The 141,175-nt window shown below is 38.6% G+C and overlaps 13 protein-coding genes across 23 annotated transcripts in view; 7 read left to right on the plus strand and 6 right to left on the minus strand.

Moving 5' to 3' along the window:
• Positions 1-12,392: 12,392 nt before the first annotated feature.
• Positions 12,393-14,683, plus strand: slc25a4 (solute carrier family 25 member 4). Its single transcript, XM_020643826.2, has 4 exons — positions 12,393-12,586; positions 13,277-13,763; positions 13,863-14,003; positions 14,137-14,683. Exons 1-4 carry the CDS (start codon positions 12,476-12,478, stop codon positions 14,292-14,294), a joined length of 897 nt encoding a protein of 298 aa, XP_020499482.1. The 5' UTR covers positions 12,393-12,475; the 3' UTR covers positions 14,295-14,683.
• A 478-nt stretch (positions 14,684-15,161) lies between these two features.
• Positions 15,162-23,465, minus strand: cfap97 (cilia and flagella associated protein 97). 3 transcript variants are annotated; one of them, XM_020643849.3, is made up of 5 exons: positions 22,073-23,465; positions 19,625-20,615; positions 18,745-19,025; positions 16,899-17,058; positions 15,162-16,101 (listed from the first exon to the last, which is right to left on the minus strand). In XM_020643849.3, the coding sequence occupies exons 2-5, from the start codon at positions 20,589-20,591 to the stop codon at positions 15,986-15,988; spliced, it is 1,524 nt and encodes a 507-aa protein (XP_020499505.1). In that variant the 5' UTR covers positions 20,592-20,615; positions 22,073-23,465; the 3' UTR covers positions 15,162-15,985. The 3 variants fall into 3 exon arrangements, with proteins under 3 accessions (XP_020499505.1, XP_020499504.1, XP_065813869.1); XM_020643848.3 differs by having other exon boundaries at positions 15,162-16,104; XM_065957797.1 differs by having other exon boundaries at positions 15,162-16,104; positions 16,864-17,058.
• A 137-nt stretch (positions 23,466-23,602) lies between these two features.
• Positions 23,603-29,287, minus strand: ufsp2 (ufm1-specific peptidase 2). 3 transcript variants are annotated; one of them, XM_065957805.1, is made up of 12 exons: positions 29,185-29,287; positions 28,881-28,953; positions 27,906-28,089; positions 27,738-27,804; positions 26,940-27,097; positions 26,619-26,811; positions 25,663-25,809; positions 25,078-25,242; positions 24,860-24,984; positions 24,699-24,775; positions 24,325-24,449; positions 23,603-24,238 (listed from the first exon to the last, which is right to left on the minus strand). In XM_065957805.1, the coding sequence occupies exons 1-12, from the start codon at positions 29,185-29,187 to the stop codon at positions 24,152-24,154; spliced, it is 1,404 nt and encodes a 467-aa protein (XP_065813877.1). In that variant the 5' UTR covers positions 29,188-29,287; the 3' UTR covers positions 23,603-24,151. The 3 variants fall into 3 exon arrangements, with proteins under 3 accessions (XP_065813877.1, XP_065813875.1, XP_020499499.2); XM_065957803.1 differs by having other exon boundaries at positions 28,881-28,956; XM_020643843.3 differs by having other exon boundaries at positions 28,881-28,971.
• Positions 29,288-33,611: 4,324 nt separating this feature from the next.
• On the plus strand, positions 33,612-45,732 carry gucy1a1 (guanylate cyclase 1 soluble subunit alpha 1). Its single transcript, XM_020643819.3, has 8 exons — positions 33,612-35,127; positions 35,367-35,434; positions 36,345-36,433; positions 36,528-37,243; positions 39,591-40,076; positions 41,829-41,972; positions 43,587-43,741; positions 44,063-45,732. Exons 1-8 carry the CDS (start codon positions 34,888-34,890, stop codon positions 44,199-44,201), a joined length of 2,037 nt encoding a protein of 678 aa, XP_020499475.1. The 5' UTR covers positions 33,612-34,887; the 3' UTR covers positions 44,202-45,732.
• An 844-nt stretch (positions 45,733-46,576) lies between these two features.
• On the plus strand, positions 46,577-61,004 carry gucy1b1 (guanylate cyclase 1 soluble subunit beta 1). Its single transcript, XM_020643821.3, has 13 exons — positions 46,577-46,704; positions 47,045-47,118; positions 49,231-49,331; positions 49,450-49,568; positions 50,609-50,806; positions 51,893-52,123; positions 52,666-52,782; positions 53,383-53,516; positions 55,174-55,371; positions 56,525-56,762; positions 57,459-57,599; positions 58,874-59,028; positions 59,278-61,004. The coding sequence occupies exons 1-13, from the start codon at positions 46,702-46,704 to the stop codon at positions 59,423-59,425; spliced, it is 1,857 nt and encodes a 618-aa protein (XP_020499477.1). The 5' UTR covers positions 46,577-46,701; the 3' UTR covers positions 59,426-61,004.
• Positions 61,005-63,615: 2,611 nt separating this feature from the next.
• On the plus strand, positions 63,616-65,525 carry fabp2 (fatty acid binding protein 2, intestinal). The gene is made up of 4 exons (XM_020643842.3): positions 63,616-63,775; positions 64,333-64,505; positions 64,878-64,985; positions 65,278-65,525. The coding sequence occupies exons 1-4, from the start codon at positions 63,709-63,711 to the stop codon at positions 65,326-65,328; spliced, it is 399 nt and encodes a 132-aa protein (XP_020499498.2). The 5' UTR covers positions 63,616-63,708; the 3' UTR covers positions 65,329-65,525.
• A 28-nt stretch (positions 65,526-65,553) lies between these two features.
• usp53b (ubiquitin specific peptidase 53b) lies at positions 65,554-88,093 on the minus strand. 2 transcript variants are annotated; one of them, XM_065957825.1, is made up of 17 exons: positions 87,638-88,093; positions 85,821-86,017; positions 84,130-84,290; positions 83,539-83,631; positions 83,243-83,377; positions 82,504-82,617; positions 82,191-82,273; positions 80,526-80,631; positions 78,995-79,141; positions 77,620-77,769; positions 77,351-77,519; positions 74,877-74,999; positions 74,007-74,697; positions 72,446-72,507; positions 70,487-70,565; positions 69,573-70,381; positions 65,554-69,098 (listed from the first exon to the last, which is right to left on the minus strand). In XM_065957825.1, the coding sequence occupies exons 2-17, from the start codon at positions 85,912-85,914 to the stop codon at positions 69,022-69,024; spliced, it is 3,093 nt and encodes a 1,030-aa protein (XP_065813897.1). In that variant the 5' UTR covers positions 85,915-86,017; positions 87,638-88,093; the 3' UTR covers positions 65,554-69,021. The 2 variants fall into 2 exon arrangements, with proteins under 2 accessions (XP_065813897.1, XP_020499497.2); XM_020643841.3 differs by having other exon boundaries at positions 74,007-74,727; positions 87,638-88,092.
• A 2,073-nt stretch (positions 88,094-90,166) lies between these two features.
• myoz2b (myozenin 2b) lies at positions 90,167-95,226 on the minus strand. Of its 2 annotated transcripts, XM_020643852.3 has the most exons (6): positions 95,068-95,226; positions 93,864-93,980; positions 92,660-92,826; positions 92,070-92,163; positions 91,245-91,401; positions 90,167-91,170 (listed from the first exon to the last, which is right to left on the minus strand). In XM_020643852.3, the coding sequence occupies exons 2-6, from the start codon at positions 93,943-93,945 to the stop codon at positions 90,945-90,947; spliced, it is 726 nt and encodes a 241-aa protein (XP_020499508.2). In that variant the 5' UTR covers positions 93,946-93,980; positions 95,068-95,226; the 3' UTR covers positions 90,167-90,944. The 2 variants fall into 2 exon arrangements, with proteins under 2 accessions (XP_020499508.2, XP_020499509.2); XM_020643853.3 differs by lacking the exon at positions 93,864-93,980 and having other exon boundaries at positions 95,068-95,222.
• A 1,386-nt stretch (positions 95,227-96,612) lies between these two features.
• Positions 96,613-104,823, minus strand: synpo2b (synaptopodin 2b). 5 transcript variants are annotated; one of them, XM_029279319.2, is made up of 4 exons: positions 104,115-104,823; positions 101,200-103,280; positions 100,664-100,716; positions 98,105-98,271 (listed from the first exon to the last, which is right to left on the minus strand). In XM_029279319.2, exons 1-4 carry the CDS (start codon positions 104,806-104,808, stop codon positions 98,247-98,249), a joined length of 2,853 nt encoding a protein of 950 aa, XP_029135152.2. In that variant the 5' UTR covers positions 104,809-104,823; the 3' UTR covers positions 98,105-98,246. The 5 variants fall into 5 exon arrangements, with proteins under 5 accessions (XP_029135153.2, XP_020499473.2, XP_029135152.2 ...); XM_029279320.2 differs by lacking the exon at positions 100,664-100,716 and having other exon boundaries at positions 96,613-98,271; positions 101,950-103,280; XM_020643817.3 differs by lacking the exon at positions 100,664-100,716 and having other exon boundaries at positions 96,613-98,271.
• Positions 104,824-111,060: 6,237 nt separating this feature from the next.
• LOC109991507 (uncharacterized) lies at positions 111,061-125,868 on the plus strand. The gene is made up of 20 exons (XM_065966172.1): positions 111,061-111,468; positions 111,704-111,807; positions 112,744-112,898; positions 113,000-113,168; positions 113,242-113,365; positions 113,483-113,592; positions 114,391-114,605; positions 114,715-114,823; positions 114,940-115,146; positions 116,875-116,933; positions 117,408-117,871; positions 117,980-118,083; positions 119,222-119,376; positions 119,470-119,638; positions 119,731-119,854; positions 120,955-121,064; positions 121,992-122,206; positions 122,399-122,507; positions 122,654-122,860; positions 122,962-125,868. Exons 1-20 carry the CDS (start codon positions 111,088-111,090, stop codon positions 123,002-123,004), a joined length of 3,333 nt encoding a protein of 1,110 aa, XP_065822244.1. The 5' UTR covers positions 111,061-111,087; the 3' UTR covers positions 123,005-125,868.
• A 219-nt stretch (positions 125,869-126,087) lies between these two features.
• LOC109991509 (solute carrier family 22 member 7) lies at positions 126,088-130,261 on the plus strand. Its single transcript, XM_020643818.3, has 9 exons — positions 126,088-126,590; positions 126,674-126,777; positions 126,871-127,025; positions 127,172-127,340; positions 128,320-128,443; positions 128,613-128,722; positions 128,850-129,064; positions 129,236-129,344; positions 129,785-130,261. Exons 1-9 carry the CDS (start codon positions 126,210-126,212, stop codon positions 129,993-129,995), a joined length of 1,578 nt encoding a protein of 525 aa, XP_020499474.2. The 5' UTR covers positions 126,088-126,209; the 3' UTR covers positions 129,996-130,261.
• A 549-nt stretch (positions 130,262-130,810) lies between these two features.
• On the minus strand, positions 130,811-138,284 carry LOC109991531 (ATP-dependent RNA helicase DHX15). The gene is made up of 14 exons (XM_020643844.3): positions 138,119-138,284; positions 136,058-136,400; positions 135,763-135,956; positions 135,483-135,642; positions 134,991-135,209; positions 134,737-134,904; positions 134,481-134,567; positions 134,224-134,373; positions 133,962-134,070; positions 133,679-133,870; positions 132,708-132,830; positions 131,687-131,877; positions 131,385-131,554; positions 130,811-131,264 (listed from the first exon to the last, which is right to left on the minus strand). Exons 1-14 carry the CDS (start codon positions 138,181-138,183, stop codon positions 131,147-131,149), a joined length of 2,289 nt encoding a protein of 762 aa, XP_020499500.2. The 5' UTR covers positions 138,184-138,284; the 3' UTR covers positions 130,811-131,146.
• A 2,160-nt stretch (positions 138,285-140,444) lies between these two features.
• LOC109991526 (extracellular superoxide dismutase [Cu-Zn]-like) overlaps positions 140,445-141,175 on the plus strand; it is a 2,867-nt gene continuing 2,136 nt past the window's right edge. Inside the window, exon 1 of the mRNA XM_020643839.3 lies at positions 140,445-140,934. Within this exon, the coding sequence (XP_020499495.2) occupies positions 140,921-140,934 (14 nt within the window). The 5' untranslated portion in view covers positions 140,445-140,920. The remainder of the gene's footprint in view (positions 140,935-141,175) is intronic.

Consider the following 141,175-nt stretch of genomic DNA (forward strand, 5'->3'; position numbering starts at 1 on the left):
TTGCAGAGATATTATGTAAGGAGAAAAATTCCATGTTGAATTGTTTTCTTTATTAATATGTTACCACAACAGCATTAGTGTCCTACCTGAGCAGACACACAAACCTCTGTCATATTGTTTTTTTTTCCATCTCCTACTAAAGTTAAATTTGCTTTAACTCGAGCCTCTTGAGGGAATTTAATTGTTTGTTTTAAGTGTTAGCAGAGCTTTACAAAGCCCATGAAGAGCTAAGACTTCTTTGTTAGTAACTAAATGTACCTGGGCTTGGTGTGTGATAAAGACTTCACATCACGGAAGAATATTTGTTTGTAAAGTAGGACTATTGTTCATCTGAAATTATATTTGCTGCAACTTTTTTTTTCTTGCTTTTGTGAAGTGAACATTTTTCCTTGTATGAATTGAAATTGTGCCAAAATTGAATCTCACTGAATGGTTCTATATTTGAATTATCCCTGAATCAAATCGTAGCCCAGGAGAATCCAATCATATCAAATGGTCTTGTAAAGGAGAGATGCACACCCCTAATTTCCTGAGTTAATAAGGGTAAGGGCCTGTTATGTTGGTTGCATGAGGGCCCCCTTTGTAAATGGAGAAGGATCAATTTGTTGATACTCATTTGAAAAATGCGGAGCACTTGTACAGTTGTACTGGGTACCAAACACAGAAAAACAACATTGTAGGGCAAAAACGCTACATGAAATAATGCAGAACAGCAATTAGAAGCTGTTCCTTCAAGAGGGTACTGCTAATTGATGCAAATTTGCAAACAACATTTAAAATGCCACTCGTTAACCATTAGGCTGGCCCTGGATCAGTACTCTTTGTAACAGCTCTGTCCTTGCTTGACTGATATGTCAAAGTTGAGGACATGGTGGAGAGAGCAGAATGAAAATACCACACAGGCGCTGACACAGGGATCAATCCGATTGGAATGATTTAGCATTTCTACGTTTTGAATAAAAATGAGTGCGCTAGACGGTGGAGCAGTTTGATTAGTGGGATCCTTAAGTCCCTCGAAGCCTTCACGGCCTTTTCTCTACTCCGTCACTGGCAGAAGAAAAGTCCTCTTTCTCTCTTTTCACAAGTCCCTTGGTACCCCGGCTTTTTCCTCACTGTTGGTATTACAAAATCCCCATTGAAAACAACCCTTGTCACCTGTCAACTAAGCCCGGCTGGTTTGCTAGGTCTTTATCCTCGGCACATACACTCACACGTACACAGAGGCTGACTCCCAGCCCCCTCCCCCATTTATGCACATATCCCCTACATTCATAGAAAATACATGGACACAGACACAACCACAAATCCCAACCGCACACACACACACGCCCACCCACTCACCCATGCTCACACACTAAAAGCACATGTCTAAGATCTGTTACTATAGCGGTTTAAAATTCATTACCCTGTTAGCTTTAACAAACGTCCACACTGGGACGGGCTGCGTTCAGGCTGCAGCACAGAGACTTCACGTGCTCCAAGATATGAGCCTGTAACATCGTGAGGTAAAACCTGCTGACACAGGAAGACAAATATATACAAACAAGAAAAGTGTATTCATGTAGAGGGACGAAAGTCAAAAGATGTAAATGAAAATGAAGTTTAAACTTGTATTAGTTAGGGAATTAACAAATGATAATATGCACACATTTAAAACTTCCTGTATTTGAGTTAAATAAAGTTTTATTGTGTGTACACTTTAGCTTGTTCACTGAATGTGACAAATGGCATGGCCATTTTTTTCCACCATTAAATTATTGTCCACATTACAATATCTGGTGTGTCTTCCATGAAGTAATACCTTGATATTGTTGTTGACAGTTAATTCATCAGATGTTAATGATCACTGATCAGCAATCAGTGAGCAATAAGGCTTTTATACCTTTGATTCCTGGTAGCTTATTTAAAGGTGTGAATATGAACATGTACACCTACCAGATTGTGGCCTTGAGCTAATTTCAATCTGTAGTCCCTTGGCAGGTTGGTGGTACACACCTATAAAAATGTACATAAATCCACAATGGCAAGCAAAAACAAACAACATAAACATCAAAACAAATCAGGATGAATGACCTTCAGAGTTAGAGTGCTCGAAGTGCTGCTACGGGAGCTAAAGTGGCAGAATACTAAAGCGCAGAACTGCTGGAGTATGATAATGTTTATTTGACTACAACTCTGAAAAACTATATTCAATGAGGATATTTGAGGCTCAGATCATTCATTGAAGGTTTAAGGTTCATTAGACAAAGAAAGTAACTGAAGGACAGTTTGCACAAACAAAATGCATTTATCAGAATGCAGAAGTTATTTTTTTTTACAAATGTCTTTTAACTTTGTACTGTTCTATGGTGATAGATGAACAGCTCATTAAAATGAAATATATCCATGTTGAAAGTGGCTTCCAGAAGTTGCAGCATATTATTTTTTCTGCCTATTTCAAACAGAATCTAACTGAAGCATGGCGTGGGAGATGTAAAGACTCTGTAGGTGCACAGAAAACATTCATGACCGGTCTTTAAACAGAAAGTGAAGGCCTTATGCTAAAAATATAACTAAAGGTCACAAAATGTCAGAAACACTGATCTGAATACACATGAATAGTTAAATAGTTAAACCCAACTGGTGGTTGGTTAACATCACATTGTTATGTTCTGTTAATTTTTAATAAAATACTTTAAAACAAGATCACAGCTATATTATGGTATCTGTCCCTATGCAAGGTATGGGCTCATTGTAAGATGATTTATAAATGCTGATTCATTAAGACACATTTTAAGTGCGTTAACCATGAATACGTTTTTCTTTGAAATACTGCTTGTCAATTAAAATAGCTAAGTTTTACAATAAAATGTAATACCTTCTTGTGCTGCTAAAACACTCATAAGTTTAGTGATTTCCAAACAAAGTTCCGATTGTTTGGGGTGATTGAATTGATGCGTATGCCACAATAACACACTGTGGCATTTGTTTTGGGAGGAGCACTATTGCATCCCAAACTTGTGCAGCAGCTGAACAAACCTGAGCTTAAGTCCTGAGTCCCTGCTATACTTAAGGAGGGGGGTTCGGGGGGGTTCGGGGGGTTCAGGGGGGTGTGGGGGGTGAAACATGGTTGTTGGGTGTTGGTGTTGGTGGAAAAGGTTGTTGAGCTGATGGCCGTAGAGAGTCAAAGCAGAGGGTGGTCATCCGGCCCGGTCACTTAGCCACGGCCCTGTATGCCCCGAGCAGCCGTCGCTCATTAACCCTCTGACAGGAGCTCCGGACACGGCGCACACAAAGGTCATGGGGTCAATCAGCCCTCTCTCCGGCCATCAAATCAAGATGGACCCACAAGCAGCGACTTATCCCCCAATCAAAGGGTCAGTGATGCATTGTCTGACACACACACTTACACACAGGCACAATGCACACGCACACACACACACACACACACACACACTGCACTGCAGTGCACACAAATCACAAAAGATTGATATATCAAAAGTGTTGAGGTCTAATCTACTCTTAAGGTTTTCAGAAAATCTTAAAACAACGAAGCTGAGACAAGTATGAATACATAATATTTCCTGTGTGACATTAAGAAAGAGTTTTACTCTGAAAGTATAAACAAACAGAAGGTGTTGATGTGAAGGATAGATAATCAAGTCAGGAAAAGAACATACTGTACATGTTTAACCAAAGCTTTCCTTCCACCTTAATTGCTGAAAAAAACAAAATAACACCACATTATTTAGTCAGGAAAGTCAAATTGTTGACATTATTGAGCCTTTTTCATGGGCTGCAACAAACAATGATTTACACTAATGCTTAGTCAACTATTTAATTCAATACTTAAATTATAAAATACCACTCATGTATTCACAGTGACGATGTTCATTTTATTACAATAATAAAAATTGGAAATGCAATTGGAATTGATATTGTAGCTGCTGTATGTAAAAGATTGAATGTCTCATTTTTATTATCATGTGGAGGCGATTAACATGAAGTTAAACATCAGTAAAACTTAGATTTCGCATCATTTAACTGTAGAACATCAGTCTACAATAAGTAAATGAGGCTTAAAAGAGTTTATTTTTTAACCTCTTTGATTTAGTCTGCTTGGTTTGCAGGTCAAGCAAAACACACACTAGAAATAAGCTAAGCAAGTAAACTTTATAAACCAAAACTTCTCTTGTTTTGTATTAAAAGGCTTCAAGTAATGTTACTAAATATAGTAACAGGTTTTCATTAATGATGTGTCAAAGATGTGTGAACTTAGGCTGTAGTAATTGTAATGTGTTTATGTTGTACCTTGTAGTATTTGTGTATTTTCAGCATCTAAGTTGGATCTGGATTCTTTACGATTAGAAATTACCATTTCTGGAGCCTTCCTGAGTACAAGTGGGTGAAGTCACCCTATTTTCTTCCTATTTGAAAGTTTTCAATGCGAGAAAATGTATAAAAGATGCCCTCTCTTCAACCTCTCCACAACATAATGTCCATGATTAAAAGCAATACATTTACATACATACCAGCACTGCTACATAATAGAGAGAGTACAGGTGAAACTCTCGACAAAGCCAGAGACAAAGTCTTCCTCATTACACACTCCAACTCCAGAAGAGATTATTTCACAGCGAAAATGACCTCGCTAATTTGGGACTCAGGGCTGTTAAGAGGGTTCAAAATCCGTTTTTAACAGCCCGGAGTTTTTGAAGAGGTTGTTGTCTTTGTGTTATTAGAAAGGCTGGATGAATGAAAGTCCACACAATTACGTAAGAGGGACCATCATTATGAGGGTGCTACTAGTATCTTTTAGCAGTGATTAGTTTGTCCCCAAGTGGAATTGTTTTGTTGTTATGTGAGACATAAGAGTGCTGCTTTTTAAAATGTCCTACACTTTAATCTGAAGAAAAACAAAGCAAAGGAAGGTAAGCGGGGCAGCAAAGAAAGGAGAAGGTTTTGTTCTGGCCTCACGTTGTCTTGCAGTGGTCATGACATGTCTGCATTAACATAAGTGCACCTGGCTTTCAAATCTATTATGGACTAAATTTATATTATTCAAAATGTGGTACTCTGCTAATCTGTTCTCAAAGTAACACAATTTTATCGTATGATGGCAGCAAATATAAATGAAAAAATTAAAGATTTAATGATAATGTAATGGCACTTTTAAAAAAATTTCCTATGTTCCAATTATTGCTATTAATACACAGGTCGGGGTGAAGTCTTACGCAGATGCAAACAACTATTTTCCAGTCGTTATTAAAGTTGAGTTGAAGGTTTTCTGAAGTTAACTGATGGCGATATGAGAACAAAAACTGACCATTTCCAGTGAAAACGTAGCCATACAATACCTGTTGTTGCTTGTCTGAGTGCTCGTCTGAAACCATGACTGCCGGCCTGGTGAGAACTGTCTGTGCTCCCCCTACCTGTGCCTTCCTCTTCCTGTCACCTATGCCACTATATATACACATACCCCTGTGCGTTCAGTATCCCCAGTGCCCCAATAATATGTCAAGGTAAATATCGAATTATATTACATGCCAACGATAAACATAACATGGCTCCTACAGATCATAAGAAAAAATCTTTTGTGGCACCAGAAACCTACTGGTTGGTGCGCGGGAGCCCCATGAACCGAGGCTGGAGTCTCTTTCCCCACTCTCTCTCTCTCTCTCTCTCTCTCTCTCTCTCTCTCTCTCCTGAATTCCGACTCTATCCACTCTCTTGTCTCTCTAATAAAGGCATAAAAAGCCCCAAAATAAACCTAAAAAATAATTCAAAAAACATAGTAAATGCGTATTATGAATTAAAACAAGAATACTTTTCAATCTATTTACTTAATTCATTAACAGCAAAGCCCAGAATCTGAAATCAAATTACACATTCACAAACTCTCTCTCCTCTTTGTTGACTAATCCTTATTACTCCCATCCTACAGCCGTCCTAAACCCTGAAAATGGACTTAAAGCAAAGTTTACTTTGTCTAATTTATCCAATTTAGGGAACTTAATCTGTGAATGGAGCTTCCTGCACTGCAGCTCCACAGTCCAAACCCCACAGCCGGCGTTTGAACAGTGTAACACTTCTGAAGTCTAAAGACTCAGAGAACCCCAGTGACAAAAGCAGAAGCAGCTAAACTTGATTTCTATGCTTTTTATTTAACATATTGTTATCATGCATTTACCTGAGGTGACCTTATAGCCTACAATATTTTTTTCCTCTGGTTTGTTTTTTTAGGGACAGATGCAGTATACATGTAGAACTGAACAACAATTTTTCAATGCACTGCACTACAGCATAAATAGCTAATGCGTATTTCCAATGCCCATCCCTGAAAAGGTCTTCAATATAAAATACATAAAATACACATATGATAAATATATATGGAGAGCATGCTCACAGAAAGAGCTAATCTATGTTACTTTGGTTGACGGTTATAAAAAGTTTCAAGGCTTGTCAGCGTGCACAATGTAATTCATGAACATTCAAAAGTGTTTAATCAGGGGCGCTGGTGGTGCACGCGCCCTTTGTGTGGAGGCTGTGGTCCTCCGGGCAGGCGGCCCGGGTTCGAGTCCCACCTGTGGCTCCTTTCCTGCATGTTGTTCCCTACTCTCTCTCTCTCCCTGATTTTCAACTCCATCCACTGTCCTATCTCTCCATTTAAGGCACAAAAAGCCCAAAAAGAAATCTTTAAAAAAGAAAGAAGTGTTTAATCAGAGAATCAAGTGTCTGAAGTTGTAATTAGATCACTCTGTTACCTCTGAGCATCACCTCGTGTCACACAGGGGCTTCACTTAACTCCAATGTAAACCCATCCTTTTTCAGTATTGGATCTCAATCCACACCATCATTTTTTTTCATCTTATTTACATCCATGTAGAGTATTTCTCACTACTCCTTGTGCATAGCTTGTTGCCTAAAAGCAAATAAACAGTTTCATGTAAAATAACAGACGGTACCTCACACACCCGGATGAAAACCGACAAAGCATCCTGATACGTGATGCCTGAAACTCTCTCTTTCATTTATTTTCTACTCCCACGACAACAGGTAAACAATAGTTCACTCACTGGTGAGCAGAAAATGACAAACAAGATGTGCCATCATTGTATACCATCACAAACAGGTCTCATGTTTTCTCATGTACATTGCCACGCAGACAGTGTGTTGTAAAAAGTGAAGGTGCACAATTTAAACAAAGGAAGTGCATGTAAGTTGTGTAAAATAACTCAAATCAAAATCCTGAGTGAAAAAAGTAAGAAAAACAAAAAAGGGTCCCATTCATTGTTAGCAGAAAGTAGTTTATGCTCCACTACTTTTTAGTCCTGTTGTGTCATTCTTAAGGTCACTGTAAATATTTTGCTCTAAAAAAAAAATTGGCCGACTGTAAATATAGTAAAATATATAGAAATTGGAGTATCAGGACATGCATTTAATTGAATTGATTGTACACTGTACTTGTCCATGTATATGACAAATAAAATGAATTGGTGCACATCATTAGTTCAACATTGTAGAAATTTAAGTTGTTTTTGTGGTTGGATAAAAATATATTTAAAGCCTTCATTCAATAAACACGAGTACATATCTGGCCATACTCTGCAACTAGAACTGTTAGTTTGGTGCCCTGAAACCATGGCACCACTGTGACCACTTTCACTGTTCAAAAATATTCTGCTGGTTCACTGGCAAAAACCTGCAAATGGTTTTAGTTTTTTTTATTCAACAGGAGACTCACATATATGTTTAGTCCAAACTGTAAATGGCCAACCCTGGACTGAAAACAAAAATTATTACAAGGTATTTCAGTCATTTCACTGAGACGTGACCGTATAGCTGTAGACGATAATCTTAAAGTTACATTTTTATTCATTTCCTTTTCTTTTTTTTTTAACTCCTCCTCTGGTCTCAAACGTCCTTATCTTCACACTCTCTTCTTTCACTCTCCATCTTTCCACCTCAGAAACTTCTCTCCCTAATGTTTTTTTCCCCTTCATTTCCCAACCCTCTTTCTCATGAACCTCTAATCTTTCAAACTCGTTCCCTCAACCTCTGTGTGTCTCACCCTCCACCCCTACTCCCGCCATGTCCATCACTTCGTCCCCCACTGACTATGTGTCTCCAGGTCTTCCTAATTGGTCATGGGGATTTCCTTCTGGTTCTCCACACAAGTGTGTATGTGTGTGTGTGCCTGTCCACCTTATCTGCTCAGCGATTGGCACTGCCCTGTCATGTAGCAATCAGAAACGTCAGCTACACGACGCTGCCCCCCTTTTCTTTTGTCACACAGACTCACACACACAAGCTTTCCCTGCATATTGCCCCCCGTCTGCTTCTTCACCGTTTATGAAAACAGGCCAAAAGCCAATGATGGCACCAAAAGGAAAAGGGGAAACACTTAAATAATCTCCAGAGTCCTGAGTCCTGGAGAGCTCTGTGTCTAGCTCAGTGTGCGGCCCAGTCTGTTGGATTTAAGAGAGGAGGGTTGTATTAACGTTGTGACTTTAAACAGGAGACTCAGAGGATCCAGCATTGTGAAGGAATAAACAGCCAACATGATCTTCTTTAAGAAGGGAACTGAGCTTTTGTTGACTCATGGCTCTTTTGTTATGCTGGATAATGCTGCTTGTAACATGGAGCATATCACACACATGGATTTGTATGCCGCACATAGGCTTGTAAATATCAAAATGTTCTCTTGATTTCTAGAAACACATATTTTATCTGTTAATAAACCAGATGCAAAGACAACACCCTGTACTGAATCAACTAACAAGTATATTTCACTCTTTGATTGAGCTCCAGTGTAGCTTCAAATAAATTCAAACTACGTCAGTGAGGCACACAGACTATTCTTTTATTTATATCAGTCCCATATTCATCATCGCTCTGACATCAATTTTTATTGTATTGATCTGCAGGGAAAATAGTCCCCATCCAATGCAAAAAATACCTGTCGGATTAATGTTTGCTGAAAACTACAAAGCACATGTGTGTTAGGAAATCATTCTGCGTATTTAAGAAGTTTATGTAAAGGTTTCTCACATGTTTAAGACATGACGGGTTTGGTAGAATCAACAGGCTTGCAGGTGAGAAAGTATTGAGAAAAACGACTCATTGTTGGTTTGGGATTTGTTGCCAATAAGAAAATAAAATAATTACCTTTAGTGTTTCAGGTACTGAAGCTAACAGATTTTCAAACCCACAAAAAAGGTTTAAAATCTCTCAATGAATATGTCCTCAGTATTCAGGTACAAAATGTTGAAAAATAATGTAAAAGTAAGAAGATTTTTTATTTAAATGTCCAACTTTTGTTGTGAAACTTTTGACAGAAAGTATGATTTTAAACTTCTAATTTTAAATTAAACACTTTAAAATGGGCTTATCTCTGTGTTTAACACTTTTATGAGCTAGAGTATAAATTAGCAGTTTACAAAATGATAGGTTTTCAATTTGATCACAAGAAATAATTTATTGAGAATAGAAACAGGTCATGACATTCTCAGTAGAAACTCAGACTGAATCACATGCTGCAGTCAGAAGCAACCAGTGGCCTCACGCTGGTGAGTTCTGACCCTAATATCTGTGGTGTTAACCCCGTCTGACATCCATAATCTCTATTATCTTTGAGTCTTGGCTGATCTAAGATTTAATGTCTGAGCAGGGGAATCAAACGATGCTCGTCACAGTTGCTTCTTAAGAGATAAAATCAGTGACTGTATTGGTGCAACGGCTCTCTGTATGGGTGTGTGCATGTTTGTGTGTGAGGCGGGGGGTCCAACTGTCTGACACCTGCAGCTCTTCATACTCAAAATGCAAATCCAAGCCCTCGCCCCCTCCACGACCCCTCCCTCCATCCAAGGTTACTGAGCAACGACTTTTGCAAATCTAGATCAGATTTAAATAACAGTACAAAAAGAGATTCAACGGCGTAAACACTGAATTTAAGCTTTTTCTTTCTTGAAATAACAGAAGTGAAAGTGTAGTAGCAGATTAAGTGAAAGTCGATATCCCCTCCCATATCACCTCCAGTAATACAAGTGGTCTCTTCACGTATTTATATAATTACTGTGAACGATATGTTTCAGTTTAACACAATAAAAACTTCTTAAAAACATGTGAAGCATGTTAGTCTTTTCTTAGTCACAAAAAACGAAATAATAACTTAATATATAAATTATTATCAACTGTGGTGAACATCCGAAGAAGATTTTCAATTTTATATAACCAAATCAAGATTTAAAGATTTTTACACATTTAAATGACTACTTTAACTGAAACAAAACAAGTAAACGTCCTGACAGCTCAGAGTGGAAATGCTTTAAAACAGAAATATGTTGGGGGTTTTTTTTGTTGTAAAACTTGCTTTACCAAACGTTGAGTAAATCTCTAAACTGGTATGCTGGAAAAAACAAAAAGCAGGTGCAAGCCCCTACGCCAGCGAGCATCTGCCTGACTGAAGTGTTAAAGTGAACAAGATGCTGAATCCCTCACCAGCTCCTCGGTTGCAGCTGAGCCTGACCTCTGACTGCGCTAGTGGGGGCTACTTACGATTTTGTCCCATGGGGGACAAGCAAAGTGTTGCATTATTTGTATTGTTGTTAGTTGGGTGTGAAGTAAATGAGTTAAAGCACCTGTTTCTCTGGGTACCACTATTGCACTCTGGGGATGTTGGTGACGCCCTCTAATGTAACCTCAGCTCTCTACTGCCCCCCACTGACTGCTTGAGAAAGTACAACATCATGGAGATGAAAGTAGAACTGTAACCACAGTTTACTCTACGATCATATCACTGTGCATCAACATCCTGTTGGTGACTGAGTCAACCATCCCAGTTACATCCAGCTTATATTATTATTAAGAGAAAAAGCTACAAAAACAAAGAAAACTTGTTTTATTAAAAAAGTTAAATGATGTCTGATACCAGACCATCACAGACCAAGCAGTCTTTACATATTTTGATTTTGTATTTTTGCAAAAGTCTACTTGTGTACTGTGATCTTGCCTAAGAATAAATAAAAAGTGTAACAGCGCCACCTAGTGGTTTTAGGTGGTAGTTACAGTCCTTGAGGGGAAGAGAGTAGGCTACTATTACGAGTAGTTACATTACATTTGACATTGTTTGAAGTTATCTTCTAAATGTGACTCTTCTCTAACGATTGCGAGACAAATGTAGTTTATAAAGGAGATGTTTTAAGGCTTTTTGTCAAAATTTTATTGCGCTCTCGTCACCAGGAAATGTGTTATTTTACAATAGTAGCCTACGTGTATTTAACGTATTTGCCTGTTAAAAGCCGCACGTCTTGTAAAAATGAACGAGGATGTCTCGTCATCCAAAATAGGTTATGATGGACTAGAGGGTGCAGAATGTTATGTACGGCGTGTCCACAGTGGAACGAAAACGAAGCCAACTTGGCAGCGTTTTGGATCATATGGTTTTGGATCACTTTTCCGAGTCACATCTGCGCACAGTCTGTGCATAACGTCCGAAGTCAGCCCACATTTTATTTCTGGTCTAACAGGCTACTGAACAACAAACCCACTGGAACCATGTTTTATAAAATAGTGACACTTGCTTTGAAAGGAAAAAAAGTGTTTTACTCTCCTTCCTGCGTCACGCTGACTTTACGCGAGGGTTTAACAGGTGCCATAATGAATGTGCTGCTAAACTGTCATTGAGAGGAAAAGGCCAACCTGAAATCAAATATATTGAATCAAGTTTTGAGTGGAGATCGAGTTACCTTCTCATTTCCCTTTTTTTTTTTTTTTTTTTTTTTTTACCTTTCTTGTATAAAATGTCTGAGCTCTAACATGATTTGTTTCAAACTGAAAAACTCGTTCTCTGATGAAAACAGACTTTAATTGTCTATCGTATTTAAGCTCCATAAAGCGTTTGTGTCTGTGTGTTTGTTTGTTAATGGTGAGGTGAAATAATTTTCTGTATGTGAGGCTATTGTTTCTGTCAGGGTCAAAGTCCAGACAGGCTTGTTAAATGCTGGATAAATTGTCTGTACTCTGAGGGATGCCTATCAAAAGTTCAACTAAGATGATCCCATTCATTTTAAAGTTTTGGGTCACTAATTTGACCCACAAGTGTATATTTTGAATAAAGAAATGAATGAAATCCACCTGCAGGATGTGAGGATGTGAGGTAAATCCTTTACCATGACTAGAATTAGACTACATTTCAATTAAAACGGTGTTTAAATAATACTTAGACAACATATATTGTGTCCTTTAAACGTCCCTGGCTTGGCAGAATTTTCATTTCAGGAAACATGGCGCACGTCCTGAACTTTCACCTCGGATATTTATTTAGCCTCGTTTATCTGTTCGTCAAAATCCAAATCCATCACTCATAATTCTCGCGATAAATGCTGCTCATATATTAAGGCAGATGAGGGGGCCTCGTCCACTTCGAGGGGCGTTGGGTTTCCTTGGAGGTCCTTGTTGAAGTTAGGAACAGTCAAGGGTCTCAAAATCTGCAACCATGTCGGACGCAGTGGTTAGTTTCTTGAAGGACTTTCTGGCTGGTGGTATTGCTGCTGCCATCTCCAAAACGGCTGTCGCTCCCATTGAGAGAGTCAAGTTGTTGCTGCAGGTAAATTCATTGAACCGATTGTTGCCCGATGAGAGGCTGCATGTCAACTGTGTCGTGCGTAAAATGTGCGTAAATGTTAGGGTTAAGCAAAACATTAACGTGTACAATTGGGTTAGTTTAAAACATAAAACGTTCAATTGTCTGCTTTGCGAGTTAACAAGGGCTTGTTAGGCATAAGGTCAACGGGCACGTGAGAGGTCCTGCGTCCACATGGAGATGGTTTTACGCACAGGACTTAGCGATGTTGCTGCAAACGTGGCGAATTCGGCGACGCCTGCTAATGTCAGACAATAAAAGTCGGAATTGTTCAAGATTATGAGCTCTTGATACTTTTGTTGAGTTAATAACAGCTCCTTTATTGCACATGACCACAGTAATATTTAGTGGAAATGAATTGCTAAATTTAACTTGAAGCATGTAATCTAATACACAGCTGGTTCTCAAGTGACCAGAGTTTGCACTGCCAGGACTACAACTACACACTAATGCATGGCTGGAAAATATTAGACACCCACTGAGATTTCATGAAAATACAGAGCGTTATTAAAGTTAAAATAGAATAGAATATTGTACTTTGTTGTTAATCTAAATAAAGGAACATCAGCTTTATTGCACAATATTCCACTAGAAAATAATCACAGTTGTTGGTAGTTAAATATTTTCTTTTGATAAACTTATTTTTGGCTGTAGGTCCAGCATGCCAGCAAACAGATCACTGCAGAGATGCAGTACAAGGGAATCATGGACTGTGTGGTGAGGATCCCGAAGGAGCAGGGCTTCATTTCCTTCTGGAGAGGCAACCTGGCCAACGTGATCCGCTACTTCCCCACCCAAGCTCTTAACTTCGCCTTCAAAGATAAGTACAAGAAGGTCTTCCTCGGTGGAGTGGATCAAAAAACACAGTTCTGGCGTTACTTCGCTGGTAATCTGGCATCTGGCGGTGCTGCTGGTGCGACCTCGCTCTGCTTCGTCTACCCTCTTGACTTCGCCAGAACAAGGCTCGCTGCAGACATCGGCAAGGGCACAGCTGAGAGAGAGTTCAGTGGTCTTGGAAACTGCCTCTCAAAGATCTACAAAACCGATGGCCTCAAGGGTCTGTACCAGGGATTCAACGTGTCTGTGCAGGGTATTATCATCTACAGAGCGGCCTACTTCGGATGCTTCGACACAGCTAAAGGTGGGCACATCTGGATGAACGTGACCTTTACGGTTTTTAACACATTTCTTTCTTGAATTTCTCCTAACGAGCGGGCCTTTATCCTCTCCTCCCTTGCAGGTATGTTGCCAGATCCGAAAAACACGCACATTATTATCAGCTGGATGATCGCCCAGACTGTCACCGCTGCTGCTGGTATCATCTCCTACCCCTTCGACACCGTCAGACGTCGTATGATGATGCAGTCCGGACGCAAAGGAGGTGAGAGGCACTAATACCTATACACTATCATGACCACAGCGATGGACTTCTGGATGGGTTCTGCACAACTAAACATTTTTACACAAGCATTCACTGGCATTACGCGTAACTGTCAATGTCTTCATATCCACAGCTGACATCATGTACACGGGCACAATCGACTGCTGGAGGAAGATCATGAAGGACGAGGGAGGAAAAGCCTTCTTCAAGGGTGCCTGGTCCAACGTGATCAGAGGAATGGGCGGTGCCTTCGTGTTGGTGCTGTACGACGAGATCAAGAAGTTTACATAATAAACTTTGTAACCTTCCCCGCCCAAACAAGGAAACCTTCACTTTGTTGAAGTCTTAATTGTTGTGATAGAGTGATAACAGCTTGTGGTGAATTACAATGTGGGCGTGGTCTCGTCAGAGATAGCCCGGGACAGGTAGGTTAGGTTTACCTGACCTGGGCCAACATGCCACCCAAGAAATCTGTACATACATATCTTATCTACCACGTGTCAAACTGCACAAATAGTCAAGCAGGTGTTTCGGTGGAGATGTTGTGATGACACAGATGATGACATCACGACCAGCCTCCTCTTGTTAGTGTCACTTTGTGAAGCAGTAATGTTGTGACCACTCTGATCAATGTATCCAATCTCACATCAGTTTATTAACAATAAAGATTTATAAGTCTGGTCTGTTTAATGAATGCTCTGTTATCATGGCAACATACCACTTGGAAGTTACATTCCTTCTTCCTTCAGACACTTTTTGACTCTGGCTCCTACATATTATATGTATGTATATTCACCTGTTTCCAATAAGCAACTACAGCTGGCATGCACGATAACTGAACTATAAAGCTCAAGCAGCAAAATGGATAATTACACCCATAAACATCCTGTTTTCACGTGTTAATCTCCTTTGTGCTCATTGTTCACTAATTGAATTGACTATTTTTGCCCTCATGTGCACTGGGCTTAACCTTAATATAGGTGTAGTAGCTGAAAGTTTTTTTTGATTTGATAAAGCACAACAGACACGCAGCTTCATAAACATCTACTCTCCTAACAGTTTGATTTTCTTTCCTCATTTCTATTATTTATATTCTAGCACACCGCCAACTGGTGAACACGTTGCTTTATTTAAAAAGGACAGAGTAGAATACCAAAATAGTCTTTCAAATATTTATTTGTTTATTGACATAATTCCATAAAGCATCATACACTGTAAATATGGGGAAAATGGCAAACAAACAAAAATGCAGGTTTCATGTAAACATCCCTCATAGAGATTACAAATAATAAATAGCTTGTTATTTCAACAAAGCTGCTGATGGCTGCTGCTAACTGTTTGGTAGATTTACTGCCATATTAAGAAACAACAAATGAACAGTTTAAATGCATTAATGTTGCTTTGAGCATCATTTGCTAAATTATATACAGTGTTTCCCCTACCATTATATTAGGGGGGGGGGCTTGAAGGTCAAGTTAATAAAAAAAATTATATATATATATATATATATATATATATATATATTTTTTCTTTTTTTGGGGGGGGGGGCTTTTTGTGCCTTTATTGTAGAGATGGGATAGTGGATAGAGTCAGAAATCAGGGAAAGAAGTCATTTAAGGATACCTTTCTGATAGAACAGGACAGCTGTCATTAAAAGTAACGCATGAATATATCGATTCCCTAAAGTGTTTGTGTCGGCGGTCCATCTGCGCAACCACCCCCCCCAAAAAAAGCTGTAAACCTAGGGGAAACACTGATATATATATATATATATATATATATATATATTGCAAACATAGGGCTTTTATAAGCATGCCAACACTACACACTGCAGAGGTTATCAAGTCAATTAAAGATACAGTGACTGTATGCATGTACATCATCTCCTTCCAAACAGCAACTTTCATGAAGAAAGGAAACAATAGATACCTCTAAAGGGAACCAGCGATAGTTTGTTAGAGAACTGATATCCTCAAGAGTTCTCAGCTCCATGCTGGTCTTGCTGAACTTGGCTTGTTTGACCTTGTATGCGGTCTAGAGTCAGCAAGAGTAGAAACTGGTCTGGAGCTGCGGTGGACAGAAGTGACTGGCCTGGGACCTGCTGGTGTTGACAACAGAGAGATATTCACTGATTACAGATTGACCATTTCATATTAACATCAAAATTCCTAACATGCATTTTAATTATTTATGCCAAAGTTCAAAGAAAGATTGAGCATACATTTTTAAATCTAAACATTTCAGCTGTAACCTCGGCAGTAGGCTACAGGTAAACAGGTATTCAGTCAGTAAAGCTGCTGGAAGAAGGAATAATTGTAACTTTTTACCCAGTAAATTCATTTAAATAAAAATTTAAACAGGTTTAAAGTGATAAGAGGAACACCATTAAGATAATCGGGGGGTTCTTCCCAGTGTCTGTCATCCACAGCTGCCTACAACTGTCTGTCAGTTCTTTCCTTCTGTTAATCAAATCACTGCAGCTATCTGACAGCAGCAGGTCAGACATAATGTGATAAATCTGCAGCAGCGCAGCTCAGTGCCTCATGCTGATCATCTTTGTTTATCTTGGATGAATCATCACATTCAGACAACACCACACTGCTGGTGTCACTGTTCTTATGGGAACAAAAACACTCAGCCAGGGGTTGGGTACCCATGTGTTCTTATTCTGTGCAGCCACCTCACAAGTAGCCTTAAAGTTATCATTCATATTGACTGATCTTCAGATTTTAGCTGTTGGTATACATTTGTACATGGATAGAGAGGTAGTCTTAATAATACACAATGATACACACTTGCTTTAAGTCTAAAATGTTTGGCTGCAGAACACACATTACATTTAATCAACATGTTTTCATACTATTTCGGTTGTATTTTGAGGTTTCGGTTTCCAACCTGAAGGTGTCTTGCTGGTAAAGCTCTCCTTCATTGTGGACGTAAAATCAGGGTAAGAAGGACCTCCCAGGTACTCTATTTGTCGCTGGTAGTCTGCCAGTTGTTCTGAGCGCTTTAGACCAGGTGTAGGTTTGACAGACTCCAGCCTCTTTAGAAAAGCCTGAAAGAAACATTTGTAAGTTTTAAATGTGATGCAAATGCTACTGTCTTCATATCACAACCTTAAAGTTCAGAGGTATGTTTTGGGAATGTAAATGATATGGGCACATATGAGGTAAGAGCTAAAAGCCTTAAGTTTTAAGTATAAAACAGTTCAAGTTATTATAAAAAAATAAAAAATAAAAAATGCTGCAGTAGAAAGGGTTTGGATGTTAATAATGTCATTTTTGGAGTCTTTTCTTGAAGGGTACATTCATTTTGAAGTTGATCTTATTTCGTCTGGCACTTGATCCATGACATTTTTAACTTATTATTACAAAACTTAATATCTGTTAACATCATTCATTAAACAAAAAGTGTATTTTACTCAGAAATGAAGCACCAACCTGTGGTGCCCTATGTCTAAATTATTGTTAGATAATTTAGTAGTTAAGAGTATCTGACGCTTCATAGCAAGCATTGAGAAAAAAGAGAGTAGGCAAGTGGCTGTATGTCATACATGCAGACACACTCCCACATGCATGCTGTGCAGAAACCCTCGGTAAAAAGCTCCAAATGAAGTGATGCAATAAGCAAAAAAAGCTCCAGTCAAGAAAGAGTTGTGCTAAAGGTTACAGGTCCTCTGAAGGTCATTAAAATGCTCTGTGGTTTTCTGAGTGCAGTCAGCTTGATCACCTACTGTCTATGAATTTTGTAAAATCTCCTCAAAATAAAATCCAGTCTTCTGAATAAAATAAAACTGACACAGAATTGATGCTATGTTATGTTATCCATAATTGACCAAGCTGGACATTTCAAGAAGTAGTTCTTCTTGTGTTTTACATGTGTAGTGTGAGGGGTGGATACGCTGATCACACAGTAGATTCAATTACTTCACTCTAAGAATAGAAAAGTACTCCTGACAACATGGAGTTTGAATCCAGAGAGAGAGAGGGAACAGTCTGTGCAGAAAATGATCAGAACACATTCCTTGATTCAAAAAATACAAATTAGGATGAATTCAAAACCTTTGATACGAAGCAATCTATGAATGCTCTTCAATATCAGTGATGAAATATTTGAAGTTTTCTGTTTTTACTTTAAAAGCCAGTCAGAGGACACATTAACACCTGCCTGCTGCCAGTTATTTCTTTAATCTTTTTTGTGTTAAACTACTGCTTGTCTCAGGCCCTGTGAAAGGAACACGACATGGTCAAGCAGTGGTATTATACTGGGGTGAGAGGCTAGGCTAAGCTGAACAGGCTGAACTGTCTCATTATGTCCCTCTGTGCTGCTGCTGCTGCTGCAAGCCTGCCACCTGCTGCCATCTGTCCAAATCCATCCGTGTCTGCTTTCAGGGGAGGAACTCTTACTCCAATACCAACTAACTACAACTGCCTATAACAACTAGAATCCTACACACGATTGGCTTCACATAGACAACCTGATTATTCACCAATGCAATCATGAAAACCACAAATAAGACTTCAAGTCTTTAAAAAATTAAAATGCATATTCTGATGAATATTTGATGCACTTAATAACATAAATCCCTTTGACATTGCATATAAACAACAGTCAAGAGTACTGAAGAATTTATTTTGGAAAGAAAAGAAAATGTGCTGTAAATGCTTATATCACATGCAAAGGTTTATGGTTGTGTGTTTATCGAAAATGAGGGTGGATTCACACAGAATACAGATCTCACCAGGTTCTCCCTCTCAATGCGTTGTTGTTCCCTTTGCCTGTTGAGTGCGCTGTGAGAGAGGCGAATGGGCGGTGAGTTTTTATACATGTGACTTTTCTTTCCTGCTGAACTTCCTGCACTGGGTCCTGGAGAGAGGCGTGAAAGCTCCCGAAGAAGTCGCTGGTTCTCTTGGTCTATACATCGGACCTGGTCATTGGTGAACGAGTAGTTCTTTCTGTTTCTCGCTCCAGGATGGGGGAGGACCAGTTTACCTCCGAGCTGACTCTCTGAGCTGAAAAAGTCTGATTGGTGACAAGGAAATTGTTACAAGTCAAAAGTATTGGATGCAATATTAAAATTGTTCTGTGAACCAAGAACCAATAAAGAGTTTATTTATTTATGGAGTGAAATCCATTTAACATAAAAAAATATATTTAAAAACGTAAAAAAGCAACATCACGACCCATATTTATAGAGACTTTAATCAAAGGCCATATCGCCCAGCCCAATATGCGACCTTGGGCATGCTGTATGTGAATTGTTCCTGATGTACTGAATAGGGGGGTAATGACAAGAATCTGCCAATACATTTCTAATCATGCCACAGAGGTAAACATTTATTCATTTACTTAATGATATATTGCAAAAATGTAAGCAAAGATATATTTTGCAATTTTTTTATTAAGGGAAAATGAATCTCTTTAAATAAAGCTATTCGCAAAAGATTCACTCCATTTATTCATTTTATTAAAAATTTTAAACCACTACAATCCTAGCTTGTGATAAGGTGTCAGAAGTATTATTTTACAAGAAAAGTCACAAGCAAAAAAAAAGTGGTACAATTGAAAGTATAAAGAAGTTACAGAAGATTGACAGACATGAAGGGCACAATGTTACTCACAGCCATCATTGTCTTGATCAGATTCCTCTTCTTCATGTGTGTTGCTAAGGCCACTGGAGGGCACCCTCTCCTCCTGCAGCTGCTGTGGATGCTGCTGCTGCTGCTCTGTAAGGCGTCCCTCTTCGGACTCTGTTTGGTTCAGATCCAGTGACCGGTGGGGGCTGGAGTCTGAAGAGGAGAGGGGGCTCACATCTGTTACTGAATCTTCCGATACCTCTGTAAGGTAGAAGGGCACATTCCGAGATCCTGCTGAGCCAACTTGGTTGCTTCTCCCTCCTGGGGATAAAGATTTTTTGGGTCTTGAAAGGGTGGGGGGATCTAAACCGCTTCTTCCTCTGAGACTGCTACCTGAACTTTCCGAGTCTGCATCAACGCTTGCCTCGGTTGAAGTGGGGGATGGACTTCTGGTGCGTCGATTTCTTATTCGTCTTTTCGGGGAGCGTTTATTTCCTCCTATTGAGCCAGAGAGTTTGGCACTGGATGATGTTTCTTCTCCAGTCTGTTTTGGACTCTGTTTGTTCATATCTGTAACATCAACCTCCTCAGCCAACAAAGACATACATTTTCCATTTGGCCTTTTAGATCGCAAATCAAGCTCCTCCTCACCATCACTACCATCATTTATGACTTCAGCTGAAGAACTGCTAACAGAGGATATGCTTGATGCTCTGCTCCTCTCTTTTTCTGTGGATAGACAGCAGGTTTCTTTTGCTTCTGCGCTGTCATTACGGTTGCTCTCGACCGGCTTCAGTTGTTTTGTTGCCCCTTCAGTCTTTGGGTATACACCACCTTTTATGTTGTCAGGCTGTTTTTTATTCAGCTCCTCATGAACTGGCAGGTTTTCCTTCTCATCTTTCAGGCATTTCTCAATATTTTTCCTGCCATCTCGACTGACACGGCTAATGTCGCAATCACTGTCGAAGAATGAATGATCCACTTCACCTTCTAATTCACTGGGGTTTAACATGTTGATGTTCCTGACCCATCGACCCTGTAAGGAAGTGAAAGGTTGGTTAAGGAACAGTGTAAAGAAAAAGGTTAAAGGTTAAAGAGTAAGGATAATTTTTTAACCAATAAATACAAATTGTTTTTTAAACCATATTGCTGTTTTTAAATACTTTGATCCACAACTCCACTAGCAATCTTGAATATTTTATCCATCAAATCAACATTAATTCTAATGACATTATCAGATGTGTGCATTAGAATAGAATAGAATAGAATGTCTTTATTGTCATTATACAATTGTACAACGAAATTATTTGGCTTCACAATTTAAAGTGCACACACATACAAGCATCCACAGCTAAAGACAACAAAGACAATTTAAAAAAAAAAGAAATGAACTCTCATTCGGGTAAGATGGGCAATGTACGGTAGGAGTTATTTACAGGTGGTAGCATAACAGAATATAAATAGATATTGCAGAAATATAAAATAAATATTGCACAGTTTGAAATGTAAAATATTGCAGAAATATAAAAATAAATATATCACAGTATGAAATGTAAAATTATTGCAGAAATATAAAATAAGATAAATATTGCACAGTATGAAATGTAAGATATTGCAGAAATATAAAGTAAGATAAATATTGCACAGTATGAAATGTAAGATATTGCAGAAATATAAAGATAAATATTGCACAGTGTGAAATGTAAGATATTGCAGAAATATAAAGATAAATATTGCACAGTGTGAAATGTAAGATATTGCAGAAATATAAAATAAGATAAATATTGCACAGTATGAAATGTAAGATATTGCAGAAATATAAAATAAGATAAATATTGCACAGTATGAAATGTAAGATATTGCAGAAATATAAAGTAAGATAAATATTGCACAGTATGAAATGTAAGATATTGCAGAAATATAAAATAAGATAAATATTGCACAGTATGAAATGTAAGATATTGCAGAAATATAAAATAAGATAAATATTGCACAGTATGAAATGTAAGATATTGCAGAAATATAAAGTAAGATAAATATTGCACAGTATGAAATGTAAGATATTGCAGAAATATAAAATAAATATTGCACAGAGTTAGTTGTTTGCAGCTGCACCTATAACCAGCATCGCCACACAAAATAATGTGACAACTTATTTCATGTTAAAGAAGTGTGTAATTAAAGAGCTTACATTTGCAAATTCATCATTTTTTATTGTATTTAAAAACAAGTATCTGGATGTAACATTTGAAGTTCAGCGTTACAATAAAATATGCCATCACATTTAGATAAAACTAGAAAAGGTCATTACAGTCCATTAGGATTATTTCTAGGGGGTCACACGCCTGCACCTTACCCACAGCTACGCACATGTAAAGCACGTTTTAAAACAAAAACAAGACGTCTGATAGCTAGCCAAAGTAGCTAGCAAAACATAGTTGAACTGACAGAATGGGCTAGCTAACTTTTAGCCGAATGACAATGACATCTTACCTGTCGAATTGTCGCAGGAAAACAGTATTTCTCACCTTACAGGTCAATTTTTGTTTCTTAAAAGTATGTGTTATGTTGAAAAGTCGAATAAATTAAACGCTATTCTGCTGTAAAAAAAAACAAGTGTTTGTCAGCGGGCTGCTGGGGGCGTCACATGCCTTGTAACTATGCAACGTCATTTCCTGGCAACGGTTGTTATGTAGTAGAGCCCCGAAGTCTTTGGCGTTAAGTGAAAAGTACTATTAAATATAAAAGTATATACAATATATATATATATAAGTATATAAATATAAAAGTATTTTACTGTTTGTAAACAGTCGGAATGAATATACAAACGGCTTTTTATTATTCTGACTTCCGTATGAAAAAATAAACTCACTTAAAACACAAATACCTTAAAATAAAATAAACATATTGACAATATTTAATCAAGGCATAGCTTTGCACTCACCCACTAAAGAAATCCAGTAGGAAGCTTGAGAAACTAGAGCGGACCTTGAATTAGAATTATTTTAATATTAGAAAAAAAAAGATTTAAAAGGTGAAAAAATAACTTTCAAACATGTAAAGATTGTAGCCCAAATCAAAAGGAACTAATGAATGTTATGATTCAAATATTAATTGTTTTTGATTATATTACACAATAGATATTCTCAAGTAGGGGAGTCTAGATCAGTTTTGAACTTCTGCATCAATTGTGAAGACATTTTTAATATACTGTAGTTTAAACCTTTATTAGGCTTCTCAGCAGTGAGGCAGCGCTATTTAAACTGTGTCAGCATCTGTCTTGAGTTCACAGAGAGGGAAAAACCCCATTACACTTTGGTAATCTGTCTTTATCAGGTAAACGGATGAATAATGCAATCATATAAAACATTGGTAGACGCAGAGACAGTAGGTCATGTTGTCTATCCTTGAGGATATTATTCCAAAGTAAACTGCTCCCCTTAGTGAACACCCTTTAACAAGAAAAGGGATTATCTGACGGCGCGTCCCCTGAAATTTCAATTTGTCACGGGTTTTCTTTTAATAACAATGTCAGACCTACAAGTGACACACACTAATGAAATGCCCATGTCCTCGGGTGAATCCATCGTATAGACCTGTGTCTGGTCACTGTCATAGAATTTACATGCCAATGCAGGATGGGTAGAGATGGGGATTGAATAGGCTTGTTTCTCCTGCATACTTACAATTATCAGCACATGGGTAAGAAATCACAATGACAGACAAGAAGTGTCCTCAAAATTACCGATCGATCTAATCTCTGAAATGTGTAAGACAATTTGAATTAAATGAAGGCTTCTGGTAGGACAAGAGAAGCATCCATCTGACTCTGACAAATTACTCATTATGAAAACTCAATTACAGGGACTGATTGTTTTCTAATAATGGGCTTTGACAGTCTAGATCAGGCTGCATTCAAGAGCAGCTTCTTCCCTTCACAGATAGTTTTGAGTGGGACTAAAGGGCGCCTCGGGCTCCCTTCAAATGGTTCTTGGATTCATCAGTAAATGAGGAATAATGCACTATAATTTCACTGTTATTTATTCAATGTCAAAAACAAAGAGTTCTCAGCATCCATCAGAGTTCAAGGTTGTAAATGATTACTAAACAATAATCATTTCAGGTGTACACAAAAAAATGATTGATCAGTGGAAATGTTTTGTATTTTTGTTTCTTTGTGACAGGGCCAAGGTTTATTGCCATTATTTAGTCTTTAATAAGCAAGGAGATTGTAGGAAGAAAAACTAATATTTGATAATAAAATTGTTTCATACTCAATTACTTTAGCTAAGCAACGAGATAAGTCTGTGTAGTATACAAATTTCACCTTTTTTTTTTATTATTTAACAATGGAAGTGAAGAAAATGTAGTTCATGTTGTGATTCGTTTCTATGTTCGCTTCATTCTAAAACAAAGACACATCTCTCATTTGACCGAGTAAATATAGAAGATAATGTTTGACCTGACCAAAACAATTATGATTAGTTACAAGAACGTATCGCCATAGAAATGTCTGAGTTCAAATGGTACCCGCAATTCTTCACTTAAATACCAAATGACATCTGTAAGAGCTCAGATGACCTTTGGCCTCTGAGGCAGACACAAATTATAATATGCAGTTTGATCCCAGAAATCTGCTCCTTTCCACCCACACCAGCCCTGAGAAAGACAACAGACAGACACAATTAATGCTGTTCTGTGAATTATACAGAAATACAGCCAGCGTAAATGCTTGTAAGCGTTACCTTATCTGTGATAACCTGTAAGTCCTCTGCTCCGGTGTAATGGGGATCTAGGATGAGATATCGGATCTGCCCGGTGGTCTCACTCCATGCCACACCTAGAATAGTGTGAGCTAAAACTCCCCCTCCTGCAAGACACGACAACATAGCACGAAAAAGATGCCTGCCTTTAATATCTGAAAAACATTCACCGTTGTCTTATCAAAACAAAATAGTCTAGTTTGCTTTTGTGGATCATGTAGAGATGTCGATATTAAATAAATGCTATTCCATAACCCCCAAAATCTCCTCACAGTAGATTTTACAGTAGTCATTTTATTTAAGGACCTGTACTAAAGAAGGGAGTAGGAGTACTGTAGTTCAGAAATCCAGCTCACCAATCATGATGGGAGTCCCTTCAGTGAGGAAGTGGTTCGCCAGTTCTCTTCCTTTAGAGCCCAAATCAGAACCTTGACTAAAGAGGATACACATTCATCAAAAAATATATCAACATAGTCACTCAAAGTGCACTTCATGCACATGTAACCACACTACACACCTCACAAACATGATCTTTGAAGTGACCCCAAGCAGCTGGTTCAGAACAACCTGAACCTCGATGGATCCGATCCACTGACGTGATCCAACAAAGGACGCCTGTTTGTCTCCAACATCCAACAAAGCCTGGAAAGGAAAAGCCCCCATTAAACACAACTCTTTGGAAAGTTTCTATTGGAGTTTTGTGAGTGTGTGATGTTTGAGGGACCACTGCGGCACCTGTTGGATCTCCCTGTGAGTGGGCACAGGCCCCTCTGCGTAGCCCTGCTGCTTAAACCAGGAGCAGATGGTCTGCAGGGAGCGATAAGCACAGCCCCAGCCGTTGTCATCCATGTGGTCCTGCATGTAGTGGTGATAGCTGTAGATGCCCTGGACCAAGTACACCTTTTAAAAACACATGAAAAGACATGGAAAAAAAGACAGAAGGTTACAGCTCCACGAAGAGAAGGTCTGAATATTGATCTTTAAATAGGACATCGAGTGTGTAAAACTTCATTTAAAGCTCATGTGAGGAGTTTTTGGCTGGTTATGAAAAAGTTGGACAAAGTGATAAAGTTGCATGCTGCAGAAACAGACTATTTTACTTTTTACATTTTTGCACAGCAAAAGATTCTGGATGAGTGATACATTTTACTGTTAGGAGAGAGTAGCGGGAAACTTTTTGTTAAAAAACAACAACTACATACACATGCACAGTAAAAATCAGCAAAAAAAATAAGAGTTACCCCTTCGTCTACAGGGAGGGTGACAAATTCTACAAGAGTCAAAAAATTCCTCCCAGGAACTTGGAGAGATTAGCCGTACCTTTCCATTGTCCAGGCTGGGATTAGTGAGGGCCAGGTGAGGGTTCCTGAGGTAGCCATCTTTGTAGGGCTCATTGGGAAAGTGGTAGGCATTGGCTCGTCTAAAATAGGGCCAGTCATTTGGGAGCTCAAACTGTTGATGCAATTCCTACTTAAAGAGAGATTTGTGTAAAACATAGTGAAAACATAAATCACCTACCAAGCAAAGACCGGTGTTATTTATTTCACTCGTGTTACATGTAAGTAAAATAAATTGAATCCACTGACAGGTAGTCTGCAGGGTCAGATGCTCCAAAAGATTCATCTGGATCAAAATGATCTGGATTTGGAAATTCCATCTTTTGCAATAGGATCAATTTAACCCATCAACCTGATTCAGACAGGAGCATTTTGAGATAGCCAAATCCAGATTGTCAGTCCTCTGTCAGGAACTACTTATAACAAGAGTAGGCGACTAATTGTGACACTTTAAGTGATTTGATGTGAAGGGACAGATTATAACAAAATAAAACATTACAAACAACTTTGTTGATTACTTTTAAATGGTCCAACTCATGTGAACTCATATGAATAAATAGTACCTGAAATCACTTTATAAATAAAATGTATCACATTTAAAAACACACAATATTTTAAGATAATGTGAAAAAAACAGACACGAAAACGAAGCATTTGAATGACTAAGACTCCATTAGTTAGGATAAAACATAAAGCTGGACAGTCCCTGGTTCATGTTTTGGATCCTTTTGTCTTAAGACCTCTAAATCATAAGAACACATGCCTTATTTCTTATGAGCAACCCGCTCTAATGACGTGGTCCTGCAGATAGACAGAATCTGACCAGATACCTCTAAACAAGTGTGCACTGGATAAACAGCTGAATGTATCTGTATGCTATTAGAGCATTTAGGATAATGGCAACATAAACACTTTAAAAGAGCACTCTGTAGTTCTTACCTTACGTTCTGTTTCCAGCTGGCTGTCAGCCACTCCTGCTGGGTAAACAACAGTCACCAGTCCTTTTGGCTCTGGAAGCAGGAAGTGCAGCGGCTCAGGTACCAGCAGAGTCGTACCCTTCACGTGCTGCAGCATCACTTTCTCCATCTCACCCAGCTGACGACCCAACGCCTCCATCAGGCTCTCAAAGGCACTGCAACACCACAACAATCAACTGATAAACAATCAATCATTCAGTACACGTGTATGGACGCTGACACGGTGAGGTTTCAGAGCTTGGTTGGTAACATAAAAATCGGATGTTTTTATGGGTAAACATACTCTTTGGTGGTGTCTTTGCTGGAGGTGCGGACGACACAGTCCATTGGAAGAGTTGTACACAAGAAGTGGGATTTCTTGGCTGTCCTGCAGAGGACTGGAGCTGAAAGATGGCTTCCTTTTGTTGTCACTTCCATCATTAGGCGAAGATTAATAACACTCTGAATGACAAGTATGAATTCAAATCAAAGACGTGTGCATAGACACCATTAACATGAATGGAATTTCTTCAAGAGCTGAAATAATTAGTCTATTAAGCAATTAGATAATTAAGAGGCAGCTAATGGGCAAACGTTTTCAGAATCATGTAGTTCCCTATGACATATTTTGTGATATGGAAAATGTGCTAAATGTGTTGTTTGTGGTTTACAGTGACATGTGCTTCTCTGTTAACAAATGAATTATTTTTTGTTCTATTGTTTTTATTCATTAATTCTTCTGTACATGCAGCTCAATTTGTGCAATAAAGCAGGACAACAAAGTGTGTCATATTGTTTCGTATCATATCCTCTTTTTTTTAACCAAAAGTGCAAACATTGTCAGTGGTTCAAGATTGTAAATATGAGTATTTGATTTTTATTTTTTCTATTAGTCGATAAAACAAGACACTGTCAATGATGATAACGTAAACAATCAATGTAGCCCAGCCTCTGTTATCCCTACACTACAGACTACTGATTCTGCGGCAGATACGGAGCGGTTTAAATGTTTAAAGAGTTCTCTGAGTGTACTTAGTATTCCTGTTTCCATGTTTTATTAGTCACAACTTGCAACGATCTTCATGTACAGACAGGTACATACCGCGGTAGAAGTCTTCTTGCTTCTCTTTTTTGCAGATCTCCTGCCAGTGTTCTCGAATTCATCCGTCCTGAAATAAATACAAACTTTGAGTCGAATTCAGATGAACAAAAAAACAACAACAGAAAGGCAGGATACTGATTCTTAATTAGAAAGAAAGTGTTCATTTACTGTATCCACTGTTGTAAATCCTCACACGGTGTGTCTGGAGTTATATCTTGAGGTGTTGCATGAAAACTGCGATTTGGCCAAATAAAAACCGGACTGTCACACACGGTCAGAACACAGGATTCAGATTTCACCTGAGAGTGAAGCGTCTCAAATGTTCTCGAGATGACTTTGTGCATTTGCAAGGCTGAAACAAGACAGACAGAAAGTATTAGTCTGATACTAACAATATTAGTCTAATACTACCTCCACACTGCTGATACATTCTATCTTTCCCATGATGGAAACATGTAACTAAATGTACCATTACTTTATTTATATACCATTATTTTATACACTAAACACCATTCACAAAACTTGATCAAAAATAAATAAGCAACTTATTTATTTGTAATGCCAAAATACAATTCCACATTCCCAAATGTGAAGATTATTTCACTACATTACATTAATGCATTCTATCAAAACACATTTCGAAGATGTACCCTGTTGACACTTTTTTTTTTCTTTACAATTTCCAGATGTTTTTTTAAACCAAACAATCATCAAATGTATACAAAAATAATCAGCAGATTATTACATGATAATGAAAATGTACATAAACTGCAATCCTAGATAAAACACATAGCTCCACCAGCCAACTACAAGAGTAAAATGTTGCTTTGACATTGCTGCATGGGTGCAATAATCCATTAATAAACAAACTATTAACTGTCATAGGCCCATTTCTGTTTTGCAATTGCAACTTGTTTGTATGAATATCAGTTTACTGATTATGACAACAGACTTTTACTGAGGTTATATTTTTCAATGATGGACTTTGAACTGCAGCAGTGCATTACTTATTCATTGTGATAGTAGTGTTTCCACTAACGATACAGGTTTTAAAATTAGTCTTCCTCAACTTCTGTTTAGTATCAACCTTTTTAAACTATAACCTTATTACATTTTTCTTTTTTAAATCGTCCATGAACATACCATCTGTGGTTTCCAGCAGACATTTGAACTCCAGCGGTCCTTTAACACGCAGAATGGTCCCTGAGTCCGAGGACTGCTGGTCAGAAAGAACCTGAGATTACACATGAGTGAGTGTGAGTCTGAAGACTTATCAATGTTACAGCATTTTTATAATTTTAGTGCTTTTATTGAAAGCCAACAGGAAACGGAGGAGCGCCTGTCCGCTACACTGTTATCTTAGATTCAGTAGCAGGCTGAATGCGATACATAGCTGAACAGAAGTTGACATGAACGTTGTGTTATTCTACTTTCCGTCTAAACTTACCATCTTATTGTTCGGTAATGTCAAATCACAGAGATATGGTTGTTCTCTATGCGCACGGCAGCTGACATGTTTTGTTGTAGGAAACGTGTCTCTGAAGGCTGGATTCTATTGGACTACATTGGGCCCGCCCACTGATGGTGCATTCAGGGAGACTCGTATTTGAAAAAGTCTTTTGAACGGTATCAACATTGGCGTCTCAAAATTAGGCTTATCATCAGTTTAAGTTCTTCTGAACTACAGTTAGTGCAACGCTCTTTCCTATTCATTGCTTTTTGAACTTAAACGTCTCATTTAGTTTACATTTTTTGTGTCCTTTTTTCAAATTGCCTTCAAACTGCAGGGGTTAATAAACCTGCACCTGAGTACATTTTAACAGGTAATTATATATGTCATATATGAAAATCCATATTAATAAATATTTACTAAATTTGCAGACTTCATACAAAGAGTTGTGTTCAGTATCACACATCACAACTTTATTTGGTGATCAGTTGTTCTTTTGGGATTTAATAATTCCATCATGTTTAAAAATAAATTAGGGCTAGTAATAAACACTGAACATTATTTTGCACTTTTAAGGCCTACATTTGATTTTTAAAAATATGATTAATAAAACATGTTGTGGGTGCTGTTGCTGTTACAGTAAGTGTGCCCCTGATGCTAGTTGTGTTTTACTAGGATTGACTGATGCATACCTTATCTCATTATTCCAGCATCAGTAGTCATGTCACCCATTTTATGCATCACTAGAAAAGATGCCTCAAAATAGTTGTATTTTCATCTTTTTGCTTTTTTTTTTTTTTTTTTTTTGTTGGTGGGTTTTGTATTCAATTTTTTAAAGAATTAAGAATGCAAGCAGTCAGAATCAACACAAAGAAAAACTGTGAAACACGTTTTCTTGTGCTGCGTCTGTTTGCCTCAGGCTTATACATGGCAGCCATGCGTGCTCAGCCAGGCAATGAGACTGGACACACAGTTAGATAAATTGTATGTAGCTGTTATGCATGCAAAAGTGGGATCTCTCTCACCATTTTCCCCCGTCTCACATTCAAAACTCTTTTAACCGAAAGACAGAAATTCACTATCAATGGCTGCATTTGATTGAACAGATACCAGTTTAAAATTGATATAATAATCTTTGTATTTGTGTTTAGTAAATGCGTAAAGTACATGAATGTGTGTAAGTGAAAGAACCTGCTGAACTGCATTCATAGGTACAGCCTTGTTACACTTCCATTAGTTCAAATGAACTACTCTCTCTTCATTATTGCAAAGTTAAATAAAGCACATGCCCAGAAGCAGAGATAAAATGAGGTCAGTTTTAGGTTGGTGATGTTTTGTTCTAACATTGTGTCTGGACTACATCATGCAGGGTTTGTTAGGATTGCTGGGAATATGATAGAAGATGGTCTTTTGCATGCAAAAAAAATTCAGAATCAGAAGTCTGCACAAAGAATTAATCAGTGAGCATTTCAATAAACACACTCAAAAGACCCAATTTATACTTGTTGTGTTAGTACTCTTGAGCATGCAGATCATGGCTGCATTGTATTTTACCCTGGCTTAAACAATATGTTAACAAATAACCATTTTTATGTGGAAATGTGTCATGCCTTCCTTATTTTGGTAACTAAAGATCCCCTTTTAAATCCACCAGGGCGCTTAAATGCGGCATTGCCACAAAATATTTATCATAATGATCTTTTAAAGGTCTTCGTGTACCTGAATGTTGCATTCTAAGCTGAACTGAGTGCAGTCAGTGGATATATACATTGTTACTGTCTGACATCATGGCCGTTAGGTTGCTGTGGACTCCCTGTGCTGTGCTTGATTTGTGATGAGATTAGCTATCTCTCTGACTATCATAAACACAGTATTAGGGTATTTGGAAGAGTGTGTGCAGGGACAGAATAAATGGCAGGCTCTGTGGAAACTTGCATTACAAACATACATTTATCATGAGAACATAAGCAAAGTTTAGATGTGTAAATCGTTTGGTTGTGTAATAATTGTGACAAAATGACAGATTGCAGGATGTTACAGTGGAATAAACAAGGAAAAAGGGCTTTGAATGAATGAGAATAATATTTTCACTTATGTGTCAGCAAAGTGAGAGTGGACTTTATTTAGAAACAACCCACATCATGGTTTACTTCAAATTTCATGTATAGTTTATTGCTCCTTTTTGGCTGGCTTTTTCACCTGAAGTGGGGCATTTTGTTTGTGTGTTGTTGAAAGGACAATACAGAATAATTTGTCAGTGGTAATTACTGAATGTAAATATACTTTTATTTGTTAGAGTTGAGATATATTTTCAGGAGCTGGAGCAGAACCACGCCAGAGTTATTTTAATCTACTGTAAAGACTCCTGCAAACTCTCAGCTCTGCCACATCCTCCTTGCCAGAACATTTTTCTCATCCAGGTTTCCAGCTTCTCAAGTTTGCATTAGCTTATTGTGTTTAAAAAAAAAAAAAGCCAAAACCTTTTTCTTGTCTACTTGCAGCATCTGCCCCGCTCTTAAAACACAGATACTATCACTACTTTTTCCACAACCAATCAAGCTGTAAGAAGCATATTCTTGTCAAGATCTTCCTTTGTGTTTTTTTCTTTTCTGATCCAGTGTGTCTTCTTGTTTTCTCAGAATAAATTCTGCCTCCTCTTTTCCTCCATCTTGACACTGATCTTGCAGCAACAATAAAATAAAAGACCCTCTAACTGCAACACTTAAAGGAAGAGTCCTGTGATCAACTAGGGTGAGACACAAAGATGATGTCATCACATGCATCACCTTCTTTCTTCAAAGGGTCGGCGAGAAATGATTCAATCATTTTCTGCCTCTTCCGTGGTCTAATACATGTAGTCCCATCTCCCGTGTGGGTCTTCTCTCATCGTGTACAGAAATCATTGTCTTCTCCTTCAGCCTCTGAACCTCTGACACAACACAACAATAAGAAATTGGACCCATGCTTGGCACAGATCATAAGGTGTATGTTGTAGAAGATCATGACAAAGAGGTTTGTTCATGCTGGTACAGGTGGTGCTGTCTCCTGTGGGTCATGGTGTGAGATAGCCAAAAGCTGTCATCACTGTGGAGGCAGATGGGCCGCTTAGACCTGAGGAGAGCCTGCGAGATCTGTTCCAGGACGTCACTGCAGTTCATTTGCATAGACTCTTGGATGGAAAAGCAAGAAGAGAGGAGGCTACTTTCAACTTTGTGTCACGATCCCCTATCAGTACCATACCCTTTTAAAAAAATAAAAAATAAACGCAAAACTTGTGTCCTAATAAGAAGGATGAATGCTCAGTGAGGAGCCGTCTCCCATACACACATATTGCAACCACATCCCAATGCTTTGCCCTACTGATAGCTTAAACATGGTCCTCAATGGCCTACACAACCCAAACAGTATTGTCAACTTCAACAGACCCAGGATCAGTACAAGTGAGCTTCAGGTATTGACAATCCCAATCTACCATTATGTCTGCCAGTGTCCAGACGCTCTTCCTTCTTTTTTCACTCCCAGACAGATACTTCAGTTTCATTTTCCTTCAGTGTCTTTCCTGGGAATAATGCATGAGATGCTCAGCAGGGCAACAAGAGTGAGTGCTTTCAGATGGGGCCCCATTAGGAAGGTTTCCAACTGTCATTGCAAAAAAATGTAAATTTTGAGCTACTGCTGCAGTTTTAAGTTTGTAATAGTTCGAGGGGCCACTTACTGGCTCGGGGCCCCAAGCAGTTGCCTGCCCTGCCTGTTGACAAGCAGCACCTCTGCCCATGACACCCCCCCCCCCCCCCACACACACACACACACACACACACACACGCACACAGTTTTGCCCTTCTGTGGCACATTGAATAACCTGCACATTTTAAAAGGGGTCCCTTTTCAGCTTGCAGGGAAGTCAAAGATTAATAAGGTTGGCCACCCAGGAGCCGATTAAAGGTTTCTCCCTTTCATCTCTAACATATAAACTTTTTGTAATCATGTGGTCCCAACATCCTGGATCTCTTTCCTTAAAGATGACCAACATAAGCAGCAGGCTCGTTCAGAGTTCTCCTGAGAGAGATGAGGCAATTCACAAATGTCAAAGCTGTTCATTATTTAAGATCTGAAATGGATTTATTATGTCAGACGAGTAAAAAATGCTCTTTTCAGACCAAACAAGGCCATCCAGCAGTGCTGCGATCGAATCTGGGCCAATGAAATCTATTTTTGACACACATTTTACAAATGATCAACAAACATGTGTAATCATTACTGAGCCATTCCCTGAACCGCTAAAATAAACAAATCTGATGGAGTTCTTGATGCACTTAAAATCAACTAGATAAGAGTAGAAATGTTCTAATATAATAAATGTTATATCATTAATCTAAAGTAGTTTAGAACATTAATCTTTGTTTCTGTAAATGTTCCGGTTTTGACTGCCCAAATAACACAATTACTTTCAGAGAAGTGTCTTGCAACAGCAAGTAGCAAAGCATTGATGTAATCACAATTTCATCAGTTCAGCATGTGTTGCACACATAGACAAAAAACAATGATCCATACAACATTCTTATTCAAATATAATCAAGGTAGTGTGAATGTGAGTTAAATAATAGCCCTGTAGACTACATTGAACACATGCTATGGATTAAAATTTCAGATCAATGCAACTTTTTTCATCAATAAAAGTAAATGTGCCCAAACATGATTAGACCAAAGAAGGATTATGTACAAATGAATTATTAGTCAATTCATAAATAACTAATAATATTAAACAATCATGTCTGAAAATCAATTGGTATGTTGTTCATTAAAGGTCCCTTATTTGTACAGTCTATGGTCATTACCTGATGACTACAACACCCTGAACAGGCAACAACCAGCAGCCAATAGGCCGCCAGAGATCCAGGTGTGTAGCCTGCCTATAGGCTAGCGGCTTATTGAAGGTTGCTATAGCTTTAGTTAGAGACAACAACAAACTAGACCTAATGCTTGAGTTCTGATAAGCTAACATCACACCATTAAAGGTTTCAAAAACGTAGTATTCAAATCAAATCATTTCCTGTAGCTCCCTCTGGACCAATAAAAAGCTTGGCCTATGACTCCCAAAAAATCTGTTAACAGACTTTAAAGTGTAACTTCAGTGGATTTTCCTTTGATTTGGGTTTTATCATAAGCCTTAATTAATAATAATAACAAAAAAAGCACCATATAGTAACCTACAGACCTCATTAGGCCAAATAGGTTAGGAGTTAGGACTATTTCATATGATGGGAACCAGTAGAAAGGCTGATCTTAATTAAAAAAAAAGAAAGAAAAGTGCATTGCATGCGAGGAGTCGACTGGAAATAATTTCTCTTTGCTGATAGGTCGTTGAGCTGCACCAGTCCCCACTTGCGCATGGATTGGCCTACTGCTCCTTTTTTCTCCACTTTCTCATTGGCTTTTAGCACTGATAGTTCCCTACCATCATCTGGCGCGTGCAGTTTTCAATGAATATTGTATGTTGGCTCTCAGCTCTGGGTTGCTCATCCTTTTGAATCAGCGCGTCGAGCCGCAGGAGGAAAGGCATCCTGGATGAGCACAGAGCCTGATGATGGAATTTCTCCCGGAGACCGCAGCAGCTGCTCGACCACCACTGTCTCCCCCCTCCTCCGAGACTAGATAAGAGAGAGAAAGAAGAGAGCAGGACGGATTGTCACAGCGAGGAAAATGTTCTGCGCGAAGCTGAAGGAGCTGAAGATATCAGGAGAGTGTCCGTTCTCCAGTAGCTCCCCAAATAACCAGCTCGGAGACTTTGAGGAGCGCTCCACTGACGCCGCGGAATTATTGCCCATTTCTAAGGACGTTCATGGAAAAACAGGCGAGGATATACCTCACCAGAAAACCTGCAGAGCCAAAGTTAACCTGCACACACTTGGGGAGAGCATTCGGAAATTGGCATGTCCAGAGGTGAGTTAAAAACATGCATTTAATATTCACCTCATGCACCTACTACTTTACATAAAGATGTACCTGCAGCTGGATTTGTGTCTCGCCTGCTCAAAACGCACAGAAATCTTGCCTCTATTTCCACTTGACATGGATTCACTGTAATTTGCTTTTCATTTTGAATTGTGGGCGCTCCTGTGTTAAAAACTGTTGTCAAGTTTTCCAGACGGTGACGTTGAACTGAACACAATGTCATACAGTTTCAGAGGCTGCATACTGCCCTGCAACGGATGATGAGACTGTCAGATCACAGCAGAGACTCTGAAAGGTAACACATGTGGGGTTTTAAAAAAAATATACAGCTCCAACCAGGATGTGAATACATATCACACTACTTCTGCTGTAAATAGACTGCAGCTGTTGTAAACTCTTGCAGGCTTAGATGCACAGCAGGCATTCCTTAAAAAAGTGATGCAAATATGATTCAAGCCCAATTGGCCTTCTTTTAAGCTCAAATCCCTGACAAATGTACCCCATGTACCCCACCACACCCCTCCACTACTATACTAAAAATCCTGATGACAACAGATGTGACGCAGACTCAGGCTTGTAAAGGAGACCAGGAGACTGTTGAAAACGACAACACAGAAGAAGTCGAGCTGATAATGAAAAATTGTCCACACGTCTCTGAGTATATTCAGTTTAATGTAGAGTTAAGACAACACATTCCCTAATAAAAGTCAGTGTTAGATGTATTCATTGATTTATTGTTTTGTTTTTAGGCAACCATTATGTACTGGTTTATAACCTGTGTGCTGCTTACTGCTTAGTAGCATTATTAGTACATTATGTTAAATTGGTGTGTCTGTAATAGTTTTTGTGCTTTGTGTACTGTTTGTATTTTACACATTTCCACTGGAATGTCATTAATTTAATCAACATTCGCTGCAGCCTTTCTCATTCAAATTTGCCCTGCTCTTCTGCTTGTTTATCTCTGATATTAAACTGAATGTCTTTGGACTGTTGTTTATTAAAAACAAACATTAGACGACTTGATCTTAACGGGACATTTTTTAAGCATTATCCCCCTTTTTTCTGGAATAAAAACAAAGTGATGGTTCTTTGGGAAAAAATATGCAGATTAGTGGTCTATGAAAAAAGTAGGTAGTCGTGACTCTAGTTTGGTCCACTGAGCACTGGTTTTATGTGTTTGACGATGATACTTGTTGTTTTTGCAGTCCCTTCATTTGCTGTACAGACTGTCCGAGTTGCAGAGATGACCCCGAGCATTTGGTGGAAATGATGAACATTTACTCAACCAAAACAGGTTATGTTAAAATCTGGAGCTCGACATTTTTAAATTTGTGTATTTAAATGATGGGAGCTGTGGTCTTAACAGTTTGATTTTTATGTATCGACAGAAATCCAGATGGAAGCTGTGAAAATGGCTCTCGGCGAGGAGCTCTTCAACATGTGCTACGAGGAGGACAGACACATTTTGAGGGTGGTGGGGGGCGCTCTTCACGACTTCCTTAACAGTTTCAACGTCTTGTTAAAACAGAGCAGCACACCGCCCAGCCCGGACAGAGGGGATTGTGTAAACCAACCTTCAGTCTTGTGCTTAGACAAAGACCTGGGTCTGCTTACTGTCTATTTCTTCAACCCCCGCCCGACCACTGAGCTCTTCTTTCCCGGAGTCATCAAAGCTGCTGCCCGCCTGCTGTATCACACCACTGTGGATGTGTTGATGGACCCCCCCGCTGCTAAAGACAGCATCCTGCAGTCCAGCCCGCAGCCCAGTCTTCTGTACACAGTCGTAGTTAAGGATGCAAAACACCTGAGCCCAAGTCCCCTGCGGGCGACCTCAGCGGGGACCCTTCCTACCTCTCTGTTTTCCACCATCTTCCCTTTCCATCTGATCCTGGACCCAGACCTGGTTTTGGTACAAATAGGACACGGGCTCAGGAAGAGACTCAGCAGGAAGGAGGGACTGAGGCGGTCTGCTACCTTTCAGGAACACTTCTCGATTGTCTCGCCCCAGATCAAGTGTACCTTTCAGGGCATTCTGACCATGCTGAACACGCAGTTTCTCATTCGGATCAAGCATGGATACTCCTCCACAGATAACACAGGGAAGGTACGTCCTCATATCTGCGAGGTATAACTTACAGCTATAAGAGTGACATCACTGACTAATGAGCAGAAAAAGGCCTTCTGGTCACTTATAAGATAGAGAGAAAAATCAGGCCATTTATAAAGCGGCCGAGCTTGTTAGTGGTGTACTACTTTGGTGCACTTGGCCTGAGGAAGAGATCAACATTATACCCCCAGAGGAGATCAGAAGCAAATGTCAAACCATTTTATCCATCAAAGGCACCGTCATGCTTGTGCTATTTATGTGAGGGTGCACAGCAATCGGTCGCCACGACAGGAAAAAAGTATCCGTGTGTAAACATGGCCTTGGTGTGATGACTACTGACGTTCATCTAGAGTGCTTCCATTCACTACAACACCAGTAGAGTTACTGTTGACGCACACAGAGTGGAATGAAACTGGTAAGAAAAAGCATTAAGTTCAGGTGGTTGCAAAGCACAATCGTAGGTCGCAAGTCCACTCTCAATAACCGTGACAGAAATGTTGAACAACAATCACTCCTTACAGGAAGTTGTGATGCCATGATCACAACGGTTAACACAAATCTGACCAATCCCTGTGGATTCTATGTGGCCTTGCAATTTTGTTCAAAAACCTTTTTTTACAATAACCCTTTTTCCCAAACTCCTACATACCCAAAGCCACGTCCTTGATTTTCTCAAACATTTTGCCCTGAGGTCGGCAGTGTCCTCTACATCAGAGGAGACTGTTTACTGAAGCAGAGGGCTATGCTAATCGAGGGAGAGCTACGATGCTTTCTACTAAAGCGGCAAACTACTGTACGGTGTTTTTTAAACCTCCTGTATGGACCTATCGGTTTTTTGTTGATTTTGTTGCCCCTCCCCCGACCCCCCTCGATGAAGTAGTACGTCTTCTCTCTTTGCTAATCTCGTCCTGTACATGTTCAAAGTAGTGTTTTTTTTTTTTAGAAAATCATCATTTACCTTTTTTCCGTCAAACATATGACTCATTGTGAATATTTGCTGTGGTAATTGTAAACAAAAGCTGTTTCTGCAGCATGCTGTAACACTCTTGGTCTGATACCTACCCCCCTCGGCAGTGGTTCCAGAGTATAAAAACGACCATTTATAAAAAAGTCAATGTTATCACTGATGGCCTCGTGCGCTTTTGATGGTTATACAGAAGCCTCAATATTCATTTCAGTCTGATTCATTACAATTTTAAACTCCTTTCAGGGGCTTTAAGAGACTTTGTTTAGTGAATCCTTGAAAATAAATGAAACACGCTATGTCCTCTAGTTTTTACCTGTTCTATAGTAAGTCATCCCATTATGACTGGTTAGGTTTTTTGGCTGTGTTCCTGATCTCCAACCATCAGAGGCTCATTTGCTGACCTCAAACAGTCATTCTGCAGTGGGGATGCAGAGCTCTTATTAGCAGAGTTATCCTGGTGTTGCATCGGAAATAAAAAGTTTATCAGTGTAAATGTTATGCATAACGGACAAACTGCTCGCTCAGCAAATAAATTTGCGTGAACATTTACCCATAGATGACTTATTATTAAACTTAGATTGATCAGGAAACAGTCGTTCTAATGTCCTCCATATAAAATACTTTTTAAACTCCATATGTGAGCACTAATTCTTTTTATTACGTATGTGCCATCTATTTCTAAATACAATGAAAAGTATATCGAAAGATTTGTGCAAAAGCAGAAAATTTAGACTTCAAAATAGCAAAGACAAATCTCTCCACCAGCTTTCAAGGCATTCAATCCTCAAGACATTTCATTCGTCATCCATGTGGTGGCGCTAGTAAAGAGGTCAATGGTTCATTAAAGTTTCCTCCTCTGGGAACTGTCTTTACATTAAGTTGTTGAAATCTTCTGAATAGTTGTTTAGATAACTTGACTGTGGCTAGTGAAAGCAAGACTTGGGTAAGATGTTTTTTTTTGTTTTGTTTAGTGAATTCCTGTTCCACTGGAACATCAACAAACCCTTTTTTGTGTTGACTGCTGACAGATGGCTGCATACAGCTGCACTTAAATAAAACAAATGACAAATATTCTTTTCTTTATGTCAAATGTAAAAATGTCTATTTATGCCCTGTAATAGTTTATACATGTATATATTGTATATTAGGATGTATATGCACAGATGCTACTGATAGAATAACATAATCATTCCTTTTTTGGCCGTGGGAAATTTGTTGTTAAAGTAAATACTAAGTGACTTTTGCTCCATGATAGACTATACACAGTAATCCTGATTAATCGTCTTTCACAGAAGGAAGCTATCGAAATACACAGTTAGGCTCTTTACATGACAAGTTTACCAATTTGAACAGACCCTTTTGTTTCTTTCATTCCAGCTCATGGACCTAAAAGGTCAGATGATCTACGTGTCAGAGTCCAACGCCATCTTGTTCCTTGGCTCCCCGTGTGTGGACAAGCTGGAGGAGCTGACCGGCCGCGGCCTCTATCTGTCAGACATCCCCATTCATAACGCATTGCGGGACGTGGTGCTGGTCGGTGAACAGGCCAAAGCACAGGACGGTTTGAAGAAGCGTCTGGGGAAGGCCAAGGCCGCGTTGGAGCACGCTCACCAAGCACTGGAAGAGGAGAAGAAGAAGACCGTGGACCTCCTCTTCTCCATCTTCCCCGGCACTGTGGCACAGCAGCTGTGGCAGGGCCAAACGGTGCAGGCCAAGAAGTTTGAGCGGGTCACGATGCTCTTCTCTGACATTGTGGGCTTCACAGCTGTTTGCTCGCACTGCACCCCGATGCAAGTGATCACCATGCTCAATGAGCTGTACACCCGCTTTGACCACCACTGTGGAGAGCTTGATGTTTACAAGGTAGATTGAAACATTTAAGACCTCACTGCTGAGCATTTTTTTTAGAATAGATCTGATGGAAAAGTCAACGATTTAGCCCGTATTCCACTTAACCTTTGTGCAGCTGCCAAGATGTTAACCCATTAGATATTTCTTATATCAGACAGTTACACACAGACACACACCGCATTGTTGCAATAAGTTAAAATTTAAACAAACGTTTGTTTTTTTAATAAAATGACTAGAAAGTGGCCCTATCAACAGGTGAACAGTATTGGCATTATGTGAAACTGTTTATTTCAAAGTGAGAATACTACGTCACGTTTCACTTCCTGGTACATCTTTTAAGAAGAAGGAGTTTTACTTGTAAACATTACAACTTTACAATTAGGTTTTTCATCATTACAAATAGAATCTGTGCTTAAAATGTAACAGTCAGAGCCCTTTAGGTATTAGTATGTTGTACTTTATTTCAGAACAGAACGCTCTTTATACGGCTACGTGTAACTGTGGTCTAGATCGGTGGTTCTCAACTGGTGGTTCAGGACCCAAAAGCGGGTCACGGAGCTGTTTTCAGTGGGTCTTGAAGATATGCCTGGCAGAAATGTTTTTGTCAAAATGTCTACGAGTTGCTTTTTAAGCAAGATTTTTTCGTTCCATTTCTTTGTTCTATCACGCTTTCTGAGGAAACTAGGGTCGTGGTTTTTCACTAAGGAGTTGGTGGTGGGTCCTGAGGCTCGACCAGTTGAGAATCTAAGTGACATATGTCTCTTTATTTCTATTTTGGCCTAAACAGTAAAATCTTTAGATTTTCTGATCGGTATATTTGAGTAGATTTGGATATAAAGTCAAACAAAAAAATGACACCCCCTCAGAATTAGCCTAAAAATGTCTCAAATTCATAAAGTGTTATGAAGGACATTTCCTAATTAGTAAAACAGCCATGGTGCTGCCTGTGGCTCGCTAAAAACACATTAGACGGCATTTTTATTTCTAATTCTTTTAAGGTTAATGTAGCTGCAAAAACACTGGAATAAGTACAGAAATATCAAGAGTTAAACATTTAAAAAAAAAACATGTGATCTAAAAAGAGTTCACTATTTAAGGTATTTAGCTTGGGTATATAGTGTCAAATATTTAACATCAATATGCCTTCAAATGTTTTGATATTTTCTGAAAATAAAACACCCTTACTGGATAAGTTTCGCAGGCCGAGACTATAGTTCAACAACAACAGTGATGTCTGCCAGGCTGCTTATCTACAGGGAGGTTGGACAATGTAATCAAAGTGTCAAGGGAGCATAACAGAAAGAGCAGCATGTTTGAGAAATACCTCGTAAAACGCGAGGAAGTCAGAGGTTCCTTCAGGACCCTGTTTCCACTCCACATGTATATGGGCCTAAAAATAGTTTCACTTTGAGTCGCTGAGTGCTCGCCGGTAAAGATTTACAAGAAGCAGAAAAAGAAGATGAAACACTTTTGGACTTTTCCAAATGACCAGGGATAAAGCACATCACAGTTTAAGTTTTATTACTCTTTAGATTTCTGCCCTTTGTCCTGTTCTGCAGAATGAGGAGCACCTCAGACTGTTGATGGATATCCTCTTTGTATTTGTAATTTTTGCTCAGGGGCTACCGTCTTGGTGGTCTTAATCAAGTTTATAAAGTTTAAAAATCATTCTGTAAAGACTCACTGAGAAGGAGGCCCTTGACTTTGAGGACGACTGTGCACAAACAGCTCTGAGTGATTGTAATGATTATCTTCCGTGTTCAGGTGGAGACCATTGGTGATGCATATTGTGTCGCTGGTGGTTTACACAAGGAGAGCGAGCTGCATGCCGTCCAGATCGCTCTCATGGCCTTAAAGATGATGGAGCTTTCAGATCACGTTATGACACCAACAGGAGAACGAATACAGGTGAGGGTCAAGCACTTCCCGGTGTTAGACGTATCATTCCGCCTGATGATGTATCCTCCAAAAAGGCTGGAGAGTTCTCTTATGGACACTCTCATGTCACTTTCATTGCATGCATTACAGGAAAGCATTTCAACAGTCACACACTATTGACCTGCTAAACGTTCCTCTGACGCTCTGACCACCAACACTGTGTCTGGTGTCTCCTTTGTCATATCTGTCATTTTCATTTCACTATGTTTACGCAGCCTCGAAAAAAAATACCATATGGGCCAAAGTTATCTATTTTATTTGAAAAGAATAACCTCCCGTTCATTTGAAAAGAATAACCTCCCGTTCAAAAAGAAATGACCTTAGAATGGCTGCTGTCATTCAAGTGAATCTATGTAACGATTTAATGTAACATCAGGAGATAATTAAGTAAAACTTTAACCCTTTTTTCATCATGCTTCAGCGTGCCACTATAATATTACACATCTGTTATGTCTAAGAACTTATGTAGAGCTGCATCAATGCCACTATATAAGAACTGATCAAAGTCAACACAAGAAGTAACAGTAAAATGTTAACAGACTATGCCAGACACCTTGATTTTTTCACCTCACAGAAATGTGCAGTCATAAGAAAACGCGTTATCCTGGGTTAAGATATTCCTCTTAATATCATGACATAGAGGCTAATAATGTAAAGTTTGATATACAATATCTACATGACTTCTGTCCCTGACTGTATCCACCTAAAAGTGCTGCTGAGCATACTGAAAACACAACATCTTGTTGTAACTGCAGTGGCTCACAGATTGAAAACATTTGATTTTCCTGTTCACATTGCCCAAAACAATATTCTCAATGCATTTCCCCTCTAGCACACTTTCAACAGTATCACATGCATTTGTTATGGACTCTTTTAAGAGGTGAAATTTGTTCACGAGAGAGTATTATAGCTGAATGATCACATATTTCATTACTAGCATGGTGCATGTTGATAGTAAAAATTGTAACGTGTATTATGTGAAACAGACAAAAAAGCTGTAGTGAAAACTAGGGCTGGTCATTTCCCACAACCCCCCCATACCATACATATCACGATACGATATGTAGCACGATACGATATGTAGCACGATACGATATGTAGCACGATACGATATGTAGCACGATACGATACATATGGTGATAAACATTGATTTTAGATGACCGTGTCCTACACAGAATACACTACAACAGCTGTTCTTTATTGTTGAGAATAACAGCAGAGGCATAAGGATCCTCCAATTTAAAACTCTTTAAGTCAGGTCCTCAGAGATCCTACAAATACATTAAAATATTTGAATCCCAGAGATATGTCTCTGGTGTTATTGTGAACTGCACCATAGGTCATCACAGCTCTGCAGCCACATCGATCCTGTAACATCTGCATGGATACATGTATTTGCAAGGAGCACATGACGATATATTGCCACATCTATTTTGTGAGCACAGCCCTGGTGCAAACACTACACTACAGTCATATAGAATTTAAAAGTTGGTGTGTAGCTTTTCATGAACACTAATAGTACCATTGATGGATAGAAAGACAAGAGGAAACCTGAAACATGTGAATGTTGCATTTTCCCCCCAGATGCGTATAGGCCTCCACACTGGTTCAGTACTAGCCGGTGTTGTTGGAGTGAAGATGCCACGATACTGCCTTTTCGGGAACAATGTCACATTGGCCAACAAGTTTGAATCCGGCAGCCAACCAAGAAAAATCAACATCAGCCCGACAACCCACAGGTTAAGTACCACTTCTAAATCCTGATCCAGGCGGCAAATTATACCTGTTTTTTCCACAAGAGTTGCAGAACTTCTCTTCACGTCCCACTAAATATAACTTGATTCTAAAAGACAAATAATGTCAAACTGCTAGAATATACTGTTGTCAGATTGTAATAAGCCGATGCTCTATGGTATTGCTTGTTTCCTGCAGGGGGAAAAAACAAAAGTGCTCCTGACAGGAAACCTAACTTTTAGAAGAGCTCTGTGTTTCCTCTTGTGTCAAATAATTTGCCACGTTGTTTTTAGTCTCATGTTTTATTTGTGTGCTCTTGGTCCCAGACTGCTGAAGGATCGCCCAGAGTTTGTCTTCGTTCCCAGGAGCAGACAAGAGCTTCCGGCCAACTTCCCCGAGGACATCCCTGGTGTTTGTTACTTTTTAGAGGCGTCCTTCAAAGCTTCAGAGCTGACTCTGAAATAAAGTCAAGCTGTTACAGAACCACACAAAATGTATCCAGTGAACACAGTGGCCAACACCTCGTGTACTTTGGTTAAGGTTGTTTTAGATTTTGATGATATTGTCTTTCAGTGAAACTAGTGCAGCTTCTTGAGAACAGAGATGTCAGCTTTTTGTCAAACGTGAGTCTTGTCTCTGTACAATTATCCATTTGTTCAGATGTAGCACAGATTTAAAAAAAACTTCCTTTATATTGCTTCCAGAATGAGTCTTATCTAAAAAACTCATACGTTACAGGAAGTGTCTGTCAAAACTCCTATATACTGTTAATGGAAGATTTTGAGACTGTTTTATTCATTTTCACAGCTATGAGCTTCAAAGTACGTAAAGAAACAGTAAACATTGCTCATTTTATTCTGTAGCGTCTGTAAAGAAATTTGAATATTGTCATCATGCATAATGTAGATATGACGCAGAGAATCATTTTGAATGTTTATCCTCAATGTGATGTTGCCAAATGGAGTGTTTATTTAACAAAAGGTCGTTTTCTGTAAATATTTGACTGGTTATTTACCTGTCTGGACTAGGTTCCTACTAAAGCGGTGGTTCTCAACTGGTCTGACCTCAGAACCCACCACAACTCCTTCATGATATTCTCCACCCAAATTTCTGATATTTTTCAACCAGTTATTTGATGAAAAATAGTTTGGACCTCAGATGGTACAAAAACATTTTGGCTGACAGAAGAGACAGAACAAAATGAACATGTTTAAAAGAACTTCAATTACTTTTTGATAAAAAAAAAAACAACTCCAGGCACACATTTGCAACCCACTGAAAACTGCCCCGCGACCCACTCTTGGGTCCCGACCCACCAGTTGAGAAGCACTGTACTGAAGCTCCGTGGCTTGTTGATACAACAGAAGAAAAATTTTCACAATTTTATAATTTGGAAGAAGCAAAGCATAAGAGAGCTTTCAAAGGGGTTTACCAGACGTGTGAACTTCTAAAGCTGAGGTTCAAGCCTCTCTTTGAAGGATGTATGCAGAGCAGATTCAGGTGCCTTATGGAGACTTTACTGGCAGGATCACAGAGGCTTAAAATATAATTACATGATCAGTTTAGTTGCTTTATGTTGCTTTAGATATGGTTTAATATGAATTTAAGTGTTCATAAATTCTTCCAGAGATTGTGGTACCAGCTCAGTATATATTTGTACTAACGTGATTTAGATTTGCATTTATTAGACATTAGACATGAAGCATTCAGAGGTTGCATTTTCCTAATATAAGTGTAAATGTATTTTTTACTTTTTCCACTGTACACATGTTTATACTGTATTTATTAAATTGGTTTCAATGCACACCTTTGTTATAAAACAGGAATACGACACAAGAATCCAGTGAATGTTATATACTGTCACTTATAATGATGTGTTTTAATCTTTCATGAAATGTATTTGAAGCGCAATAAATATTTACGTTAACAGGCTGCAGTGACTTACCCAGTGTGGAGAATATAGCCTTTAATAAAAAAATGTATTTTCAATGTCCAATTTGGTTATTTGAAAGAAAGATTTTTTTTTTCTGAAGCGTATACATGTATACATTTTAGGTACTTACATTTATTAACTATTTGTCTTTATCAATTTGAAGTCAGGAAATTTCTGCAAAAAACAACAACTCTTTTAACTATATTAAAATAAATGATCCTGCAGCTCTTAAGATTTAGATTTCACACAGATGATTTATCTAATATGTACTGTAACCACTTAAAACACCTATATAACTTGACAACAGTTCCCTTTTGACCTGCTTCAACTCTTAAATGGATTTGACTAGTTAAAGCAGCGATAACTGCAATGCAATAATAATAAAAGCTGATAAGTAAATCCCTCAGTTATTATTATGCATAATGAGTGGGCCTACTTTTTTACTTTTTATATGTTTGTGGATATTTTGCTGATAATACTTTATTACTTTAAATTAATATAACTTTCAAAGCAGGACTCTTTTAAAAATACAAGTTTTACATTGTAGTATTGGTGATTTCACTTCAGCAAAGGGCCATAGTATCGGCCTACTTTTCTAAATGATTAAATATTTAGAGAATGCTTGTCATACAAATGACTTTTTAAAACTTTGATTTTTTTTTTTTTTTTTTTAAAGATATCCTTTGCTGATTTAAAACTTTCAATACATAGATAATTAAAGTTTGTAAAGTTTAAAGCGCTCAACCTTGAATTGAAGTACCAAAATCTGTACATGCCCGATTTAAGGCTCACCAGCATCAGTTGGGCAACAACGCAGCTACATCCTCATTGGTCAGGAAATGTTTACGTAAGACACTCTTCAGTCCTCCCATTGGCCAGATTGGACGTCAATTACTTGCTGAGATGGAAAAAAAAAAAAAAAGGGGGCATGGACTCAGAGTCACTGAGCATCTGTACCAAACGATGAAGGTTGCGTAGGATTCAACTATTTTTTTTTGCTAAAAATAAGAAAAAAGAAGAGCGGCTGCAATCATGGTGTGTATATTCAGATATTATATTATGCTTTAACGCAGGTAAATAAGACAGTTTGTCGTGCGACGTGCTTTATTTGCGTAGACATTTCCTGCTGGGAGCCCGTTGTCGTTATTCAGTAATTTCCTGGTATGTCTAAAAGGTGTAGCCTCATAGACTTCAGCCTATATTACGGATGACAATATTACAGACTACATGCATTCAGTGTTTATATGTTTTACTCGTATGTTAAGTCGTACTGTACAGTGATACATCGGTAGTAAATCGCCAGGTAGCCTACTGTATGTCATAATAATATTGACGCTGCTCGTGTGTTTTTCTCTTTCCATTATTATATTTACAGTATGGTTTTGTGAATCACGCCTTGGAGCTCCTCGTTCTAAGGAATTACGGCCCTGAAGTGTGGGAAGATATCAAGTGAGTTCCTGGATCAAGTGTTTACTATTCGGCCCTGTTGGTATCACAGGTTACACTGTGTCCAAACCAGAGCACAACACGGACCACTGTTACACAGCTGATGAGATGAGATGAGATTCAACTTTATTGTCATTACACATATACAAGTATAGAGTAACGAAATGAGGTTTGGCATCTCACCAGAAGTGCAAATAAGCAGAAAGTGCAAGAGTCTGTGCTATGTACAGTAATTACAAAATTTACAAATGTAGACAAGAAAGTGAATTATTCGGTAAATCTGGATGGCTGGATTAATGGGATGCAATAAATATAAATAAATGCTATAAATAAGTAATGCTACAAAATAAGTGTGTTCTTAGGATTATAATATACAGATTAAGATGCAGTGAGCATGCTATACTAATAATATATCAGCTCACTGTTTATCAGAGGTTTCACTTCACTCATAATTAACCTTCATCTATGCCACCAACCAACTAAATCTGACAATTAAACAGTATTATATTTAAAATGTTACTTGAATATTGGTCAGCATCTCCAATAATTGTAGTCAGAGGTAAAAACGTGTTTTTTTTTCTTTCAGGCTTGTAATTTGGCTGGAAGAAGTATTTAGATTTTAGATTGTCCATATTTTTGTTACTTTAATCCACAACAGTGCATCCTGTTTTATAAAATGGTGAAATAAGGTATTTTAAAAACAATCTGGAAAAGTAACTTATTCATTTCTTTACACAACACACAATGGAGCATCTCATTCAAGTACAAGGTCTGAGTAAAGCTTGAGTGTTTTTATCGCATTGGCTTATGGGACAGTTTTTGCATTTCACTGCACATTTGTGACAAATCAGAATCTTGAGTCTTGAATAATCTAGCGGGCAAATTTAATATCAACGTTTTGTCCTGTAATGTGCAATAATAAGTAAAAAAAAAAACAACAACAGTGGAAGCATCCTATTTTCTTTAAAATACTGAGGTCAGAACATTAAAGTCCTTCTTCTACCCAAGAGAAAACTTCTAGAAATCAAAGATGAATTTGTTGTTAACTTACTAGTTTCTTGACAGTTTTAGTGATCACTTAACTTCTTTTGATTCCATTTCTTTTAGATACTTTTCATTACATTTTGTAATGACGGCAGGTTATTAAGAGCCCCAAACTCTGAGAAAGAATTCAGAGGACATGACCTCAATGAGAAAACTACGGCCCCCGATTCAGAAATAAACCCATGAAAACAATACTTGAGTAGATTCACTAATTTAATTACACTTGCACTGTCATACTATGCCTTCACTGAATTCTGAAAGTGAATATAGCTTATGAATATAACAGAGGCAGCGGTTAACCCATCGACCTCTTCAACATTTACATGTCAGCTTTTAGCATGCTGAAATGTCTGGCTCAATCTCAGTTTTTTTTCCATTTATAGTCTTTAGTAAACTTGAACTTAAACACTTGATCCTGCACAACCAAGGAAAATCAGACAAACACACAAAACATCCAAGCAGCCGCTGCCTTAAATCTTTGTAAATCTCTGAAACTGTTATCATGAATATCGACTACACAATTTATCATGTTTGTTCTGTTTTCAGACTTTGTTGAGTGGAATAGTTTAATAATGAATTCATGTTTTCTCTGCTAAAGATGTGAAGGCTTAGTATGTTTTCCCAGCTGTGATGTGTTCAGATCAAATGAATGCTGCTGGTCAGGCCTGTAAATCATTTTTGTTTTTTCAGTTAAACAGAAGTAATCAGAACCTCATTAAGTTCTGGGGATTTTTTTTTTTTTTAAAGTCAGGTCATTTAATATATAAATAGCAAATTGTAACTCTTTAAGTTGGACCTGCAGAACATGCAGCTGATGACCTGGACTACACAGTGTAGAGTGCTAAAACCCACAAAACCTATAATATGGAAACTATTTTTATGTTGTTGTAAATCACTCATGAAGGCTCACAGGCTAAAACCAATGAATTATTAGTAAACTTTCCCCATGAACATTAAACATAATAAGCAACAGTTAAGTAACAATTGCCTGAGCAAGTCATTTTGTACTTTTTACGTCTGTTGTAAAGAATGTGCCGCTGCTCATGAGTGATGACTTCACTTTGTTCACAGGAGGGAGGCTCAGCTTGATATCGAGGGTCAGTTTCTTGTAAGAATAATTTATGAGGATACCAAAACATACGACCTTGTTGCTGCTGCGAGTAAAGTCCTCAGTAAGTGACCCTTTATTTTTGTAATTATTTGAATGTGTTGCATGATACAAATGTGGCGTTTCACACAAACATTTGTATCCAAAGCTAAGATACTGACAAGATGCTTTCTGTGTTTCAGAGATCGATGCAGGGGCCATCTTGCAGATGTTCGGGAAGATGTTTTTCGAGTTTTGCCAAGAGTCTGGATATGACACCATCTTGCGGGTGTTGGGATCAAATGTTCGTGAATTCCTCCAGGTAACTTCTCTTCCTCATGCATGTCAGTTTACTCATTAGGAGACGGTCCGTGAAGCAGTTGTTTATAATTGTGTAATGTTGTCTGTTGATGTCATTGGGGTCATCTGTGTGTGTTAGAAACTTGATTTTTTCTTTTTTTACAGAGAGCCTGCATTGGTAACTGGACTTGAATTGTTTAAAATATGTTTTCATGTATTGAGCAGGGGGTGCACAACTGAATTAGATTTTGTGTTGCATTATGGGAATTGTAGGATCCATATATGGAGCATGACCCATTCTCTGGACGAGAGCTCCCCGTGAGTGGAACTCAAAAGCTCTTGATAACAACATAGGATGTCTTGTTCACCATCCGCTCTTGTGGTTTAGTTGGGAATTTCTTGTCAAACGCAACGCCAAAAGACTGAGGGTATGAACAATTTCCTCAGACATTTTAAGTAACTCCTTATCCGTTTAAATAACATACTGACCTATTACTCACCAAAAAGTGAACTTCAGAGGAAATCACAACTTGTGAAATCTGAGCTTTCAGAAAATTGTCACTGATGAGGTGAAGAGGGGGGCTTTTATATGGAGTGTTCTACTTAACATCATAAACAAAACCTAGTTTAAAGGCACCATTAAAGTCAAAATAGCCTTGCCTCTACTGCTTTTTTTTTTCTTTTTTCTTTTAAGCTATCCTAAGATAGGACCGCTGAAGAGAGACAGACAATATTGGGAGCAGAGAGAGGGTGATGACATGCAGCAAAGGGCCGAGTTCAGATTCGAACCCACGGCGGCTGCAACAATGACTGTAACCTCTGTACATGGGGAGTGCAACGAAGCCACTGGGCTATCCGGCGGCCCTGTTTATATTTTTAACATACATCTTTTAACCTGTCCGTTGCAAGTCCACTGTGATTATGGATGTGCAGTACTAAAGAGCTGTCTGTCTTCAGTGTTTCATGAATAATGTACAGCATCATTATGTCCCAGCCAGAGATTAATGAACTCGGCTATGATTGAATGTTGAATATTTGATCTTTTTATGTCTAAATTTTCAGAATTTGGATGCTCTTCATGACCACCTGGGTACCATTTACCCCGGGATGAGAGCGCCCTCGTTCCGCTGCACCGACGCAGAGAAGGGCAACAACCTGATTCTCCACTACTACTCAGAGAGAGAAGGCCTGCAGGACATTGTGATTGGAATCATTAAAACTGTTGCTCAACAAATCCATGGAACCGAGATCGAGATGAAGGTCTGCCCTGCTGCTTTTGTTCCTCTTTTGTGTATATTGAAGCTAAAGCACTAATGGCTCACTCTGCTACTGAAGACGATGAATGGAGAGGACTTTTTCCCCTCTCGCTTCCTCTCTAATTTATTTTGTCCAACACTCAATTACGTCTTTTAGCCCTTGTCATGGTCTGTCTGGATGTACATGTATGAGTTTGTGTCTCAGGATGTAATTGAAGGTCAAAGGTTATAAAGTAATGATAAAACAACAGACAGTTTGAAAATACCAAGACAGGAACAGTGCTGTGCTGTGCTGTGCCGTCTGCAGTTCAGCAGTGAGTTTTTGGCTAATGTCTGTGAGTCAGAGGATATTTTTAGATCCAAGTTATAGAGTCTCTGGCATGGGAGTCTTGCAGGGAGTTTTTTTTTTCTTCTGAGGTGAAGTTTTGGTTTGTCTAGCTGTGGGTGGATTTGGATTGGCCTTTGATTTTATGTTAGATCATTCAGCCTGACATGTTTTATACTGGCTCTTTTACCTGACAACACTAATGACATTTAGTCCAAATAAATAAGTCAATATCATTAACAGTCAGGTATTTGTTTGTTTTTGTTTGTATGTTAAGGTGTAGCACTCACTTCCCAGTCTGTGCCCTTTACATCAGTATGTTATTCTCCTTAGACGTCCTCCTCTGTAGTCGAGCTGGAGTTTTCTCTCAGCTCTAATTGTGTTGTTTGGGAAGGATTATATTTTTCGGCAATCGTGTCTGTGTAATGAAAGACCAGAAAAAAGCAGGCCCTCCAAATGTGACACCCAATTTCTGGAAATATTAGCCTCTGTTGCTGTGGCAACAGGGTGCAGAGACGGCAGCTTGACGTCAGCACTCCTTATGCACATAAACCCACCTGTCATTTTATAACTAGTACTTCTTACACAACAAAAGAAAGGAGATGTATACTGTCATTAATTTGAGTTTGGTAATAACACTAATAATGAGTGGGTTAAGCATTTAATTAAAAAAATATTGATGGAACTACGTGCCATTCAAACTTAATTATATCCCTTGGGATGACGTACATTTTTGGATTGATTATTTGACTCCATCTTCTGCAGATGATCCAGCCGAAAAGCGCAGAGTGTGACCACATCAAGTTCCTGATTGAGGAGAAGGACTCGGAGGAGGAGGCGTTCTACGAGGACCTGGACGGCTATGAGGAGAACGGCACACAGGAGACAAGGATCAGCCCGTACACCTTTTGCAAATCCTTCCCGTTCCACCTCATGTTTGACAAAGACCTGGTGCTAACACAGTGTGGGAACGCCATCTACCGTGTCCTGCCTCAGGTGTGAACGTCGTATGCAGAAGTCTGTTTTACACGTGGCCAGCACAGTTCGATCAAGTCAGCGCTTTGAAGTCTCACAAAGGCTTGTATCTTTGGCAGAAATGATTGGATGAAATGATTCTTTTATTAAACAGTTTTTTTTTCAAAAGAATAATTTTAAAGCAAATATCTCAAACATTTATCTGCTTGATTGTAAGGATTTGCTTCTTCTCTTTTGTCATTAATGAGAGAGAATTTTGTTTTTTGAAAGTTGGTTGGACAAAATAGGTTATGGTAAAAGTTCAAACTTCAGAAACTTGAAATGAAGATGACAACTGCACCAGTCACATTTATTTAACTCGGTTAGTTAGACCAAATGACTTCAATTAATGTAGAGAATAAACATTATTATTAATAAACATATTAGTGATTTGGACCCTTCATTGTTTTTTGTCTCCAACTGAAAACTGGTCTGATTGTCCAGAATGCATCTGTGATTAATGTTATGACTACTGCTTTTTAATGCTATGTGACTAAAAGATGTCTGTTCTATTTACTCCTCAGCTCCAGCCTGGAACCTGTAACCTCCCTTCAGTTTTTTCTTTGGTCCGTCCTCACATTGATTTCAGTTTTCATGGCATCCTCTCCCACATCAACACTGTCTTTGTTCTGCGAAGTAAGGTAAATATGATATATATTTGAGCCTTTTACACTGCGTTTATTACATTCGTTTCTTACATTAGCATACGCTCAAGGAGTGAACAGATGTACTACGTCACAGCATGGCAGCAATGATCAATAAACGGTTTGATTAAACATGACAGAACGTGAAATATTCTTGTTTACTTGTGTTTATGAGCCAAGTTGTATTTTAAGCGGCTGCAGAGCATTTTGAAAGACTGTGTTTTTTTTTTTTACAACAGTATTGCCAAGAATGAAATTGTTTGTGCAAAATAAGAAATAAACTTCATACTGCACATGCAGGGTTGATAAGTCTGGTAGAATTGAGAAACAAGGAAAGAGCAGATCAGAAATGTCTTTAGGTATACATTTAAGAAGCTTTTCACTCCTGAATGCTTCTTACGCCTTAAAACAAAACCAAAAAGTTGAGAGTTTTTCTTCACACACATAAGAAAACAAATTCTCTCCGGTGTCTGATGATGCATGTAACACTTCATGAAAAACATACAGATGTTAAAACAGTGAGCTGAACTGGTGCCCAGGCAGATTTAGAGAAGAACATGTAATGAAATATTCATAAGTGTGATGTAATCCTGACAGGAGGGCCTGCTGAATGTAGAGACCGTGGAGAATGAGGACGAGCTGACGGGGGTGGAGATCAGCTGTCTCAGATTGAAAGGACAGATGATTTACTTGCCAGAGGCAGAGAACATCCTTTTTCTTTGCTCACCCAGGTAAACCCATGTTGCTGTCTAACCCCCTGACAGCAGCGCAGGCTGAATATACACACTTCAACCAATTTCTGGCAAAGATGAAAATCCTGGATTTCAAATATCCGAGGTGTTCTTTCATTTTGATGAATGCCGATGCCTTTATCTACAAACAGAAATAAAACTCACAATGTATACATCGACCTCGAGTAAAAGTTAAAATCAGAAGTCTTTATGATTTGCTACAGTCACTTACAACTGTGTTTTTGTTCATGGTATTCTTCTATTAGCCCTACAGTACTTTGATGATACATAAGAACTTTTCTTTCCTTACACTGGGTTCTGTTTGCTCCAACTTTAGTGTTTAAGAAGTTGGTGCCAAAAAGGACTGCAACTATTGATTATCTATATGTTTTTCATTTTTCTCAATTACAACATTACTTGTTTGGTGTATAAAAATGTTTACATACTGAAAAAGGCCGGTCATTTTCCGAAAGCCCAAGATGATGCACTCAAGTATCTTGTACTTGGATAACCCTGAAATCAACTAATATACCGTCAAAGTAGCAGCTCGTCCTCAAACTATTACTCAAACAGGAGTCAGTAGTGCTTCTAATGATGTGATGTTGATGTGGATTAATATATAAGAGTCAGTGTGGGATTGATTGCACTACCCATGTTCACTTTAAAAAGGGAATGTGTTCAGCAATGCTGTCCTGTGCCACCTAAATGTATTTCTAAAGGACATTTGATTAATTGAGGATTGCTGTTGTGGTAATAGTGTGGTATCTGATCTTTGTCTTAAATGAGTGGACAGACCCTTGACATTATAATGATTATTATTTTTTCAAAATCAAAAACTGGCAGAGAAATAAAATGCATCCATCTTTGGCAACACAAATTAAAACAAACGTGTGATTGGTTGTTTCATCCATCAACAAACAATAGAGAAAACTAGAAGATAGCCCTCTTTATGTTTTTTACAATATATTTTTGTATATAATTTTTTGTCCATTAGAAAATTCATAAATAATATCGACGAATTGTACAAATGATGTGTACAGACACGTGTTCTGTTTTGCTTGTAATCCATTCCTAATGAGGACAAACTGATCATGTATCAGCTAAAACTAACCTTGATTGATTTAAAAAAAAGGAAGAAATACACAGAGAACAGAGAAACCCCTTGAGCTTGTAATTGCATGAGTGTTTCTGTTATGACTTCCATTAGCCTATGTAACCCCTGGTATATCCAATCAGTCATATCTATTGAAATATTGGATGCAGGAGAGCAGGGTTTAAGAGGTCATCCCCTCACAGATCGAAGACTCTTTTTCAAAAGGTTGCTGGCTGAAAGGATGTGACCGAGGTGGCGACAGAAAAGCATGTTTTCATCTGACTGGAGAACACTTGAACGACACCGTGTCTGACCTCACCATACAAGAGGAACATTTATCAGGAGACAGTAAGCTCAACACTGTGAGCACCATGGTGATGTCATTGCTGGGACATACTTTATCTTGGGTTTAAATTGTGCAGACTCTTGATATGAGTAATACCAAGAGAAAGGCCAAATTTCCTTTTACCCACAGACACAAATCAGACCCTTTCCTTCCACTGAACATGACACTGTAACTCCAGCAAAAAAAAAGCAAGTTCCCTCTCCTCTCTGTTTGTCTAGTGTAATGAACCTGGATGATCTGACGCGGAGGGGGCTATACCTGAGCGACATCCCGCTACACGATGCCACGCGTGACCTGGTGCTGCTGGGCGAGCAGTTCCGTGAGGAGTACAAGTTGACCCAAGAGCTGGAAATCTTGACAGACCGTCTGCAGCACACACTCCGAGCCCTGGAGGACGAGAAGAAGAAGACAGACAGGTTTGACGATTTTTAATTAATAGTGTGGCCTTTAAATCTTTTGTTAAGTTAACACATTATACATCAATGACGACAAAAGAAGAAATGATCCTCAACCTTTGATCATATTTGATCAAACATCGACAAAGTCGGTAGAAGTCTATTTCTTTAAAAGGGAAATACTGAATGAGAAATGTCTCTTTTCTTCCAATGGTATGTTTGGACACAAAATGAAGATGACAAATGTGTGTGACTGTGTACTACACACTAATAATAGTGCATGATAATACCCCACAGCTGTCATTATCATTCATTCTTAATCATTCCCTTTATTAGCATGGACTAGACAAATATTTCTTAAGATGCAGCAGGGTGCTATCAAGTTTCAGTCCAGCACAGTTGTATTAAAGCTTTACAACCACCAAGGTGTAAAATCTAGGGTCGTACCTGAGCTGATATTAACATTAGCAACTCCCTTGTTCCTGCTATGGTGAAAAAACTCAGTTGGTTTGGACTCTGACTTGGAAGAGGGCCTGTGCTTTTTTTGAATCTTTGTTGAGGCTGCTGTGGGAACTCTTTATTGTCTAGGTAACGCCTTTCACCCCGTTGATGGATCCTTATATTTTTATTATCATTGCTATTCTTCAGCCTCAAAGTGCCCCAGACCCTTAATTTAATTAAAATGAATGGCTCCTCTCTAAATATTTAGGAGAATTACTACCGCACTGTCATTGCTAAGAGCTTCACAACAGTTTTGTCTGCATCTATGTTTTTTTCCTTTTTGCCCCTGCATCTGGATTCTTGGAAGACGTTAGAGATAAATATTTATAGTCTCATCTCTCGGGCAGTTATACTCTACATGCATGCGTAGACTTTTATTTGGGGACCATGATCTGTTTTGCATGCATCATGGTGTCCTCAAATTATGATGCATCATGGAAGGTACTATGCTTTTAAAAAGGCAGCCATGATCTACCCAGTTACCATAGAAACACCATCCTCCCATCCGAGAGCCGCTTGCATAGCGAAATTGCCAAAAGGTGGTGGGTGAGCAAATAAAATGCTGATCCAAAGGGTGGACTTGAGTCTGGCAGCCGCAGCCCATTCCTCTGCTGCTCGAGTACACCATAACTGTGCTGCTGCTCAAAATATACATTTCTCCCCTTCTTTCTAGATTGCTCTATTCCGTTCTGCCGCCATCTGTTGCGAACGAGCTGCGGCACAAGCGGCCTGTCCCGGCCAAGCGCTACGACAACTTGACCATCCTGTTCAGTGGCATTGTGGGATTCAACGCCTTCTGCAGCAAGCACGCGTCAGCCGAGGGAGCCATCAAGATAGTCAACCTGCTCAATGATGTTTACACACGTTTTGACATCTTGACTGACTCTCGGAATAACCCTTATGTATACAAGGTTGGAAGCAAGAATTTACTGCATAGCGAGCATTTGTATGTGATTCTCACTGTGAAGGGGGGGAAAAAAAGTGAAGAAATTTGTGCTGCAAGTTTCAAGTTAACACAAACACACACTCACACAGATAGTAGTCTGGGATTGAATATAAAGTATTTAAAAGCTTTTTAACTTTTAAGTCCTTAGTGTCTCTAAGCGTAAATGCACTAGTGAGGACATACAAGCTAATCTTGGTGAATAATGAAAATTGGAATGCACATACAATTCAGAAAGAGAGTAATTAGGCTGATATCAAATGACTTCAGTTTTTCTCCATAAAAAGAGAAGTGCTTACTTCTAAACACAGGCTAGTTTTACAGGAGGGACTGCACCGCTTTATAGGCCTCGTGCAGAAGATTTATACTACAGGCTTTCAGACAAGAATGCACTTTAAGAAGTCAAGCAGACCTCTGCACTTCCAGGGGATCGGCTACAGGCACTGGGTCACCAAAAGAAGTAATATTTACTCAACAAGCCGAGTGGCTAGGTGGTCCTGTGTTTTTAAAGCTGGCCTCAAAGGGGCCCTGAATTGCATAAAGCTGTTTAAATGTTGATTTCAGAGTGTTTCACTTTATTTCTGTCTCACAGTTTTTCATGATCCAAAAGTAAAGCGAAGCAGAAGAGGTTGTGACATAACTCTTGTGTGTTTTTCTCATTCAGGTGGAAACAGTTGGTGATAAGTACATGACGGTGAGCGGCCTACCGGAGCCGTGCACACACCACGCCAAGTCAATCTGCCACCTCGCCCTTGATATGCTGGAGATCGCCGGACAAGTAAAAGTAGACGATGAGCCAGTACAGGTGAAAGGATAAAACATTGTGCACTTTAAAAAGAAAAACTGAATCGAACTGTAAATATTGAATGCCTTAAAAACTGATAAACTAGGCAAACCCTTTTATTTGTCCATCAGGAACAACTTCTACGTTTGAGAGTACAAAAATCCAACAATTATAATGTTATATCGGCAGATGACTTGTGTGTACATTAACGATGATGGGAAGTTATTTTTTCTTTTTTTTTGAGTGGATGTAGGTTGTCATTTTAATTTTGTTCAGGTCTGCTTTTGCTAATTTAGTAAACCTGTTCTTTATCTGATATCGTTGGAAAATTAATATATTCAAATGCTGAGTGCCATCCCTCTTCTGCATCTGATTAATACTGTGTACTTCAGTTCCACCTAATATGACCAAAATATTCCCCTCAAAGTGTTTCTGCTGGTTGATGTTTTAGAATAACAGCATCTATACATCTGGACATATTTCCCTGCTGAAGTAATAGGTTGTGAAATGTTGGATAAAAAACAGCAGACGTTTGTTTAAATGACTGTTGGAGATTGTTATTGTAGCACGGACTGTTAAGACTTCACTTTGGAAAATGATGTCTGCTTAACAAAAGGCTGTTTATTTTTTTGGGACATGGCACTGGCTGAAGAGGAGCCCGTTTTAGTTGCAGAAACAGACTCAAGTCATCTCACGATTTTGTGTCTAAAAATAGATTCCCATTTATCCCGGGCACTCGCATGTGTGCTCGAGCTCGGAAGACAACAAGCACTGAAGAGCCTACAAGATCAAGTATACATATTAGTCTGCAGATTGCCTAAAGCTACTTTTGGAATTGCCACTTTATTGCAACGCTGAGAAATAGATCTAATTTTGTGCATGGAGTGATTTCTTGCAAAGTTTATCCACCCACCGAATGTTGCACCTCTGCGGTCGATAGCTTTCAGAATCCGTGCCAACAGACTAAGAGACACATCTAGCTGGATGGTTGAATCTCTCTCTCTGTGGAGCAGTAATATCTCGCCTTGTCCTTGAGTTGAACATTTACACATTTCGTTGTCTTTCTGCAAAGAAGAAGATAAATCCATTTCTTGTGGTGACTAATTTACAGCAGATAACTAACGATCTGTGCTGTGGACATAATAAATATTTAAACGTTGTTTTGCTAGTATTTGACAGAAAACAGCGATATCTTTGGCATGTTTATAAACTTTGGTTTAAATATAACTGATATATTGGAGAATCAGAGTGGAGTGAATGAAGTAGTGTCCTCTCTCATTCCCCTCTCCTCTTAGATAACCATTGGGATCCACACAGGAGAAGTGGTGACTGGAGTGATCGGTCAGAGGATGCCCAGATTTTGCCTTTTTGGGAATACAGTCAACCTCACGAGTCGTACAGAAACCACTGGTGAAAAGGGGAAAATAAACGTCTCAGAATACACTTACAGGTAAGAGTAAGGACCGCAGTTTGAGGTTTGAAGGCTTTGCAACATTGTCACGAGAGCTGTGTAGATATTTGTGAAGAAACGATCACGGTTTGACGGAGAGGACAAAACAGACTCCAATCTCTAATATAAGCCAGGAGATGAATAGACTTGTCAGTAGATTCGATGTTCTTCGCTGACACAAGCATGCGATCATAAAGTACGTTCCTCGGAGGCCTGCAGCAGTCTTAGTAATGTATATTTTTCTTGCAGGTGTTTGCAGTCTGCTGAGAACGCTGACCCTCAGTTTCATTTGGACTATCGTGGCCCTATAACCATGAAAGGCAAGAAGGACCCGATGAAGGTGTGGTTTTTATCCAGGAAGCCCACCGACACAGAGGCCGAGTTAGTTTCAGCTTAACAAAAGTCAGAACCAACTAAAACTCCACGAGTGTCTTGAGATAGAGCGTTCAGTGTTGTACTAGTGTAGTCGAAATGTCAGTATGATTACGCACATTTTGAGGCAGGAATGAGATAACGAAAACAAATCTATCAACAGACACCCAGATATTTTATATATAAAGAAAAAACCTGTGTGAAATTGTTTTTTGGAATTGTTTTGAGTCTGTAATGTTGCTCTCCAGCTTTACCACGATCGGTTGTGACCTATCTGTTTTTTGTTTTTGAAATATATATTCACATAGAGTCAGTGAAGTGTTCCTTGATAAGGTGAGGTAGCCAACACAGTAAATGACACATTCAAGTTTGGTACTATTTTGGACAGAGTATTCTCACATTGTTCTGTACATAATATCACTGAAGGTTTTTTTAAAGAAGATTATTTCCATCTATCTTCGATGTTTTTAGCTGCTATATTTGTCATATTTTTACTAAAGTCAGCCAAAAGAAATGTGAGGATTTATAGTCATTTTCACTTTTTGAGATTGTTTTTTGGGGAGCTCTTAAAGTCTTCATTCAAAGGAGAGGGCAGTGGATAGAGCGGCAAACTGGGATGAGAGACGGGGGAATGACATGTGGCAAAGTTCAGGAGGGAATCGAACCCAGGCTGCCCACTTCAAGGACTGTAGCCTCTGTGCATAGGGCCTGCAGTTTAACCACTAGACTATCTAGCACCCCATTGTTTTCACTTTTTACAGATACAATCTTGATTTAAAATGAAATATTTACACATACTTTAACTTCCATGACGTTGAATTACTGTGACTATTGGAGTTTTTTTCATTGGATAGAAGAGCTATGAAGTTTTACACTGATTATGTTTCACATAGACCATTATAAGTGAAAGATAAATAGATATTGAAGCTGTTTTATTTATACAGATTATTATCACCATGCTCAATTGTTTTGCACAAAAGCTGCTGTTATTACTTTATTCATTTATTCATTCAAGAGTCAAAGCTTCATTATTTTCTTAGAAATAATAACTATAGTCTTTAGTCAACCCTTATCATCGTGTATCCACGTCTTATAATCAAAATATAATTACACACTACTTTAGTTAACATATTTATTCAACATACAAGTTTTGGTGTGCTTCTTTGACAACATATTGTTGTTCTGTTCTACTAGAAGTCGTGAGATAATCCTAATGATTTGACATATTTATTGTTAAAATTGTAAATGGTATTTTTCCTTTTTTTGTCATAAGATGTGATAATTATGATCTTTAGAAAATATAATATATAGTGACAAAATACATGACAAAAGTTAAGTAAACTTAAGTATGGCTAAAATTACTCTTTGTGCCATATATGTGATGTATGTGTTGTATTTACTTAACATAGGAAATGTACTACACTATTTTTCCACAGTCCTTATGATAAAAGCTTCCTTAATATCCTCTTCATCCACACAGCATCCTGTGTGACAAACGAACAGGTGCCTCATACAAGTGCATTTCTGATCTAATTAGACATTATTGTTTTATTTTAACACTGTTTCTGTTGAAAAGTACGGTAATTAATAAAACTGTATTATGATTTGTTTGTTTTTCTGTTGTGTCTCTGTATAACACACGCTTTGCTGAAACCTGTGGTTTGACAAAGACTACAGAGTAAGAGAAAATGTAACACACAGTCTTTGCTTTCATTCAGGGCAGTGTTTAAAAATATCAACGACACAAGTGTAGCTCTTGTGAATGCTGATAGATTGCTTCAGTGTTTGTTGTTGATGTTTTTTTTTTTTTAGTAAATAGCTCCCTCTAGTGGCCAGTCTGAAATACCGTTTCCCTGTGTATTTCTCACACTTCCTGCTGTTTTTGTCAGACAAGAATGCAATTTAAGACTTCAAGAGCGAAATTGATTACTTTTACATTTTAATTAAATAAAAGTGGGACAACAAGAAAAGGGTTTACACTTGAATTAGGTGCTCTGTCCATTTCATTTCTTAATAAAAAAAAAATGTTTTTTTTCTCCAACTATATTTAATTATACCCGTTTTGGGGGACACATTTTGCTGGAAAAATAAGTGTTGTTGGGCTTACTAAACTCTCAAGACTAGGAGACCCAACTATCCAGCTTCATTTGCTTTCCCAAGTGTTTTGTATTTTGTATTATATATTCTGTCCACTGTAGCAGGTCTGTCCATACGATTAAAGGAATAATTCCACCGGCTTCTTCTCAGGTTTCCAAACTCTCCAAAATTACTACAAACATGGCGACTCGAGGGCTTCATGAGGAGGGAATAAATAAGGGACTTACCTGAATAGACTTACCTGAATAAATGAGGGATTTACCTGGCGCAAATTAAACTAGCTGCAGAATACCAAACGTCTAATGGTAAAGTTAACAAGGTGTTCACATAGGAGGTGGGAAAGTTAGTGATAAAAGGTTCAGGGAAAGTTAAAGGGGAATTCATAAGATGGTCAGGACCAAACTCAAAGTGAATGCTTTACACTGACGCTCTAAGTTGGCTGAATGGGTAAGTAAAACTATTATTTGCTTACAAGTTGCAAAACTTTTGGTGATGCATTTTGTTTACAACAGACAGTTAAACTTGTTAATCTGGGAATAACATGTGATATTGACATCTGTAACTCGTTTAGGTCTACAGTTGCATCTTAACATAGTGGATACATTATTATCATTAAAAATATACCGGCTACTGTGAAAAAAATCTAAGGTAGGCCTATAGTTGCCGCCCTGTGTTAAGGTTTCATTTCCCCTAGTGGCCAAAAAAAAAAAAAAAAAACAAGAGCATGATACAAACTACGGAATAACATTACTGACTTGACTATATGACATTTTGGGGTCCAAATTTAATATTTCAGGCAAGAAAGGGCTTTCTTTGACATAGAGGATTACTGCAAAGACCACAGCAGAGTTTGATTCACTGGATCAACATCTTCTTTAATACTAGCCTACCTGTTTATTATTAAACGTGCATTGTTACAGATGATACTACAACTTAGATAAAACGTAGTAGAATACGGCTGTGTTATATAGTCAAAGATTAGCTTCAGTCAAGTTGTTCATCAAGCTAAAACAAGTAAATCTGACCTGCCAAGTGCCATCACTGCAGAGAGAGTAGAAAATGTATTTTAACTGATAAGAGGCAGATTCATTGAAATGGAAGATAAGGTCAGACAAAGGTCTCTACTGCTACAAAGAAGGATGAGAAGAAGCTCAGATAAGGCAGAAAAATTACATGATGTGCACTTTTTTTTTTATTCTTATGAGACTTGGTGTGGATGTGCAAGAGATATTCCTCTGTGCATTTTTTTCTGCTTTCACCTCTGCCTGTTTTTATAGTAATGCAATGCATGCTGATATTTTGTTACACACAAATCAGGCATAGTTTTTAGTTAGTGACTTCGTTCTACATTGTTTTGTTGCCTAACAGACCTTGAATGCAGCATACAGAATATTCTTTACACAACACACTCAAAAACAGACACCCTATGAAGCAAGTTTTCTCATTATTGACAGTCTACAGTTTAAACAGAGCAGCCATAAAATATATAATCAGATGAGTGTATCTTAACAATTCCCTGTAGGTGGTAAAATATCAAATATCAAAGGTCTACTTTATCAACAATAGCCAGATTAAGGTCAAAGGTATCGTTGTAAATGCAATATCAGAAGTGTCATCACTGCTTTTTGTACAAAGCAATTACGTCTTGTGCATCCGCTCTGCTGAGTGATAAGAGGTTAAACAAATTACATCAGGTTAACAGTCATTTTTTACTCTTCTACTACTTTTTATTCTTGTAACAGGTTGTTAAGTTTGTTTGTTTTTTTCTCACATCTTAAGGTTCAGAGGCACCATGCCTTAAAAACATGACAGTGCTTGTAGTTTAATGTCAAAACAAAGGAGGGTTTTGTCCCTGCATGTAAAATCCCCGCAGCTCTGCACTGAATTCTGCAGATATAGTTAAGCTGCACAATGACAACACCCTTTGTAAACACAGATACGGCTATAACAGGATTTCAACCATTCAAAAAAATATCATCAGTCACAGTTTGTTGGGATATGGGAAAGTTCTCTCTAGAACCATAATGCTCAGTCAGTTGCAGTGGTGGGCATTGCCTTAAGAAAGTGTAAACTTTAAACGGCCACATCAGCAGTCAGATGGATGACGAGATAAGAAGAGAGCATGGTTTAAAAGGGGTGGCGGACTTTGAGTAAGTCACTCCTTGCTGCAGAGTCGTCCTGTTCACCCTCAACCTCGCCGCCACCGCCACCATGACCTTCAACGGCACCTGGAAAATCGATCGCAATGACAACTACGACAAATTCATGGAGAAAATGGGTGAGTGATGTAAAAGTGCCGTTAAAATGCTGAAATGACTGTGTTGCATGTTTTATGAGGACTATGATGTGTTGTTAAAGACAGCTGCAGGGTTACCATGGTTACTTTCTGTGTTTAAGATAGAATATTATAATGAAGACATGATAAGGCAGTTATCACATCTCTAATAAAGTGCAGCTAGCTCGCAAGACTAATTTAATAAATATAATTTGTTAAGTTTTTAAAAAATCTGTTATGCAGAGGACTGACACTTGCACCAATGTTCTTTTTTTGTTTTTTTTAAATAAAACATATTATTTAATTTCTGCAATCACAATGCATGTTAAAGGTTAAGTCTTTTAAAACACACATTGTAAAAAAATTAAACCAAAAACTAGAGCTTAGGTCCCCTTTGAACAGAATTTGAAGCACAATTACCCACTTAACATGTCTGTCTTCTGACTTATGTACACATTGCCCTCTGCACACAAACAATGGAACTACCTGTGCATGAAAATCGATTAAATCCTGACACCCTTCCTCTTATTGTTCTAAATATCCATTGTGTTTGTTGATAGGAATCAACATGGTTAAGAGGAAGCTGGCTGCTCACGACAACCTCAAGATAACCCTTGAACAGACTGGAGACAAGTTTCATGTCAAGGAAAGCAGCAATTTCCGCACCCTGGAATTAGACTTCACCCTGGGGGTCACCTTTGAGTACAGCCTTGCGGATGGAACAGAACTATCAGTAAGCTAAAGTTGCATCTACTGTGGGGTATTTTTTTTTAAGAAATAAAAGTTTTCAATCATGTTTATTTAACAGGTTTATATACACTAATCATTTTATTCCAAATATGAAGAGGCTCATGTAGAGTTAAAAAAACTTTTAGACTTTGACCCTTTGAGTTGCATGAAAGAGTGAATTTGTTTGCTAAGTAAACTATCCATAAGTCAACATCTGACTTCATATTTGTACCCTTGAGCCAAGTTGATTTGAACTTCATACCATTAACAGCAGCTGCCAAAAAACTGTCAGCCTGCACTGCCTGCCCTCTCGCTCCGTAACACCTCTCCCATGTAGTACACATGTCATGAGTTAACATCGTGTTTGATGCTGCAGGGCTCTTGGGCCATCGAGGGAGACTCGATGAAGGGAGTTTTCAACCGAAAGGATAATGGAAAACTACTGACAACAGTCCGAACTATCGAAGGAGATGAGCTCACACAGGTAAAGTTAATGACTATGCAAATTAAGGCACACAAAAAAAAAATCCCCATGGTCATAGTTGCATAGCTGCGTAAATGTTTTTGAAGTATTGTTTATCTGATATTGCAGCTGTCAGTCCGTTTGTAAATCTAGAGTTACCTGTTACTGTAATCTGAGTTCAACAGACATCTAATGTCCCAACTGAAATACAAAATAATATCATTACTGTAGTTGTAAATCCTTCTCTTTTTTTGCAGATACATTCACAGACTATGAAACTGTAAAATAACATTGTGATATTTTGTGTCAACAGAGCTACAGCTATGAAGGTGTGGAGGCTAAGAGGATTTTCAAGAGGGGATAGACTGAACCCATCATTATGAACTACAAAGTGAGATGTTGGACTTCAAGATTACATCAAGTATTGTGTTGAATTATCAACTACTTATGCCAGAAAAAATACTTTAAAAAGAGCACTGTCTGTAATGGATATACAGTTTATGAACCCGTTTGGAACAACACAGGATTTTGATACCTGCAAAAATAAAAGCCATAATGTAACTGAGTGTTTTTTTTATGTTCTCTTGAGTTTTATTTCTTGAAAAACATTTCTATGAGAATACGAGAGGCTTGTAAGTACAGAAGACAAACACAGTGAAGTGACTTATTTAAGAGTGATACAATAATTTATTCAACAATGAATAAAAATAAAATATATATAATGTACAAAAATATAAAGTGTCGACAGATTTCACATGATTCTTTAGATTGATCTGTACGTACACAAGTCATGAAGCATTCACTGAAGCACCACCAACTCAATTCAATAGTCATTTCAGGCTTAATCCCAACCACACACAAGAGGTGTATGAAACGAGGATACAGTTCCCACACATCAGGCCTCATCAGCCAGTAACATATCAGATACCATCATTGACAGAATGCGTAGAATTCTCTTTTGTTCTTCAGTGTTGATGCCAGAAAGTCTAATTAAGCTCTGTCGCTTTAAAAGTGAAAAGAAATGGGTCGATGCAATGCCAACTGCGACTTATGTGACACAAGAGAAATCCTTACTGCGATGGATCATGGATGCAGAAGGAAAACAATTATGAGTTTTCTTTTCCCAAACTCCCACGCAAACAGTTTCACAGGCATGCAGGCAAATTTATTAATGACTTAAGTTTAGCACTGAAAAAATATTTCAGTTGTTCTACATTAAAGCTCTTCCACACTTGGAAAGCTTTGTCACCCAGGAGGTGGGATGAACTTCCCACTTTCTGCAGCTGAAATTGTATCACATCAACTTTTGCCAATTGCAGCGGATTACAGAATGAACAGAATGTTTGCTGCTTTCCCAAGACGGTCAAAGCTTCCAAGCCTGAAAGGGCATTTAGGGATACTTAGAGAAAACTGGACCTGGCACTAGTCCTAAGCCCTTAGCTCCCCCCACTGCCACACATACACATACACAAACACACACACACACACACACACACATACAGTACAATGTTGGTCAGATATGTCACTTTTAGCATTGCATATTTAAGTTTTCATGACATCCTATAATCTCTTTCATTCATCGCCCTCATTCCTAATTGTGGTTTTTGCTAACAACATACATGAACCACTGAAAATGTCAAGGCACTCTTGATACAACTGAAGACACAAAATTCAGAATCTAAAATACAGCTTGAGTGAAAACAACAAACTCCTAATGTAACAGATAAAGAAAATAAATGAGTGACGGGACAGGTACTGTGAAAAAAACGATAAAACCATTAGTCTCTCAAGACACAACAAAACCAAATAGCAGGGCGACAACATTAAGAAAACCTGGTTAATATACTCTGACTCATCATCTAATCCAATAGTTTAACAGTTTGGATATCTTTATAGAATGTAAGATATCCTAAAATGAGAGTAAAGCGAATGATTTATCTTTAATCGAGCACAATCAGCTTGTATAAAGGCATCTTTATGTCATTTGAGCGATTAGACCCCTTAAACATCAAGTCAATTCTTAAGGTAAGTGTCCTTGTATGCCTTCATTTTCTTCAAATCAAGCAGTGTACATAAATTAACCATGACCAATTCAAGCAGATGCTTAAATGATCAGTGAAGTGCGATGTAACACACACACACACTTAAATCTTCTTTTGGTGTCAGACAGCACAAGCACAACACACACAAACACAGCAAATTGAGTGATTAAATGAGTTTGGTTAGAATAGTTGAGAAATACCTGGACAAAGGTTATTGAAGTTAGACAAAAGTGCTATGTGGAAAAAAAAAAATAACTGGCAGGGTGTTTAGGAAAAGACTTGGCAACATAGTGAGCACAAGAGAAAGTTAATATCAACACTTGAAAATTCATCAACACTGATTCGTATATTGTTGGGAATGTCTGATTTACATAATACAAAGCATTAAAAGTACCAAAATCTGTTTTAAAATCATCACAAAGTAATTTTTAGTGAATGCATAGTATGTCTTGGAGAGTTAACTGTTTTTCCAGCGTACTGTGTGCATCATATTTTTATATGTACAATGGATGCATAATCAAAAGTACGTGTCCTTGCATGGACACAAACAAGAGGAAAAGTTTCCAAAATAGTAACAAATCTCATGAATTCAATACAAATCGGTTTAATCAAATAGAATGTATGCCCCAGTGTAATCATGCTCATGCTAATGCTGTACACAGAGCTAGTAAGACTTTGTAAAGGCCACATGCAGGTTTCAGAACATTAGTCTTATGAACGAGAATCATTTTTGTGGAGTATGCTCAATATCAGGTAGCCATATTAATTTTTGTTGGCATCATTAGGGAAAAAAAACCTGCAAATACCGACCTGTTCAAATCTGTCTACTTTGAAAGGAAGACTGCAAAAATACAATTTGACATCACCGCAAGTTACAAAAAGAGGATTACAAGAACCAGCACAATGAAGGTAGAGTACACACGGAGAGATATGGTCGTACAGTATATAGTGACCTTTAAATGAACCGAGGGCTCCCACTACAGAAGATTATAGTCACTATAGGATCTGTTGACAACCAGAAAGTGGATCACTCAGTCCTGCAGAATCACATTTTGAAGAAAACATTGTCTCCCTAAGATCTATACATGTTTATGAATGGCAGCATTACGTTTGCCTATAATCATTCAGGAAATTAACATTTGAAATAAAACAAAACTGAACAAGGATCTTTGCCGACATATCTTTTTTTTTTTTTTTTTTTTTTACAGCCAATGAGGTTTGGTGTCAATGGGGCAGCCACAGTCACTCATTAACACACAAATGTTGTCAAAGAACTGATAAATGATAACAGTTGAAACAAATCAGTAACTGAATGTTGCAATGCCTCTTCCTGGTGAACTTAAGCCCTCAACGTGCATTAAATGGTGGCTGTCCTGATATAAACCCTTCAACAGTTTGTCGTAAATTTAAACCTGCTGCTTCAAATTCTTCGCTCTGTAGGTTTTCTTCGACTGTGTATAATGACATCATGTATTTATAAAGTGTCTTTCACATATTGTTTCATGTCAACATGCAGTGATTTTTCATCCCGCTCTCTCCTTCCATCTGTTTATAATAACTACACCAAACTGTACTTCATCAAAGTGTGGCTCCCTGTAAACTCTCATGCCGCTCTTGTGATATGTAGGTGAATCTTTTCTGCAACACTTCTGCAGACTTACTTTAATAGTAAAAAAATAAACATATTCGATTAGAGATCAGGTGACAAAAAAGAATCAAGACTAAAAATCCCCTTTGTGCAAACTGAAAAGATTCTGGTATCAACAAAATCTGCTTTCAGCAATACTGCGGGATAATGGAAGACAGTTTACATGGCAGGTGACAATCCTTCAAACAAAATGCAACAGCATTTAGAAACAGCATTTATTTATGTGACAAGCTTGCATAAACATATTCCGCTCTATTTGGAGATGTCTGGCTTCAGGACAAATTTCCATTCTGTAAACTCTTTGGCATCCAGTTGGTACTCTACTGACCGCTGCTCATCCGTGTAAACAAACTTTACCAAGTAACACTCATATAAAACCACGTTCATCCAGTCCTTTGGCTGTCACTGGGTTCCATTTTGCAGTGGGTTTATTGCTATTATGGCCTGCAAAGAAACAAAAATGAATAAATAAATGAAAATCTAGTTTATATTGTGTTCGATGGTTCATCCTATTTACATTTAAAGCAAATCTGGTCATTTAGTCTTATTCAAGAAACAGGTAGTAGAGGGGAAAATAAATAAAACTTTTACATCATTTTAGATGGCATAATATTGTGATATAGATTTTTATGATATGATTTAATTGTTTCTGTTCTGGAAGATTATTGGGTGGTGTTGAAATTTATTTAAAAAAAATGTGAATGGATTCTAAATAGGCAGGAATGTACCTGACAAATCAAGACATTTTTTATAATATGGATCTTAAAATCTATTTATGCCAATCCTTAGTCCTGCTGTTTGAATACTAACATCGTCCTCAGTGGCCACAACAAGAACATATGAAAGGAAATCGGCTCATTTTTAAACAGTATAGCTAGGTCTCAGATGGTTGAATTGAGGTTTGCAAGAGAGGCTTACTTGTTTCAGGTCTTGCTTTTGGCACATCTTGTGAGTGTGTGTCAGTGGGGAGTGTGTGGCTGGTATCTCTGCGCTCTGTCACTACCACTGTCCGCGGTACTGTGGCAGAGAGGACAAGAGGCCTCTGGTTGTGGTACTTGAGACGGTATGTTTCCGTCATACAGTTATCCACATTGAAGTACGTTGTCAGAGAAACCTCTTGAGATGGCACCGCCTGTTCGCCCCTGCACAGTCTTTCCTCACTTTCACATGATGACGGGGTGCTCCTTTCCGGGTCAGAGCCTGACTTGGAGCTTGCATCTGAGAGGGCTCTAAGGCCTGACATGTCAGGCTTCCTGTGAGGACTGACAAACGATGTAGATGAGAGGCGAGGACTTGAGGGAAAGGTCTCTTGAAGCATCCTCGGACGAAACACTGCGTGGCTTGTTTCGCCCTGATGAGGAGGGATGCGCTGGGATGTTCGGAGGTGAGGCGACCCTGTTGTGCCCGGCTGACGCTGATTGTTCAGTTGGAGAGGCTCTGCTGTCACGTTGCTGGGAGGGTGGTACGGTAGAGTCATGTGAGGACACTGGGACTCAGAGGCGACCGACTCACTGTTGCTGGAGCGGTAAGAGTTTTCTCTATCCTCGGGCTCAGAGAGAGCAAGATCGTCGGAGCTGTTCCATTCTGAGCTGCTGGTTTTTGTGATGTGCCTCAGGGCTGTACTTTCTCCAGTGTGCTGCTCACTCTGCCTGTTATCCGAGCTATTGGAGTCCCTCTCTGAAGACGCTGCTTTTCTGGAGGTACTAGAAGTGTACTTTGACTTCCGTCTACAAGAGAGATGTGTTGCACAAAACGATGGAAATCATCACTTTATATTGCAGAGCTTCTATTTATTAGACACGTTCAATATTATTTATTATACAGGCCTCTACCTTGAGCTTGGACTGCACTTTAGATGTGAATGTGAAATTTGGTCATGGTTTTTTCCCTGAGGTTTGGGTTGATGTTTACCTATAAAATGTACAAAGAAAAAAGAAGATCAAAACATGATGACAGCAAAGGAGACTGAATGGAAAATGTAGTAAGATAAACAAAGCTGTTAAGCAGTAGTGTTTTGGAAACGTCTGCTCTATTGAGGGAAGTAGCTTTAAGCATCCTGTAAGTAGTGCTAAAGGTGAGCCCAGTGTATTTTTGTCTTCTGACCTTTCCTTCTCTGCAGACTTAATTTAGGTAGAGCATGTTTAAATGTACCAAACTACTGTTGACAGATCCCTATAAGACAATCTCAATCCAACAAACGAGAAGACGTTTGGCATTAAACAATAAAAGGATCAAGATTAGAACCTAAAAGAGTAAATCAAGTGTTGTGATTAATTATGTGTTTTTTGAGGATTAAGTCAGAAATATGAGGGGAAAAAAATCCAGCAAATTTGCAGATTTTAGACATTTGTCTCAACATGTACATGGACCTTCTCTGAATTACAAGATTTAAGATGGTGTGGACAGCTTTTGGAGGTTGTGAAAGATGAAGCATTATTTAATGGTAGAAAAACCCACAGAAAAACCTACTATTTCAGCAACAAACTGCCATACTCTTAAAAGTAACTCCCCGAAAAAAATGCAAGATGGAGTCTGAATGTGGGGGGAATGTGTCTCTCTTTGTGTCCACAAATATAACAAACACTAGCTTTTAATATCAGAGCTCCATCATTTTATTTTTTTAACTATCCCTTATATTTCCCCCCCCCAAAATTATAAACCATGCAGATATAGATCAGCCACCTACAACAAAGCAAAGTTAATCAATAGTAGAGACCAAATCAGGACACAAGGTGGCAGCAGCAGACGGTTAAATGCCAGTAGACTCTCACAGCAGGATAAACCAGTCAGCACACACGCTCAGAGCAGCATGGTGCTGAATTCCTTCCCTTTAAAAATAGATGTGTCATTTTTTTCTCTGCTGTTGCCCTGAAGAGGTCCATTCAAGGATAAAAGCTGTAGCTGTTGGTTGGAAACACTGGCTCGGGGTGCACATAGCCTTGATAAAGTACGGAGTGCAGTACACTCAAAGTACTGCATGAAACAGGAAGATATTCATGACAATGCCAACAGCCATGTCCAGCTGTGCTATCTGAATGAGCTTTGTGGGATTATCATCAGATTAATGCCTGTGCTTGGCTGACTGGGTGAAGAGGTTAAAGAAACCAATCCAGTCTCATAAACCGACCCAGACATAAATCAATCCTCATTATTCTCACTTTATCAGTATACAGCTCAAAATCCATCTGATACACTTACAGAAATAATGAAAAAGAAAAATAGAGAACAAATCTCCCGCGGAAATGACTGATCTCTTGTGCCTGGAACTCTTGCTGTAAGATATACTGTCTTTAAACAAGTAATGCACTCGAGTGTGTACAGTATATCTTTTTGTTACCAATCTGTTGGCCAGCAGTACTTAATTCTTACGTTTCCTTGTAAATCTATTCTAGGAAGTATCTGCAGAATCAATAAGAGTTGTAAATGCCCCTGAGCAGAGAGGTAGTCTTTTGTGCTCTTCATCAAGTTGTCATTTTCATGTCAGGCTATTTTTGTTGGTGTTCTCATTTCTTCCCTGTTTTATCTTTTTTTAAACACTGGCTTTATGTTTTTTTTTTTTTTTTAAAGTGGATTTGGTTTGAAATTGTATCATACACGTTGTCAGGCCATTACATAATCTAAACAGTACATTTTTACTGCATTTATAACAGTTAAAACACTCAACAATAAAACACTACCAATAGCAAAACTAACCAAGTGGTACAGGACATTTCACACAACCTGCACTCATCACAAGAACACTTGACATCTTCTAGAAATGTGTAATTAAGGTCGAAAATCTTGGAACTTACCATTGTGTGAAGGTGAGGACATTACACTTGATTTGGCATCGCCCCCTTTTTGGTGCAGCTGACTAAAAAAATAAAACACTTGAATTATTCTAAGCATGTTTTCAATCAATCATGTTTTCATGAGTTGGTTTTTAGAACAAACCTTCTTGGTCTTGGAGGCAATGGGTTAATTATAAATGGCTCATAGCACCAATGAAAAAATCTTTAAGAAAGGCAGAAACAAATGCATCTCGTATTCAACGTCTCATTGAGTCCACCTGGGACTTTTTACTATTATTCTAAGCACTCTGGTTTTAAAAGTGTACTGCCCAATATAGTTGTTAAGTTAAATTTGGGTTTCTTATCATTGTAACTAGACAACATATATTAAATGAAGAGCAGAGCAGTATAACATCTATTGTCTAGTTCAACATCATCGTGGTTCCTTAAAGTATAATGAAAGAAAAGTATAAGAAATTTAAAATTCTGGGATATAACTAATGATCCTTTTGATAATTATAACTCACTGATTATTTATATACTCTTGGAGAAAGCCTTTCAAGTAAATTTCAAGCCTCTAAAAATTTGGAATGAAATACAAAGACTTTATTAAAATCTAAGTTGAGTGTCTCATGATGAATCTAAAACAATATGTAAAAAGACATTTAAATACCTATTTCGTAAAAAGCAGCTTATTTGTCTGTGTACATCATTTCTCAGAACTGTTTTAGGTTTTCTTCTTGTGTTTAGATTGACTTCTGCCTGGCTCCACACACACGTATGTATGTAGCTATGGACATTCAGTGTTGTCCAACTTCTTATTTTTAAGCCATCTGATTCAGACTCACAGGAGGAAGTCAAAGCCCTGCAAATTAAAGATATTTGTTTGGATCTGTCACTGAACGGTGAGTATTAAAATGCTTTGCTTTCCATAAAAGCTCTAAACAGGGTAGAAGGCAAACACATAATACTATTGCAATGCTAAATGATGATGGCTCAGCTTAGTAGCTTATGCTAGTGCCGTAATTTTATGGTACTAAACTCCCTTTGCAAAATGTTCAACAACCTTCAACAAAAAATATTCACAACAGTCTGCACTAAACCTCCGCAGCTGAAAATAGTTAACTAGTAGATACGCAACACACTTTTGTAAATAAACACCAATGGATGTAATTTATTGTCATAACCACTCCCAATTCATATCCAATATCAGCAAAGCATACAGAACATACATGACACTTTTTTTAAAAATTGGGTTTAGAAACATTCTAAGGATACTACCGTAAGTATTTTGAAGTAAGACTCTAAAACACTCACAACACTATTTGGGTTATGGCTTTCCATAGATGAAATGTATAACATAAACAAATAACCTTTGTATATCCCAACAATGACTTTCAGAACATTTAGGAAAACATTTGTAGGTAGATTTAGCAATTTAGCTGTCTACAACAGTACTACTGTAGCTGTGAAATGTTGACTACAGCCACCGATGAAATGTCTTCCTTACTCAATTAGGGAGAGAAAAATCGGGGGATGGTTCCCCTATAATGCTAAGAAATACTAAACAGTTGTTTCTTACCTTTGCAAATGTGCCTCTGGAGTTGATCTCTGGTTTGCAACAAAGCAATCAACACCAGGTGAGTCTGGGTTGGTGGAGCCACTGCTGAGTCTATCACTGCTCTCATAGCCAGACTCTGTCCTTTGGATGGTCCAGGTATCACTACGCAGCAGTGTCTTTGGCCCACCCTTAAGTCTGCTGCTCCTTTGTTGGTTAGCCCTGCTCTCCGACTCTACAGAACTGTGGCTCTCCGTCTCATGCCTATGTTCGTCCTCATAAATAGTCATTAAACACTTCTGCTTCCGATCTTCTCTGGTTCGTGCATATTCCCGCTCACGGTCTCGACTAGGTTCACTGTGCACTCTTTCCTGGGGTGAAGGTTTACTATGCCGCGGGCTGTCATTTTGCTGTTGACGACGCTGCTCCAGTTCGTTCAGTACAGTGTCCACATTTAACACTTCCCGAATGGGTCTCCAGGTAGACTTGGATTTATTGTGACTTCCTTCACTTTCACCTTTTTCCAACTGCTCCTGGCAGCTGTCCGGATCATAGCGACTTGGAGACGTGTTGTTCTTTCTGCTGTGCCCAGCACTTTGAGTACCAAGGGAGTTTCCTCGTGGCTCATGAGATCCTCTGCTGGGATGGTTTGATGACTTCTCAGTGCGTGGATGGGTTTTTGATTTTTGGTCCAAAGGAGGCCTTGGTCCATTTTCTGGGGATAAAGATCTTGCATGTGTCATCTCTAAAGAGAGTGGACAAAGATAATTTGTAGAAAGGCTACTTAGAACATGCTCTGACCTACATCAACACCGACTTGCCCCTAAATGCATTGTTTTGCGTCTGTACAATCAGAGTTTGTCTTTAGCATAAGATGAAGACACGCTCCTGTACCTTTGTGTTGTGACGGGTCCATTCTCCGATGCCCTCTATCCTTTTTTGATGTTTCGCTTGTCCTCTTTACATTTTCTGTGAAAGGCTCCTGGAACTTCTTAGGACTGCCAAGGGGATGTTTCACTGAGAAAAAAACAAAACACAAATTGGCAGATGAGTAGTTGCTGAAAACATTGAGGTAATTGCACTCTAAATTAAGTAAACTTTTCTGACTGGTGACATTGGTGAAGCAAGTAGTAAATGATTGTCTTTTGGTTCTACATTCCCTTCAGTTAAGAAAGCATCATTGGGTTTAGACCACTTAATACCATTCTGCAGGACTGGGGATATGCCTTAACCACCTCCAGGGTCAGTGGGGGACCCAGGTCTCTGGCACCCTTATTTTGGAGGTCATGAGCTGAAAAGTGTGGGAACCCCTGCTCTAGCTCATTGTTGCCTGTGTTTACACAACGGTCCTAAGACATGAAGATTAGGCAAATATGACCACTAACATGTGAAAAACTCCACCAATCAGAAATTTTCAGTGCTGCTTTCGACAGGATAAAATAAATGAGAAACTTTATTAATCCTGAAGAAGGATATTGTGTTAGGTTGCTCCAACATAACAGTACACAAATAGAGTAATGCAGAAGAGCATCAGGAATAACAAAAGGGCATTGAATGTAAAATTATATTTTGGAAAGTACTTTGAGGGGTTAATAAAGTCACCAGAACTGTATTTAGACTCTGGTCCCTCAGGGGGACTTCTGTCTCTCCCACAGACCATATGGAAAGTTCCTGTTGTGGAAACGCATTCTAACAGTCTACCCAGCAAGGTGACTCATACTCTTCCTCTGTTATTAATTACTTATTGCAGTACAATATAATCCTTATTTTTCTTTGGACTCTTACTTTGCATCTTTGCTGCAAACAGGGCAAGAGACAAAAATAAAAACCTTTAGACAGATTCCAGCGGATCATTAGCTTAAAATACACTACTGCTGCCACATTTGCCAACCCTGTGGCGTATTTTGAACTCTGCATAAAACAGGCCACTGTGAAAAACAGATATGCTGTGAACATCTGCCACCAAAATCAGCACATTCACCCCACGGTTTCACAGTCTTTAAATTTCTGTAAACACATGTAGATAAATGCGTGAATACATGTGAAGGTGAAACACATGTATTTTACAACATAGGTGAGTAAAAGTGGTGATACTGTTATTCCCAGCCCAAGTGTGATGACAGTGCAGGAAGAGCCAGTTATTTTCACAAATTGAAGTCGTAAGAATGGATCAACAATCACAAACATCTCCGCTTTGACTCTGTACAGCAGAGCATTATTCTAGTGCAGAACAAAACCCTTCCTTAAAGGAGTTTAATAAGAATCATTTCATTAAATATTGCAAAAAAAACAACTAGATAATTAGAAATTGACCCATTTCACTTAAAGACAAACAAAAAAGAATAACTTACACATATTTCCATATAAACAAGAGTCCAGTCCCATGCCAGTCAAAGAGCCTGGGTAACACACCACAGGAAAACAATCCATCTAAAGGGGCAACAGCGCCATTGCCAAAATACCAAGTAGATAAATTAATGGATGCTAACATTGGAAAAGTCTAAGGGAGGAGTGAGGACTATGGAGTGCGCTTGGCCGCAGGAGTAGGGATTAGGGAGGGAGGCGTGGGTGGTAATCTGCGTGCAACAGAGACATCATCCTCATGTCAAGTTCAAGCCAGCACACAGGGCAGGACAATCTTTCTACTTACGGTTTAATGGCACTCTCTAAATCCCAATTCAAACCATAACTGAAACTTGACTGATTTAGTTTGTTGTCATTTGTACTGACGGTTTTTGAGGTTTGATTTTATTTGTTGTTACTCAAAGAGTGTTCAGATGCTGTAATAGATTTTGAATTCATGAAAAATGAATTGTTGGCTAAACTGTATGCATTTAATTGGAGAGTCAAGATTGACGGCTAATATTTTATACTGTTACACACAGAACACAGTTTGTGTGCAACTGTCACAGTTTCGCGTTTTATACCTTCACCTTCTTTGGTTAATCTGGACCAAGTTAATATTTATTTTTGTAATGTTTCAAGTCATTCTGTTGAATTGATGGTTTCTAGTTGGTGGTAGAATGCAAGTAAAAAATGTTTATAACAATTGCGTCTCTTGCTATAAGCTCAATAGTTATGCTATACAGTAAAGCTAAGACGGCTTATTTACTGTTTAAACTACAGAAAACTAATACACACAGCTGGAAGGCTACTGGCTAAGACTCCTAGTTAACTACCAGTTAAAATATATTGACTTTTACATTCAAGTATAAGGGTATAATGGAGCTGTATAAGTCTCCCATATTGTTTAAAATAGGAGTAAAGGGTTTTTAAAACCCCTAATAATAATGTATATCCTGTATTTGCAAAGATGCTTGAATTCACGTCCACAGTTAGGAGTGCTGATAACTGGAGGATGTTCTTACCTGTTGTGTCACCATTCACTTGGGCTTTGTACCGAGGACACATAGTGGTTTGTCTAGGTGCATCTTCATTAGAAACTGGAGAGCCTTCAGGATTGGTGTAAAATAAAAGAAGAGGCTGGAAATGTCCCCTGATACATTTAGAAGCAACATCTTTCCATTTGGACCCAATCTGAGCAAGAGGAAAGCATGATTTAGCAGCATGTAACACATGGTATCAGATAATAGACATATGAACTGGAATATATCTGATTCATAACAGAGCTCCTGACCTCTTTTACAGTAGCATCATCAAAAAACATCCATTTTGAAGATTTGGTATGATAGGCAAAGGCTGAGTAATGTTTACTGGAAAAGCAGATCATCCCCACCAGATGTAGCTCACTCCGTTTGGCATTTTCATCAGTGACCCGGTTGAACAGCTGAAAGAAGGCAAATTGAAACAAGTTTGATATCCGTATATATCTCGCTGACTTATACAAAATATTATCTGTTTGGTTCTGATAGTTTTTGTTTTTGATACTTATTTTTAGAGCAACTCTGTAGGAACACAACTGGTAACCCTCCTATTACCCCTAAGTACTCCAGATAATCAAGGGTGTCAAAATTCTCCTCATCTACAATTTGAATTATTTCAATGTAATTAATAGAATATTTATTTGAATTAGCCTAATAAACAGCTTGTCAGGAATATCAGGTTAAGTGAGGGGTGAAACCAATAATTGCGCATGTAGATATAATCTGTCATGATTTGGTTTTGTATTTGACTTTCCCTGTTTTATCCCAGTGTTGCTGTTTTTTCCCTTGTGTGTTAATGTTCCCTAGTGTTGCTGGTTTTTCCCTTGTGTTTCCTAGTTTTGTCTTCAGTGTTTTCTGTTTTCTGTTCTAGTGTGTTTTGTTAGATTCTTGAGTTCTGGGTGTCTTTAGTGTTTCATGATTTAGTTCGTAGTTGTCCTCAGTGTTTCTTGTATTCCTGCCTCTGTGTGTTTCCCTCCAGTGTTGATTGCACTGATTGTCTTCACCTTTGTCTTGTTAGTCTCACCTGTGTCTGATTACCCCCCATGTCTATTTAGTCTCTGTGTTTCTTCCATTCCGTGTCAGTTCATTGTATATTGTAAGTTGCCGGTGTTGTTTGTCGCATGTTGGAGTGTCAGTGTTTCCTAGTGTTTCTCAGTGCTTGTCAATTTTTGGATTTTCTTAGTTTGGACATTTTGATAGAGAGTTTTAGATTTTGCCTTTTTGTTTAAGTAAATAGTTTCATTAGTTTATTCCGCACTTGGGTTGTTTTTCCAACCGTTCGTGACAATAATCATTTTCATGGTACTTTCAGACTCTTAAATATCAAGGGGAGAGCAACATTTTCCAAAACAAAGACTTCAGGGAAGCAGGAGGATTTAAAGTACTGTTAAACATGTTTCTGTTGTTTTTCTGTCACCTCCACTCAAAGAGTGATCATAGTGTCTACAACATTGTTGTTGCACAGGGACAGGTAGGTGGTGGGTAAAAAGATAAAAAAGTACTATGAGGGTTTTCTATCCAGCTTTGGAAATTGATGATTGAGGCTCCAGGTTCTTTTTAATATATATTTTTTTAATTTGGATCTCAAATGTCCACACCCTTAATGGCAAGGCTCGCCTCAGCTCTTACCCCACACAGGTTCAAACGTGGGCCAAGCGACCGAATGACGTCATCTGTAAGATCAGACTGCTCAGCGTCCCATACAAATCCAATTGTGACAATCTCTGGACAGTTCATGAGCACACGGCGGATCTTGATACTTTGACCACAGTTGCTCTGCAAAAAAAGAAAAGAAAATGTCCATAAAAACATAAACATACAAATCAAATAAAAATTCTGCTGAGAGTTTCTTTAAATGAGAAATATATATACAGTACATTTGGGAAAACCAAATACATAATATAGTCTAAATATCCATGTCAAATCACCGCCCACGTTAATCTTAGAATTGAAGCAAGGCGTAACAGTCATCTTATGTACAACAATCTGCCATAAAATGTGTATAATCCAGCTTTTGAGTTTCCTCCCCTTCCTCAACCTGCATGTTTAAAAATCATGTTTTTTCAATCCCTGCAAGCGGCTGCGTTGTAGTGGTTTGTCATAAGGATTAAGGCCCGCCCCAGCTTCAGCTCTTTGCCTCTTGGTAAGTTAACCGAAGGTTTGATAGTCAGCATTTCAAAGATGGCAACCGCCACTAATAAAACTTTCAATACAGCCCTTCAGAGACCAATTGGTAACTTCATTTGGGCTTCGTCCATTATAATTTACAATGCATTAAATATCTATGTTTTAAACACATTAAGGTGTAGGTAGTGTGTTTTAAGTTGTTTGAAGATGTATTTTGATTCATCTTTTGGTGATGGTCAAATGTTCCCCTACCTCCAGTCATTACTATATGAGAAAGAAGACTTATCTGCTGGACTGATCTTATACTGTAGAAGCTGAACCCACTGAGATATAAATCTTTTACACAGCTTACAGATCTTTTATGTTCAAGTATCAGTTACAAATAAATGAGTAAGTTTCCCCACATGTCTGAGTGATAGGTCGTGGCTTTATTGCCTTCTCACTGCCACATGTTCTATTCAAAACTGAAATAAAACTCTTTAAACATATCACTCCAAGAAGTCATAGTAACAAACTTCAAATGTGGAAAAGAACCAGGCAGCATGCACAGCGCTATCATGCAGTCTGTACTCCTGCTCACAGCTTGTGGGAGAATCATTAGTTAAAGGGAGAGAGCACTAAGCTTCACCAAAAGGATGCACACTGAAGATAAAGACAGCATTAGAAAATACAGATGAGAGAAACCATGGATATGGCCTTAATGCTATTTATATCCTAACAGTAGTCTGGCACCGTCTCCTGCCGACCGCTTCAAGTGCAGTGTCACAGCAGAAAGTACAGAGTGTACTCTGCATTGCTGCTAGGATAATTCTCGTTCCAAATTTAAAATAGCGTTCTGACTGTCAACTAAATTATTCATTGGTAGCTGACTTGAATCAATCAGCATTAGGTCATGGTTGAATTCAGACAGATGTTTTGACAACTGCAGCACAACTGGGAAATGTATTGAGCCATACATTTTTAAAGAGGTCTCTCATTTTATCGAGAAAACGGTCACATAGAAACAAATGAAAATGACAAATCAATCACATACCGGGCAGCTTCGGAGGTCCCCTGTGTTGTTTGCTGCCTGCAACAATTCTCCAAACATGTCTGACCTGAGCCGCTCGCTCTTCCCCATAATGCGATCAACCTGTTGGCTGTGCAGAAGAACAGAGACAGTGTGGGACGTAGATACATAAGATGATTCATATTCTTATTATATGTGTTCACTCAGTGATTACATTCCACAGCTACAATTGTTTTTGTTTTCGGTTTCTGACATGCATTGAAAAATCTATTTGAAATGTCGTACATTTTTTAATAATCATGATCACTTTCTTGGTAAAGTAATTTAATGCATTACAATAAAATATAAATAGAAAAGTTGTTTTAAGAAACACGATTCAGTTGCTGGAAATTCCTCAGTCGAGGTGGCAGATGGCTCGCTTTTAAAAATCGGAGAACAGCTGACTGTAATCTAAAAAGCAGCATCATTTCAATATCGGTATTTGTTAAACCCAATCAGTGTCATCAAGATTACAAAAAGAACTGTGAATAGAAGATTTGCGATGATTTACAGATCATATGAGCTTTGACCGTGTACATCAGGAGCTGCTGTTTTGATCTTACTTAGAGGCGCCAGAGGTTTTTAATCAATTTGGGTTTGTTTTTTTCTATAATGGTAGTTACTGTAAGGCATGTTGCTAAGAAGGCCGCCATCACTATAAAGCGCTGGGGGAAACACGCAATTGGTATCCTGTGTGGAATAGCATTAAATGCCATACGTCTATCAAATGAATATAGAAAACATTCCTGTTATTTGATGTTTTTTGATTTCCTCAGCTGCGTTCAGATTCTGATTTATATTTGGACTTCATGTTAAAAAGTCCAATCAAAGGTAACAATTAGCTAGAACAACTGTTCGGAATCACCTGTGGTCAAAGCAGTACTCATATCTCCTGTAAAAGTACTTGTTACTGTGAAACTTTGCAGAGAAAAATAGAAGCAAAGACTCTCAGATAGTGTGAATCACTTCAGCAGTGACACACAGTAAACATACCTTCATAGAAATAATCTGCTCACTGATGGACTGGTTCCCATTTGAAGGTCATAAAGAGGCGTCAGTTTTAAATCTAATTATGAAAGTCTGTTTCATAACCAGTTTCAACCTCATCTCAATACAATACATTAGAATTATTTAGAACAGCTGTACACATCTAGAACAAGTTCAAAATGAATAAAAAGGTTTGTTTTGACGCTCTGCAGCTTCTTCACAATTCTAACTAATACTTTTTACAGTATGCAGTTGATTCTCCTTCTCCTGCTTTCTTTGTCAAGACTGTTTCAAACACCTGCGTGAGCTGAGCATGCATGGAGCACTTGTTGACAGAAGAAAACAGAAGCCCAACATTTGAACTCAAAGGCGACTAAACATTATTTGGGCAGCGTTATAATTTGAGGAACTTTTACGGTCGTTAACTATTATGAATGTTTATGTTGTTTGTAGCTACAATGGGAAAATCCCCAATATTTGTAGAGACCCATGTTACTATGGGTCAGCAGCAGCGAGGAAACCGATCTAAGATGCTGAAAACTGCAATCAAATAATTATCTGGTAACCTTCTTTAATGCTCTGACATTTAAATCAGGATTAGCACTCTGGCCTCATTTTTGTTTCCCAAAAATTTTAAGCCGTGGCAGAAAATCAAGTACTTACCATAAAGCAGTGGTTGAGACGTAATGTACGAGTTCTGTGAAGGGATGTGGGTCTGAAGATGCACCACAGCAGCGACACACGAACTGTTAAAGGAAGATGGACATTCATTAACATATTAGTTTACCTGTGGATTTTAGGAAATGGCCGTCTACCAGTTATTAACCCCAACTTACATTTAGTGAGAGCAGCTGTTTGCTTTTATCATTCCACTCACAATAAAAAAAAATATATTAATAAAATGCAGTTCCTTCCTTTACGCTAATACCAGTATACTACTGATTTATCCAGTCAGTATTCAAAAAGTCTTAGTTACCTGCTCATAAAGCATCATTGCAAACTTCTGATGGGTGATGCAGGATTTGGATGAACAAGAGTCAGTTGCAGCGTCTGAAACGATGTGCAAATGAATCCGCTCCAGGATGTTCTCCTGACAAATCAAAGACAGAAAGAGCAGAGCCAGTCAGTGCAAATAGTGAGTACATGCAAAGCCACACAACACAGCACCAGTGAACATTTAGAAACAATAACTGAAAAACTTTCAGACCTTCAAAATAAAGCTCAATCCTATAACAATTATTAAACATCAAAGAAACTTGCAATATCTGATTTATTTAAAGTATTTAAACTAAAAAATTGTTCCCTTTTTTAATCTGAAGCTTGTGAGGTGAAGTCAGATTTAACTACTGTCTCTTTTTTGTTACCATGAGCTCTATCTAAGTAACACATACCATCATAAGGGACTATAAGAGAACATTAGATGATCTAGGCACAACACAAGATATGAAAAACAAAACTCAGCCAAATAGAAGACATGATCCACTAAATCCAATATGCACACCAAGGGTTTAAAAAGCAATATGCCAATATCCCTGTATATAATTTACATACATCTAATTAAAATGTGAATTAAACTAAGCCTGGTCATTTTTTGCAGGAGCCTCTGCTTCTTTTGAACCTTCAGTGTCACAGAGGAAGAAGCACCATAACATTATTAAACACACAGTGAACCCTAAAAAGGTCTTCTATTGAATATAACTTGCGTGTCAACCTACAAAGCATTCAGCAGCATCATCCATCAGGCCGAGCTGGAAGCGTTGTTCATCTTTGAAAGTTTCCGCGAGAGCGTTCCGCAGGCTGTCGGACGGAAGCACTCGCTCTCGACTCTGCTGAAACTGGCTGAAGATGCTCTAGGAAAGAGAGACCAGTATTAGTTTCAGCTCAGAAACTGGAACACCATTTGCAAGTGACCCTACTGTGACATCCAAATGTGTCAGATATATACAGTATATGCATCCTCACTATCAAAGAATGAAAAAAGGTTGAGCTCAACGTGTAGAACACATCTCACCTTCAAAGCACAAAATATGCAGGAATCACCGAGACAGAAGTGACCCGAGAGCTGCCTCAAACTCCTCCGGAAAATGTCCAGCTGCCAAAGCACCTGTGAGGGTTTAACAACAGCACACCATCAAAAACGGATCTCAAACTAAAAGGGATTTATTTCCATTAACAAGTTTCAGGTGCTACATGAAGACGGAGGTCTACGACACCCACTGAAAATCAACCACATTCTGCAGCTATTCTCAGCTTTAATTCATCGTTTGTTTTAGCTTATTCTGTGGGTTCATGTCTTGGCTGAGTCCCAGCGTGCCTTACCAACAAACACATAAAATAAACATGCCCAGCTCACACACGCCATTGATACATTTCCAAATGAAAGAGTTTTTTTTTTTTAAATCTTACAAGCCAGAGACTGATATTTCATTCAGGAGTATTCTGCAAGATGCCAAAATAACAATGCAACCACACTGCTGGTTCTGCTGAATGAAGTTATGTTTGGATGTTTCCGTCAGTTATTCATATTTTCAGAAATAACCAGAAAGGTTGCAGTAGTTTTTAAAAAAAAGCTATTTCAGAGCTGGTAGCAAACAGTTCTCACCTGAACAGCGCTGTTCAGGAAGCAGCTATTTTGGCCGGGCTCGTTCAGCAGGCCTTTGGTGAGCGCGAGGGACAGCATGCTCCCAGGCTGGTAGGATTTCTTCAGGCCTCCTCCAGGTCTTTTGAACATCTTCACCCATGCCATTGAGTTAGAGCCTGCAACTGATAAATAAATAAAAACCATTTGGTTCTGACATGACTTGTGTGTGGTGTTTTACTGGGATGCTTGTCTTTGCTCATTTCACACTAAAACATATGAAACTTCTACAATAACCTGTTACAGCTTTCAATTTACAATCTGTGAAAAAATAAGTCAGTGAAAAAAAGAAGAACTCTGACACGGTAATTTAAACATTAGGAAGGCCCAACAAGGGACAAGAGTTGGAAATGAGCAATAGCTAAACTCTGATCTTCATGTTCATCTGTGAAACACAACCCCTGAAAAAATAATCTGCAAAGAGTGTCTATCATATAAGAATAATCTCTTACACAAGGCATTGCCATTGAGTAGCTTTGGTGACAGTTCCCCTCTTGGTTCTAATCCAGAGCTAAAGCTAGGTTCAAGCTTTGCAATAGCAGAAAAACAAGAAAGACAAATGTTTTTAAGGAAATGATTACACATATTATAAGACTTTTGGATTTTCTGGGTACGAATAATTGGAACTCCTTTGGGTTTTACTTTTGTAATATGTAACTGAGATAGAATAAGATCTTTAATTCAGATTCTATTAGATTAGAATTATTAGATTAGATTATTAGAATTAGATCTTTAATCTATGAATATGAGTCCATGAAGACATGAGTTTATACAAACAAAAATAATATTTCATTTAAAGCTCACATATTATGCTCAATACATTTTATGTTTTTTATGTTTCAGTGTCTCTCTATTGACTTCCCAAATTATGAGAAAAGTCCATCCTCTCCATCTTTTGCCAGGTCCACTTTTCATAAAACGTGTGCTCAAACAGGCTGTTTGGAGATTATCCCCCTCATGACATCACAAAGAGCAGTAACCCCTCCCCCATTTAGGTAACACTCCCACAGCTGGGTGTTTGTTCTGCCCGCTGAGTCTGCCTTTCCACGGTAAACCATAAGGCATAGTGCAAGAAAGCCCCAGCCATCCAAGCCCATCTTGGAGGGGCGTGGTCAGACACAGCTAACTTATATTTAAAGCTACAGATACAGAAACAGCCTGTTCTGAGCAGGGCTGAAATAGAGGGGTGTATACAGTAGGCCTGGTAAAATACAGGATCAGAGTGGATTTTCAACAAGAAACTTCACACACACTTCTTTGGGACCTCTGAGACTTATTTAAAGTGGTTGAAAATTAGCATAATATGTGACCTTTAAAAAATCTGAAACAGTCAAAATGGTTTTATTTATGAAATCTAAACAGTACTATTATTTAGTGAATACAAATTTTCCACAAAAATGTTAACTTACCTCAAAAGTAAAAATGTTACTTTTACCCATTTAAAAATGTCATTAACATGCATTCATGTGAAACCTGTTGGATTTTCCACACACTATTTTTCATCCGATTTGAAATGTGATTATTACGGCATGGCTCTATGATGGTAATCATAAACAACCCTGGATGAAAATGTAATTCGACTTGGAAAGCTTTTCATTACATCACTGATCCAAATGACTGATTTGGTTGGACTCCAGATGAATCATGTTATCTACCTTCTCCAGAGTTTGGGGGAGACTTGCTGCGGCTGGACATGCTGGGAGGTGGGAGCTGGTGCGTTGGTCTGGCCATGGGCTCCATCCATTTCATCCCCACGCTCCTCCTGAGCGGTTAGTGGAAAGCATGGTCAGGATCAGCCACAGGGCAGCCTCAGTGATGTGCTACTGGACATTGAATGGCAACCGGACAATATCTGAGGATTGGACAGTTGGGAAGAGGTAAATTATAAATTAATTTCTGCACAGTGAAAGTCCACAGTGCCTCTTTGAAGGCTCAAAATAAGTACAGCCATTTAATGCTTAAAAAAGGAACACATGGCCTACATCCTCACATGCTCACAAATAAAAACCCAGCTTCATCACTAATCTTTTCCCGTATTATATAAAAAACGTCAAGTGGCAGTAAACACACAAAGGCCCAACTGGGGACACGAGTTGGAAATTAGCAATAGCTATGTACTCTTTATGCAGCACATCAGTTTCATGCTTTGTATTGAAACAAATATTAAATTGCATTGTCCCTATTAAATAAAAAAATTCAATTCAACAGCAGACAAACCCTTATTTACAATTATTATCATTTTCATGCCAGAAACAGTTCATACTGTTGTTACGTCTTTACTTTTGCCTCCTCAGCAGTCTGCTCGTGACCAGCAGACATGCTACAGCAAGAATACAACTTCACTGTTTTTTTCTCTCAGAGAAAGATCACAAGCAGTATAATTTTGACAAACAACAATTACAGAAAAAAAATAAAAATTTGCATCACTTATAGAGTGGTAGATTAAATCTGTTTTGGAGTTTGCTTCATCTCTGATTGAAAGAAAAACACAAGAAAGCAAGGAGCAAAAAAGTACAAATACACTGATTTTTATTTACAGCTTTTTATCCCTACTTGTCTTTAATGAAATCTTGCATGGGGCTCTAACTTTTATATTGTAGAGTTCAACTTTCATCCAGAGCATTTTATTTTCTTCTTATTTCAATGCAAAAATGTCTTTGTTAATGTGGTGCACATTGACTATTGCTGCATTAGACTATTACAGCAGTGTAATCCTGATCTGATGCTGCTCCAGTTTGTTTACATGTGTGTTTTTTCATATGTAGAAAGATTAACAAGTTTTTAAATAAAAATCTGCAATAGGGAAAAGATATTGAGCATCAACAGCATCTTGTCTTTTCGACACTAAATAAACATTAAAGACAAACATACAACACAACATACATGTTAACCAGAATAACAACCCATTACCACCACCAAAACAAGAATTCAAAGTAACCTGAAGCCTGTGAAACACAGTGACATGTGCAAGCACTACACATCAGCTTTTTTTTAATCCTCATGTGATGCTGTTCTTGTTTGCTACATAGGGGAGTATTTTTTTTTAAACAAGGTCATTATATCACAATAACCTCTGCATAAATACTCCGACGTTTTTATTATGCATCATTATATTCCAAGCCATTTTCTGTGTCAGTGCCCACATGTGTTTATCTGCACCAACCTTACACCATGTGATGCTCGTATAGGCCTATATACAGTCAACATAAGCGCCCATCTTTGCAGCAGGGTTCACAAAAGGGACACAAATAAGGTAGAGGACGTGGTTTTATGACCACCCTGTGTTTTTTCTGCGTTCAAAAAAAAAAAAAAAATCCCCCTAAAAGCTTCGACGAGCGCTCTCCCACTGTACCACCATGCTGCAGCCTCACAGTGAACTGTGCATGGGAACAGCGCCCGGTCAGCTACAGTAGCATAAATATGCCGCAACTTGCATTCACGCATGGACAAAACAAGTGCTCTGCCGACTCACCTTAAAAGGGAAGCGGATACAAGCCCGCTCGCCTCCAATGTAGGCGCAGGGCAGTCCAGCTGTCAACCGCGCTAAATCCCAACACTCCTCTCCGAATCCTGCGAGCAAAAACCGGCTACAAAGGACTGCAGATATGTCCAGACGCATACATCGCACTGTGTGCCATAGCGCTGCGCTCCTACAATCCCTCCGACACGCACACAGGAGGCGACACCAGACTGTGTTTGCTGCTACACAAGCCGGTCTGGACAGTGATAATTTGGTGAAAATTCGTCCCCTTTCCGTACGATCGGGGGCCAGTGGTGGCCTGTGCCAGAATGTCCGAGTCGGATTAGTGATGTTGTGAGACTTGAGAGGTCAAACTCCGCCCCTAGTGTCGCCTCAAGTGCACTGCTGCTGTATAGCGATCTTCAATCCCTGCATGGCAAACTGTGTGCTGGCGGAAGGTCAGACTTCCAACTTGTTATGATGATGAGAGAAGACGTCACATGACTGCACTGGTTTCATAATCATGCAGCACTGAGGGGACTAAACCCTGCTTTTTTTTTTCTTTTCCTTTTTGTGTGTGTGCTCCCACTTAAATGTCAGACTACACAACAAAATACTGTTTTTAGGCTATTTTGAATAAAGTAAAATACCAAATGTGTAAATATGTCACAATTACCTGAACAAGGAGTTGTCCTGCCTTCATCCTCTTAACAATTTATTTTACTTCCTTTTCTTTCTTTTTTTTCATCAAATAGCATTACAAATATAACAAATCAGTCATTTGTATCCATGTGACTCGCATGCTGCAGTAAACCGGACATGGGATCACAAAAAAATGGGGCAGATGGAGGGCCTGGAAGGGGAAAGCCTGCAGAGCAGAGCAGGTTTTTAAGTGATAACAGGACAACTAAAATGGGCTGATGCTTGGTGCCCACAAGCCTCAGAGTCAGCAAAAATGTCACTCAGTTATTGGTGTTCCTCTAAAAATAGGCTTGAGGGAATTCAGTCCAAAAATGAAAATAAAAATTGTGTGTGTGTGTGTGTGTGTGTGTTACGTAGCTTCAATAAAGAAAATGCCTAAATCCACCAGAAAACCTGAAGTAGATTTTCACATTCATTTATCAAATACAGGATCACACGTATTTATGACGCAGCAAACCTAACACAATATTGAGCAAGTGTTCATCAGCTGCTACTGTTCTCACTTTATTATATATTTTTTAGTGTGTGTGTGTGTGTGTGTGTGTGTGTGTGTGTGTGTGTGTGTGTGTGTGTGTGCTAGGCTGTGAAAAACAGTGTAATTCACTCCGTATGAGTTGTTACACTGTGAAGTCGTCCTCAGTGAATTTGAGTCCAAGAATGAAATCTGTTTGATAATATTAACCCACACCATCGCACAATAACTGAGTAACATTTTCAATGATACCCAGTAAATGTGACTGCATGAATTGTTCCCTACAACTGATATTCTCAATCTTTCATCTGCCATGGTCCATGTGCCATCTATTGATGGACATATGTGTATAAATACAGTGTAAGTCTGTATAGCCTGTGTCTGATCCTGTCTCCTCTGGAGACATATGAAGCATTTGAAGTATTATTTTTTTATTTAAAAAAAATAGCCTGAAAAGAAAAGAAGTCTTGCATTTCTCTCTCTGAATGTTGCACAACTAACTTTTGTTCAGATGAGAACTCAACTGTTCCTTAGGTTATTTTTTGGATATTATTTTTTTTCTCTGTTTTTTTCTTTCTGTTTTTCAGACTCCAGTGTGTAGTACTTCAAACTTCCTGAAATATTTACTTAGAATCCCAGCAGCTACTTTAAATCTCTACTTCTTACAAACTCAAATCCGTTCATATAATAGTAGTTTGGTTTGGTAGTTTTGGTTTAAAGTTTTATGATTCTCAAGGTTCAAAAACCGAAATCCAATACGGTTATGTGCTTCCCAACCGTGACATTGAAACATCTGCTTTACTGTGTCACCAATTATAATTTATAGTTAAAACAAGTGGGCAGCCCTTTCAACCAATGTTTATTTTCTTCAAATTATGTTTCTAATAGTTCATCTTCCAAGCAGCGGATGTGGGTCAAGAAACATAAATAGCTTTTCACTTCATGGATTGCTCACATAACATGCTGTCATGACTTGTGACCAAGATGTACATTTTTTAAATAACCGAGGTCTGGGAGAAATGATACCATTTATAAACTCATGAGTTCCCACCATGCAGCCTTAAATGTCATCTTACCACAAGTTTCTCTCCTATAGCGCCACCTCTCTCTGTCTTCCAGGTGTCTGATAGTCGTGCATCATGCTTCTGAATGTGCACTGGCATTCAGTAGAGATAAATCATGTGCATTAGGTGAAGAACTAAAAATACAAAACACATAATCTACACATGTGTATTAGAAGGCGATGTTATTAGACTGTCTTAGAAACGAAATGCATCAAAAACAGTGCAGGAAATAAATCTCAGAACTTCAATGTCTCCCTCTTCAGAAACACTGAGCTCAGTATCACTCACAGATAATAAGCATCATTCTCAATCATGTAGTCATATTTATTGATTGGTCAGATGAGTTTTAAGTTTGTTTGTTAAGCATAAAGAGCAAATGCACATTTTTTTCATCTGGACATGCTTTTTCCAATCTTTCCTAGATTTTTGTGACTTTTGAATGATTAGATATTTCCCAGTTGCAATGCAAACATATTTCTCAGTCTTCATCAGCCAAAGAAAATCTATTGTAAAGCTACAGAGCCCTCACTGTCATTGTATTTACTCATATTTCTAAATATTTGAATATTTTTATATATTTTAAGTGCTGACTTTTCTATTAATTTCTTTATTTTATTATTATTATTATTTAATCTTTAGCATTATTTGCTTTAACATGAAGTTATTTTCCATTTAAGATCTTCATTTTTTTTGTCATCCTCAGAATAATGTATAATATACCAATAATTACTTAATATATAACTTCCTGTATCTTCAAGTTTTGAGCCATCCATTAATCAGTTTTATTCTTTATTTACATTACATATTCATCAATTCATTTAAACATTAATACAATGTACAGGTTTGCTTTCACTTTCAGTGGACACTCTGAGGCTTCGATCTTTTCTTTCCCTATTTACATGATCTTCATGATACAGTTTATTCTAATGTACAGTTACACTAGTCAACAAATGCATTAAAGAGATTCTACTGGTAAGAAACACGACTGTGTTGTGTATTGCCTTGTTTGTGTTGTTATTATAAAGGGGGATAACATACTACAGTTGACAGCATGTTGCCAGGTTTCATACAGTAAGACCATCTACAGGTCATCAGACTCTGGGACTTGAATGGGCTCCAGGGTAATGGTGGGGAGGATCAGATGGGTGCCCTCAGATATCCATCCCATGGCTGTCCTGTTGAAGGTAGGACGCTTGACCCCCGGCTCCTGCAGCTCAGGGTAACTGGGAGGGTTCAAGTCCACCTCAGGGAGCTTGAATGTGATTCCTCTGGGAGTTTTGTCGAAGCCACCGTAAGGAGTGGCCACCCTGAAATGACATCAGGAGTGAACGATACTCTTTGTCATGCTCTTTTCTTATTGACTTAAATGTAGATTTCTCACCTGTTGAAGCATTTGTACTCAGGTAGTTCTGCTCGTGGGTCTAGTGCTGGCATTGCCAGTTTGATAGTTTCAGCAAGGTCAGGGTCGCTTAGGATAGCCTGCTCCCACGGGGAGTGATAGGACTTAGGCATAGCTGAGGCGTTGTCTGCAGTGTTGTCTGTCAAAGAGCAAAAAGACGAGTCACACAATAGAAACATATATTTTTTCACTATTAGCTCATATAGAGCAACAGAAGGAACGGACAGTTTGGTTTGCTCCTACAGGATAATGTTGAGCCTTTTTTTTTTGTAGGCTTTAGAGTGGAAAGGATTATGAATAGAGACTGTGCTTAGAGAACACTCACAGGCAGACTGAGATGTCCATCATTGGGATCTGAGGTCTTAAAATAGCACATAGTTGTAGTGTGCACTCATCATATAATGTGTCCACATGCGATGATACCCTACTGGAGCATTTTAGAATAAGCACAGGGCTCTGTCGGCTACTCAGGTATAATAAGATATAAAAAAACAAACATTTAAAGCTTCCAAGGTTGTATAAATAATCATTGCAACAAAATGGCTTCTGTCTAACTAAGTTGTTACAAGAGAACACCAGCTGTTGGGACTCTATGATACCAGTTGTCATTATTATGACAGCGTTATGTAACCACGCAGTACATAACAGCTTCATTTGACCGTGGCAGAACGATATAGAGTGGTCAAATGTATTTTCTATAACCATTTTTTATTATGTGGAAATCAGGACTAATGTTGAAAATATTCCTGCTGCAATGTGGATTCAGCAAACCAATAAACAGCCTCACAGACTGAACACAGTGGTTACCTGAAGCCGTGATATCTGGATTTGCGGTATTTTCATCAGCTGGACCATCCACTGTGATTTCCACAGTGTGAGCATTCCCAGCTGAAATGTCGTTCTTAGAAAAAAAACAAGAAAAAAAAAACAAGGGACGGTTGAGTTAGGTTGTGAATTGTTGTGCAGCACACGAAGTTGGCTCATCTTCTTTGTTTCTGCTGTTGCATTTCTTACAGTCAGATAGATACACACACACAAACACTGGTAACGACATTGCACACACACACAAACACACAGACACACATCATCAGGCACTGATAAACAAGAGGACAGCTCTTCACCAAGTGCACGAGCAGCCTCCTGGCAGATTTGGCTGCATGCAGCACATGTCTTTGCTATCGTGCATGTGTTGTGGCCCATTTATTTTTAAAAGCTTGTGTCTGATAAATATGCTTGATGAGCAACACACACATTTTTGAGCTGTTGTGCAGTACGCACTAAAGCCAGAGCTCATGATTGTTCCACTCAATAGTGTGCAAGTAGATAAAATTAAGACATCCACCTGTCAGTTGGTGAAATACACAGAGTGATTAAACTACACATTTAGGTCTTCTTACATTTAGCAGTGCGTTTGCCTCGTTCTGGATACTTTCAAATGTATATTTTTCAGATCTCCTCTGGCGCATTTTGAAAAGCCGGGACCCTCTGTTGGATAGCAATGATAACTCCTCCAACATTATGTCTTTAGGAGTGCTGTGCTTCTTTCCCAGATCCATGACGTCCCCTGCCAGAGAAGGAATTTGAGAAAAGAAAAGAAAATTGCAGATATAAAATAGGGTTTTAATTGTTGTAAGCCACAATATGGTGAAATAACGGTATTTAAAGTCAAACTGAAACATGTCATGCTGGCCTAAATGTGCCATTTAGTTGAGATTAATTTACTAAAAAGGATTTAAAAAACAAAAGGATAATTTGACACTGATGTGGGAACAGTGGAAAACCCTCATGAAGCATTTTAACACCAAACCTTAGGTCATCATATGAAGGATCTAAAACCAAAAGTCCTGTTTTTCCAGCATTTAATACAGTTCCATGGTTTCTAAAGACAATGTTGTAGGATGCCAAAGTCAAAATGACTTAAATATGAAACACTAATAAGTAAGAAGTAACCTCCTCACCCGCAGACGCGTGTAATGGAACAGGTGATGTTACATTTAGTCAAAAATAAACTTTGTGGAATAAAATTATCACAGTCTAATTTAGGGTCGGGGGAATAATAGCAACAGTTCGTTTTTGACACCCCAGCTCCCCCCCCTCCCCCCCCCCCCTCCAGTGGGTTTATCCAGCCCTGGTTTTAGAGCCTCATAGAGCTGGATCATAAATACACACAGAAATGTCCCCAGATATAATCCTCTGCCGACAAGCTTTAAAGGGAGGGTGAATAAAACACATAAAAGGAATCACTTAATTCACATTTTCCATTTTCTAAGCCCCGTCGTTTTAAAATGAGTTATCATAGTACTTGAATGAGTTTTTGGATGCACGGGATGCTTCCTCATCCACCACTACAGACGGTATGTACCCCAGCTGTCACAGACCATCACATAACAAACAGCTACACAGTTGGCCCTCACAACTTCCCTCCCCTCTCCAGAAATAGACTTTTGAAAAGGACAACGACAAAGGATCAGCCACCATAGGTACTAAATCATCCCATTAGCTTTTTTTATATGAAGGAGCTGGAGAAAAGCCCTGACATTTTGAACCCAGATCAGAATGGATATTGTCTTGCAGCAGTGAGCCTCGAATCTAAAAGCATACCATTGGTACCATGGACCTCTCGGCAAATAGCTGCTGCATGCTTCTTCTTCTCTCCAGTTGGCATTGTACAGAATTGTGACATTGTGGCTTTGGCAATGTTGGCAGAAGTCAGGAGTACTGAAAACACATACAGGACACAGGATGTAGTTTTTTCTGCCCAAGTCATGAGAAAGGAGTCTTAGTCATAATGCTGTGACCCCGTAGAACAGTGCTCGCCCAAAGGTTTTCTTTTTAGTGTACATGTCTAGCATCATCTTTGATAAGTTCTCACAGAAATGATCCTGAGTCTGTAATGTTCCAAATATAACACACAGACAATATTAAAAAGCAACATGTCATGAATGAAACTCAGGACACACAGAGTGACTTTCTAATATAAACGTATAGCCCCATTCTTTTCTGTTACATCAAATATTAGTATTAAATAAACACACGTTTGAGTCCATGAAGTGTGCAGTATCTCCCAATTCCTGCCAGCATTTAAAGCTAGCCTCTTAAATAAATCTGCCATATCAGTGTTTGCCATGTTACTGTAATCTCTGCAGAGGTTACAATCGTCAGATTACAATATATTACATAATCCCAAAGCCCCATTGTAGCGACATCAGTCCCACACACGTAATTCTTAAATCTGCCCTCGTCGCTGGATCCATTTCTTAGTATGTGAGTAAATGTAAGTGGAATCTCTGCTTAATGCTGTCACAAAACAAATCGCCTTTGTTCAATTTACGAGGGAACATTGTGTTTCACGTCTATATATGCAAAGCTACCAGACAACCTTTATGCAAAGCTGTCCAGCTGTATACAAAGAAAGTGTCCAAAATAACTGTCTGGCATTAGCAGTAGCTGCTGCAATCACATACGCTTAGTTTTTTCTTTATTGTCAAATGCTGACCATGATGCTGGATAGTACAGCTATAGACATACTTATTAAACAAATCTTACGTTTTCAATAACTCACTTTTGATACATTTAAAAGTCAATTTTTCTAATTGAACCATATTGAACTTGTTTTACGTTCAAACCAAACAGTGAGCAAAACAATATCATTCTGTGGGAACACAATAATTAATCGATGTTACTTTGAAACCGTTTTATTTTGATCCCAGTACAGCGACCATCTCAAACCTTATCATGTATCTTCAATATCATTTAAATAAACGACATGTTTAGAGAAATCCCCCTTGTTGATGCTCGTCCGTACCTGTGATGGTTTCCCTGGTGTGCGACCTGTATCCTTGAAGAACAAGACACACGGAGGCTCAGGGGTCAACCTACAGAAGGTAGTTTGATCTTCCCTGATCTTCACACTCGCGGACACTAAAGCAAACTGTGAGTGTGTCTCTGTGTCTGTTGTGAATGGAATGCAGCTTACATCAATAGGCTAAATTTAACCTGTCAAACACTCAAAACCACTCTCTAACACCATGGGGCCAGGATAGAGAGAGAGAGAGAGAGAGAGAGAGAGAGAGAGAGAGAAAGGGGAGAGGATGGACAACACACACACATGATATTTGTGATGTTCTTTGAGGCAAGGACTCCCCTCCAGAGACATGTTTCCTTCCTCGTGACGGCATGTCTCTGCGAGTTGACGTAACCTCGGAGGCTTTAAGTTAGGGAGGAGGTTAACGCTTCGGCACAGCTGCTCCTCGTGTACTCTTCTCTTCAAACACAGTTGTGTTATTGTTATTAAGTGTCATTAAAGACTTTGGATAATGATATACAGATTGGGGTGCTGGTTTTGCTTTGAGGTTAGAGAGTGTTTCCCTAAAGATAAGGCTCAATCCTCGTGGCATGGGCCCCGGGTTCGACTCCTGTGCATATCATCCCTGCTATATCTTTCTCTCTTTTTTTTTTGACTCTCTTCACTGTTTTATCTACTGTGAAGTCAAAGGCCAACAAAATATGTTTTTATAAAATATATGTACACAAATCTGTGAGGGGGCGGGGTTAAAGGACAGTGTGGTCTCATTGCTGAGATGGTGGGCAGCCAAAAATATTTTAATACAGCAGCATCAAGGTCATTACCCTGGCAGCCAAAGGTGTCGTTATACATACTGAACATTTAATCTCTTGTAATAAAATAAACTGTTGAAACATGAGAGAGAGAGAGGTGTCTGACGTCATCTTAAAGAAACAAACGAGAAGATCTTCATTTATGTTGTTTTTGGACCTCGACCGTTGTAACTCGCGATGCATGCAGAGGTGAAAACACTACAGCGGTTTTTAGATAAATAATACGTTTCTGCTGATTTAACTCTGATCATCCTCTCTGAAGGAATGAACCACTGCAGGGAAATTAAAAACTTGTCACTGTGTCCTGCCAAGGTATACGTTTCCACTGATATACAGTTTGTAAACTCTTTTGAAAGGAAGCCAAAGGCTAAATCAGCATTGAGTAGCCTTGTTTAAGAGAATGAACAAACAGATTTGATTAATTAAAAAAATAAAATAAAGAAATCTTTGGATTATTACCTTAAAAAATTGTGGGCATAGCACTGGGCGCCAGTAGCTTAGTGGTTAGCACACGTGCACCATGTAAGGAGGCTATAGTCCTCCAAGCGAGCAGCTCGGGTTCAAATCCGACCTGTGGCTCCTCCCTCTCTCTCTCTCTGTCCCTGATTTCTCACTCCACTGCTCTATATGTAAAATATAAAATAAAAAGCCCCAAAATAAATATGTTGTGGACATTAAAATTTTGCATTGAACTAAAACTTTAAGTGGGAGCAAAAAACAACAACAATTTGAATACTTTTTTAAAAGGTTTTTTAATGTATTTTACTTTGTCAGCTAGGGTTTTAAAAGTGGAAAAAAACATAATACAAATGAAAAACGTGGGAAAAAGTAGCCTGAGGCAACAAACATAGCGACACTTGTCATTTTGGAACATTGACACAGAAACGTTGGTTCTGTTTGCACTTGAAAACCACACAGTGCATGAAATCAAAGTTTGGATACTGATAAATGAATGCATGCAACATTTATTCCCCTTGACTTAGAAATAATTACGCTCAAATCACATCACATATCATATCTATTTCATTCCGACAAGTAGGTCTAGAGACCAAATTGTGATGGTTGCCATTTTACTATTTTCCTTAGAGGTGCTGTTCAGCTTCCTTTCAGCTGATGGAAAAATGTGATTTGTCGGACGTGAACACATTAACAGAAATGTTCATTCTTTGACTATACATGATATCACCTCTGCAATATTAGTAAGAGCAAAATAAGTATCAGTTATGCTTACTGAATGACATATTGAGAAGTGAGAGTTTTAACTTCAAGACAGAAAAAGTGAGAAAAGATTCATGCTGAAAAGCCACACTCAAGCTTTTCTTAAAGTGCCTTTTTCTCAACAAATACTTAAAACAAACTATATCAAAATAACCAGCATTGCACCACTAAAAAATCATTCTGCCAAACACTTCTTGACACTTACATTTTAGCCCTTGTAACACTTTCTTAACATGTTTAACTTTTCCAGAGGGACAAAAACTGCATCACACTGTCAAATTGTAAAACATAACTTAAATATTCTTCTATTAGCAAAGACTATACTTAACAGGGTAACATCTCAACTGCAACACTGCACAAAAAGCTATGATAAGTTGTTCAGCCTTTTGAACTGAGTGACCAATGAGACCTATCGCTCCCATCAACAACAAAAACAATTCAGAACAAACATGTTAAATTGTCTTAATATGTCATCATCTCAGACCAATAAGATAACTCTGCTCAAACACATTTCCACAACCTTTATGTGTCTCTTTTGTTCAGTTTACTTTGCATGATCCTCCACATCAGATTTCATTACTGCTGATATGACTGTATTTGTTTTTATCTGATGTACCTCATGTTAGTGGTAGTGGTCAGACACTATGGAGATTGGTGGTACTGTACTGCGCTAGGTAGGGCAGTTCTATCATTGCCCCATGTATCCAATACTGGCCCTGCTGGTAGGCCTCAGAGGCTGAGCAGGTCTGAAGGGAGGCCCATAGAAGGCTGGTTTCTCAGGTGAAAATGTCCTGCTCATGGACGGTGCCTGAAAAGCTGGGGCTGCATGATAATGACCCCTACTGACAGCTGCAGGATCAAGAGACACCCTGCGCTTCCATTCATCTGGAGGCTCTGGCAGAGAACTACGCTGCCCTGCAGCTTTGACATTAGAGGCAACCAATGACGGCAGGCTCTGAAACAGAAAGGCCTCATCCACTGAGCCCAAGGGGCTTCTGGATGCTGCCTCCCACGGTGACAGCGGCTTGCAGACTCTTTCCTGAAAGGATGTTTGCTTCTGTGTTGATAAATATGAAGATTGGACTCCAGATGTGTTCCCAGGTGACAGAAATCTGGGAGGCTGCAACAAATTCATTTGCCTGGGCAGGCTCAGAGAGTGGCTTCGACCAAATCCCTGAAAGAGAAGCACATATTGGTTGACTGGTGTTGATGACTTAGCTGCAGACTTTGCTGCCACCATCTGGAACCCAAGACAACAAACGTCATATTGAACTTACTTATCAAGTCTGTGTAAATAGTAAATAAGAATGGTTTTAGCTTTATTTCTGAAATAACTTTATTTTTTCAGATTTGTAGGTCAACTAGAGAGTTGAGTTTTCTTATAAAACCTAGAAAAGATTTGAGTGATGTGAAGAAAATATAAAAGTTAGAAAACAACTTTTATATTTACTTCATATCAGTGAAGCCCTAACCCTTCTCATGTTCAACATATAAATGTTAGATCTAGTTTTTAATACTTAAACCATCATTTGATACATTATTTTAAACAACACTAAAGAACTTACCTGCTGTTGGTTCAAGTAACTTAAATAAGTACAGTGGCTATGTGACAACAAAAAAGGAACATATATAAATCATTCAACATTGTTTGGAACTATATCTTTAAAATACTTTTGTACCATCTGTTTAAAGGGGTAATCCACTTTTATAATTGGATATTTCAAAAGCATTCAGAATCAGAAATACTTTTTTAATGCCAGGGGGAGCTTTAACTTCTAAAACTACAAAGAAATGTGGCTGTAAGAAAATGAATAAATTCTTATTTCTTAGGGTTTTTTCATAAATGGTTATTTTATTATTACTCTAAAGAAGCTGTTCTTGGTGTAGAGCATGAAAAACTATAATCAGTCTTGGGCTTTGCAAACATTCAAACATTTATGACATATAATGATAATAATGATAATTTAATATGACATTATTTTTTCAACCACAAACCAGTTTGAATTTCTTCATATAATAAACAAAATTTCTGTCAATGCTAGCTTTCAACTTCTTCAAGTGAGAAGTATTTGATGGTCTTGGGCTTTTCTTTTACACGTAGCTTCTCTGACTCTGTTATGTTGTTGTCAAGGCTAATATAGGTTTTTGACACAGTGAGTAAGTCATGCATATTAGGAGCTATTAAATATGCTTACAACTTGTGCAATATAAGGCCTGTCTTTTAAGGAAGTAAAGAAAAGCTAATTCTATAAATACAGTTGAATTTTTTTTTTGCTGAAATACTTGATACTGTGAAAAAAATAATCTTTTAGATGGATTTCCCCTTTTGAACAGAGAGTCGGTGTCGTCCTTTATTAAGAGAACTGGGAGCCAAGATCATAGTTCCAAACTTTTCACATTTCAATTTAAAGATGCACGGAGTAAATACTGATAAAACAAATTACGTGAACAGAAGCAGGACACATCAGTGTGGACAAGGTTGTGAGTGACACTAATGACCTTCAGCAAAGAGCCATTTGACTTTTATATCAGGAAAACGTTACGCCCAATAAAGTATTGAATCTTAAAGAAATGATTTTGCTGAAAGAACAGTTAAAGTGAATTCTTAGTTAAAGTGTGAGGTAGTGAAAAATATAAAGGAGGAAATGTAGGTGATCACAAAAAGTGATATAACTGTAGTGCAGGAAAACAAAGTAGAAGCTCGTGACACAGATAAAAAGAACACAAACAGAAGGAAAGAGAAACTTTAATAGTATGATTGTGAAGAAGTGCAATAAACAGTGATATGTTTCAAAGACAGAGACAAACAAGACAATCGTTTCCTATATCAATTTAGTTTCCTCTGTAATAGCAGTACTGTTAAACATCTCTATGACAACTTGTTCATGTTTTACATCAAGGATGAGGATACACAATGTCTGATGACTTCACTGATAGTTCAATAACTGGCCGTAACTGACAATTGCAGAATATATAAAAGACACGTAAAGTAATCAGGACTAATGATCACAACATATTTGAATCCGTTGTGATGCCATAAAAGTTTGGAATGAGACAGAAGGAATTGCAAATTGTATGCATCCAAAAAAAGAAGACGTGCATAGACAGTTTATCTTCAGACATACTTAATGATTCAATCATTTCAGTATATATGATTGCAAAAGTGAGTTATTGTTATCCCAGTATATTTTGAGTTTAAATTCAAATGAAGTAATAAATCAATAAAAGGTTCTGTTGTGTGTGGGTTTGTTTTTTTTTTTTGTTTTTTTTAGTGTCAATTGTGACTACAAAAAGATACAAATGCATGCCATGCATTGTATTTCTAACAAAAGAAAAACAACTGAAGAAAGAAAAACATCTCACACCTGAGACCTTTGTTAGACAAGGCCCCTCTTCACACAGTATTGCACATGTAAAAGCACTTCCTGAGAATCACTCTTAATCATTTAATCTCACATTTTCTTCAAAACACACATACACCACCAAGTTTAAGGAAAATGATATTATATGATGAGCTATTTGCCTAATTTTTTTTATAGTCAATTATTTTACAATTTAAAACTTGCATTGGTAGGCTTGCTTCCAATCTTCTTTTCGTGCATGTCCTGACATCTGCATACTGTAAAAGATTTGGGATTAAGCCTACATTGAGACAGTGCAACATCAATATTTCAATCATTTTCACTGGTAGAATGAGACGTTATATTTGTGACTAAGTTCCAGATGTAATAATATAATGTAAATTCTATGTCTCATTTTTTATTTAACCCAGGCATGACATTAAACAGTAAAGGATCTAATGGAGCATAGCAACAGGCTTCCACTGAGTGCATGCCGCCACTGGCTTCTTAGCAGAGAACTTTGGCCGAGGTGCCATTTGACGTACGCCTCTAGCAATAAGAGATGCAGGAGAAAAGGCTGCAGCTATGCTGTCACCAACAGATGACTGCTGGGAGGATGCGTTTGCAGGTCTGGGAGTAGGTGCTTGCTGGCTGGTTATGTGATGGGCTGTGACAGTGTGCTTTTCATCCACATGCTCGCCAATTGAAAGAGGCTCAGCTGATCTTGTGGGTCTGCGGGCAGAATAATTTGGGGAACTTACCGATACAGGAGACTTTGCGGGGACCTCTGCCTTGCTTTGAACAACAAGCTCAGGGCCTTTATGTGGAGACTGAGAAGAGGCAGCTCTCTGTTTACGTCTCATGATAGCCTCAAACTTTGATGCTTGGGTAGGTTTGGGGCTGGGGCTGGGGCTGGGGCCGGGGCCGGGGCTGGGGCTATTGGCCTCTGGGACTGCATCATACTTGAACAGTGATGAGTCCAACTGATAAGGCTGATGCTTCATGATATCTAAGGCATTGAGGTGCTTTGGGGGTGCTTTAGGTTTCTCTTTGGTCTTAGGCTTGATTTTGGGGCTTGTGGAAGGGGGTTGCTTGGCTGCTGAAGGAGGATAGAAAGGAGAAAGAAGGGGATTGTAAGATAAAGGAGGTGGGGCACGAACATTGGAAGAATACCTCCAATAGTTGGGGAGAGAGGAGGTTGGGGAGCGGGCTCTTGTGTTGTTAACTTGAACTGTTTCAGAATCAACAACAAACTTCTCCATACGGGATTGTCTTTTGGCAAACAATTCTGCCCCTTTTCCCTTCTTAGTTGGACCATCACCAGCCCGATTTATTCCTCCGACTTTGACTTGGCTCTTTTGAGAAGCCTGTGATGCTTTTGATTCATAGACATGTGACAATCCTGCTTGTGGTGGACAGGAGGCTACTGATTGTGGAGCACTGTCTGACTTATTCCTCAAGGGTGACGCTTCATGTGGGCTGTAAGTAGGGCTGCGAGTGTTCATACTCACAGGGGATCGAGGCGATCGTTGACTCCAGCTATTTGCGGTTGGCTGAAGATGAAGCTGAGAAGAGGAGTTGACCGGACCCCAGGCACTGGCAGGTGTTTGAAGTGTTTGATCCGGTGCCCAGCTGTTGGCCATCTGTTGTGACTGAGCCCAATTTTGCTGCTCTAAGTAATGCTGACTATGAGGCCCAGCAGGGCTTTGAGAGGGTTGTAAAACGGGACTTCTTGGTGGAATATTAGGCTCACAAGAAGGACTTCTTCTCATCCAAGGTTGAGAGGTTGGGTTGATCGTAGGTTTGGGGGCAACTGGAGGGGGATTCTTGAGTTTTACTGTTTTTGGTTGCATGAAGTTACAAGCTTCAGCACCTAGACTAAAGAAGTCCTCTTCTGGCTCAATATAAGACTTCCTTTCCCCTTTGCTGTAATGCTGAAGACTTGATTCGTGCTGCAGCGTTGCTAGTTGTTTGTTAGAGGCTTTCCGTTTCGACTCCGGTAGGATGCCTGTCTTGATCGCTGGCACAGATATTCGCTCATCTCTTGATGCTATGATGTCTCCAGTTGGAGACCAAACCTGTGGGTTAGTATTAATAGGCACAGGTACTCTGAATCTTGATTCATGCTTCTTTGTCACTGGAACCATGCCACCGGGCATGACTGTAGAAGTTGTACCATCTCGAAATCCTAGGAAAGGCTTTGCAGTTCTGTTTGGCACCAAGGGTCTTGATACATTGGATTGGTTATTCATTTGTTGAATATTTTCTTGGTATTCTACATGCTGCTTGAAATTTGCATCCACGTAGCTGGCCTGATCAGGATGCATGTACATTTCCTTTGGACCATAAATATTCTGTGCTTCTGCAGGTTCAAGTTGTGTTGATCTTTCTACATGTAATGCTTTACTTTTCTCTTCATGATCCGACACCATTCGATCCATCCGTTTTCGTCGTTGGTCAAACATCAAAACGCCCTTCCCTTTCGTGTCTGGCAGTGCTTCCATTTCTCGAAGACTGGCCCAATTCAGACTTAGATTGTGTTCCTGGTGATAAACAGAATACTCCTCTTCCAAATCGGACCCACTTGAAGCCTCCAAGTTATACTCAGCGGATCTGACTTCCTCAGTTTCTTCCTCTTTTTGGTCTTCACTGTCAAACTTGTTTTCACCAGTCCCGTAACTCACAAGTGTAAACTTCTCAACTCTCTGGCGACGTTTTTTGAACAGCAAGGCTCCTTTATTCTGAGGGTTGGGTGCATTGGTTAGCAGCAGAGCCAGTCGCTTACATTTAGACTTGTTCTCCTTTACTTCTCTTTCTGACTGGCTCTCGTTGTGACTGAGCCCTGAGTGAAAGAGGGAAAGAAGAAAAAATTGGACGGAGGTAAGAGGGGTGTTAATAAATCTATCGTTAATCAGATATACAGTTTTTTATTTATATGATTTATCAGACAGTCAGTGGAAATTTGAGAAGCTATGGTTTAAAAAAAAAAAATTGGCTTAGTGAACTCAATTAACAATGTGACAATTTGCTAAACACTTGGAGGTGTTTTTCACAGTAGTTTTATTTGATCTTAGTTTTAAGATTAAACCACAAGAGCACCAATACAAAATTTTGAAGTTGCTCCAGCTGAAGTAAGCGCACTAATAAAAGCATCATATTTACTTACAGCTAACTTTGGTGGGTCCATGGGGCAAGTAAAACTATCAGCTCACTTTCCATTGCAGTCTTTCTTACGTTGGAAAAGGGATCAGGTAACAGGCCAGGGTGACACATGCTGGTGTCTGTCAAATTTGTTTCTGCCAGCCTCATCATATGGTCATATTTTATTCTTATCCTGCTCTGACTATTAAAGCCATGGGAATTCTCCCTGCAAGTCCACCTAAAATAGACCCCATGTTACAGAATGAAAATAACCCACACATGTTGCTTTGCATAAAATTATTGATGGATTAAATGAGGTCTCCAGCTTTATACAACACCTATAATACTGACAAGTAGAACATTTAATTTAAGGTTAAAATCAAAAGTGAATTCCTGCCTGGCACTGAATTTAAAAATATTCTAAGTAAGTTATGCATTGTATACAGTTTGAAAACATGTATTCTGTACAGTCTGCTCTACAAGCTTCACACATCTTCTTAAATATAACTAGTGAAGGTAGAAGAAAGATACTTACGTGTGTGCCTTGCCCTGTGCCTGTCCGGTCTGCACAGATCTGTGTCAGACTCCGAGTTCCACTTCTCTGCCTGCTCAGCACTCTCGTCTGAAATTCCAAAGAAGACAGAAGCAGGAGGTGCTTCACTGCACCCTCCTTCCTCTGAGAATGCAACCCTTCTGTTCCCAGTCCCTGAGCCCTGCCTATTACTGGCTCCCAAGGGCTGTTCTGCGGTCAGGGTCAAGGCCAGGGTCATATCAGCAGTGCAGCCAATAGAGGAGGAAGATGAGTGGGAATGTGGCCGTGATATCTTGCCAGATTGTAGCTCAGAGTCAGGACGCTGTGGATGTGGGGATAGTGATGTTGGTGAGCTTTGGATGTGAGGAGACTCTGTAATGGATTCTCTCGACTCACTAAGGTAGACGTCATCCTCTTCTTGGTATGAGACATCCTCTTCACTACCGCTGAGTTCAGGTGGGTACTGCGGCTCACCTGCAGATTCCCAGTCTTTTGATTGATGGCGTTCTGGGGACTCGTCGTCAGACACTTGGGTGTGAGAAGACTGAGGGTCTGATTGGTACTCTGCATCACTGGCATCATCTTCATAGTAGGACTCTGCCAAGGTCTCAGACACGCAGAGTTCCTGGGAACCATCTGAACCTGACCAAGGGACCAAGTTATGTTTGCTGTCAGGGTCCTCAGCTTCTGGGTCCATCTAGAATGTTGTCTCACAATGTCGTAGGTGTCATCAGTAATACCTTTGTTAAGACAAAGACAAACAACTTCAGCTTTAAATGTCCTTTCATTTTCCGCATGGATAATTAAACAATTACACACTTGCAATTATGACTCTCACTCCTTCTAATCCAAAGATTTCAGCATTCGTGCACTTTGTAATATATCTAGCTATCATGTAATTGTCAAAGTTATTCCTATCCCCAATAGGGAGTGCATCTTTCTTTTGGCAGTTGCATCGGGGCAGCCATCGCTCTAAATGGAATGGTATGTAATATCCAGGGGGGGAAACAGCATTCACATCCAACAGCATAAGCAAAACAATGGCATGGCTGTTTTTCCGAACTTCTGTTTATACAGCAGAGTTTTTCCTGTCTCACATCTTTCACAGCAACAAATATCAGCACTGCAGTGGCTGTCAGCATTTCCATTTAAGAACTAAATCTGAGTGACCGTGCATAGTAGAAATACTGGGCCTCTTACTCCCTCACATAAATAAATTAAATTAGTTTCTCTATTATTTTGCCAATGAACTATTGAATCAAAATAAATTATATAAAGTGTCTTAAGAGATAAAATTATAACATAGAGTTTAAATAAAATGCTTTTCCCTCCAGACATTAATTTTGACTAAAACTAACATTAAATTCAGTGTAGCTCCTCACACCCTTTTCAGCTTGATTTATAGATCCATCCATCCATCCATCCATTATCTATACCGCTTTTCCCCCTCTGGGGTCGTGGGGGGCTGGAGCCAATCCCAGCTGTCATTGGGCGAGAGGCCAGGTACACCCTGGACTGTGTGCCAGTCAATCACAGGGCTGACATATAGAGACAGACACGCAGCCACATTCACATCTATGGACAATTTAGAATCACCAATTAACCCAACGAGCAGGTCTCTGGGGGGAACCCACGCATGCACAGGGAGAACATTGAAACAGAAAACTGCACCACCTGCACCAACTGCACCAACTGCACAACTGCACCACCCTGGTTTATAAATATGAACTGAAAATAGTGCCCTCATAACCTAACATGGAACAGTAAAATTCAGGATCAACATTCTTTTGTTATGTTTTATATCAACACCTGTACTATATGAACAATAAGAACAAGCTTCCAGATCAAAGGATCTTGAAGCAGTCTTCTGCATCAAATGGACTTTTGACTTCTACAAACACAAGCCTTTTACTCTCAAACACATTTCCAGACTTCCCCCAGAAGGTGGTGCCACAGTACTCTGTACCACCATGAGAAGACGCCTCTGGCTGCTAACCAGATTCAAAAAGGACAATCAATGAGTTATAAAAGGTTCATATTTAAAGGTCTTTCCTCATCTGATTTGAAACTATTTATGACATATCTATTAATTATTCATTTCATTGTCAGCATGTGATTAACAGATTATATCTGTAAGAAAAAAAGGTCAGAGGTTGTTTTGTGCATTAGTTTTTCACTGTGCACAATCAAATAATCATGAGGACTTTGGACTTTTTTAACAGGGAGGAAATAAAAAAAACAAAGATATGTTTTCAGAAGGGCTCAGGGCAAAGCCAACCATCAATGACTTGTAAAATACATGTAATATTTAACTCACTGCATTCAGAGAAACTAGGTATGCCTAAATCCAAACCAGAAAATTACAGAAATCAATCATGCCAGCAGCATTAATTAGATGTAAACTAAACACAAATAATGGAAGAACAACCGAATGATTTAGCTACTTATGGATCCATAAAATAAGTTAAGATGAGAGGGAACGGGTTTGTCCACAGGGTGGCGCTATTAGGGAATTAAATCATTAGATCAGAACAAATTGTCCCAATTAGAGTTTGAACTCTAACAGCAGATTTAAAATGACATAACATCTACTGTTGGATGACGACTAGATCAGCCTAAAAGGGGCTCTGATTTTCTTTTTGTTCACAGACTTAGAGGAACAATGTGATCACAGAGTGATACTATTGCATCTTGAAAGTTATCCTGTGTGTGTTATATTGCATGCCACTCGTAATTTTTATAGAAACGTTTGTTTGACATCATTTTTATTTAAATGAAAGATTAATCTTAAAATCTGTGTCGGAATGGAAACTGTCATTTTGATTGATTAGCGAAAAAGGTATAAGTAATTTTCTTTTGGTTAAAAATATAACTAAAGATCTAAAGTTATCCTACAGCTTGGTACTTTTCAAAACAATCAATCATAAAAATATCCGAGACTGTATAATTTATAATCACATAAGTATCAAAGTATAAAGAATTTAGACAACCTTGGCCCACCAAGTTTGTTTTCTCTGCCCTTCCTGTCATGTACTGTCTGCTGTCTTTGTAACCTTAACAATACGACTGCAGTATGATATTTTGGTCTCATACGTTTGATGCACTAAGTTAAATCCATTGTAATTGGATATTTAGATATTGCAGCCATTGTGTAACTTTATACTCGTGCAGTTGATGCAAACTTTTTTTGTAGCACATGGCTAACTTTTATGTTTGTGCAGCAAAACTGGATAGAAAGTTGTTGAATCCTCGGACAAACTGCTCTAGACTACATGACGTATGATGCATTTTGACCACACAAAGGTCCTGTGACACTTACAGCCGCAGGATCACTAAAATGGTACCAACTCTTGGACACTGTGTCCAATGCCCACGCTTCCCTTCACACTTGGTTCCACTTACTCAACCATCATTAAGCCTTACTTTGGAGCTACTAGAGTCTTTGTTTCCTTTTTTGGCAGTAAATGTCAGTATGTTGATTCGTTGCTATGGAAACAGGAAGTCAGCATCCCTGACAAAAGAGTGAACTCTTGGTCTGTGGGATGACCCCCGCGAGGATCAGATGTTTCCATGTTCAGCATCATTATAGAGTCGGTGTTTTTCACCGGTAATGAGAAACACTCAGGTTTAGTCTTAAAGAAAGAAATAATGTCATCATAAAGTTAAGACAAATCTCAACCCAGACAAATGTCACAATCAATACAACTATAAACAAGATTTTACATAAATAAACCTTAATTAAAAAGCTGCAGCAGAAACTAGAGTTATAGCCTTCTATGTAAAAAAAGTCAATAAAAAAAAAAAATCGTCAATAGTGATGCTAAGGACACTTAAGACGCTTTCTTTATTTCTATACAAAGACACATATTAAAGCTTATGGCAGGCAGACTTTGAGGAAACCAGAATGCATAAAACTTACAACAGCAGGATGAATGAAACAAGGATATCATCTCAGATACAAAACTTTAGATTAAGAACATTTTCACTCTCAGGAAAAAATCCACTACTCACAGTTTTTTTTATCCCTGAACCAAGCGAAGGAAAAGAAATCCAAAAAGATGCTTCAATAGTTGATATCCAGCCTTAGAGACTTCCCCTCCTGCTTGCTGATGTTCAGGTTACCTTTCACTTTGCACATTGTGCAGCATTACTCGTTCGTGTGTGCTACTGTATTTAAAGAGAGAGAAGAAGAGGTGTTCCTGACCCTAACCCCCCCTTCAGACACAGCTCGGTAAGCATCAGGCAGCTGCAGCTCGGTGACATCATGAACGTGTCCTTAGCAAACTTTGAAGACATTTTTAGAGGGATTTGAGGAATGCATCATGCTTGGTATTAAAACAGAGACGTACTTTTAGATATATTTTCCATGTTTAATTACTCAGAGAAATACAGACAAATTAAAAAGATCAACTCAGTTATACCTTTCAGTATTTCACTCCACCTCACTGTTGAGTGTCAATAACCGCTGTCTCATTTGGGTCAGATCGTGATTTTAAAATATGGATAATAAATTAAATGCTAAAGTAGCACATAAGAAAGCTGCTGTACAGTAAATAGATGGGGTAAGGCTGCTGTTCACTGTGACAGGATGCCCATATATGGAACTAAATCTGAGCTGAAAATGGGGGTTTTGAAGAAGTACAATGGAGAAACTTGCCTTCTGTAACCAATACCCATGAATTACTCATTTCTTTAAGATAACATTTAAAATCACATTCTTAGTGTCCCCCTCCCCTATAAAGGTGAAGATACCTTTACTCAAGGCTTAAAGCTTGCTTAAAGTTAATGCAAGCGGTAGCTACTCCTCTAAATATTTTTTTTCCTGTCTTTGTTGATTCCATGATCGATGTATGCCCTCAGGAATGATTGTATCACAAAATAGGTATTGATCTTAAACCTGGTCTGTCCCTTGGGCAGATTTAAAACATACAGAGCATGTTACACTGATGACAACCTGAACTTCTCACATGCTTTAACAACCCCGGGTTGCTGACATGTTCAGTCAGTCTGTGTATTCATTGACACCTAAAGTCTCAATCTTACGCAAGCATGGCCTCTACATTTAGTGTTAATTCATTACAATTTACATTTAGACACAGATTAGACAGTAAACTGTGCAGTACTTTTCATAGACATACACAACTCAACAGTCATGGTGGTTACAAATGTCACATTACATCCTCAGGGTTCAGATCTCAGTTGTTTGCACACAGATTTTTGATGTTCCATGTTTTTCATATTGCAAACTTTTTTTGCAATCCAGCAGTCTGAACCTTTTCCATATTCTTCATGGTATAATGTGCCTGTTAGACTAAGTATACTGTTTAATGCTTATATTCTTACATTATTATTAACTGTAGACGTTTCTTTGGTTCCATTTTAACAAAATGAAAATATGCACTATTACATGTAAAAATATAAGACCACCATTTTTATTCTGTCAACTTTTAAAAAGGACAAATCATCCAGTTGAAATGTGGCCATCTCTAAAAGAGACATAACTTGTTTACAATCCCGAAAAAAAGAAGATTGAGCTATTTTGTAAAATATAATGTAATGATTTGCAAAAACACTGAAACCCCATATTTTATATATTTGATTGAAAATAGCACAAAGAAACTTTATCAAATGTTGAAATTTAGAAATGTTATCGATTTTGGACAATGATAAGCCCCATTGGAATTTGATGTCAACAACATTTTTAAAAAAAAAGTTGGGTCAGTGGCAACAAAAGGCTGGAAAGGTTGTGAAATGCTTAACAAACACCTGAGGGAAGATCTCACAGTTAATTAGATTAACTTGTAACTAATTAGTAAGAGTAAAGATGGGGAGGGAGTTCACCGCTCTGTGAAAGACTGTGTTGGAAAATATTACAACAACAACAACAAGAAAACATTTTTTTTAATATACTGCACAGCATATTTTCCTCCTCTTCTCCTTTCTTTGTTCTTAGTTTTTATTTCAGTTATTGTTCTTAATTCTTATATTTAATCAATCTGCCTGTCTATGTCTACTCCAAATGTTAGTTTTTATGTTAGTGTTGTTGTATCATGTGTGTTAATTCCTAAAAGCATAACCAGGGCCAAGGATTGCAAATAAGCCATGGCTAAAAGTCCTATATACATTGCATCGGTTGCACTTTAATTAGATGTAACAATGCTTGTATTGTGCCTGAAAATTCAACTGATAAATAAATAAACATATTATTGCAAAGAATCTGTGAATTTCATTGTCTACAGTACACAATATTATTAAAATATTCAAATAATCTGAAGAAACCTCTGTCTGCAGGGACAAGGTCAAAAAACAATATTTGATGGTGGGGACCTTCAGGGCCCTCAGATGGCCTCGCATTAAAAACAGACATAAGTGGACATTAATACACAGGCTCAGGGAATCTTCCAGAAGCTTCTTCGTCTTTGAGCACAGTGCATTTTGCATTAAGAAATAATAACCAAACTCTAACAGGCAAACAGCAAACTGTTCCAACTGCATCAACTAGATCTAGAAAGAGTACCGTCTTCTGAGGGTCCAGGCTCATGTGGTCTGACGGTTCCAAATGTGACTTTCTCTTTTGGAATTTTCAATTAAATATGGGTTGCAAATCATCACGTTTTTATTTACATGTTACACAATGTCTAAACTTTATTGAATAAAGGGTTGTTGGTCCCTTTCCTCTTGACAAGGCTTTTTTTTTTGCAGAGTCTTAACACAGCTTTTAAAAGATGTGATTCCTGGCTAAGAAGGTGAGGATGAATCACCACATCCCTCTTACTAATCACCATTGTTTTGTCTGTATTTGTTTTACACACAAAGTGAGTGATTGAGGTTACTTGTATACAGTAAACCCCAGTTGTGTGGATGACTGTAATGATTGATATGGTGCTGGTGAATGTGTCTTGTTTGTTGTCTGTGATATGCTTCCACTTCACTGTTACATCATTTAGCCTGCTGTCTTCTCTCCGCGCACAGCAAGATGAAATTTGACAGCTTACTTACAGAAATTAACGGATTTGGTAAATTCCAAACCCAACTAGTTGTAATTCAGTTATTCTCTCGAATTACTTTGCCATGTCACTTTCTCCTGAACAACTTCATGGCAGCTGTTCCCTCTCATCACTGTAACATCTCTGCTCTGGATGATGGAGGCCGCTTTGGTAATTTAACGCAGGATCAGAAACTGGCCGTTGGTATTCCAGCAGAGCAGGATGGGACCCCGAGCTCCTGTCTGATGTTTTCAAATCCACAATATCAACTTCTCTCCGGCTCCAACAGCAGTGAAGAAACCCTGACTGCCCAGTGTCAGAAGGGATGGGTGTATGACAACAGCACATTTAAAAGCACTCTGGTAACAGAGGTAAGTGTCTTCAGCAAATGATCCAGCATTGTTTCAAAGAATTGATATTACAGAATTACATTAATTTTATTACAACTTTTTGTTGTTGTAAAACCATAAATGCACTTTGGCTTGAAATTTGAGATGATGAGCAAAAACTAAAAATACATATATATTGTAGTTTTTAACAGCCAAATTTCAACCTGTAAGAGTTTAACATTCTGCTTTCCTAATGCTTTCAATGATTGCTCTGCAGTGGGATCTGGTGTGCAGTAGAAAGGGGATGAACAAGGCAACAGCCACGATTTTCTTCATTGGTGTGATGGTAGGAGCCCCAATATTTGGGTTTCTCAGTGACAGGTAAGATTAATATTGTGATTACTGTGGGGGAGCTGTCCCAAGTATGAAATAAAAACATTAATTAAGTCATGGTTTTTGGATCATAAATTGTGTGAGCTTGTTCTGCTGGGGTTTAAGACGATGGGGATAAAGACAACAAGGGAAATCTATAACCGTTAAAAGACACTGTTGAGTTGCATTATTAAGGGAGTGGTTTCCATTTGTTTTTGAAGCTAGATTTAACCTAGAAGTTAAATGACAGGATGCCATGCCTTCTTCTTCTCTGTCTTACAATATTTCCTTTAAACATTGTCTCAGGCATCGGTGACAGCAGAACTTTAGGTTTTGATTTATGTTGTCTGGATAAAGAAGTCTCTAAAAAGAGCTACAGTTAGAAGGACACCAGCATACTGAGGCGATTCTAGAGTCTGTTCGTGCTCCATAGAAAGATCCAATGTCTTTTTTCATCCCACACGGATCATTTCCTCTTCATTCTTAAGAGAATTTGACAAATTTAGGTTTTCACAGTGATAATGCATCCGACGCTAAGGAGTGCAATGTGAGTGCTGAGGCCCTCTTAGGGAGGTTTCCTATTGTCATTGCAAAATTTCAGGGGCTTTTTCTTGACAAAAAGACAAATAGAGTGCAGGTGGTTATACTAAACCAAAAGCATTTTAAAGTAAAAAATGAAAATAAATATAAATAGGTCAAATAAACCTAAACGTATGCAATAAAAAGGCAGATTTGAAGATCATCTATGTGTTAAATATAGCCAAACTTTTGAATCCTGTAAAAGCAAATTCTATGCCAGATAGATACAGTAACAGTATAAAAAGGACCTACATGAAAAGTGCCCTCAGATACATGTAACTCCTGTTGTTATCTGGCAATATATCAATACAATTTAAGTCAATATTTTTGATCCCAACTGTTGTTTTGAAACCTTTTCATGTCCAGGTTTGGGCGACGGCCACTGCTGTTGGTCTCTTATTTGTTATCCATGACATTTGCAGTCCTGAGTGCATTCTCCACATCGTATGTAATGTTTGTCATCATGAGATTTTTCACGGGGTTTTCTCTGGCAGGAATAAGTATCATCTCTATTGTTTTAAGTAAGTGGGTTAAAACAATGCTAACCTCTGAGATGATTTAAAGACATGAATTGTTAAACCACTCTTGATCTTGTCTTCCATCCGTATTTATATTTTGACAGATGTTGAGTGGTTCGACATTAAACATCGGACCTTTTCTGGTATAATCATAAGCCTGGATTGGACTCTTGGAAACTGGATCCTGACAGGAATAGCATACTGTGTGACTGAGTGGAGGATGCTCATCCTGGCAGTGACCTCACCACTGATTGTGTCCATCATCACATGGAGGTAATAAAGTCTCACATTTCACTCTGTGCAGAAGTCAGTGAGACTCTGACATCATCATGTTTATTACCTTTAGGTGGCTTCCAGAGTCTGCGAGGTGGCTCCTAGCCAATGGGAATGCAGATGCTGCTCATGAGTACCTCATGCAATGTGCTGAGATGAACAAGAGAACAAAGAACATGGACACTGTTACACCAAGGGTACAACTGATTCTTTGTCAACTGACATCAAACAGTCATGATGATAAAGAACTACATTTTTTTCTATGTTAAAAAACATAATGTTGGTTTACTTGCTTTCATTATGCTTTCTCCCAGGCATTACTGGAATCTGCTCAAGCTGAAACTGTGAATAAGAAGTACACTTTCTTGGATCTTTTCAAAACCCCAAACATGAGGAAGATTTCTATTTGCTCAGGGATTGTATGGTCAGTGTTTGATTTCATGTGCTGACCAAAAGGAATTTTAGGAAATAAACTTAAATGCCTTGTTTCTGAGACTTGAAATGAAAGGTCCACACTAACTTCATGTCTGTGAAGTAGGCCTACAGAGCTGATGCCAGGAGGTGATAACCCAAGCGTAGAGTTACAGAGTTACAAAGAATGGAAGGATACGGAGATAAAGCCAGAAACTCAGCTCAGCTCAACAAATAGCTGCTTTGACGTTTCCGTTTGTGTTTGGATAACACCAGTGAGGCGCCACATGTCAATAAGTAAGCCTCAGAGGTGCTGCTGGATGGATTTTCAACTTGAGACAGAACCCGGTTGTTTCCAGTATTTCTTTCAAAGCCGAGCTAATTATTGCCGGCCTTCAGCTTTCTACTTGAGTGCTATCAATTTTTCCAAGGATCTGTCAGAAAGACGTCATATAAGTTTATATGAAAAGAGTTGAAATGCTGAATTAAATCCAAAGTTCGAATCAAAAAGGCAACTTAACTCGTCTGAAAGGCTTCTTCAGCTCTGACCTGAAAAGGCTTTTCTGATGAGAGGTGACACATGAGATTAGTATTATAATGAAATCTTGGTCAGTGTGGACTCTTTATGGATGCTTGATGTTTGCAAAACTGAAAGAAGAAATGGTTATCCCTCTATGCTGTCATTGTGGCTTATAATGTTTTGTAATTGTGATCTTAGCCATGAATTTTTAAATCAAAGTCTCACAATGTCAACCTTAGGATTAAGGTGCAATAATAACGCAAGAAGTGTCAATGCTTTTCCATTTTCTAGGTATGGAGTTGCATTTACATACTATGGAATAAGTCTGAATATATCTGGTTTTGGAGTGAACCCATACCTCACACAGTTTATATTTGCATTCATTGAACTGCCGATGAAGATTGGTCTGTATTTCTACCTGGAGAGAGTGGGCAGAAAGCCTGGTGAGGTGTCAGCCCTGCTGTTGACCGGTCTCTGTCTCTTCATCAACATGTTTGTTCCAAAAGGTTATTTGTTTTGTTTTTAGCAATTCTGTTTATGTGGTGGTACAAATGCATTATTTGTCAGCATATCTGAGATATCTCTTGGTCAAAGATTTAAAAATTCCTTCCTCAGGTCAGTGGGTCGCTAGTACTGTTATTGGAGTGATTGGAAAAGCAATGTCAGAAGCCTCCTTCACGATTGTCTTCCTCTACACAACTGAACTCTTTCCAACAGTCGTACGGTTAGTCCACAACAAACTCACATCACATAGCTGCACGGTTGACCACAGTGATGTTCTTTCAGTTGTTGCCTCATGTTTTACAGCTTTACATTAACCTCAGCACTTTGATTCTGCAGACAGAACGCTTTAGGTTACACTTCATTTTTAGCACGGCTGGGCGTCTCCATTTCCCCTCTCATCATGCTCCTGGAGGACGTGTGGCACCTTCTCCCCTCAGCCATATACTGTGCGGTGGCAGTGGGCTCTGGTTTAGTGGCTTATCTCCTGCCTGAGACATTACACGCCCAGCTGCCACAATACATCGAGGAGATTGAGAAACCAAGGTAAAGAAGGAACCTGTCAAAGCAGGATTATATGTTATTTAATAGTAAAGCTACAGTCAACATCAGTGACCTTCTGTGCTAAAGAATAATCCTGTCAACACGGCAAAGGCCAGGCTGTATTGTACACTGCATACTTCAACATCTTCATCAATAATTTACACCTTTTCCTTAAAATTCTTGTGCCTTTCCTCAAGTCTGTAATCGTTGTAAGATGAAATGACTAACTTCAGTTTCTCTTTATTTCAGGGCGGAATTAACGAAGAGGAAGGAGATTCATTAAAATCTAATGCCTTGGCCATGGCAGTGATGAAGTTTGTTATACAATGAATCAACCTTCATCAATTGAAAAGGAGTTGAAAATGTAAACATAATTTAAAGCTTGAAATAATTGAACAAAGTCTGCATTTAAGATGTCCAAAGGTTTCCTGTCTTACACACCAAGAAGTCAGCAGAAGAAACCCCAAGAGCAGTGTTTCTGTATGTTTTTTTCAGTTGGCAATAAAGTGGTACTAATAAACAACAATGTTTATTTGAATTTAACAATTGATGTTGGAGTAGATCTTCTGGACGTAGAGATCTGTTACTCTCAGCACAGGAGTTATTAATCTTCTGCCAGAGTTGGACCAGAAGCAATCAACTGGAGACTTCATAAAGGTCCATGATAAATTTGTATGAATATAAAATACACTAAAGGTCAAATATTATGCATAATATACTTTACTATGTTTTTCTAACACTAAAATGTGTCTCTAGCTTGTCTACAAACACCCCAATTATGAGAAAAGTACATGCTCTCTGTCTTTAGCCTGCTCCACTTTTCAGAAAATGTATGCTCAAACAGACCGTTTGGAGATTTTCCCTTCATGACATCACAAAGTGAAGTAACACCCTCCCCCATGTGGGTGACACCATTTGCGGTTCTAGGCAGGGGCCAACAGAGGCCAGTGCCCCTGTAACACTGAGCTTGGTCCCCCCTGTGGCCACCCCTCCAAAAGGAAGAGCCCCCTTAATAACACAGTATTTGACTCACAATCTAGTATTAAATACTGATACTGAAACAAATATAAATCATGGTATTTTATGTTGTGGTATTTTATGATGTGCGTTATTATTTGGCATAATATATATATATTTTTTAAAGCGATCATCTTTGTCTATTTTTCACCTGGGTTTAATGTTCCCCTCTGACAAAACAACTGGCCTTAGTTTGGCCCCCTCAGTAAAAGTGGTCTAGAACCGCCACTGGGTGACACGCCGACAGCTAAGTGTTTGATCTGCCCTCTGAGTCCGCCTTTCCGACATAAAAAATTATGCATGGAGCGAGAAAGCCCAAGCCACCCAAGCCCGGCCAGAGAGGCGTACACATAACCACAGCAGAAACCAAGTATATCCTGTGGAAATATCTCTCTGAGTCTCGCCAGCTGACAGTTGTCGGAGTCGTGTTTACATCATGTTTACATGGACGGGAAGGCCTTGCATTTAAAGCTGTTTTAGTCAAGGACTAGAGAAAAGAAGAATTAACATTGCCTACTCAAGTGTTTTTAGACCAAGGTCATTCCGTGTCAATTCATGTGCAATATGAAGCTATGAGTTAAACAAAGTGCGCTAATATTAGCCTGCTTACACAACAATGCAGGCCACTGGCAATTGAGCAAAGGACAATTTTGTCCGCAGCTTGCGCTTAATGGTGCTTAATTATGGTGCGTTCTAATTGATATCTCTGTGTAGAACACAACAGGAGGGGGTTGAAGGTGTGCCGCTGGAGCGGAGGTTTCAGGATAGCGGAGGTGTTTGTTTTGGTGTTTAGGTGCTCAAGGGCGACATCTACTGGATCAAAAAGTGGCACATTTTTCCTTTAAAAGTTATAGAAACAGATTCAGCCTCTTCTGAGCAGGACTGAAATAGAGGGGTTAATACACATGAACAAAAAAAGGATCAGAGTGGATTTTTATAAAGAAACTTCACAGACATGTTTTGGGGAGCTTTGAGATTTGAGAAAAAATATGAAATGAGTCTGCTCTGGGGAATTTGAATGTGTGAATTTCATGGATAACAGTCAAATAGGTCTTGAGATACTTTTAGTCTGGGCCGAAGCTGTGGGAGATTAATCATTACTTTGTTTTTTAGGATTAAAATCAATTTTCTGCCACAAGCATGTTGTTTTAACTTTAAGACAATAATCATCTCCTCAGTATTCACTAAATATTAATTTGCTTTCTTTACACATTCACTCATCCCCTTAGCTGAACGTTGACTGACAGGAGTCAACAGTGTGCAAGAGACTAGTGAGTCCCTTTCAAACCTATATACTGTGCTCTTAGAGTTGTACCTTGTAAATAACAAGATGAAGTTTGAGAATATACTGGCAGAGGTGGATGGCTTGGGGAAATTCCAAATAAGGACGATCCTGTTGATGGTGATTCCTCGTGTGACTTTGCCTTTTCACTTTTTGCTGAATAATTTTATTGCGGCGATTCCTTCTCACCACTGTGACATCAGCTCTCTGGATGATGGAGATATGTTTAGGAATTTATCCCAGGCAAAGAGGGCTATCGTGAGTATTCCAGTGCAGGAGGACGGGACGCAAAGCTCCTGTCAGATGTTTGCAGAGCCACAGTATCACCTGCTGCTCAACTCCACCAACATCACTGAACTACCCACAGTGCCGTGCAGGAATGGATGGGTGTACGACAACTCAACCTTCAAGTCTACTCTGGCCTCAGATGTGAGACTTATTTATTTTCAGTTTGTAAAGACTCAACGTAGCATCATTCCCAAATTAGCAAAAATGTTTCTTGTTTCCCTGTGTGTGTTGTCTGTGTTTCTCACACAGTGGGATCTGGTTTGTGATAACAGAAGAGTGAACAGAGCCACGGCCACTATCTTCTTCATGGGGGTAATGCTTGGAGCGGCGGTGTTTGGATATCTTAGTGACAGGTGCTTAGTGACATTGCTTAGTGACAAGTATTTGATCAAAATCAGCTTCAGAGTTGATTGCAAAGTAGGTCTACACATAGAAACAATGTATCTTGGTGTTTTGGGAACCAACAGTAGACGTAGAAGTAGAATAGACGATAGAAAAGAAATTAAACTACTATAGCTAAAAATGTACAGAGAAAACGATAAACAATATACATTTGAAAAAAGAATATATACAATATGTACAATCTATATATTTGATTTTTTTTTTTAAATAGCTGCATAGTTGTTGTTCAAATGTTCACAAAAAAAATGTTTAATCATAAATCACACGGTTCACCTGTATGTGCTCAAATTTGACCTCATTATTGGACATGTTTTAAGCCTAGGACAAAATTATGCATTAACTTTTTTTTAAGCATTAAAGGTGCACCATGTTGTTTTGGTAGAGAAATTTCAAAGTTGGAGAAGTGTACAGATTCTGTAGTATATGTTCATAACTCTATACACAAACTGTCATCAGAGGAAAATTTGGTCCCTGGAACACTGTTTGAAGATAAAATGCTACGTGGAAAGTTATGGTGGTGGGCCCGCAACAGTGAAACTGTAACTCTCCTGGTAGCTTTTAAGCTCTCAACAATGTTCCTAGGACCAATAGAATTGTTTCACTTCTCCAACTTTCAAATTTCACGACCAAATCTCCATAGTGCACCTTCTATAAAAAATATTATTTTATAATTTTAATGCTCCAGTAGTACAAGCTGGATTCATTGTGTTTTGCTACTTCCAAACTTTACGATCAACACCTACAAAGAGTGAATAGTTGGTCCAAAAGTTGCCACACTCGTTATCAATGATGCATAAACTTAGCCAACCTGATGAGGCACATCAGTATTGCATATTCACCACCGCAGATATTACAGTTACAAAATTCAAAGTAATACAGTTAATACTCAACCAGCAGAACATAAAACCATGATGTACTGAAAAGTGCTGCACAACTAAAAAAAAAAACAACCTCAGCCCGGTTTTAACCTCAACCCCAATCCAGAGATGATAGCCACATACAGTTCTCACTCCTTCCCCTCCATATCCAGGATAATTTATCAAACAAGTCGTTGTTACATTACCTTTTCTAAACGTTTGTCTCTTACAGGTTTGGCAGGAGAACGATGCTTCTCGTGTCCTACATTGCAACCACCTTCTTTGGATTTGCCAGCGCTTTCTCGCATAATTTTGCCATGTTTGCTGTCATGAGGTTCTGCACTGGAGTAGGAATATCTGGAATAAGTATAATCACCATTGTCCTTTGTGAGTTGTATGTCAGGGAATTTGACTCTTTTAAAAATAAATGAAAAAAACCTTCTTTTAATAGACCTGAAATGTTATCATTGCTCTTTTCAGGTATTGAATGGGTGGACATCAAGCATCGCACTGCAGTGGGTGTTTTGCTAAGCCTGGACTGGAGTTTTGGCACTGCTATGCTGCCTGTTATCGCTTACTTTGTGAAGGACTGGAGATACCTAACAGCCACAGTAACCGCTCCACTTTTTCTGGCAATGGTCACCTGGTGGTAGGGAAGCATACATTCTTGAGCTTTCATTACGGTTGTCATTAGAGGCAGAGGTGTGATTCTTGAGTTTATATTTAATGTCTTTGTCACAGGTGGCTCCCTGAATCTGCCAGGTGGTTGATAAGTAATGGAAAGGTCCAAAGAGCTCATTTTTACCTGAACAAATGTGCACAAATGAATGGCAGAGAGCAGTTCATGGCTGACTTAAAGCCTGAGGTAACACATTTTAGAATGTCTGATCAGACTGTTTTAATTCACATGCCATACGTGTACCAAAGAGAGGACACACACTTTCGTTGATATATTACACTCTATCTTGGATGTTTAAAGATAGATTGATATAAATATACACATTTATTGGGTTGATCCCTCACATGCAGTTATCAAACTTGTGGAAAAGATATAAAATGAAGACAAATTGGTCACTCAACTGGAAAGTAACTGCACATGTACGTGCATCAGTGCTCGACACTCTGGAGAGTGATAATGCTTGTTGTAATCCATATAGCACCCTCTGCTGGTGACAGCCAGGAAGAGGATGGCTAGTGTAATACAATGAAACTCAAATTAAATGCTATTTGACTGGATAATAAATCAAGCATATCAGAGATAAAATTAACCGATACAGTTACTTGATATGCTAATATTGGCTGATACATCGGCCGGCGGATAAATCTGTCAGGCTCTATAAGGAAGGCTGGTAATGTAGTAGAAAGACAGATAATGTCTGCTTGGGGTGGAGGTTGAGGATGATAAGATAAGATAAAACAATGCTGTACTTCCGCAAAGAAGACCGGGTGCAAGTTTTTTGTTAAACAAAAGTTTAATGATGAGGTTTTATGTAACCCACTTCATGATTTGGGTTAAAAAGGACAAATAGATGTTGACCTCACGTGAGAAAGGAAGAAAGCATATGTTAAAACTGGAGCTTGATCCAAAGGCACTTGGACTTAATTGAATAAGTTGAAGACATTTCACCTCTCCTCCAAAAGGCTCCTTCAGCTCTAAGCTAACTGGTGGACGAAGCTAGATCAAGATCTTCAATTAAGTCCAGATGCCTTTGGATCAAACTTCCATTTACCATGACCTGGATGACTGAGAACCTGCACACACATGCTAATCGTGTGCTGCGTTGTGTGTCTGTGACAAGGAGTTGATGTTAGACTGCCTGGAATGAGTACATGTTGAACTCTTAAGGTTTTAAAATTGTGCGTAACTTTTTGTAAGCTCTAATTAGACGACATTAATCTTATCATTTCTAGACAGTAATTGATTCCTGCTACAAATCTGACCAACCTTCCCCTCTCACTCACCAGGTTCTTTCCAAAGTAATACTTGTAGAAAATGATAAAAGAAAATATTCCTATTTGGATCTCTTCAGGACACCCAGGATGAGGAGAGTGGCTCTCCTTACTGGCATTGTGTGGTATTTACATTTTGGTTTTTATCTTTAAAACATTTTTTTAAACCTTCTAAACTTGAAAAATAAAAACATCTTTACAACACCCTGCCCATATAATCACTTCACCTGAGATCAGCAAACTAACTACAACAAAAAAAAGATGACAATGGGACCACTATGTGTCAGTTTTTGCACATGGTAATGAACTCAAAGATGTCTTGAAATACAAACACATTTATCTATAATTTCATTTCAGAGTCATTTTGAGGGATTCATACTTAACCTGAGTTTTTCTATTTTATGTTTCTTTTTACTCGTATTTCTCCTTTTTAGAGGCAAATATTGTCATTTTTCTCTCCACTGATAGTTTACATGTGTTACTATGAGGATCAATAAGAAATGTTTAGATTATAAACTGAAATGCATTATGGGTGAATTATAGATTAAATCATATAGATTAAAGTACCCAACACTATAAAAAAAGACGCTAAAATAAAGTTAATTTTGACTATTTTAAACAATTACATCATCATTTATTTGTAAGAATTATTCAGTAATAATGATGCACTAACAGGGGTCGCTCTGCTGCATAGTGATTACTTACTTCTTCTACATTTGATACTTTAGCGTCACACACTGTTAGCTTTGAATGCATTAGTAATTCGACATTAGTAAAATTTTGAACGCAGGGCTTTGGTGGAGTTACTAATAAAGAGGGATTGCTAGTTTTAATTTAGTGCACGATCTTTATTCTTTTTCCTACACTGCAGTAGACCTATATTTAGATCCATATCTCTCTGCAGTGTGAAACGACTTTCAGATAACTCACTGATTGAGAGCAGCCTTTAACTTTTGAGCGTTAAAGATTCCTATCACAGATACCTGCCAGCCAATCATCTTTTTTGGAGGCTAATGTGTAACTTTTAAAACATCTGTGACTCTCTTTCATAGGTTTGGAGTGACCTGTGCATATTATGGAATAAGCTTTAATGTAACTGGCTTCGGTGTGAACATTTACCTCACACAGTTCATCTACGGTGCCTCTGAAGTTCCAGCTAAGGTGTTCATCTTTTTAACCCTAAACAAAATTGGTCGACGGTTGAATCAAGCTGGAACACTCTTTATGACCAGCCTGTGTATCCTCTGCAGCATGTTTATCCCACCAGGTGATCAATTCATGTGTGAGCTTCTATACACCTGCAATAAGTACACCATTTCATTTGGGATTTAATGAATAAAAGTTAAATAAAAAAGGCTACCTACAGGGGCGGCAAGTTGTGAAAAGTACAATTATACATGTTGGGTCTTATATAATAAAACAAGGGAATACATGTAATTCCAGATGTTTCTCTTCTCAGATAAGGGGCCATTCAGGACAGCTGTGGGGGCTTTGGGCAAGATGTTTGCAGAGGGAGCATTTACGACTATATTTCTGTACACAACAGAGCTTTATCCAACTGTAATGAGGTCAGACAAGTATTTTATTTAAAGGTTTTATTTTGCACATGTAGAGGATCTATATCCACCAATTTCTTCCCAGATGCATATAGTAATTGTATCCTGGAGTCAGTTGTCCCTGTATACAATAACTCTTTGTGTATTTTATTACTCAGGCAAAATGGACTGGGTTACTGCTCCTTCATCGCTCGTTTTGGCGTGTCTGTATGCCCTCTCATCATGGTTCTTGAAGAAGTGTGGGGCCATTTACCAAATACTATTTTCGCTTTGGTGGCTTTTGTTGGAGGAGTGTCAGCCTCTTGTCTCCCTGAGACAACCAACGTCCGTCTACCAGAGACTTTAGAGGATGTGGAACGGACAAGGTATTGGGAGCTCTTTTTTTTTTTATTGCATCCAAAAATTCAAAAGAGTATTGAGTTACATATATATATGTTTTGATATAAAAATGTATTTTTTATTTCAGAAGAAGATCAGTCTCCCCATCTGAAGAGAAAGCTCCACTGTAAATGTTTCTTTATTGCAACTTAGAGGAGATCTGTTGAGTTGCAGAGAATAAAAGCTGTGGTATTACAGTATGATAAAATAAAGAATAAGCAAGTAGAGGTTGACCTCTATAACTGTTTTTATCATATTACATTTTACAGTTTCACTAATATCTGATTGATTTTTGTGTCACACTAAACATAGTCATTGTTAACCCCTTCAGTCCAATGCACTCAACTTCTGTTTACTCTCTACCCTCAGAGGCAAACTGTACTGAAGCTGTTGTTAATCTCTTGTTTTTTTAACACAATTAAATCAGCATGTGAGCATCAAAGTTTGTTTGTATCCCTTTACTTAATGAGCTAATAGTGAAACTAAAACTAACTGTCCCTATAGAATCAGAATCCCCAATCCACTTAACTTAACATTTGTTTGTTTACTTCATCAATTGTTTTTCTATTAATCAGTTATGTGGTTCTTGAAGCCAAAAGATGCTGTCAGAGAAAAATAAAATACAGTTCAATTTCTTTATCCATCAAATGTTTATGAATCAATTTCATTTATTTAAATTGAAGAAAATTCAGAACAGTGTCACGGGTGTTTCAGAGTGTAATTGTCTCAGGCAGGAATCCATATAACATGATCATCTTTAAACTCTACCCCTCCTACTGCAGATGAAGACAAAAATTAAAAGAATGACACTCTATCTGACTGCTCATATAAGGGTCAATACAATTTTCTTCACAACAAAAGCAGACTTCTCTTGGCTCCCTTGGAATTTTCTGGATTGCTTAATCCCATATGAACGAACGCTGTGCCTCCTGTGGTACCCTTATCTAGCCCACTAGACATTGGTCTTAATAAATTGTTGAAAGATTTCAGAGGACCTCCTCAGCTTTCTTTTGTTAACTTATCTCTCCCAATCTGATGTGTATCAGGTTGTCTTTATGAAACTGCAGCTAAAAAGAGCTGATCTGATCACGCTGACTTCTATTAGGAAACATTTCAGAAACTGTTCTGATGCTACTGCTTAACTACCCCTCACAAACTGAACTAAAAGATCTGGAGTGCCCCAAGGTTCAGTTTTGGGCCCCAGGCAGTTGTTTAGAACATGTCTTTGTAGCTCTAGAATAATCTGACAGAGGAGATCAGGTCAGCTGAGTTAGGGAAACGTACATTTATCTGTTGTATCGTTGTAGAATGAGACCCTTTATTTGCATGTGATACTGACACTGAACACTAGGTGGCGCTTTGGCCTGTGGTGGGCAAAAAGCCAAGGCTCGAAGTGTATGAATGGAAAAACTATTATTTGACTGTGTTGGCTAACTTGGTGTAACCATGGATGTGGTTTAATGTCAGCTTTATAGTATTGGATTATTGAAGTCTGATATTGTGGATGAGTAGAAACGTTTCGTATGGAATTGTTAGAAGATCAATGTATCAAAACTGCAAAAGTGCATTGAACATTTGTTTGTAGATTCACCAAGACTTCACATTCAGAATAATGCCAATTCATCCCTCAGTGGTTTTTTGTGACTATATTGAAGGGTTGTTTTTTTTTTAAATATGGAGAAAGAGCCTTTCCAGATTCTAATTTTTGTAGTTCTTTGATTCAATTTTATGACTTTTAAAATATGTTTTATTTCTTAATCTGTGGGCTAACAGTTTTATTAAATTATCTCTTATTCAAGGCTAAGGCTTGACTGACTGGAGAAAAAATCGCTGACCCTTACCACCAGTCTTAAAAAATACAGCTAATTAATAAATAGACCCTGTCCTAAACATTAAGTCTTTGCCCTTTTGTTTGAGTCTGGAGCACCACACATAGGACACTCGTTCAGTCATTCCTCAGTCATTACAAGACTATTTAAATAATGAAACATTCCCTTTTTACATTTTGAATACTCAAGCTTTGATTGGGGCTCTTTAAGGTGTTGTAAAATGCTACAGTATGTATTGTTGATATCTAACCTACACCTTTTACTCTTTACCCCAAAAAATAGGCCAAAGGTTGGAACAGGCTGGAATACTTGTTTGAACTGCATTATGTTTATTTAAAAAAAATCTCCTCTCATGGTAAATGATCGATTTATGTTTGCCTTTCTTGTAAAGAATAACGTTATGTGTGGCTACACTGTTACATCTTCAACAGCAACTTAACTCAGTTCAAATACCAACACATTTTCAAATCAAACTTAGAGCATGACAGACTATACACCAGAGGAAAAAAGGTGCTCCAATAGTTACATTTATACAAAATATGCTGTTAAAAAACAGTAATTCCTCACTGCTTTAAATCTAAAATATATTCATTTGACATAAAAAAAAAATGTTAATTCCATTAGGACAATGTTGAATATTTCAGAAGGGGTAATTTAATATTTTACCTATTCTTAAACAAGGTTTTATGAGGGTCTGTTCAAAATGTAATATTATAAAATAACTTACATGCTTGTTGATTACACCAAGAGTAGAGAACAGGTTCTCTGGTTGGTCTAAGTTACATTTATTGTAATTTCTCCTGATTCATGGTCCTTCTTCCATGACACCGGATGAGATGTAACACATCTCACAAGGTGTGTCTGTGTCCCTTGTGATCATTGTTTTTGAAGAAATGTGGCTCCCTCTACCAAGTAAATGTTTTACTACACAAACCACTGAAACTTGAAACAGACAAAGAATTGCACCTCCAGTTGGACAGAATTTTAACTGAAATAAAAGAATGCGTTAAAGTCAAGATTCAACTTTTTCTAGTGATTTAGAAAACCATGAATGTGGAAAGTTTAATTGTGTTTTATGGCAAGAAGACTGTCTTTATTAATGTTGATGTTTAGGAAGAAGAAAATGTTACATAAGAATAATGTGTAGGTTAGTTGTTACACAATTCTTCTGTTTCTGTCTAATGCAATAAAGAGATATTTGCTCAATGAAATACAAAATAACCGTTCCTCATTTCACCACACAGTGCTGATACTGTTTTAATTATTACCTCAAAAGTCATTTGCTTCACAATCACACAGATGAATGTTATTTTAATGGTTAAGTAAAGTTAAAAATTCATCCATTTTAACTTCAATCTAGCAGTGAAAAGATGCCAAAGGTTAGGTTGTCGGGGTCTGAGAGTGCGGTTTACCGTCTTCTTCTTTTAAGTGGCCACATTTTATGTAACAGGAATTTGCTCTCAGTTGGAAAAAGGTCCAGAGCTTGCAGTAAGACTGAGACGCTACAATGAAGTTTGAGAACATTCTCGCAGATATCAATGGATTTGGAAGGTTTCAGATCATGATCATTGTGATCAGCTTCATTGGCCGTTTCACTCTTCCCTGTCACTTCATGCTCAACAACTTCATCGCTGCTGTTCCCTCTCACCACTGTGACATCAGATCTCTGGACGAAGAAGACATTTTTAGGAGTTTATCCCCGGCGGACAAGCTTTTTGTGAGTATTCCTGTGCAGGAGGATGGGACTCCAAACTCCTGTCAGATGTTTGCAGAGCCGCAGTATCACCTGCTGCTCAACTCCTCCAACATCACTGAACTACCCACAGTGTCGTGCCAGAATGGATGGGTGTACGATAACTCTACTTTTAAGTCTACTCTGACTTCAGAGGTGAGCAACTTTTCCTTTTATTGATAGAACTTAATATGAACACCTTTTACGATTAATCTCACCCTCTCTTTTTTGTGTAAAAGTGGGACCTGGTGTGTGATAGGAGAGGTAAAAACAAAGCGACCGCTACCATCTTCTTTGTTGGAGTGATGTTTGGAGCCATGTCGTTTGGTAGTCTGAGTGACAGGTATAGATTTTAAACTACTTTCCAGCTTTGAATACCTGGTGTTTCAAACAAAGTGGTCCAAAGTAAATTGTGACACTTTCTGTCTTTTAATAGGTATGGGCGGAGGATCATGCTGCTGGTGTCCTATGTGACTGGAATGCTCTTTGCCATTGCAAGTGCTTTTTCTACATCCTACGTGATGTTTGTGGTGCTGAGGTTCTTCACTGGGTTTTGCATCACAGGCATCGTCATAGTCTCGGCAGTCCTCAGTAATTTACTCTTGTTTCTAGATCAAGCTATCACCTCAGAAACCTTGGCTAACAAATGGAGGCCTGAGAAGCCACATTTTATTATGTGTATCAAAAGTATTCTCAGGGTTTGACTCTTGCAAAGTGATCAGGTGTGTTATTTGCAGGTGTAGAGTGGGTGGACATTGAGCACAGGAAACTTGTGGGAGTAATCGACAGCTTATCCTGGACCTTTGGGAACACAGCATTTGCTGCTATCGCTTACTTTGTGAATGACTGGAGATGGCTGGTTGTTAGCGTCAGCTCACCTCTGGTCCTGGGCATCATCACCTGGAGGTATGACTCTAAAATCTCTCATCCTATAATCCTTCAGCATGTTTTGGAGAACTGAAAAATATCTCTGAGTACTTTGTAGCATTGTGCAGGCCATAAGATACATATTAGGGAAACAAAATTCAGACAATGTTTCCACTGAGAAGACGATCATCTCTCAAAGGTATTTCAGTAGTTTGTCAAAGGGATAAAATGAGAGCAAAATCAAGAGTAGCACATAGTCCTAAAAAAATAGCAAACTCTGATGCAGACTACGTCAAAATGTTTTCTTTCTTTCTTTTTTTACCTGATATTCCTGTCTTCAATCTTTCCTGCCATGTTCAATATAATTAACTTGGTCCCTCTAGGAAACGATAACGAGCAGATCTCAGAGATCAACAAAATAGAAATAAAAGATTGCTTTACAAATAATCAATTATCAGCACCTCATCCTCTGTCCTCCATCAAAACCGCAATTCATTTGCATCCACTGAAAACGATGTAATTAGGAGAAGGTCAGACGAAATGACTCGAGTGAAGTCACACAAGTCACCTTAGAAATGTTAAAAAAAAAAAGCTGTGATTTTACCAGAAATCTGTAGCCTGTCCCTCATCAGCGCTAGGCTAGCAGCCTGAAAATACACAAGTGGCTTGTGGAATAACACACCTGTAGCTCTGACTGATCTGGTGTGGTTGAGATGCATTGTGGGTAATGTAGGCACCTGGTTTTGAGAAAAAGAAGTGGATTTTTGAAGAGGCCATCTCTGTCTTTTAACATTGATACAACCATGTTGTGATTCAGTATTTCATTTTTTAAATAAAGGCTGTTGAAACATTTGAGATCTCCCGGTATTCAGTGTGTATTCTATTGATATTTGCCTTGTTATGCTGTGTCCTACTGGGAGTTTGATACACAGGTTCTATTCACTGTTCACCACCTTTTTATTAATGCTGTTTGAAATAAAATGATCAATTGTAATAATGGCTTTTTGATAACTATCAGGTGGATGCCAGAATCAGCAAGGTGGCTTATAGCCAATGGGAAACTGGAGCAGGCTCAGGTGTATTTGAAAAACTGTGCCCAGATGAACAAAAGAGAGGATTCAACAGACTCTCTGAAAATTGAGGTATGCAGGGTTTTTTCTCAGTTGATCAAGACATTTCAATGAAATCAACATCAGCATTTAATCTTTCAATTTATAAGGAGTTTCTGTTTTCAAACAAACTTTTCAGCCCTTCAACAATCGTAATCTTTAACAGATGGTGTAAAGAACATTGCTGCTTTGTATTTTTCAGACACTTTCCACCATTGTAGTGACTGAAAAAAGAGAGCGCACCTACTCCTACCTGGATCTGATACGAACACCGAAAATGAGGAGACTAGCCTTCAGCACTGGTATACTGTGGTCTGTATTCAGAAATATACTGGGTCTTTATTTTTCCACAGATCTTCAAGTTCCATATTATAAGTCTGATTGTATCGACACAGGTAATTGTTTGTACTGAATGACGTTTATCTTGCTCTTTTTATAGGTTTTGTGTGGCCAATTCTTTTTACGGCATCAGCTTTAACATCACAGGCTTCGGGCTCAACATCTACCTCACTCAGTTCACTTATGCTTTGGTTGAACTACCGGCCAAAGTATCCGTTTATTACTTACTGGATAAGATAGGCAGGCGGAGGACTGAGGTGGGATCTCTTTTTCTGGCTGCTGTCTGTCTTGGCATCAACATTTTAGTACCTAAAGGTAAAGAAACATTTATGTCCACAGACCTACGCTCAAGCTTTGTAAGGCTATGTGGTTGTTTTTGATGAATTTCACAGTTTCAATCACAGATTAAAGTTAAAGAGCATAATATCTTTTCATGATTCAAATGATCAAATGCATAAGAAAAAAAGAATCCTGTCCTGATTTCAGACATGTCCGTGGTGAGGACAGTGGTAGCCGTCATTGGAAAAGGGTTTTCTTCAGCATCGTTTGGCACTGTGGTTCTCTACAGTTCAGAGCTCTATCCCACTGTAGTGAGGTAACTATGCTTTCTTCCCCTTTCATTTATGCCCAAGTTCATACTAAGATGGTCAACATTTTCAATACTTTGATACTTTTCAATACCACTTATTTCAAACTGTATCATCTCCATTAGTTATTTTAATGATGGTATATAAACATAGCGTTGGAAAAAGGTCAGATCTTCTGTCTTTTTTTTTTTAACCAGAAGCTGGTGAGTGGCAGATTCTAAATTTCACAAATACAAGGGGTGTTTGCATGCTTTTTTTTGGTTATTAAAAACCAGAAATAACCCAATTGGGTGCCTAGAATTTGTATTTTTGTTGGCCTGGTATGGAAGCAGATATCAGTATTGTTTGAGGTTTACTGGTGTCTTGACGGTTTTTTAAATGCTTCAGGAAAACAGATGAATCCTCATACAAAGCTGTAGTAGTAAAATATGCATTTATTGTTTTGTAGGCAGAATGGTATGGGCTGGAACTCGTTCATGGCTCGTCTGGGTGTGGCTGTGGCTCCTCTGATCCTCTTACTGGACGAGGTGTGGAGAGACCTGCCGCAGGTGGTCCTGTGTCTCATGGCTTTACTGGGAGGAATGGTGGCAAGAACGCTGTCAGAGACACGCAACAAGTGCCTGCCAGAGACCATAGAGGACATTGAACAGCACTGGTAGTCCCTCAAATCACTGCTTATGTATTTCAACTGTTAAATTTAGTGGTTCAGTTGATGCTTAAAGTATGATTACCTTCTCATGTTATTAAACTAGTTTTTGTTTTAATGGATATTTAAGTCAATGTGAGCAAAAACTTGATACTGTTTGAATTTTTGATTAACACTTAGTAGTAGCACTGATCTCTTCAAAGTAAATCTTTTACAAATAATGGCACTAAAGATGTGATCCTTTCTGTTACACCAACTCACAAGCCTTTGTCACAGCTTACACACTGTATGTACATGAGCTACAGGTTGTCAGGTGTTTTAGTTACCATCAACTATTTTGAGAAGTGAAAATTATCCAGATTGTTCCAAGAAAAATGATCCAAATTAATTAATTTAATTTAGTTTGTTTTTGTAGCTCATACAGGGGCATCAGGATGGAGCACAGGAGCTTTGATTTGAGAAAATGTAAAAAATAAATAACTATGTAGGAGAACAATGTCTTCCACCCTATATTATTCATCGTTTATCATCAGCTCCGCCCACAGGATGGGAAGCACAGTTACATCGAGGTGAATACAATATGTGCCATGGTCATTAAAGTTTTGATTTGACTTTGTATCGTTTCCTGTTTACACAAACCAGAACATGCTACAGTTTCTTTTCTCTACTGTGTCATAAGATGAGCTCCATGTTATAATATTAATAAATCTAAAACTGACTTTACTGAGACTTAGAGTTATTTTCTTTAAGTTGAGACTATTACCTTGTGTGTCTCAACAACACACATTTTACAATGACAAGATTAACTAATCATTCTTTACACAGAAATTAAGTCAAAGCTCCTTTATTAAAGAAACAGAGCAAGCACATGTGTTTTTTAATTACCAGTACTCAGCAATCCCCTAAAGGAAAGTCAATCACATCTAAATGACATGTTTCTGATATTCCTTTTGAAAATCTTAATAGCCAGGTCTAATATTACTGTTGACATTTCATTACACGTCGTTACAGAATTAACATTGATGGGAACAGAAAAGAAAATTAAAGAAACAAAAAGCAAACAAAATCAAAAAGCCAATTTTTTGAAACATGAACATACAATGATACAGAAAGATCTAAAACTTCAATACGCAGCTGTTTGCCAGGACACTTGTTGGCTATTGTTCAGTACTGGGAATACTCCTTGCTTTCTAGTTTGGCAACGATGCGCTCCAGCTGTCGTTTGGCTTCACACTGTGGGAAGTTACTCATTTCATAGTACTGGGGGGCAATCTTCACCAGCCTGTAGAGGAAAGATGGCACAAAAAGAGCAAGTCAGGAGATTTAGTACAACCAAAGATCAACTCAATTATTCATCCCTTTGGACCAACGATTCATAAATGTGAAATCTCTGGATACATACCACTCTGGTTTGATGTCTGTGCAAGTGCGGATGTAGTTTTTGGTGGTCAGGACAAATTCGTTGTAGAGCACCCACTCAGGTTTGTGGTCCAGGACTGTAGATGGGTGCAGCTGGACCACTTGGTTGTCTTTGACTGTGAGGTAATGACCTGTGCGCTCTAAATGAGCCACCTGCAGGATAGATAACAAATGGATAAATACAAGGCCTAGAAAAAAGATCCTGCAGACATCTCTGGTGCAAAAATAATATACGTGTCTTTTCCAAAGAACTATCAACCCATTTACTCCTCTGAATGTGTTTACCTGCATGAAGAAGCCGGTGCAGAGCGCTCGGCGGATGTTGATGTAATAATCTCTGCTGGTGAACTCTGTGCTCCGGCGCGGCAGGTTAAAACGGTCCATGATCCTGGAGAGCTGCTGCCGCACGTTGTCAGCAGACATCAGTGAGCGGTAGTTGACAAAGTTGTCGTAGCACCACTGGTTAGACTCATGGTCTGCAAGAAGTAACACAACCATTCAAACATGTGGCGAAGTGTCAGGATTTTCACACGGTCAATAAAGATATGAAAACCCTTTGATGCTTTTTTTTTTTTTTTTTTTTTTATTATAATAAATAATTAATCAAAGCCTTACAACTCAATATGTTGTATCATTGGCCAGGTCACAGATGTGCCTGTGTTGATGTATGTTTACTGATATCCCCAGACATTAAAGTCTGTGTTCACAGAATTAATGATGCATTAAACAATATTTGCAACGACTGAGAAAGGGAGTCAGTTTCAGTTCAGCCCCGAGCGCTTTGACGGCATAGTTTAGGATATTGTCAGCACTGTCTATGGTCACATGTAGCAGGAAATCACAGCTGAGCACTCAACAGTCCACACTAGAATTATCTACAGTTCATATCATTTAATTCATTAAAACAGTCTGGAAGGGTGCAAAATAATTTCATGATCCTCAGAGAAAAGTTTAAAGTATTACTATATTCAACTTTTCCATCCAATAGATCTTACTGGTTACAGGTTTTCTTTTTGCCTTTGGCATCAACCAGGCACTATGAATGTAAACCCATCTCTCTGTATTTTAAGAATGGGTTTTTTCTTTTTAGATTTCCAGGCCAAAACTTGACTGTATTCACTTTTAACAGCTATTCAGAGAAGTCACTCAAAAACTTGACGATTCATCTGTATGAAAGTGCTGTTTCCAGGGACAACACAGAAGCATATTTATAAGACAGGGGAAAATGAAAGTTTGACAAAATTAAAAAAGGAAATGTTTGAAATGACCAATGTCCAAACAATCAGGTACAGATTCTGAGACTTACTCTGTTTGAAGGCGTGGTAGACGTTGAGCAGCGTCAAGTGGTCCCCGTCGATGTGAGCAAACCTCATCTTGGACTCGTCTGCTGCCTTCTTAGCCTCCGTGGGGCGGACAAAACACTGTGGGACTAAACAAGGTTGGTATGGGCCCCAACAAAGCCGCCCATAGGGATGAGTCAAACATTCACAGAAAAATGGAGCAAAGCCTATGATGCTAGGGCACTGGACACTGCGCTGGGACAGGGCAGGACCACAAGCTCTATCAAAGGGGGGGCTGCAGTCTTTTCTCATCATCATTCCCAACTGTTATGGCTATTAGCTCGTAGAGAAGGGGGGGGGGGGTCATTTAACCACATCTGTAAAAAAAGAGTTTTCACACAACTACAAAGTGTTAGCGACACCAGCAACACGTTGACTTTACAAGATCCAGAAACGTTTTTGGTAATGCAAGCTAACGGTTTGAAGTGAGCAGATCATTTTAATAATTCATAGCTGCACTATAAATGATGTACATTCAATATTCACAACACATAAGCTCAATGAAAGAGAGTCATGATAACAGCGATGGATATGAAACTATTCAAGTGGTGCCTGCCCTATCCACTTGCTTCAATGTGATGAAATACTCAATCACTTTTTAATAGATTAGCAAAACATACTATGGTCTTGAATTTTAATCAAAATTTAAGAACTTTTATATTTAAGTGAATTGAGCTTTAGGCATCCAAACCAAAACTGAATTTGTGGATTTAAAAGACTTTTTGACGATGACTTGTACGTTCAGATAGAGGCTGCAGCGCTACTACAAATATGGTAGAGCAATACCAATAATGTGCCTGTATGTTATGTTGGCCCTTCACAAACTAAACTCTAGATGGGACACTTTTTCCAACACAAGTCAGTAGTGGTGTGTTTAACCACAAGAGACTTGGCCTACAGAAGGCAAGGAAGAGGTCAGCCCAGTCCTGGGCATTACCTGACAGCATGGCAGTAATGGAAAGGATCTCGTTTGAGCAGTTAAACTCGCAGCTGGCAATGACCATCTTTGCCAGCTGGGGGTCCAGAGGAAACTCAGCCATCATGGAGCCCAGCTCAGTCAGGTCTCCGTCATCGTTCAGAGCAGCCAGGTAGTTCAGCAGCTCGAGGGCCCTCATCAGTGTCTCAGGAGCTGCAGAGGAGAAGACAAACATGTCAGAGATTAAAGCCTAAATATCAACCGCACGTATTACTGTTGAACATAATCTAGCAGCGTAACTCACCTGGTGGATCCATGAAGTCGAAGTGTACAAGATCATCGATACCCAGCTTCTTCAGCTGCAGCACAACAGACCCCAAGTTGGATCGAAGAATCTCAGGGTACGTGTTATCCTGCAGATATTGACGGTGTTATTTACTAAACAAAATGATGAATGTGCAAACAATATCGGTATTTATGGCAAGAACTGGCTACATTAACTGTGGTACTGATTAAGTCTACTTCATAATGCATTAAATTTAAGAAGACAATAAATCTGTTGTCACCTGCATCTCTGTTTTATAGGCCTTCTCTGTGTAGAGGCGGAAACATTTTCCTGGTCGTGTCCTGCCGGCTCGTCCTGCCCTCTGCTGGGCAGAAGCTTTACTGATGGCTGTGACGAGCAGGGACTCCACCCTGATACGAGGATTGTAAACCTGGACGCAGATTCCATTCAGATTGACATGAACACATGAAAGTGGCTGTACTACACACCGGCATTAATTCAATAAAAATCAAGTAAAATCACTTTCAGTTTTCTCACCTTTTGCTTTGCAAATCCAGGATCGATGACAAACACTACACCGTCAATAGTCAGAGAAGTCTCAGCAATGTTTGTTGAAACCACAACCTGAGGATGAAGCAACAGGCTGGATTACTACAAACTAAATCAGGTAAGTACATGCGAATGGAAACACAATGTTTAGACTTCCACAGAGTACGATGCATCATTTAATCAAATTTAAATAAACTTTTCAGATTTGAGTTCAATTCTACCCATTCAAATATCTTCAGCATACCTTTCTTCCTATAGCACCATTGGGCTTTCTTGGAGGAGGTGGCTCAAAGATCCTTTGCTGCTGTTGTGGTGGTAACGTGGAATACAGTGGAATGATTTTGATGTCTCCAACCTCGGGTCCGAGGTCGTCTACCTCACGCTTGATCCGTTTACAGGCCTCGTCAATTTCCTGAGGGACAATTTTGATATTTCACTGTTTGTTGAAAAAACAGAACAATACGAGTATCATGAACATTTGAAGTGAACGACTGTTACCTCTTGACCAGTGAGAAACAGAAGGCAGTCTCCTTCTTCTTCTTCACACATGTGAATCTGGATGACAGTGCGGATTGCTGCCTCTAGGTAGTCACGCTCTGGTTCGGGAGTGTAAAAAATCTCTACAGGGTGCGTGCGCCCAGGAATAGTCAGGAGGGGACAGCTGTCAAAGTACACCTGAAACTTTCCGGCATCTAGCGTGGCACTCATGACGATCACCTGTGAAGAAAATAATAGTTTTTGCTTAATTTGAATCATTTATTTAATTACACTGTAATACATGTTGAGGCTAAATTTGCTGGTTGTCACAGACAGAGAATTGATTTGAAATGTATAGGAGAGGTTTAACAGTGACGCCAGCTCTTGGCGGGACAATTCATTTTCAGCTTTATTATCTTTTTGCAATATCACAATTTTTGTCTTTCTGCAATGTTTGTCCAGCGAAATCTAAAATATACAGAGAGCCAGCATCTTTGACAAAAAAATATATACCTTCAGATCTGCCCTTTGACGCACCACCTCCTTAAGGACCCCCATCAGGATATCTGTGGCCAGAGTTCTCTCGTGGGCCTCATCGAGAATGATGACTCCATATCGCTCCAGCAGCGGGTCATTCATAGCCTCTCTTAGCAACATACCATCGGTCATGTACCTTAAGAAACAGAACAGACAGGCTTTATTGGACTGGAAATACCGGGTGAAGCAATCAAACAGATTACTCTGTGCCAATAAAAAGCAGTTTGTGTGCATTAGCAAACCTTCGATCACTTACTTGAGTATAGTCTTGGCGGAGCTACAGTCCTCAAACCTGATGGAGTAACCCACTTCTTGCCCGAGCATGACGTCCATTTCGTCTGCCACCCTTTGAGCCACGCTCATAGCAGCCACTCTCCTGGGCTGAGTACAGGCTACCGCTCTCTTAGGACCAGGCAAGCCCCTCACCATGTCCACACACCATTGTGGGATCTGGAAATTGAAGCCAAGGTTGCATTTAACTCTGACAAAATATTTTGAGGACACAGCATTATCTAGACAAGAGAGTCAGAATAATTTCATGCATGTCAGACCTGAGTTGTTTTTCCAGAGCCGGTCTCTCCTACAAGGACAAAGCTCTGATTCCTTGTAATAATATCGCTGAAGCTTTCCTTGTACTCCCACACTGGAAGCTGTAACCTCTTCTTTAGGATCTCGTAGTAGCGAGGTGTATGCGGCAAGTTGGTGAATGGGTTAATCTGCTGGTGCATGGCCATCTGCTTTAAGGGTACCAATAATGGCACAGTTGGCGTGCTGTTAGGTGCTGCACTAGCGGGCTTCGAATCTCTATCACGGTCCCGGTCCCTGTCCCGGTCCCGATCTCGGTCCTTGTCCCTGGAGCGGTCCTCGCGGTCTCTATCACGGTCTCTGTCTCTCCTATCAGAAACAGTGAGAGGCAGGATTAGAATGGCACAGTCAAAATTACAAAAAAAAAAGAAGTTCATTACATGGACCTGTTCACAGTATGTGGGATAAATAGCACAAACAGAAAGGTTGACTTCTTGCAAGCATTAACATCACACAACCAAATATTATTGTTGTAGAGTTAGCCATGATAGGGTGCAAAATGCTGTGCAATTTATCCACTAAATTTTGGGTGAACTTGGTGCATTTGTTAGGGAGCAGGATGAAAATAACAGAACTCAGAGTTAAGCAGTCAGCTATGTTTTGGAAGTTGACATGAGTACAATTTACTACTAAAAAAAAAAAAAGGTGCAATTATGGAGCATCCTGTCTGACAGAGACAGGACATCAACCTGCACCTTTGTCCTCTATGTGTTTTTGCATACATGTAGGTACAAGCCTTGAATCTTACGTAACTAATTTCTCTATTTGCATGATGTGTCGCTATTTCCACTTGATGTGAAGCACACCATGCTGCCTTGTGTATTAAATGTGCTGTATAAACAAAGTGTGACTTGACTGTGAGCACAGCTTTTTAAGCAGTAATTGATAGCCTATTGACATTTTTCAGTAAACAAAAAAACAACAAAATACTAAAATAAATAGATTGTCTAAAGCAGGGGTCTCCAACAGGTAGCTCGCTGGGCGGGTTTTCAGTAGCTCACCTATAGTTTGACTGACTGTGTTAAAAATAAAAATAAATCTGACTACAGTAAATGCACCTCTTCCCACTATTCATGGCCCATAAAAACAAGTGTAAAGTAGTAATGTTTTCTTGGACCTTGATGTGAATTTTCAGCAACATAGTTTACTATGTGGCACAATAAGAAGTGTAAAATATTCACTTTTTTTTTTCTTGGACCATGATGTGAATTTAAGATTATTATATACAGTTTCACATGTGTACAAACAGCAGCTTAATCCATCTGATGTGAGCTATGTAAATAAATGCAAGTAGCCCTTTGCCACTTTCATTTTTCTTTTTTCAAAGTAGCTCTCAGATGAAGAAAGGTTGGAGACCCCTGATCTAAAGAATACTGAGTGCTTTCAATATGCTGCTTAAAACATGTAGTGCATCAAAACAACCACACAGAATCATTTTTTTATGAGGTCCTGCTTAGAAGCCTGTTCAAAAGCTTCAAAGTGACACTACTAAGTATGAATTAAGGAAACGAGACAGTCAGTGAGTGAAGTTCACAATAATAACAATAAAGTGTATTTCCTTTGTAATCTGTCAGACTGGTTAGTGTAACAGAGAGAACGAGGTTTGTAGGGAGATCTTTAAAGATTACTTTTCATCGTAAAATTGCATTTTTATGAAGAAAAAAAAAACAACTCTTACATATTCTGTCTACACACACACACACACACACACATATATCCCCACACACACATACGCGCACACACACGTGCCTCACGGCGAGGGTAACGTAGACGCTCCGTGTGTTAGCTAACACACTACAGTCGTCCTTATGTGAGGTAATTTGGATAATACAGTTACACTCATCACTACCCACGTGTTATATTAATATTCGGGTAAAACGGAGGCGTCGTTGCTAAGACAAAAGAAATCACCCCTAACAACCGAGTCTTCATTTCTTAGCCTTATTGTAACCAGAAATAACTGACAGTGGCTAACAGTTAGCTTGCGCTTTAGCTGGATATCTCCTGAGCTCCGGAGCTTCACTTACCCTTCAGACCTCTTCTTAGTGGAGGAATAGTCATCGCCCAAATCCAGACGGTGTCTTTTCGACATGTTTTAAAGGTACAAATGTCGCTTATCTTGAATCTATTAACGCGAAACACAGTTCTACCGGGAACTCAAAAGGTTTCCCGTGCTGATACTTTCCTCCTTTCAAATTAATGTTAAAGCAGCGGCTGCAGGTTCCTTCACCGCCACCTGCTGGTCTGGAGTGTGAACTAGTGCTACAACTACAACCACAGGCAAGTGAGAAAGTATAATAATAAATAATAATAATATTAATACTGGAGTGTGAACTAGTGCTACAACTACAACCACAGGCAAGTGACAAAGTATAATAATAAATAATAATAATAATAATAATACTGGAGTGTGAACTAGTGCTACAACTACAACCACAGGCAAGTGAGAAAGTATAATAATAAATAATAATAATATTAATACTGGAGTGTGAACTAGTGCTACAACTACAACCACAGGCAAGTGAGAAAGTATAATAATAAATAATAATAATATTAATACTGGAGTGTGAACTAGTGCTACAACTACAACCACAGGCAAGTGAGAAAGTATAATAATAATATTAATACTGGAGTGTGAACTAGTGCTACAACTACAACCACAGGCAAGTGAGAAAGTATAATAATAAATAATAATAATAATAATACTGGAGTGTGAACTAGTGCTACAACTACAACCACAGGCAAGTGAGAAAGTATAATAATAAATGATGAATAATAATAATATTAATAATACATTTTCCGTGTGGTCAGAACGTATGGCAAAAACAAATGGACAATAAAGATGACTTTGATTTATTGTGGCTTCGGTTGTTGTGAAACCAATTACATCATTTATTTCAACTCCTTTTGAGACACGGCCATTTCTTAACATAGTAAGGTTTTTACTACATTGTGTAAATAAAGGTCCCTGATAAAAAAAAAAGTTCAAAAGATAGACTAAATTAATAATTCAGTATAAAAAAATGTATCAATTAATTTTGAGGAAGAAACTAAAAGGAAATTGTAAAAGCTTTTATAGCAGGGCTTCCATTCACTTCAATGTATTTTAGGTGTGAATGTAAGTTTTGGCTAACGGGCCAATAGGAATAAATGGATTCTGATTAGCAAAATACCTCTGTTGTCCTTCTTAATGTCTCAACCACTTACACAATAAAAACATGCAGAAATACACACATGCACACACACTCAGAGGTAAACAAACAAAGGCTTAAAGCCTGACTTCTGTAGGCCCTTGCAAACATCTTTTGTCTCTGAAATGCTGGTGAAGGATTTTTTTTTTTACTTTTCTGGTGTGTTCATAGTTGGCCACTGTCAGTCTAATATGCATCTGTGGTGTGTGTGTGCATGTGTGTGTGTCACCAACATTGAGTGGGGATACAAAATGAAGTTAAAACAGTCTGTTAATACAACATTAAAGCATAGAGAAACCATAGAAACTGGTTAAAACCCCCAGAAAAACTGTAATACTAGACTCAGTATATTCAATAAATTGTCGTAATTATTTTTGAATAAAGCCTATTGCAAGAGTTCAGTGCTGTAAAGGAAATCATAATTCCACTGCAGACATTAATGGGTTAAAAATCTGTCATCATTGCTGAAAAGTACTGAAGTAACTAGGTCATATTTACTTAGAATGTAAGAGTACTTACTTTGTAAATTATACAAAAAACCATCAACAAATATTATTGACAGTTCATAACTTGTTTACTATTTGATTTTAAAGCTGCTTAAAGATAAATACATTTTTAAAAAAGCTCCTTGAAAATGAATGCATCTGCTAAATTTTGCCGACTTGAAAACACACCTCCTCTTGAATGAAGCAGTTGTTGTTGTTGTTGTTGTTGTTGTTGTTGTTGTTGTTTGCAGTGTAGGTTTATGGCAACTCCATCAATTCATTCAACCATCGCCATCTATCCTGTTAACTCACACCATTGTTACAGAACGAGAAAACTAAGAGGAGGAGCCAGATGCAGATCTAACAAAAAAAAACATTTATTTAAACAAAAAGGCTAAACACAAAACATACAACTTACTAAAGGAGAACACTAGCCACGAGGAAAACAGACATCTACTGACATACAAACATCTGACATAACTAACAATGAACTGACACAGAAGGGAAGAAACACAGAGACTAAATAGACATGGGGGGTAATCAAACACAGGTGAGACTAATGACACAGGTGAAGACAATCAGGGCAATCAAGACTGGAGGGAAAACACACACAGAGAGGCAGGAACACAATACAAGAAACACTGAAGATAACTACAAACTAAATCATGAAACACTAAAGACACACAGAACTAGGACAAAGAAACACAGGTATAGGAAATACAAAATAAAAACTAAGCTCGGAAACAAGAACTGAAAATAGAAACTACATAAGACCAAATCACGACACACCATATCGTGTTTGTTTTGCAAAAGCAGAAGAAGCAACGACACATATTGAAAAGTAGCCCACATGGGTTTACATGGTATTACTAAGCTACACTAATATATAACAGCAGGTTTATTTGATTGTTTTGCTGAAAGCGTCATGACAGAGAAGTAGAGAGGGAAAGCACGCACTTGAGATGATAAAAACCTGACATCTTGTGCTTTAATAGCGGGTTGGTAGACCTCTGCTCCTCCCTCAGAGAACAACGCCTCCCGAGACGCTTATATAAGCCTTTCACGAAACGGTCCCATCCCACGTCCTCAAAGGTTTAACACCAAACGCATCATTTGAGACTTTCGTTATTGCAGCTTTCTTCATTTGCTGACCATGCGTCTGAACGGGTAAGTGGACTTTTTAAAGGCTCAAGTAGCATCTCAGGTCTCTGCATGTCGTCTGTTCAACTTTGTTTGGTGTGGTAAAACTCTGCGACACCATTTTTAATTAAGAGGTGAGGGACCCTCCGTGTGCTTGCTTTATTCAACCACATGTTCTTTGTTGCTATACATCACTCATTACGTTGTGCTTTCACTCTGAATATGTAAACACATCACAGGCGAAGTTTGTTTGATATGCAGCACAGAG

The sequence above is a fragment of the Labrus bergylta genome, chromosome 1, assembly GCF_963930695.1.
Source record: "Labrus bergylta chromosome 1, fLabBer1.1, whole genome shotgun sequence".
In the NCBI taxonomy this organism is placed as follows: Eukaryota; Metazoa; Chordata; class Actinopteri; order Labriformes; family Labridae; genus Labrus; species Labrus bergylta.

Coding starts and splice junctions, on each gene's coding strand:
- slc25a4 (XM_020643826.2), top strand. CDS start 12,476: ATGTCGGACGCAGTGGTTAGTTTCTTGAAGGACTTTCTGGCTGGTGGT. Junction 12,587..13,276: donor GAGTCAAGTTGTTGCTGCAG/GTAAATTCATTG, acceptor TTTTGGCTGTAG/GTCCAGCATGCCAGCAAACA. Junction 14,004..14,136: donor GCAGTCCGGACGCAAAGGAG/GTGAGAGGCACT, acceptor TCATATCCACAG/CTGACATCATGTACACGGGC.
- cfap97 (XM_065957797.1), bottom strand. CDS start 20,591: ATGTTAAACCCCAGTGAATTAGAAGGTGAAGTGGATCATTCATTCTTC. Junction 17,059..18,744: donor GCATTGAGAGGGAGAACCTG/GTGAGATCTGTA, acceptor TGTTTCTTTCAG/GCTTTTCTAAAGAGGCTGGA. Junction 16,105..16,863: donor CTCAAAATACAACCGAAATA/GTATGAAAACAT, acceptor TGTCAACACCAG/CAGGTCCCAGGCCAGTCACT.
- ufsp2 (XM_020643843.3), bottom strand. Junction 28,090..28,880: donor TCTGCTGGAAACCACAGATG/GTATGTTCATGG, acceptor GTCTTGTTTCAG/CCTTGCAAATGCACAAAGTC. Junction 24,239..24,324: donor TACAGGTTATCACAGATAAG/GTAACGCTTACA, acceptor TGTCTTTCTCAG/GGCTGGTGTGGGTGGAAAGG.
- gucy1a1 (XM_020643819.3), top strand. CDS start 34,888: ATGTTCTGCGCGAAGCTGAAGGAGCTGAAGATATCAGGAGAGTGTCCG. Junction 35,435..36,344: donor CACAGCAGAGACTCTGAAAG/GTAACACATGTG, acceptor TTGTTTTTGCAG/TCCCTTCATTTGCTGTACAG. Junction 40,077..41,828: donor GAGAGCTTGATGTTTACAAG/GTAGATTGAAAC, acceptor TTCCGTGTTCAG/GTGGAGACCATTGGTGATGC.
- gucy1b1 (XM_020643821.3), top strand. Junction 47,119..49,230: donor GAAGTGTGGGAAGATATCAA/GTGAGTTCCTGG, acceptor CTTTGTTCACAG/GAGGGAGGCTCAGCTTGATA. Junction 57,600..58,873: donor TAGACGATGAGCCAGTACAG/GTGAAAGGATAA, acceptor CTCTCCTCTTAG/ATAACCATTGGGATCCACAC.
- fabp2 (XM_020643842.3), top strand. CDS start 63,709: ATGACCTTCAACGGCACCTGGAAAATCGATCGCAATGACAACTACGAC. Junction 63,776..64,332: donor CAAATTCATGGAGAAAATGG/GTGAGTGATGTA, acceptor GTTTGTTGATAG/GAATCAACATGGTTAAGAGG. Junction 64,986..65,277: donor AAGGAGATGAGCTCACACAG/GTAAAGTTAATG, acceptor TTGTGTCAACAG/AGCTACAGCTATGAAGGTGT.
- usp53b (XM_020643841.3), bottom strand. CDS start 85,914: ATGAAATGGATGGAGCCCATGGCCAGACCAACGCACCAGCTCCCACCT. Junction 72,508..74,006: donor CCAGAGGCACATTTGCAAAG/GTAAGAAACAAC, acceptor TTATTTTTTTAG/TCAGCTGCACCAAAAAGGGG. Junction 70,566..72,445: donor GTCCTCACCTTCACACAATG/GTAAGTTCCAAG, acceptor TACATTTTATAG/GTAAACATCAACCCAAACCT.
- myoz2b (XM_020643852.3), bottom strand. CDS start 93,945: ATGTCACAATTCTGTACAATGCCAACTGGAGAGAAGAAGAAGCATGCA. Junction 91,402..92,069: donor TCCAGATATCACGGCTTCAG/GTAACCACTGTG, acceptor GCTCTTTGACAG/ACAACACTGCAGACAACGCC. Junction 91,171..91,244: donor GAGTACAAATGCTTCAACAG/GTGAGAAATCTA, acceptor ATGTCATTTCAG/GGTGGCCACTCCTTACGGTG.
- synpo2b (XM_020643817.3), bottom strand. CDS start 104,808: ATGGACCCAGAAGCTGAGGACCCTGACAGCAAACATAACTTGGTCCCT. Junction 103,281..104,114: donor GCACAGGGCAAGGCACACAC/GTAAGTATCTTT, acceptor TCTTTCACTCAG/GGCTCAGTCACAACGAGAGC. Junction 98,272..101,199: donor CCGCAAAGTCTCCTGTATCG/GTAAGTTCCCCA, acceptor CTTCTCTTTCAG/GGATTTGGTCGAAGCCACTC.
- LOC109991507 (XM_065966172.1), top strand. CDS start 111,088: ATGAAATTTGACAGCTTACTTACAGAAATTAACGGATTTGGTAAATTC. Junction 114,824..114,939: donor CTCTTTCCAACAGTCGTACG/GTTAGTCCACAA, acceptor TTGATTCTGCAG/ACAGAACGCTTTAGGTTACA. Junction 118,084..119,221: donor TTTGGATATCTTAGTGACAG/GTGCTTAGTGAC, acceptor TGTCTCTTACAG/GTTTGGCAGGAGAACGATGC.
- LOC109991509 (XM_020643818.3), top strand. CDS start 126,210: ATGAAGTTTGAGAACATTCTCGCAGATATCAATGGATTTGGAAGGTTT. Junction 127,026..127,171: donor CATAGTCTCGGCAGTCCTCA/GTAATTTACTCT, acceptor TGTTATTTGCAG/GTGTAGAGTGGGTGGACATT. Junction 128,444..128,612: donor CAGACTCTCTGAAAATTGAG/GTATGCAGGGTT, acceptor TGTATTTTTCAG/ACACTTTCCACCATTGTAGT.
- LOC109991531 (XM_020643844.3), bottom strand. CDS start 138,183: ATGTCGAAAAGACACCGTCTGGATTTGGGCGATGACTATTCCTCCACT. Junction 136,401..138,118: donor ACTAAGAAGAGGTCTGAAGG/GTAAGTGAAGCT, acceptor TGTTTCTGATAG/GAGAGACAGAGACCGTGATA. Junction 134,374..134,480: donor CTGGATTTGCAAAGCAAAAG/GTGAGAAAACTG, acceptor ATCTGCGTCCAG/GTTTACAATCCTCGTATCAG.